The 105,814-nt window shown below is 43.5% G+C and overlaps 5 protein-coding genes and 1 long non-coding RNA gene across 17 annotated transcripts; 4 read left to right on the top strand and 2 right to left on the bottom strand.

Annotated features, from left to right (window-relative positions):
* Positions 1-588: 588 nt before the first annotated feature.
* On the bottom strand, positions 589-10,733 carry spns3 (spinster homolog 3 (Drosophila)). 5 transcript variants are annotated; one of them, XM_037120085.1, is made up of 14 exons: positions 10,552-10,688; positions 8,684-8,824; positions 6,501-6,753; positions 6,346-6,411; positions 5,981-6,117; positions 5,580-5,731; positions 4,488-4,554; positions 4,265-4,407; positions 3,516-3,668; positions 3,228-3,417; positions 2,203-2,268; positions 2,014-2,112; positions 1,723-1,894; positions 589-1,202 (listed from the first exon to the last, which is right to left on the bottom strand). In XM_037120085.1, the coding sequence occupies exons 2-14, from the start codon at positions 8,705-8,707 to the stop codon at positions 1,105-1,107; spliced, it is 1,620 nt and encodes a 539-aa protein (XP_036975980.1). In that variant the 5' UTR covers positions 8,708-8,824; positions 10,552-10,688; the 3' UTR covers positions 589-1,104. The 5 variants fall into 5 exon arrangements, with proteins under 5 accessions (XP_036975980.1, XP_036975981.1, XP_036975982.1 ...); XM_037120086.1 differs by lacking the exon at positions 10,552-10,688 and adding an exon at positions 10,252-10,364; XM_037120087.1 differs by lacking the exon at positions 10,552-10,688 and adding an exon at positions 7,550-7,634.
* Positions 10,734-10,898: 165 nt separating this feature from the next.
* On the top strand, positions 10,899-17,937 carry ube2g1a (ubiquitin-conjugating enzyme E2G 1a (UBC7 homolog, yeast)). The gene is made up of 6 exons (XM_037120092.1): positions 10,899-11,039; positions 13,303-13,405; positions 13,555-13,652; positions 14,469-14,647; positions 15,011-15,129; positions 16,606-17,937. The coding sequence occupies exons 1-5, from the start codon at positions 10,994-10,996 to the stop codon at positions 15,095-15,097; spliced, it is 513 nt and encodes a 170-aa protein (XP_036975987.1). The 5' UTR covers positions 10,899-10,993; the 3' UTR covers positions 15,098-15,129; positions 16,606-17,937.
* A 1,311-nt stretch (positions 17,938-19,248) lies between these two features.
* ankfy1 (ankyrin repeat and FYVE domain containing 1) lies at positions 19,249-33,062 on the top strand. Of its 3 annotated transcripts, XM_037120081.1 has the most exons (26): positions 19,320-19,348; positions 19,890-19,931; positions 21,263-21,470; positions 21,753-21,871; positions 22,654-22,789; positions 22,935-23,058; positions 23,545-23,694; positions 23,795-23,960; positions 24,229-24,433; positions 24,515-24,583; positions 24,821-25,023; positions 25,119-25,216; positions 26,572-26,773; positions 26,932-27,030; positions 27,139-27,292; positions 27,774-27,942; positions 28,250-28,368; positions 28,559-28,715; positions 28,854-29,054; positions 29,161-29,337; positions 29,437-29,584; positions 30,169-30,259; positions 30,469-30,593; positions 30,689-30,835; positions 30,934-31,024; positions 31,324-33,062. In XM_037120081.1, exons 1-26 carry the CDS (start codon positions 19,339-19,341, stop codon positions 31,454-31,456), a joined length of 3,543 nt encoding a protein of 1,180 aa, XP_036975976.1. In that variant the 5' UTR covers positions 19,320-19,338; the 3' UTR covers positions 31,457-33,062. The 3 variants fall into 3 exon arrangements, with proteins under 3 accessions (XP_036975977.1, XP_036975976.1, XP_036975978.1); XM_037120082.1 differs by lacking the exon at positions 19,890-19,931 and having other exon boundaries at positions 19,249-19,348; XM_037120083.1 differs by lacking the exons at positions 19,320-19,348; positions 19,890-19,931 and adding an exon at positions 19,971-20,096.
* An 8-nt stretch (positions 33,063-33,070) lies between these two features.
* Positions 33,071-35,370, bottom strand: LOC119031536 (neuferricin). Of its 2 annotated transcripts, XM_037120091.1 has the most exons (5): positions 34,969-35,370; positions 34,575-34,715; positions 33,505-33,691; positions 33,251-33,373; positions 33,071-33,157 (listed from the first exon to the last, which is right to left on the bottom strand). In XM_037120091.1, the coding sequence occupies exons 1-5, from the start codon at positions 35,219-35,221 to the stop codon at positions 33,127-33,129; spliced, it is 735 nt and encodes a 244-aa protein (XP_036975986.1). In that variant the 5' UTR covers positions 35,222-35,370; the 3' UTR covers positions 33,071-33,126. The 2 variants fall into 2 exon arrangements, with proteins under 2 accessions (XP_036975986.1, XP_036975985.1); XM_037120090.1 differs by having other exon boundaries at positions 33,077-33,373; positions 34,969-35,368.
* Positions 35,371-35,422: 52 nt separating this feature from the next.
* Positions 35,423-68,601, top strand: zzef1 (zinc finger, ZZ-type with EF hand domain 1). 5 transcript variants are annotated; one of them, XM_037120078.1, is made up of 54 exons: positions 35,423-35,960; positions 36,610-36,754; positions 36,887-37,081; positions 37,237-37,420; positions 37,520-37,719; positions 39,665-39,875; positions 39,986-40,102; positions 41,230-41,408; positions 41,652-41,750; positions 41,859-41,950; positions 42,058-42,203; positions 42,453-42,558; positions 42,651-42,872; positions 43,505-43,596; positions 43,716-43,918; positions 44,046-44,179; positions 44,271-44,338; positions 44,421-44,535; positions 44,686-44,851; positions 45,072-45,193; positions 45,282-45,404; positions 46,246-46,415; positions 46,507-46,588; positions 46,687-46,888; positions 47,081-47,214; positions 47,328-47,568; positions 47,685-47,764; positions 47,870-47,960; positions 48,051-48,537; positions 48,632-48,796; positions 50,031-50,150; positions 50,297-50,458; positions 50,698-50,830; positions 51,163-51,301; positions 51,436-51,601; positions 51,710-51,972; positions 52,085-52,257; positions 52,486-52,681; positions 52,758-52,954; positions 53,258-53,538; positions 53,772-53,946; positions 54,041-54,173; positions 54,264-54,490; positions 54,610-54,918; positions 55,002-55,102; positions 55,756-55,891; positions 56,063-56,422; positions 56,532-56,675; positions 57,167-57,335; positions 57,452-57,550; positions 57,682-57,847; positions 59,473-59,623; positions 62,515-62,586; positions 65,573-68,601. In XM_037120078.1, the coding sequence occupies exons 1-54, from the start codon at positions 35,553-35,555 to the stop codon at positions 65,651-65,653; spliced, it is 9,132 nt and encodes a 3,043-aa protein (XP_036975973.1). In that variant the 5' UTR covers positions 35,423-35,552; the 3' UTR covers positions 65,654-68,601. The 5 variants fall into 5 exon arrangements, with proteins under 5 accessions (XP_036975973.1, XP_036975971.1, XP_036975974.1 ...); XM_037120076.1 differs by having other exon boundaries at positions 44,256-44,338; XM_037120079.1 differs by having other exon boundaries at positions 44,256-44,338; positions 52,791-52,954; positions 65,573-65,653.
* Positions 68,602-81,948: 13,347 nt separating this feature from the next.
* Positions 81,949-84,350, top strand: LOC119031518. The gene is made up of 2 exons (XR_005078627.1): positions 81,949-82,058; positions 83,578-84,350. It is a non-coding gene; the product is annotated as an uncharacterized LOC119031518 (long non-coding RNA).
* The last annotated feature ends 21,464 nt before the right edge of the window (positions 84,351-105,814 follow it).

Here is a 105,814-nt window from a genome sequence, read left to right as displayed (position 1 = left end):
GGCATTGGCAACGTAGTGTCAGAGTACTGAGACGCCTCCGAGATAAATCCCCTGGAATGAGTGTGAATGCAGGATTATGAGACGGACTTTCAGTCTATTGTTACGGTAAACACTGAGAATACGGCGCCATCTTTATCCATCTTTACCTCCATTATGTGCATATGTTTGTGGACCAGCCTGCGGCCCCTGCGGTCCTCATTAGGAGGCGGCAGCTGCATGCTGGCTGGGTCATTCATAGATGGAGGGGTTAATCTGATGATCCTCACGATGGATACTTGGGCAAATTCAGCTCATTCTGCCTCAGGTTTGTGTGAACCAAACTGAGCTGGAGACGGGGAGAGATCTGCAGCCCGAGCTGGCCACATGGGTGTAGATGGCTGCCAGCAAAATTCAGTGGAAATCCTTAAGAAAAGGGAAAAGAACAAGGAGACAATAGTGACACACACACACAACTAAACGTGGCCATTTTGAAATCCTAGTGTCTGCAAAGCTATCACTGTCACAAGACAGTTAACACTTATGCATCTGTACATCTTAGAACGTCGAAAAGGTTCTCCACGGTTGGAAAGAAGAGAATGATCCGACACATATTTTCTTCAACATTTATTTAGAAGTAAAAAAAAAAATCTGAAAATATAGGCATTTACTTTTCAACACTGCACAGTGCACCAGAGGGTGAGGTAATACTGCCATAAATTATGAACTGATTCTGTCAAAATGTCTGCACAGTTTCTTCTTTTGTTTCTCCTGTTTGAATGAGCTTTCTCTTATCTGAATCGAGGATCCAGTGGTCCAACAGTCGTAAAGCTCTTTGAACTTTGGGATTCAATACTTTGGGATGTACACAATAAAACTGACTTCAACTATAGGAATTACAATGCATACTTAAGAGAAGGTGAATTGAATATTTTTTTTAAAAAGTCCGACTGTGCGAATTGAACAGTTTTCTCTCCGTTTGTCATCAGCGTGCGGCAGCGAAGTGATGAAAACGGACCTCTTCAAGTCGACTCCAAAATCCTGCTGTCCGTGACAACAGTGGATTTTGACTTCACTTCTAATATTTACAGATAAATTGACAGCATGGCTGCCTTTGTTCAGCAGTGCTCATTTCTCCCGGTTGCTGAGTTCCAGGGGGGGCTCAGAGGGCTCAGAGGGCTCAGAGGGCTGAGGTGCGGCAGGACCAGGCTGAGGTGGAGGATCTCCTGTGAACACACCCACACACACACACACACACACACAGTTGTCAGTGCAGGATCAGAGCGGCCCATGGCAGACCGTGTTAGTACGGTACCGACTCTTATCAGCTAAGGTGATGCCAGCTAGGTCGCCCTGTCCGTGCAGCTGCCTCACACAACAATTAACAATCCAGCAGAAGGGAGGGAATGAGGTCAACTCACATCCAAACGAGAGACACAATGTCGTCTTTATCAAATTTGGCCCATCTCCTCCCCTTGTGCCAGAAAAAAAACTAGACTGCCCAGTTGTGTTCTTGGGGCATGTGTGCAGATAAGGAGAATTTGTTCCCTAACTGAATAAGGATGGGTGCTATCTTGTAGTAAGCGAGTTGAATAGAGGGCTATTGTTCAGGAAGGGCCGGAGACTGAGAGCGTGACGACGAAACACAATGCTGAGGACTTAATAGACTTCCACACATAAACCCTGCACCGAAATACAAAACTGAAAAGTCTCAGAACGTGTTGATTTTTAGAACCCAAACCTCACCTTCAACAAGTCTTTGAGTGGCCTTCCTGTCGTCAGCGATGAAGAGGGCACACAAGAGGAAAAACAGTCCGCCCAGGGCCCCAACGAATACGCAGACCAGCAGGCTGTACTTCAGACTTTGGAAGTTCCAGCCATGAGTGTCAGGTTGTTGTTTGCGGATGGCATCAGATATCTACTGATACAGGTGTGAAGACGGCAATATTCCTTAATGATTTGCAGAAAAGCGGCGCACTCAAGCCCGATGAAGCAGTGCTGATGAATGTAAGGGGGGAAAGTGGAAGCATATCTCACCAATCCTACGAGGTAAGGACTCCCAGCGTCACCCAGGAGATGACAGACTGAAATCTGGAGAGCCTCGGCTGTGGCCCTTCTGGTTGGAATGACAACGTACTGAAATGAAAAAAAAAAAAAAATGGGTTGGCTTCAAGTTTCAGCAGACTTTTTCTTATTTTTGTTACAACAAGCATCATTCAAACTCACCAGCAGTATATCAGCCATGACGGCCCAGTTCAGTGATATCAGTACTTCACCTAGGAAAATGAATACCTGAAATGAAACGTTTGAGAAACTGATCAGTCAAGAAATTAATAGTTTGTTTGTTTGTTTTTTTTTTTACAAATCACTTGATGAGGTCAGTGCGTCAATTCTGATATTCCCCCGAAAATCTCTCATTCTTTTTGATGTAATGGCAACTTTTGATGATTTGTTCCAACATCTTGGAGCGGTAATGCCTTTACAGAGTGCTGTAAAAAGTACTTTTACTTTCACTTGTAAAGGTTGTACTTGAGTAAAGATATCATGTTATCGTGTCAACAGTCATTTTCTGAAATCAAAAGTATTTATAGATCAAAAGTCAAAAAGTACAATTCTGCCTAGATTTGTATGTATGTACATACTGTATACTACGGGTTAACAAATGTTCGGCCTGGCCAATTATATCTAGCATTGAGATATCAAGCATTTCTCTGATGAAGGGATTTAGTGATTTTATTCTGATGGCAAATAAAATCAAATAATCTGAAAAATGCACTTATATGGCCCTGATTTGCATAATAACTAGTAACTAAAGTTTTGACGTAAAAGTACAATATTTGCCTCCAAAGTGGAGTGGAGTGGAAGTATATAGTAGAAGCAAATAGATACACTCAAGGAAAGTACAAGTACCCCAAAGTACTTACAATACTATACGTACTTAGTTAGATTACATCACTAACTTGACAAAATTCAAAAGGTATCCAACTGTGTGGTGTCTTCACCAGGGGTACGGAAAGTCCTGACATCTGACGTCTCTACTACTTCCTACTTCCATTATTGTAGAAAGTTGTACATTTAGACTATCTATTCCTTTCTTCAGAACAATACTGCTGTCACTGGAATAAGAGTCAGAAAGGACCATGAATGTCTACATAGGATTTCACGCCAGTCCATCTAACCATGGAGATATCAGTCTCATTTATAATCATTTAGCTACAGGATGACAACAGCGGAATACGTTTGTCTCTTACGTAAGTGGTGGGAATGCTTGCTGTCGCCACAAAGATGGCGATAAAGAGGCAGGGGGCTGATCCCAGGAGGCCCACTGCACAGATGAGTGGGTCCGCATTCGACCTCTTCTTGCTGAACCACCTAGACAAAACCGTGCCGAGACACCCTCCCAGAATGCCCGTCACCACCGTCACAGCTCCGAAGATGTAACTGCACAGGGAGCGGAAGCGGCATTGTTAAAGCTTTGTTGCGACTTTACAGGAAACGAAACAGATGACAGATGGCACAAGTCAAAGGTCACGCTGCACCTGTCTATGGGGTTGCAGGGCTCTTTCTCGCATGGCTTTTGGAGCCCCTGAAAGACCTGAGCTCTGGACAGAAAAGCAGGCGTCCAGAAACCGAGCGCTCCGACGAGGAAGGCCGTCGCTGTCACTCCCAGCGTCGACCACACGTAACTTTTACTAAAGTAAGAGTAACAAAAACAGATGAGAAAATATCAATCGACAATCATATCTCTGTAAACTTTAAAGTGAAACTCTCGCCAAAATGCAACCTAGGCTTTTTTTTGTGAATATGTATGAGTCAAACTTTCGCGTAAAAGCATCATCACCACAAAGGAGGCACTTTTAAGATTGACCGTATTTTCGTTTTCGGTTCAAACTCATTTTCAGTGGGAGTGCATGGGGCACTTTTTTACGCTAGCATCAAAATTGTTATATTTAAAACACTAAGAGGGCTCGACACAAAATGAAACTCTGCTCGTAGTTTCACTTTAAGGAACTATGCAAAGGCCACTTTATAACCTGATATGAGCTTCTTACAAATATAGTGGTATACAAATTAACCAAAAATGGTAAAACGGCCATGCCAAAATAATGACATCATATAGAAAAAGTAATGTCATGACATAGTTTGTCCACCAGAGAGCACTGCCATGTTTACTTTTCTATCCTGATCATAATTTTTTATTGACTCTCAATCAATATGTTGATTGGCCTAATAAATCCGGGACCGCCCACGCTGTAGTATTCCACCAATATTAGTTCCCACATCTTACTTTTTCAGAAGATACTTGACGTCCTCGCGGTAAGAGCTCTGCATTGCAACTCCCTCTCCCTGGGTTTCAGCAGCACCTCTGGGTGGGTTGGGGCATAAGAGGGTCAACAAGATGAGTCCCCCTGCACCCAGGATGGGTGTGATCTGTGAACGCAGCAAACTGTGAAGATATCTGTCACAAACATTTGCATTGACGGATTTAAATGCTGTTTAAATGTTCTCACCCTGAGGGACCAGCGCCAGTCCCCTGCTACATTAGCGACCCCTGCTCCTGTTATGTATCCGAGACCACTGAAAACACAACCAGTTGTAACACAATGAGTGATGATAATGCCATAAACAAGCTTAACAATACTATTAACCTGTACACATGCAAGGTTAATTAATCTATCATTGTACAGCACAGGGTTGTACAACGAAACTCAAGTTGCAACAAATGGGTCTCGATTAGATCTCAATTCTCTCACTACTACGAATTCCCTGTTTTCATTTGCACTACTCTTTTGTTCTTCTGTTTGTTTATGAAAAATTGTAAATGTTTGAAATAAGAAATTTCGATCTATCAATCAATAAGTCACAAAGATAGACTATTTTTTATGGCGGAAGGCAGAGGATGCATTCGAGAATCTCACAGCCTGCAGACACCAGCTGCTTCGTAGTCTGTCGTGTCGGCACTGGATAACATTTGAAACTGTAACGTACAGGCTGTGGCTGGGGTGGATGCCGTTATCGATATCCTCTGTGAACCTCATGTTTCGCTGATGCTCGCTAGATGGTTATCAGCGCCTGTCCTGCTGCAAAGTCTTCCTGTCTTGGGCCTTGCAATAATCATGCCACTTTGTAATGGCATCAGTCAGGATGCTTTCTGTTTCTCTGCTAGCGTCTGCTCAGGCCTGCGAGAGCCTGTGGAGACCAATCATCGCTGGTCAGACTGGTCTATTCAGGATAGTGGCCTTAAAGCGTCAGGCACAAAGCTGGATCATCCAGACAGAGGGTGAATAGAGGTGCAGCAGTGAACAGTGTGAGAAAAAAATTGTGTATTTTTCAACAGTAATTGCCAGAAGACATCCTAAATAAAAGCGCGAACCTGAATATGAGCTGTATGTGCGATATTTAACAAGAACTTGACACAGGATGTTTAAGCCCTCTGAAGTTTTCTATAAAAATACAGTCGTTTCTGTCTTTTCCGGGGTAGAGAAGTTGTGTGTCTGCGATTTGGGAGGAAGTTGGTTTGCTTACAGAAAACATTTCACAGTCCTGTCTGCCTCTCCTCAACCAATTCATAACTTAAAACGGTTAAGGCGATGGTTTCTAACCTTCCGACAGGGATAAAGATGTAGAAGAGACAGATCATGGCGCTCCGTTTAGCCCCGCTAAAAAGGTCACCGATGATGGTTGGAGCAATGGTGGAGTAGCTGGCCTCTCCGACCCCGACCATGCCTCGCAGCAGCATCAGGAGCCAGAATTGCTGAAAGGGATCAAGACGCCACCGTTACCGCCAGGAACAGCACACACGTTACAAAATCACTTTTTAATCTACAAGAGTAACCGGAGAACAACCCTCCATCAAACACTCATTGCACAGAAATTCAGGGTCATGAAGTCAAATAGAGGAAGAAGAAAAAAGATGCGCCACAGGAAGTGGGTTTGTGTCATCTTGCTGCTTCTTGTTTTCTCGCTCCTAATGAGTGTCCACGCATCTATTTTTTGCACTTACCCATTTACTGACAAAAGAGCTGCTGGCTGCAGTCACGAGCCAGATGCTCAGACCAGCGATCATGATGTACTTCCGGTTGTAGCGGTCCCCAAGGTAACCGAAGAGGGGGGCCAGAAGTAAGAAACTGCAGATGAAGACTGCAAGTACATGAATGAGAATAACTTGAAAGGAAAAACCCACCCACGACACTCAAAGTAATACCAACTTTCATCGCGCCGCACACTCGTGCGTGTGAGTGAGTGTGTGATTCCACATTTCCGTCTGTGCCAAGAGCGCTGTGAAATTCATTTGCAGCACGCGTTACACAAGGTCATCTTAACAAACAAAGGAAACTGAGCGGCTGGCGTGTGTGTGCACCATCATACCTGTTTGCAGAAGTGCAGCCACGCTGTCACTGATATCAAAGAACTTCTGAATGTTGATGAGCACGCCTGTGTGACAGCAAAACAACGTGTCGGTCAACCAAAGGCTGTCGCTTTAACAGGCAGTGTTGTCATGTGTGCACAAGAGATCACCCAACCTGCTATTGTGTACCGCTCCATGTAGTTGATCAGGTTGACGTAGCAGAGCACGGCCACAGCTATGTAGGAGCGTCGAGGCGATATAGGTGATTTGTGCACTACCTCCTCCGCTGCCGCGAGTGATGAGAGGCTGTTTACGAAAGAGCCGTAACGTAGACCAGAGCTGGAGCACCGGCTCCATCGAGGCCTCGGCCTGTCCTTGGGGGGCGACACTGATCCGTTTGGCTCCATGGTGAGCAGCTCTCTCCTCACCTGGGAACAGACAATGTACAGTACGACGTGGTTTGAGAGAGACCGTTTCTCCTCTGTGGTTCAGCTCGTGCACAGCTTGGCAACAAGTGTAATGAGAGAACTCAATAAAGCTCAGCAACAGGACTGAAGGACCCTGTCTGTAGAGGTCGCATTTCTTGATTTCATCAGGAAGATAAAGTCTGATTACATCACAGAGGATCAAGAGACTGTTTCTGCTCCATTGTACATTCATCAGCCTGATGGCACACGGTGTGAAGAGGAGGACCGCTTTTAAAGTCCTGCGCCGCGCACATAGTCTAGTTCTGGGTAAAACAGTTAACGCGGTTTGTGACAACACTGAAGAAATAGCCCTTATGACACCGAAGGCAATTACAAAACAATTTGTCGCAAGCAAAGTGTGTCAGAACAGAAACGGAAAAGGAGAACAGGGATTATGACTCAAATTCTTTTTAATACCACCATGAGGTTTTCTGGGTAATTCTAGTGATTATCAAATAAAAGCATTATTTCCAGCGTGGCGCGAGAGGCCAGCATGCCATCTGACCTGGTTAGAGAGTCAGTGGTGCGATTACAATGACCCTATTGTACATGAAACATATCTCCTTAACAACTTAGTGCAATTCAGTCACCTTCTAAACTTTGTCTGCAAACAACCTACGACCTCGCTCCCTTTACCAAACACACTTAACACGGATGCAGGTGTTGATGTGATCACACCATACAGACATAAACCCTCAGCTTTTGTCTTGCAAAATTGTGTCCGTGAAGTCAAACAAAGACAAAATAATGGTCTCACGTGCTTGTCGATGGGGTCCCGCTTCTGCGATGTTCTCCCTTCATTCCATAGTCAGAGACCGTTGGCTCAGAGTGTGTCCCTGAGGCTTGAAGAAGCAAACAGAGGCCTCAGCTCTGACATGCCTCAGGAGATATTGAGTTAGCAAAAGGGAACAGCCCACTCGGGGCTGGTCATATGCTCTTCACACAGATCTTCACTTATGCAATGCTGTAAACAAGTCAAATACCAACCCCCACCACCTTTCATGTTCATTCTCGCACATGATATGCAGGGAACCAGACAGTTATGTTCAAAAGGTTTCATTTTGCTGCTCGCCCGACTCTTTGATAACTTTAAATAGCTTTGTGCGCCCAATTCACACAACAGACGGACAAAAGGGAAGGAGGCGATGTGTGTGTGGGTGCGAGGTGGTGAGCTATAGATGAATGTGTTGTGACTTTTTGTGGCTACAGCTCTGTCTTCTATTTAGTCATTAGTATTTTTGAGAAGAGATACTTGCCTCTGATACATTGTGGTGATCAGTGCCACATACTAGGTATTGGATAACTGAAAAGTGGTACTGCCCATCAATCAAACTAACTTGTGACTTGGACTCCGTAACAATTATGCGCCTTAAAATACATTTGAAGATAATCTAATTGGGGCACTCCCACAGACAGCTAAGAAAAGAGATGCTGTTTTTTTTTTTTTATTATTATTATTATTTTTCCTTAACTCTCAGCCAAACTGTGGTCTGAAACAGCTGTTTGATTGGAGGCCTGATATATATAATAATGTAAGTGTATTAAAATGCTAGAGCATCTCTTTCGCAGCAGTCGATCAGGTTGTGATTGTGAGACTGTGTTTCTCGTACAGGGAAAACGATTCGTCTTCAAACAAGCCATAAGACAGACTGCTGCCCATGAGGTTTTCATGCACACCGTGTCCTTATATTCCTTGTCAAACAATCCTCCTCCACTATTCATGTGAATTCCAGACTAAGTTTAAAAAAAAAAAAAATAAAACAAGCAGAACTTGTATTCTGAACATCAGCATACCCCTTCAGCTGAGAGAGTGCACAGGACAGAGTGTTCTGTGAAGTGGTTTGTTGAACTGTGACATGATGAAGCGAATGCCTCCGTTTAAAGAACTGACCTCCCGTATCCCTGCCTGCTTCATCCAGTCAGGACAGAGGTGGCCCTGTCTGTTTGGGGAACGCAAGAGAGTAAGATCTTGTCATGTTGGAAACCTTCACCGACGACGGCCGAACGGGAAAAACTACTAATTCCAGTGCTCCTGGAATTGAGGATAAGAAAGAGGCAAGAGAGAGGGAAAAAAAATGCAAATAAAAATCAGTTTGCTATGCTTTGACAGGGAGCCATGCAACACTGTGTGAAATAACAATCGTCAAATGTGATCATAATCACAGCTAAACAGCCGTTATTACTTCTACCAATTCCAATAATATGCTATGCGGAAATTCTGTTACCCCTTTTCCACCAAGATGGTTCAGGTGCTGGTTCGGTGTCGGTGCTTACTCTTGTACCTTCGACTGTCAAAGAACTGGTTCTGGTTAGAAAACTAGTTCCAGATTGGCACCAGCACTTTGCCTGTCTAAAACAAAGAACCACTGGCAGCTGGTTTATCATGACCAAGGACCAACTAAAACCGGTTCTGACTGTCTTATATCAAAAACCAGAGCTAATGTTGCATGTTCTGACATGTCCATGAGAGGATAAACAAAAGATTTTATCTATTTACACTTTTCGGAGCAACAGTGGTCCAAGGACCAGTCGCGTTTGGATGCCAGTGTAAGCATGCAGAGCCAGGAACAACACTTCCACAGTTACTTATACCACTTTTCCACCAAAATTTGTGGGTCTACATGTTTTTCTTAAACACTGGTCAACCTGCCTATGGACCCCATTTTCCACTTCCCACAGGCAAGGCAGCCCGGCTGTGATTTTTATCTGCAGCGTTACATTGTACGTCACGGACATCACGTTTCATGTCTCGAAAGCACAGGAAACAGTTGTAATAGAAGAGAAAACAACAATACGCGACTCGTCTCACCATGCTACTCTGAGCCATTCAGTCCAGTGACATTTGGAAATTGCAGAAGAGCCGCATAATAAGATTACTTCATCCCCATTCAATTAGCCAGGAGCTAAACCAGAAGTTGGTCTCTGTCGACGATCCAGGTATTTTCACACCCGGTAAGTCAAACGTTTTTGGCCAGGCCGAGTTGATTTAAAAAAAAAGGGGTGGGGGGTCTACTGCAGGGTCAGCTGACTCAAGTGTAAATGCCCAGTTTGCACATTACCATTCCACACCTACACGGGTTTGAGTGGGATTTCTGACCAGTGGAAAAGGGGTAACAGTTGTTCCCAACAATGCAGGGAAACTGGAGGCCTATGCACTGACCAAAAGATGCACCTCTGTGGTGTCTGTCGTGCCTGTGGGAAACCAGTTTTTAAAAACAAGCAGCAACTGGTTCACCAGCCACAAACGAAGCTGAAAAAGAAAATGTGATTACGATCTGCCACTTCCTCCGACAGAGACAATGAAAACCCACCCTCATCATGGCCTGCGATCAGCTCTCTCTTTTGCATGAGGAAGTGGGCTAAGTTGTGATATATTAGTGTTAAATGAGAATAGCAGTTAATGTTACATATTAAGAGATATGGACAACATGTGTGGGCTCTAATACATACATCAATTACCTTACAATTACGGTGGATTAAGCCAGGGACACTTGACATTTATCTGCAGTAAGAAGAATCTGTTCATTTTTGTCATGGTGTCAGAGGGGCCGTCAAGATCGGGTCAGTTGGCGTCATCTAGTGTCCGCCGTGAGTACTGCAGCCAACACCGTGCTCTAATATCACATCAGTTCGATGAAAGGCCTCAGTGTTCTTGTATGACTATAACCTTTCAGTGAGTCTCATCCCGTGAACTGAGTGATTTGATGTCAGAAATTATAGATGTAGCACAGCAGCCATAGAGGAAATTACTATACTCACACGAAGTTCATCCCTTTTCTTTTCCGTCTTTTCCGTGCTATTCTCAGAATGCCGCGCCTTCATGTCAGTCTCTAGAATGTATAAGAAGCTAGCTGACGGCGCGACATTTGATTGAAAATCAACTAATTTAATTTTCCTTGAGTTCATTCTTTGTGAAGGGTAAGGGGTGTTGCAGTAAGTACAAGAGAAGACTGCGATCGAAGGAATGTCCAGGAGATGGCAGTGACGCACCAAAATGGAAGCCGGCTGCGGGAAACGAAAACAACATTTCCACGAAGAAGAAGCGGTAGCAGCAGTAGCAAGAGAAGGAGGCGAAGAAGAAGAATGACGAGAATGCTAAACGGAAAATAGAGGAGACGGAGCAGTGTTTGGTGAACGTTAAATCAAAGCCGTTACCTCTAAATATTGCCATTGAACATAGCTGCATTACATTCGTTAAACTATGACAGAGCCTCAGTCAGCGCTGTTACTCAAGAGACAGCTTGCAGGTAATCAATCCTTGGTGTTAATTGATGCTGGATGCCTAGCTAAACACTACCGTTAGCTGTGATTCAAACGATGGTGCTGGCGCAAACTGTTTTCTTGAAGCTTCCACACAAACGTTAACGTCCCATGACAAATAAACTGCGTGGAGATTGTAGCAGTGGAAGTCGACGGACACAGTTGTCTCATGAAAAATAAACGCCTGCAGTCTGTAAGGAGAACCCAACTCTTTCAGATGTGTGCTTCGACGTTGCATACTGATTTCAGTTGAAAGCCGCTGTCAGAAGTCCCAACGACTTTCTAGTGTCGGGCTAGCTAAAAGCAATTAGCCGAGCGTTAGCATCTACCTGGCTCGATGTGTTTACATATACTTTACCTGACATAACAAGTGGTGTTTTCTTTTTTTTTTAAGACATGACGTCTGCTACTTGTGCGATTAACGTGATGCCAGTTACTGAATTTATGCATGAATCTAAGCAGCGTTGCACTAGTTGACCCAGTTTCCCGTGCTAACCACATTGAATTGTTAACATATTTAGCCAACTCGCTACATCTGTCGGTTCAAGTTAGCCGCTGTCACTGTTGTTAGCTTCAACAGCCCAAGCTAACAAGCTAACTTATCTCTGTTCGTTGTTTGAGCAGAGTCAGTTGCGAATTAAATTGAGCTACCCTGATATTAGCCACTTTATAAAGGCAGCTGAGTTGAATAGACATGTAGCTAACGCTTTATGTTAGATTTCTGGTTTTATTTAAGATCGTAAATTCTATATGCAACCTGTCAGGGACATACTGTGCTCGTTAGCAGATTTTCAAATGTCTGTCTCCATCATGATGGGTAATGCACCTGGACCTGAATGTGTGAGATTAGAACGAAAAAAAGAAGACAACTAGCTTAATGTCAGAAATTTAAATTACCCTTGGTATTTCATATATCCTTATACTTACTTGGATTTGATAGAGAGACTATTGATATAAAGTAATAAGTACATTTTCATTGACAAATGCATGCTTTTTGTTAGACATCCACTTATTATGTGTTCTAAAGCAGCACTGAAACTCATGTATCTGACCATCAAGTAATTATGTTGAAGTGTCAGACTTCACTTGTAGCACAGAAGCATCTAGTTTGAAACGTGACTGTTAACACGTGCAGAAAGCTAAAATGCCTGTTAGTGTGCCAACTGAATAGCATCAACCATTTAGAAAGCCCTGAAGGTCTTTTTACTTATTTTACTTACTTATTTAGCCCTGGGCTAAAAGCATTCCTAGCCTTCTTAGGCCCAGAAAGTTTTCAGGCATAGTCGTGGTACTAACTTAGGGCTCGCTGGCCATGTTCCAGAGCAGGTACAGCCCTAAATCTGTTTGATTTTCACTTGGAAATTGACTAAAATACGGGGCTAAATGTTGTCAGTGTGAAATTTAGCTAAAGTAGTCATGTGGCGTTCTAGAGTGTAAACATTTCTGTCATTTTCCACGGATATTCAACCCCGGCTTGACTCGAGCTTGGCATAACACCGGGTCAACACCTGTGCCCAGGGCCAAGGATAGCCCCTAGGCTATATATATATATATGGCTGGGACAGTCACAAAATGAACCTTCTAATGTTTCATTTAGATATGCTAAATACAAAATGTTATGAAGATTTGATGAAATATAGGAGGAGTGGTGACCAAAATGTCATTTAAATGGCAGGAAATCTTTGTAAGGGGAAATGTTGGCAAGCAATCTAGATATGTGTTTTGTTATCATCTGCATGATCTGCTCTATTGTGAAGCATTTAACTGAATTCAGTAGCAGTGTTAAGGAGATGCCATTGTAACTAACAGATTGGCACATGGGACTGTCACACTTCAGTAGGGTACCCAAAAGAACCACTGATCTTTAACAGAATTCTGATCCCTGCTCACAATCAGTGTTCTGATACCACCTTCATGAGTGGTTATAATATTTCTTCATACAGCTTTTCGATAAATATTAACGCTAAATATAAATAACATGTTACCTTTTGCAAAGTGCAAAACATATCTGGAGAATTGGGGTGTGATTGACTAAGTGTTGGCCTCAGACTATTTGGGTGGTGTGTGGTTTCAACACACTGCTGGTTCTCATTCAAGCCCCAGCCAAGGTCTCCTAATACAAGGCTTAGGTTGTCTCCTCAGCAGTCTTCAGGAAAGCACAACGTCAGTCTAGTTAACATGCTGTAGGTACTATGATATGAGCCATTGACCATTTATTTGACTTTCTCATTTTTTTTTTTTTAAATCTAGAGCTGAACAAAAACCCAGTGGAGGGATTCTCAGCAGGCCTGATTGAGGACAATGATCTCTACAGATGGGAAGTCCTCATCATCGGGCCCCCAGACACACTGTAGTAAGTCTAACACTGTATCATACATGAGATGTGGTAGTACAGATGTCTTACTATGTTGTGCTCTGAGCAACTTTTGATGTCAGCGTAGCTCTGGTTGTTTTGAAACGTGTACAGTGTTCACCTATTGATTTTTCTCTTTGTTTTCACAGTGAAGGTGGTGTGTTTAAAGCTCATCTGACATTTCCCAAAGACTACCCTCTCAGGCCACCTAAAATGAAATTCATCACAGATATTTGGCACCCTAATGGTAGGTACAAGTGTAGCACACTGTGTATGATTTTGCCTGTTTTTGTAGACCTGTTTGAGGAGGTTGAGGGCATGTCTTTCACAGAGATGGCGATTTAGTGATCCATTTTAGAAATCAGGGTTTTACCTTTTATGTTAGTAATAGGGCTATCACACGGTTCTATATATTTTTTACTACATGAATATTGGGAATTTAAGATAACATAGTCATATCATGCCCGTTATTGACTTACTTTATTGTCTTCACCTGCCCTCTTTAAAATAAAACATTCAGAAGAAAACCTTTATGCTGCAGGGTCATGAAGAGTGTAACAAAGTACATTTTTAAGCAGAACTTTTGTTGGTACAATAAAGTACCCACATGCCCAATTTTCACTTTGAAGAAAATAGAGTAGCCTCATATTGGATATTGATGATATTTTATTCCTTACAGCATGTCACTCTGTTACAAATTATGTGTTATGGTATGTTAATATTTTTTATGTAGTTTGTGGAACAGTGGAATGAAATAGATGCACCTCTGAGTTTTTGCACATATGGAATACATTTATTTTTTTAATCTGTTTAACCTGTTTCTGTGCAAAGCTGATACTGTAGACATACTGTAGACTCAAGGGTGCCTCTGCAAAATGTTGACTCAAAGTGGAGGATGATACTTTTCATAGGCACTGTCTACAAACAATATCATAAATCAGTTTGGTAGTTCATTGGCTAAATGTCATGTCAAACCACAGAACTAGCAAAAGCATTTTCCAGCAGATAAATTATATTTTACATTTGTAAAGATTTGTAAAGATTTGTTTGTTTGTTTCCCCAGTTGACAAGAATGGAGATGTATGTATTTCTATTTTGCACGAGCCCGGGGAGGATAAGTACGGCTATGAGAAACCAGAGGAGCGCTGGCTGCCTATCCACACAGTGGAAACCATCATGATTAGTGTTATCTCTATGCTGGCAGACCCAAATGGCGACTCACCAGCAAATGTGGATGCTGCAGTAAGTGTACTTGTAGGTTAGAAACGTTGATTAGAACAGTTATTTGAATAAAATATTTTTCTCAAGTCTTTGCTATTTAAAACGTCTGATGGTCATCTAATGCCTATCTGTCTGTCCACATATTTCAGTGAATTCCAAGAATTAGCTGATTTATGTTTTGGATGGCATTAAATAGTAAATGTATTGCAGAAATAATCAGTTAATTACTTCTTAATTTTGATTTTTTTTTTGATAAATCTATAAAGGCTTTGAGTAAAATGCTAAATAATCCACCATTATGTGAGAGAGAATGGAGTAAAGTTAAAGATACATGTACGTATATATTAGACAACTAAATTGTCTTTACCTTTTTCCCCTCTGCAGAAAGAGTGGAGGGAGGACAGACACGGCGCCTTCAAGAGGAAAGTTGCCCGTTGTGTACGAAAAAGCCAAGAGACTGCGTTTGAGTGATATTAGCAACGATCTAGCTTCACGTTTTCAGGGCAAGTATTCTCGACTCAAACCATTTTAAAACCTTTTGCTCTTGACTTTCAATTAAATTCAGCTGTTCAGAAATGTTATACCTGGTGAAACTCAAGTAAAAAAGGTCTTGTGATTAAAATGTGAACTACACTGACACCCTTTTCAACTTGGACAACAGAAACCACTAACGTCTAGCATTCGCTTTAATGGTAATGATGCATCAGCATCAGCATTCACTCAAATGGCTCTGCAGTAGTCTCCAGCTCTGACTGACTCACTCGACTGTGATGAAAACACAACACCTAGGTGGACATGCTAATTTTCGCCCATTGTCAGGCGCAATGCTTTTATGTATGTTGAAGTTATAGCTTCTAGACACCAGACCGACAGTCGGCTTTCAGGCATTGTCAGGGAGGTCAGTGAGTGTCTGGGTGCGACGTGTCCAGCCCGTTTAGTCTAGTTTCTCTTCTGCTTTTTCACAAGGGCAACTTTTTATCACACATATTCTCAATTAGGGGCAGTAACAATAGCGAAAGTGGTGTAACAAAAAGCTGCTTAATAATAACAACTGTTTGCATATCAGCAGAGAGGCATTTCCTTTCACTTCAGCGTAGGACTGCAGCTTTTTGGCTGAGACATAGGAGACTAAGGCAGCTTGGTCAGCACTGAGTTTTACAGAGAGACAAAGGTAAAATATACTTAAAGATTAACCACCCGTACATTGTCTGTGACTTCAATGTCAGAACCTGATCCTTACCAGCAACCTGATGATTATTGCACTCTGCAACTCTGAGCAGAGATGAGAGAGAAGTGAGATGTGTCGCACCTTGGCACAATCATCAGCTCTGGAAAAACCATGTCTGTTTCAGAATTTTATTGATTGTTTTTTTTAAATGAATTTAATGTGTTCTGGGTGTACTATAAAGACATACAATCTGCTGCTTTCAGTTCCTGGTTTTCTAGCGCGTTTGTTATGACAAATGTGACACTCAAGAAGAAGAAAATAGAAATAAACAGAAAGGCAAACTTCCACTCACAATTAAAACAGAATCAATGGCCATTTTTAGACAGTTTTACCCACATTTAAAAACTTTGATATAAAACGGTACTAGTTACCACTTTTACTAGGTGCACCACGCCAGAACAAATCCAGACACAACGGTCCTGCAGTGAATCCTCGCTGCATAAAGGTTCTCTGTTTTAGAGAAGTGTTGATTCAGCTGAACTTAGTCACAGTGTAACGGCCACTCAGATGAAAGGGTTAGTGTTGGTTAAAATAGTCATCTTATGCTGTTGTCTGAGTCATGCATTTCAGGGAATGTACACTTCAAACTTAAACTTTGAATTGCACACGCATCCATCTGGTCTAACACGCTGGCTGCTCTTTTTTTGTTCATTTCATATTTGTTCCTTGCCCTTGACGTTATCACGCGTATAATCTGTCTCGCCAGCTTCCTAACTGTTTTTCCTGTCATTACATGTGTGTTTTCCCACAGGTCTCCAATTGGAAATCAACATGGCACTGTTTCCTGCACTCTTCCACCCTGTCGTCAGGCTTGTCCTCCTTTATTTTGGCAGGAACAGACTGGCTACTGTAGGCTGCAATAGAACATAACAGAGACTACCAAGGCTGACAGAAAACCGCCAAGCAAGTGCCAATTAAAAACAAAAATCAACAACACAAACAACCCAGAAGATGATAAAACATTTTTCAAGTCTATGAACTGCTTCAAAATTCAGGAAGATATTGTAAAGACATGTATATAGCACAGACTAAACCGGATAATATATAAGCTCCCTTTCCATCCATCGAGACACTTAGACCAAATGAGTAGCGCTGGCTCAGATAGATTTATTTTTGTTCACTTTCCCTTTCTCATCTCCAGCATGCGTTAGTTCTCTGTAGATTGTTTTAACAGGAGGTCTTTAAAATAGAAAGATAATTGCGATGCTGTTGGAGGAATGTCACCTGTGAAGAGCTTGATCGATTCAAGTGAGACGTGAATGACCGATGAAGGAGGAATACCGCCATATTAGAACACACGGCCGTTATTATGTTGGTTCTTCAGCATTCTCATAGCTCAACACACGTGCACCGAATGATTTTGTTTTCTTTATCAGTTATGAGTCTTACCATCCGAAAGGCAACATACCCCTTAATTTTTGTGCATGCTAAGTTTTGTTGATCTTTTTTCAAAAGTGCCTCCTAATAAAATGCCTGGCCACTTCACCCTGCATTGAACAAGTGTTAAGAAATGTTGGAAAAAAAGATGGAGAAATTGTGTACCACCAATGTGTGAATTTATTTAATAGCCAGTACACAGGGAATCTGTATAATTAGGGTATTGGTTACAATTTGGTGTAGCAATAACTCCCCTAGTATCAAGTGTACACATGTTAATTTTTGAGGTCCTCTTCTCCAATATTCTTTTCTTTTAGCAACCTCTCTTCCTCTTCTGTGTTGTCCTCAGTAGGAATTGTTATGCATGCTTTATCGTAATTTTTTTGTTTTGGTTTGTTTTTTGCTGAATGTTTCTGGGATTTTTGTTTGCGAATGTTTGAGTGTTTGTGTATACAGTATGTGCGCCCCTTTTGCTTTGTTGCTCTTTCTCCCCGATCCACGATCTCATGATTATTCTGCTCACTGAACTATTGCAGTTTTGCCTAATGTACAAAGACAAAATACTGATGTATATTTTTCATGTCATGAAACCTGTCACCTGTAGTGAGTTCTTCTAAAATATGACTTTTTTTCAATATTTACTTGTGTATTTAATCAAGGTGTGTTTTGGATACAACATGAATTACACAATCGCTTATGACAAAGACAGCAGAAACCTTTCATGTACCAAACTTGTTTTAATTGCACAACTGACATTTATTTATAGGATGGGGCCTTTCTAATGTGGTTTATTTTCCTTTTTTTTTTTTTTTTTTTAAAGAAAATGTCCACTAAATATTGCAGATATTTGAACAGCATTTCCTAAGTTTAAACTCAACTCCCTTATCAGTTTTCTCAGCATGGTCATTCATCAGTCTATGTATTTTGGGATTATTACATGATAAGTTTTTCATAGATTAAGGGGATTACGCCTAGAGTATACAGTTTCTTCTTTTGCTTTTTTTTTTTTTTTATAAGATCTGCCAGTCAACAGTGTTTATTCACAGATTGCTTTTGGATCAGGTTCACGTAATGAATCCAGTGTTACTTTGAGAGACCACACTGCCACATATATGAAGATGATGACCCACGATCTAGGTAAAACAAGACGTGATACAACAAATGTAAGAATCTGCTGATTTCCACAGTACAGTAAACCAAATATCACGATTTCGGAGGCAGTCCTCTCGAAAACAAAGTATAATTAATTTCAGGGTTTTATCATTTGCAGCATTGTGTCATTTTATTTCCCTTATCCTTAAAATTTGCAACCCTTTGTTTAGGGGATTAAGTGAGCAGATGACTGACTTGATCAACTTGATGCTGTCAAGCTTCTTACACATAATGCATGTACAGTAGAATCCATTAGATTTATTTTTAGGAAACAGAAATGTGGTACAATGCCATATGAGCCCCACCAAACCAGATATGACTATCCCCAGCTGTTTGATTTTACAATAGCTCCTTCATACTCAAGAGATCTTAATAGAGAGTGTCTTGTCATAAATGGGTCAATCTTTGCATTAATTGTCATTTTAGGGACTTTAATTTAATCCACTGTAATTCCAACTGTGTTTCCAACTGTACCCTACTGTGGTACACCAGTTACCAAGAGCACCTGAAGGCAACGCAAGATTGACACTCACCAGTTGAACACATATAACACTTAAATCTCTTTGGATCAGAAACTTCTCTCAACCCAAGTTGGAGACAGCCCTCCATTTTCTCACCCTCACAATAAAAGCACAAGCGACTGTGTCTTCAAAGAGGACATCTTTTTCCAAGTAACGAAAAATCCTCAAGCTAACACATTTTAACACTTTCGTATGAATATATATATATATATCATCAACTCGAGCGCTGATGTCAACCTATTGTGAATTAGAGAGCAAATAATACAGCACACAATGTAATTACCTCCATGCAAGAAGAACAGTAATCGTCATGTGGTAAACTATCAATTAACGTTTTTCGAGTAACCACTTGAACGCAGCACCACTGCCTACTATCTGCCTCTTCGTCATATCGCGATAGAGACCATCAGGCCACGGAGCTAACGCTGAGCAACATGGCGGAAGGTATGAGATTGGGGTTTTTGACTATTTGGTACACTCCCTGTTTTCTTTATATGCATGTCGGTCTGCTGGACTGAATCAACTAGTGCCTCGGCAGTTTAATAACCCGTGCATTGTGTGTGCTTGAAAATAATAAGCACTGCGACACTTGTCTTGTCACACTCGGCTTGACAGTGAGCAAGCGGTGGCGTTAGCTCTCGTTGATGTTGCTAGCTGAATTTTTATAGCTACGAGTTAGCCGAACTGGGCAAGAGATGTTGACGGGTTGGACTGCGCAGAACATTGTATTCATTTAGGCTGACTACGGATTTGCTTCGTGCGAAAAAACGTCATGTTAACTTACAGAAATGGCATGTAATGTTGGTGTAGCGGTGTTAACACTCCGCTAAGTGTCAGCGTCATGAATCGCATGAAACTGTCCTCTACATTGTCTCTATAAGCTATGATTTCATTAACACTTAACGCTCTGTTAGCTGTCGCTGTTATGTTACTGTATGAAAATTCTTTTAAATCACAATTTGATGTCACTTCTGTTAAATGTAAGGTAAATACGGAGCAGGAGTCTTCCCAAGACAGGACAGGGCAGGTATGTCACTCCCTGGAAGGTATCATCTGCACCACCTGGCAAGAGGTGCCAAGGGCACCACCTATATTTGGCCTAGACATAAGGCAATGTCTGCTGTGTGCTCCTCCTTAATGAGGAAAATCTTCTTACCAACCTGAATCCAGAGAATAAACTCTCCAATCTCTGGTATGTGGAGCTGCTTCACTGCTACTGAGCAGAAATAAGCTTTGTTTTTGACATGTGAAATGACTGTCTGAGTCCCCACTGAAATGAAAACTGATTTATTTAGTCTGTTGAATGGCCTTTGTAGTGTCTCTATTCTGTTGTGAGTGGCATAGTTTGGTAGAACTTTCACTGTGTTTCGCATTTACATATAATTAGTGCCTTATTGCTTTACAAAGTCTGAAAGAGACAAGATCATGTTCACAAGTCCTGACAAAATGGAGTGCATCTCGCACAAGCTTGTCTTATGATGCATTTTATTTCAGTATTGAGGGTTTGTTGTATAAACAATTGTCTTAGGGCAGAATCTTCAAACCCTCCGGTATATATTTATGAATGCATTATAAGGGCCTTCTAAATCCTCCAAAACAAAGATAGATTTAAAGATATTGTAAGAGTTTGTGCAGCGGCTTGGTCAGTTGGTCGTAAGCTGTTGCTCTGCCGTATCGCCCTTCCTGCGTTGAGCTGATCAGGTGGTTTTCAGAGACACCCCCCTTTCTGTTCCTCATGACCAGTAGCTCTGCCAGTAACGGTTTATGACAGAGGACAAAGTAACGTGCCATCTCAGCATTCTTTCCTCACTAAAACTTAACTGGTTTAAAGGAAGGAAATGGGCCCCAGTGAAACTCTTGGCTGGGACATGAATCAGTGTTGTAACATGAAGACCCATAGAAAGTGGGAAAGTGTTGTCGAAACAAAAATATTGTCTTTAGATTCTGCCGTTAAATTTGCATCTTGTGTGCCTTCAACCGCGAACTGCGGAAAATGTTTTTCTGTGCAGCTTTGGTGACACTGGGTGCTTTTAAGACGAAATAGTCCAGTATTATGAAAAGCAATAATTGGTCAAGTCATATTTCTTAAACCCATGGGTGCAAATCAGTTTCACCACCTTTATATAGTGCCATGTCATCACTGACATAGCAATAACCTTTAAACAATTTTTGCACAAAAGAAAACATAAGTGAAGGCTCCTTTATATTACAACCATAATACTGTGGACTGAAGGGGAAAGATGTCTCACAGGGTCCAGTTCTAACCTGTGTTCAGAAATCCGTCTTCCTCACCTACTTTGTTTATCCCTGCGTCTTGTTTTGTCCTCTGTCTGTCTCCTTCACCTTGATGTGTGACAGAGGAGGTGGCCAAGCTGCAGAAGCACCTGGCCCTGCTCAGGCAGGAGTATGTGAAGATGCAGCAGAAGCTGGCCGACACAGAAAGGCGCTGTGCCGTGCTCGCTGCCCAGACCGCCGGCCAGGGTACCCCCAGCCCCACGGCTGCAAACACCTTCATTAGCCGTCTGCTGGACATCGTGGCTGACCTCTATCAGCAGGAACAGTACAGGTGATGAACATGGGATCCAACTGAGTTATTATTCATTTATGTGTGATTTTACATGTGATACAGCCCACTCATGCTGCTTCATTGTTGCAGTTAATGGGCGGGTGACATAACATCATATAAGCGAGTCATGTTTAGAGTACTGTTGAGTGTTCTGGTCAACATATTGAGAGACTTCTTTAAGTTCAATATCACATTTTCCTTTTGTTAGTTTAAACATTATTGAAGCTGTAGAATATTTGAGAAGTACACATGGTTTCTAAGATGAATGTGTTGGTTTTGCAGTGATCTGAAAGTGAAAGTTGCAGGAGAGAATCTCAGTGCCCATAAGTTTGTGTTGGCTGCTCGCAGTGATGTCTGGAGTCTGGCCAACCTGGCCACCACCTCTGAACTGGATCTAACTGGTGAGAAACCATGATTTGATGGCACTGTGTTAAAAGAGCAACTTAAAGCCGAGGCTGAACAGTTAATGTTTATATATTATCAAAATATTATTGAAATTGTAATGGGCTCAAATGCATATCCAAATCATAGAACCCGCAGATTTTTCATGAAAGTAAAATATATGTCAAAACAGCTTTATAATGAAGTTCTGTAGTGATGCTCTGGCCTACAAATCTTGGTCTCCAGATGTAAGAAAACATGTTTGGTACAGACAACAACATCACCAACAACATCATTATGATTTAGAGTTATTATTATTATTTATTATAATTATTTATTTTTCAGTGGAAATGAAAATTGCTATGTAAAAGTGATCATTTACATTAATGGTGACTCAAATCCAGATCAAATATCTTTCAAATGAATTGCAGTATTTTTATTTTTTCTATTACCATATTGTGCAGCCCTACTAAATATCCAATTGTTATCTACCTACCACTCTGTCAGTCAACATTCTTATGGGTTAATAGATGTTGGCTGGATATATTTATTTTGGACTGGACTGTGCAGACTGTCAAAGTCCACTATTGGACACAGCATTTGCGCTGGGTAGGTTTAAGCCCTTGTGCTTATTTATTTTTTGCCAATGTGATCAAATTACTGCCCTAGAAATGTGAAAGTTCCTCTAAACAAATGTTCTAGATGGCACTCCAGGGTTTCTGTAGAAAGGAAAAAAATTAATTATCATATTAGAATTATAACTGAACTGATCACACTGTGTACATATTTGACTTAATTACAGATTGCAAACCAGACGTTGCCATGGCAATGTTGCGCTGGGCATATACTGATGAGTTGGAGCTCAGCGAGGATGATGCCTTTCTTATTGACTTGATGAAGCTGGCCAACCGCTTCCAGCTTCAGCTACTCAGAGAAAGGTCAGCACAATTCTGACATTTGCTTTCCAGGCCACATTTAAACTTCAGTTGGTGTCAGTGTCAGCGTTAATGTTGAATACTACTTAATATAGCAACATATGTTGTATAACGGCCCAAAAATGAATCTGTTTCTCTGTCGGGACAGATGTGAAAAAGGCGTGATGTCTTCAGTGAATGTCAGGAATTGCATTCGCTTCTACCAAACAGCTGAGGAACTGAATGCCACTACCCTGATGAACTACTGTGGGGAAATCATCGCCAGTCACTGGGTGAGTACCTTCAAACAGACAGTGTTTGTCACATGTATGCATGTGTTATGTGATTTTTTTTTTTTTTCTTTATCAGTCATGTACTGTGAGACCTCAACCATTTTTTTTCTAAGTTTTGAATCCCCTTGTCACTCCCTTTTTGACAGCTCAGCGTTAGCGTATGGCTCAGCAGTGGTTATAATCTCATCATTTACAGTACAATAAATCCAGCAAGGCCACAGCTTAGCAATTTCAGGGTTATTTTTATTACTTCAGGTGTAGGAAATGGCTGTTGTCACCTCAGTCTCCTTCATTTTATATTTTTATTGGCTCAAGTTCTGTTACTGCATTTCAGGAAAGCAAGGAATTCTTCAGCTTAAGTCCCTGTTGATGTTACTTTGAGGTTTCTGTTTTAAGGAAATGGTTAACACTTCTTTTTCCATCCTGGGCCAGTTCTGATATTTAACACTGACAATTATTTGTCTTTCACTGATTGTCTTTTATTAGGATGATTTGAGGAAAGAAGATTTCAGCACCATGAGTGCCCAGCTTCTGTACAAGATGATCAAGTCTAAAACAGAGTATCCTCTCCATAAAGCCATCAAAGTTGAACGAGAAGATGTGGTCTTTCTCTATCTCATCGAGATGGACTCGCAGGTAAGGCTTGATTAACCGCTCACTAATGGGGGCTTTTTTTCCATTTGGCTGTAAACATGTTTTATGTTTTGTATCTGATGTTGTTATATCTTGTTTTCAGCTACCTGGCAAGTTGAATGAACTGGACAACAACGGTGACCTGGCCCTGGACCTGGCGCTCTCTCGCAAATTGGAAAGTATTGCTACCACCCTGGTCAACAACAAAGCCGATGTGGACATGGTGGACCAGAGTGGCTGGAGCCTCTTACACAAGGCAATCCAAAGAGGTGTGTGGATATCATTATAGCTACACCTTTGTTTCATGTCTCACTTTCGTGGTTTTACTGTAGATGTGGTAAACTTTTAGCTTAGCTGCCACGGTGTTCACTTTTTATACCTGCTTTGATACACACTTTATCAAATTATTCAAACACTTCATGTGAAATAAAACTCACATAAGGTTATTTATTGTATTTTAGAGCACTTGATGTTGAAGTTAATGCATGACAGCAGATCTTTTTTCATGACTTTGAATCTTCCCTCCGTTTGTCCCAGGTGATGAGTTTGCCTCCATCTTCCTGATTCGCCACTCAGCTCAAGTGAACGCAGCCACAGTGGGGGCAGTGGAAACCCCACTTCACCTGGTCTGTTCCTTCAGCCCCAAGAAACACTCTGCAGAAGTGATGAGCGGCATGGCACAAATCGCAGAGGCTCTGCTCAAGACTGGAGCCAACCCCAACATGCAGAACAGCAAGGGCAGGTAGGTCAAAGGGGGTCCTGGTTTATGAACTTGACTGGATTGTAGAGGTGGTGCTTCAGCTTTGTCTTTTGTTGTTTTAAGGACTCCGTTGCATGAAGCTGTGGCATCAGGGAATGAGCCAGTGTTCAACCAGCTACTGCAGTGCAAACAGTAAGTTACACTCTGCCTTCAAATGGAATAATTGAGTCTGTTTCTGAGATGGGAACTCTCTCACACAACATGTAACATGTTTCCTATTAATCTTTTTTGAAAAGTTTATGCAGTCGATTAATATTTTGAAAACATTCATTATAAAATGTCTTATCCATATAACCCTATTTGGAGGCAGCAGCTCAACTCTATAGGTAATCCCGTGTGTAACCTGATCTAATCTGTCCATCTTGTTAGACTTGACCTGGAACTCAAGGACCATGAGGGCAGCACAGCTCTGTGGTTGGCCCTGCAGTACATCACTGTGTCTTCAGACACCTCAGTAAATCCATTTGAAGATGATGCACCAGTGGTGAACGGCACCTCATTCGATGAGAATAGCTTTGCAGCCCTGCTTATCCAGAGAGGAAGCAATCCTGATGCACCTGACACTAACACAGGTGCTGTTTCATAACTTCACTTCAGTTCTTCCTTGAATGGAACGATGCCTCCCCTTTAAACACATTTTAATCCCCCTGTGTTTTATCCCTTGTAGGAAACTGTCTCATGCAGAGAGCAGCTCGGGCAGGCAATGAGGCAGCTGCTCTTTTCCTGGCCACTCATGGAGCAAAGGTCAACCATGTCAACAAATGGGTGTGTATGACCATGAGACCCCATAACAGCTAAACAGTGACATAATTTAGATAATCAGACCTGGTGATAGGGCTGCACGATATTGGAAAAAACTGAAATTGCGATATTTTTTAAACCTGCGATATGAAAAAACACAGGAATTTTCATCAGATTACCTGAATAGCACTTTGTTATGCTGCACTGCTGCTATCTTGTGGACAATTAACCTGCACTGATTTTACCTGTTTTTGTCGTACTGAGCTGTGTGGTACAGAGGTAAATGGTCAAACAAAGTAGTTGTGCTACCTCTCGTTGTGGCAACAGATGCAAGGCACTGTCGATACAGAACACATGTTTGGTCAAAATCATCCTTCTTGTAGCCGAAATAATTCCAGATAACTGACGTTGCTTTTCTTTTTGGCACCAAGTCTTCGTTTTCATCAATTTTCTTTTTATTGTTGCTCATTTTTTAATGTTGTTATCAGTGACTCACTCCATGTGCAGGGGTGTGGTCTGCTTCGGCACACTGAATAGCAACTAATGATTGGTGGATCACTGCGCATGCAGAGTCTGCATGCACAGTGTGTGTCAGGTACCCTTAAAATTAGATGAGTTCATCTGCCTGTGACTATTGCACACACGTACATTGCGATGACGATGCTCAAATGAAATATTGTGCAGCTCTACCTGGTGTGACAGTAGCTTTAAATTCACACCTTAATTACAATGTCACCAAGCCAAGCAGTTTAATGTTATAGATGTCTGAACACAGTCAGAATTAATCCTTTCTACATTTTACCAACTCAGATACAGTATTTCATTTTTACTAATCTACATTATACTCCCCATGGCATTTAGGACAATTTAATGTGGCGCGCTCCCATTGGTCCTTGAAGTTTTATTAGTATTGTTATTTAGTTGATTTAAGTTTATTGGTTATGTTCAGCTGTCTGGATGTGTGCCCCCTGCAATTTTTGATATCACTGTAACATGGCACAGTTGCGTGTTCAAACATTCAAGGTGCTCTGTTCTTACTTGTTGTCTGGGGGTTTCTCCAAAGCCTGCTGGTTCTCATAACAAGTCCCACTGTTGTTATTGTAATTAACCTTGATCCTTGTCTCAAACTGTGTTGCGCTGTGTCCTTGAATTTGCTGTTTAAGGAGGATGAGGGAACCCTGTCTTATAGTTATTGTAATACATCACAGGCACATGCATCATAATGCACTAGTGAACCAGCTACATTCTATATAACGAGCAGTAGACGACAGTCATTGATAATCTTTCTTTCTAGTCTTTCGTAATTTCGATATGCAAACCTTTTAAAAATGTTTATGTTTAGTGATAAAGATATTGATAATGCCTTTACCATCCTTCAGGGTGAGAGTCCACTTCATACAGCATGTCGCTCTGGCCTGGCGAACCTGACGGCAGAACTGCTCCAGCAGGGGGCCAACCCCAACCTCCAGACAGAGAAGGCTCTGCCTGATGACACCATTGGTGTGGCTAACCAGACCCCTCTCCACATGGCTATTGCTCACAACCACCCAGATGTGGTCTCTGTCATCCTTGAGCAAAAAGGTCAGTATGAATTGTATACATTTTACTGTAACTTAATTACAAACATAGCATACAATCACGTTGAGCGATTTCTGCTTTACCTCACTACATATTTAGAGAATGTCCTAAAACTTCCTGAAATGGATCTACTTATTTTTCCTTTGCTGGCTCTGTTGCAGCCAATGCACTCCATGCCACCAACAACTTCCAGATCATTCCAGACTTCAGTCTCAAAGACTCTGTGGACCAGACAGTACTGGGCTTGGCCCTGTGGACAGGTACACAGTTGATTCTGCATTATTTGTATTATCTTCAGAATGCCTTGTTACAAAACTGCATTGTGATCTGTGTATGTGCTGCTAACATATACAGTCTGTCTCTTTCAGGTATGCACATCATAGCAGCTCAGCTGCTGGGCTCAGGTGCTTCTATCAATGACACTATGTCCAATGGACAAACCCTGCTTCACATGGCCATCCAAAGACAGGACAGTAAGAGTGCCCTGTTCCTGCTCGAGCATCAGGCAGACATCAATGTCAGGTAATGCCTGGTTTATACTGCAGTTTAAAGCACTTGTCAGTCAAAGCAATGTCAGCATTTCCTGCCTTTTATTAGTTGGCTGAAAGTAGCAAGATGAGAAGAAATGAGGGGAAGACAGAGCAGGAATTCCATGTGATGAGGGTCTCTGGCCTTAACCCGTAGGGCAACGGGGTAGCCCCATCTTCTGTTATTTTGTTGTCAATCGAACCATATTCAGTGACACTTAATACATAATCTGCAGGAGTAGTGTGTACAATTTAAGATGGGACCACAATCCAATGTTGTGGAGCAAAAAATGTACTTAAGATTATGTGTTAGGCAAATGTCATTCAATTGTACCATTAGCAGAGACAAATTAATATCCATCTGCCAGTATCCATTTAAGAATTTTGAGGAGAGTGTTTAAATACTTTTATAGTCTTTTGTGTCTTAGGTCTAAATCTTTTATTTTTTTATTTTTTTTTTTTATCTTGACTACCAGGACCCAGGAGGGACAAACAGCACTACAGTTGGCCATTAGTAACCAGTTGCCACTGGTTGTGGATGCCATTTGCACAAGAGGAGCTGATATGTCTGTGGTGAATGATAAAGGGGATCCTCCACTGTGGCTGGCTCTGGAGAACGGCCTGGAAGATATTGCCTCCACGCTGGTGAGAGAACTGCATATGCAACCAATTTGGAGATAGTTGCAACATTTTAGTTCTTCACTGGTACACAGCCAGTTATTAATGGTTATGAAACCCAATTGAAGACGAAATGAAACCTAAGCAAGAAAAACCCTCAGGGGTAGATGCCTGTGGTTGTCTTGTTCGAAACAAACATCCCTGATCTTGTTTCTCAGGCACTGTACAAGGATTGGTAGCAAATAAAGTAAAAACAAATTGACTTACTGATGTTCTGAAGGCAAAGTCTGCACTAAGGCTCATTAAGACCTATATTCATGTTTGTCCCATATAGGTCCGCCATGGTTGTGATGCAACTTGTTGGAGCACAGGACCCTCTGGCTGTCAGCAGAACCTCCTGCACAGAGCTGTTGATGAGAATAATGAAGTCTCTGCTTGCTTCCTCATCCGCAGGTTGGCCAGTTTTATTACCATTTGGCTAATCCTAGCTGGGAATGCACATATTGGCCTAAACTGTGAATCTTTCACATGCGGGCAAAAACTGATGATAGAAATGAAAATATACTCAAACAAGCTTGATGCTCTTTTGGTGGATGTAGCTAACTGTCTTAATTTACTGTCTGCCTTGTGTGTATGTGTGTAGCGGTTGTGACGTGAACAGCTGCAGACGGCCGGGACCTAACGGGGAAGGAGACGAAGAAGCCCGAGATGGACAAACACCCCTCCACCTGGCGAGCAGCTGGGGACTGGAGGAGGTGGTGCAGTGCCTTCTAGAGTTTGGAGCTAATGTTAATGCACAGGTTAGTCCTGTCACATCAGTGGGCTGATATCTGTCAGATTTGATTTATTCCCATCACTACAGGATACAGTTATGGGAAGTAACTGAGTGAGCTGTAAACGTCTTCTTTTTCTAATCCCTTTTTGTCTATTTCTGTCAGGACGCAGAAGGCAGAGCTCCCATCCATGCTGCCATTAGCAACCAGCACAACGTCATCATACAGCTCCTCATTTCCCATCCAGACATTCGTCTCAGTATTCGCGACCGTCAAGGGATGACCCCCTTCGCCTGTGCCATGACACACAAGAACAATAAAGCGGCAGAGGCTATCCTCAAGAGGGAGCCAGGTGCTGCAGAACAGGTAGCGCTGACATAGCTGCACCAATATGGTCACTGTTGACCCACTAAAGTGTTGTACAGTTAGTATGTCAACTGCTCCTCATCGCTGTCTCTCTATTTCTGTCCAGGTGGACAACAAAGGGCGTAATTTTCTTCACGTGGCTGTGCAAAATTCAGACATTGAAAGTGTCCTGTTCCTCATCAGTGTCCAAGCCAATGTCAACTCCAGGGTTCAGGATGCTGCCAAACTCACCCCTCTCCACCTGGCTGTCCAGGCCGGATCTGAGATCATTGTCCGCAACCTGGTAGACACCTCAGATATTCCATTCCTTTGCTATTCATGGATATTTACGTGTTATTGGCAGAGCAGTGCAGTTGACACCGTTTTTATTTTGCATTTTCAGTTGCTTGCCGGAGCCAAAGTAAACGAGCTGACCAAACACAGGCAGACAGCACTACATTTGGCTGCCCAGCAGGACCTGGCCACTATTTGTTCTGTGTTGCTGGAGAACGGTGTAGACTTCGCTGCTGAGGATGAGAATGGCAATAATGGTCCGTTACACTCTTTTATTGTGATGCTTTTGTTTATTTGTTATCTGAGATGCTTTTATTAAAGAAACTTGACCAAAATTTAAAAAAGAATTCCAATCAAAACAACGATCAGATTAACAGTCATCTCAGATGCCACTCTATGTTTGAATCACTCATTCATGACAGAACAGTCCTCGGCCCTTAGCCACCAGCTCTCATATTTTGGTGCAGTGACTCAACAAGGGACTTGTCTTACTGCTGTGTTTAACCTTGGCATGCAAATATCAGTAATGTGCACAACTGCCAGGGATACATGCTGCCATCTGTGGATACTGCATGTTAAGTTCGAAGCAAAGGTGTTCAGTATTTGGGTGTACCAACATCCAGATTATTATTTAACTAGAGTGTTCCTCAGCATAAAGGGTTAGACCAATTTTTCACACAAAATGGTATTAGTTTCTTGTTGTAGAGATTACAACATAGAGTTGTCGCAATAAGACTGGGCTGCTTTCAGCCTTAAAAAGTCCAGTTGGTGTAACTCTGCTCTGCGTAGAGTCCATGTGAATAACATTTTATTCCTTTGTTTGTCCTTGTTTTCTCCCCAGCTCTGCATCTGGCTGTGATGCAGGGCCGCCTTAACAATGTCAGAACCCTTCTCACAGAGTCCAACATTGATGCTGAGGCCTTCAATCTCAGGTGCATTCAGTCTCTCTTCACAAGTCAGATGTTGAGATCATTAAGATCAAAGGTTTAGGTCATTGCAGCAGCAACATTTTCACAATACAAAGCAGAAACAGAATATGTACAACGAGTCAATGTACAACGTGTCAGCTTTTTAAATGTAACCTCTGTAGACTGTAATATTGACTTGTCTGTCTCTTTTTCATTATGTTATGTCTTCACAGGGGTCAGTCACCAATGCACGTGCTAGGCCATTATGGGAAAGAGAACGCTGCTGCCATTTTCGAGTTGTTCCTAGAGTGTATGCCTGAATACCCTCTGGACAAACCAGATAATGAAGGGAACACAGGTAATGTCACTGGCTTCATTATTTCTGTTGCAAATTGTTATTAATACCAGCGGTATAGTTGTGAAAGACTGACTGTAACCTGCATTTTATCGCAGTTCTGCTCCTGGCCTATATGAAAGGAAACGCAAACCTGTGCCGTGCAATTGTAAGGGCTGGGGCTCGGCTGGGCATCAATAATAATCAGGGCATCAACATTTTCAACTACCAGGTTGCAACCAAACAGTTGCTCTTCCGCCTTCTAGGTACACAGCCACACATCAGCCATTCAGCATACACATCAAAATGACAGCTACGCATTTTGTGATATACTCCAATGCAATGTTTTCCTGTATTTGTTTAGATATGCTGTCCAAAGAGCCCCCTTGGTGTGATGGGTCCAACTGCTATGAATGTGTTGCCAAGTTTGGTGTTACAACGAGGAAACATCACTGGTTAGTACTATGGCTTTTATTAGGGGTGTCAAAATTCTCCAAATCCATGATTAGTTTGGCTTGTGATTTAAAGGCAAAATGAAAGGGTCACTAGATGGCAGAAGGGTGCTTTACAACAACAGCTTGAGTTTCCTGCATGTAGAATGTGTGTGCGCGAAAACATTCCAAGTGTTGTTTTTTCATAATTGAAATTGAAGAAATAATAACAATAACCTTTTTTTGTTAATTCATTTCGCTTGCCTTTTCATTTTGTGTTCAACTGTATGACTAATTCTGTGTCTCTTTCTCAACTGTTCTAGCCGCCACTGTGGGCGCCTGTTGTGCCACAAGTGCTCTATAAAGGAGATACCCATCATCAAGTTTGACTTGAACAAGCCGGTGAGGGTGTGTGACATCTGCTTTGATGTACTAACTCTGGGAGGGGTATCGTAATGCAGTGGCCTGGACATCCTCCAACCTCTGACACAGGCCATGCCAGGCCAAACTTGGCACAGTTATTCAGGCACACCAGGAGAAGGGACATCAGTAGCAGGACATACTAACAAGAGATTCCTGGACAGTTATGGACCATCACCTTTACACTATTCCAGTCAGTGAAAAACTATTAATGTTCTAGAGGGAGGTTTCAAATAGAAAGTGAAACATTGTCTCTTTGTTTCTGTTTTGATCAAAGTATCTTAAAGTGGATATATACAGCTCTCCAGCTCTGTGATGGCTGGACTGAGTTTGATAATCAATTTCCCAAGTTCAATGATGTTTGTAATGATTAGCTCTTATTATCACAAGCAGGTAGCTGCTTTCACTAGACATTTCGGTTCAGTGATGGACATTTGAATGATCAAGTCACCTTCGGAGAGGGGTTCCCTGTTCTGTTTGGGATATATTTCACCATCAGCAGCCTTCATGCTACGTTACCTGCCCAAAGACAAAAATTCAATCCCACAACATGAATTTATCTGAGAGCTGAGGCTGCTGTCAAGCAAGAACAAAGTAAAACTGTAAAATGCCCCTTGATCACACAATCTACGAAGCCTGAACTATCAGCATGTGCTCTGCAGTCTTTCATCTTTCACTCTTCTGTTACCGCAATTCTGTGTTGACCGGATCAAGTTGGACAGACAAGGAGGATTCAAACGGAAAGCACCTCAACTCAGCTAACTTAAAAATAAAATGAGCATCATTTCCAAAAGAGATCGAACCGAGTTAGATTCTACATTGACATTGTATTACTCTTAAAGTAAAAGATGGCACCAACTGGACAAAGATGAAATCCTCATGAAATGGGACTTTTTTTTTTCTCTACTTCATAGTCTATTGTTTGTGTGCATCAGCCAAATTAAATGGGATTCCAACTTTTTAACGAGGCATGTTTGGAAAATGTGACCTGGAAAAGCCTATTTTAACACACGAGGAATACAAAATGTGGTCCTCAAAATTAAGTTCTCTCAACAATCCTCCGCCTCAGTTACAGAAACGCCTATTTTGCCTATGCATGTCATTTTAATTTGTAGCCTTTACATGTCATTGTCATCGTGAATCATTTTTTCCAAAATCAGTCACCAAATGAATTACATTCCATTTTTGATATGCCATGAGGTCCTCGTCAGAAGTTGTGACCATGGTCCCCACAATGTTGCCTCAAGTCAAGTCGTTGTCTTGACCCATCACATTTTAACGCTTCTTGATTTCCAAGCCTAACAGGTGCACTTTATCAAGATCACATGGCATTTCCGATCATTGGGGAGAATGTGGAGCTAGAGGGGAGGCCGAGTAGTGGGGCCTCTTTAAGTATTGTTAAATTGTACAGATAAATGTGTGATATTTTTGACCACTACAACTGTTTTGTACTTTAATGCAGTTTGTGCTTGTCATTGTGACAAACCTAAATCTTGCCTCTGTTAATCTTTTATGCACATTGTTTAATCTTTTATGCACATTATATTGTATCTGTATGCTCAGATATCTAGCCTGTCTCTTCCTGGTGTATCCTTTTAGAGAAAGGGAGGACAACTTTACATAAAGGTCATCAAAAATCAAAGCACCGAGTTTTCTTTATTCTTCCTTTTTTATTTATGCATAAGTTGACCGCTGTGATTCACCAGCTAAAGTGTCTGTGTTTTCCTGAGTTTTGTGCTGTAAAAAAAAAAGTAAGCCATGAATAGGTCCATTTCAGACTAGAACTCTCCAACAAAGCATGAGTCAGCATTTGGAGGGCAGCCATCATACTTCAGCAGGTTGGGGTCTTCCTCTGCCGCAGATGGATCTTCGACACAGACACAGCGAACGCCACTGGAGCCTGGAGAGAAGAGCTTCCGTGGGACACCCGTCCAGCTTCTTTCCACTCCACCACTAGAGAGTGGAAAAAAAAACAAAACATGTCAGTCCTGTAAATCCTCATTACAGGTGTGCGGGACATCAACACTGCTTTGTGTGCTTTTCAAGCCTATTAATATTTGATTAAGCCAGAACTATTTCCATACCTCTTAGTGGAGCACCAGACTCTTCCTCCCCTATCAGCACTCCACTGTGAGTTGCAGGCTGGGAAGCGTAACGTCTCAGCCTCAGTTTGGGCCTTGATTTGTTGGCCCTCTGCTAGTGCTGCTTCCGCCTGCAGCAGGGCCTGTGTGGGCTGCCCAGTCTCGCTGTAGAACCGGCCTATTAACAGACCTGAAATTCAATGCAGGAGAGGCTGGTGTTTTACAAAAGATGATGAATGTCAATCAATATGGAGAAAAGAGCTGGACTACCAAAATTACACATCAGTCATAGACTTTCATTATTCTGAATACTAAAGATGCAGAGATGGTCACTTTGCTGCCTTATACTGTATTTTTTAACGATGAATTTCATTTTCTGTTAATCTGTCAAATATTTTTTCTGATTAATCCATGAATCCAAAATGACGTCCTGAAATCTCTTGTTTTGTCCACAACCCAAAAATAGTCAGTTTAGAGGAGGAGTAAAGAAACCAGAAAATATGCACAGTCAGGAAATAGTTTATTTTATTTTTCTTTGAATTACTCAGACTGAATAATCAGTTATTACAATAGTTGTCAATTACTTTATAGTCGACAAATAATCGTTTCATCAATGCAGCACTATATTAATATTATTCTCTTTTGATTACTTAACACTCCATATGAAAGCATTTCGAATGTTGTAGTTCGTCAGTGTGGAGCTAATTTGAGATACTTTTGTTTTTATGCAGAGAGTAAATGAGTAAAAAATCAAATAAATACGGATGAGTAAAAAGTACAATACTTCCATCTGAAAATAAGTGGAGATGAAGTAAAAAAGTAGCATGAACAGGAAATACTCGGGTAAAGTCGGAGCATGTCTAAATTGCACAACACACAGTACTAAAGTCAATATAATACATGTCGACAAATTATTGTAATAAAACTGAGCTGAATCTTATCTTACAAGCTGCTTGAAAAGTAACCACTGACTGAAGTTTGTTTAGGAAGAAATGCACCTGCTGTACCAACATTTTCATTATTATTATTATTTTTTTTTTTTATGAGAGAGCACTGGGATAATCATCACATACCTACAGATGGATAGTCCCTCTGATAAAAAGCCAGCCAGTCATAGAGGGCCATCATCTGCAGTGGGGACAGACTGGACACATCATCCGACAGGCCGCCTTCAGTGAAGTCCCCTGTGATGAAGGCCAGAGAGGCATCTTTGCCTGAAATTAGAGACACGTGTATAAAGTACAGTGCAGTAAATATGATACTAATGTACTACAGCTGTTTATGTGCTATTATTAGACTGGAATTCATGTTCCTCATTTAGGCTTGTTGAGGGTTGTTAATCAGCATCAGACAATCTGTACCCAGTAAAGTACGATTAAACATTAAAAGATCCCTCTGTGTTTTATTACAGACTGTCAGGTATAACATTAACGCAGTGAGGGCGATGAAAGACAGGCAGGTAATCACCTGCCATAAAGTGATAAGCACCGCCAGGTCCATAGTGCTTGTGTCCTTTGTGTACATCAAAAACCTGCCCCAGGATAGCCAGGTACAGGCCCTTGCTGCCTTCTTCCCCGTCGTACTGTGACAGTTCCCGGGTGCTCAGGAGCCGAGCAGGGGGCCCCGGGGCCGGCGCAGTTCCAAATTTAAAGGACCACTCGGGAGGAAGGAGAAACAACGCAGCCACTGATAAAAACGCGACGAATACATAGCTCAGCATTCTGCCACCTGAAGCGTTTGAACATGTAAACGATTTACGCGAAGGCACGTTATTTCTGACTGAAACACGGGGACAATAAGCACGGATGCGAACGTTCCATCCATGACAACAGCGCAGGTGCTTCCGTGAACGGGAACGCCACCGCGCGTGCGCGAACTCACAGCGTAACGACAAGTTGACGTACAGTACGTCAATGCGGTAGTAGTGAACGGCAGCTCTAGCTGTAGGTTAGAGCACAGAGGTCTGTGTTCAGACCGGTACAAACGTTCCAAACCTGACACCCACAGGGCCGCAGAGATTTCCGGGGGAGTCTTAGGTCGGTGAAACAAACATGGGGAACGCCGAGAGCGGCTGCGGTGGAGGCAGCGGCGACGAGGAGGACATAGAAACGGAGAGCCCGGGCTTCGCGGAAGACAGTCCGGCCTCTGCGGCCACTGGCGTCGGAGGCGGTGGAGGCTCTGGCTCTGGTAGAAGCGGAAGGGGATCGAATAACGTGCCCGTGCCCACCGGCGGGCCACCCAGCCCCGGTGTGCTCCTAGAGCAAGTGAAACTAAGAGAAGCGGCGGCTCGCATAAGCGACTCAGGGATCGCCATTCAGGAGTCTGTCCTGGCCGGGAACGAGGGTGTCCTGGTGCGGTGGCTGGAGGACCGGCTGAATCGAGGAGAGGAGTCCGTCAATGTGGAACAATTTTGTGAAATGCTGGAGAGCAGAGATGCCCCGAGGGATGAGTGTGAAGAGGTATAAAGCCACAGAAAAGCAAACGAACCTCTCACGAATCATAAGAAATGCCATTATTGGGACTGTCGTGCCTACTCTCGTGTCGGTATGTAGGTGAAACGGCTGATCGCTGTGGCCATGCCCATTTATGATGAGTGATAAGTGCACATGATTGAGAGGTCATCTATGGTATCCTGTAGTCTTTACATTCATCTTAATGATGACCATAATTTAAGACATGTAGCTATCACGATGTCACCTGTGGATGTCAGCCTAATGTCGCTGGGTTGTCAGCTTTGGCCTCCTTTTGGCCTCCCTGCATTGTTGGCTGACATCTGTTGTTGCAGATGAATGGGTTAACTAATGAATGTGTACTTTAGTCTGCGTTTGGCTTTGTGTGGGCAGACACGGAATGCCACTGCTATACTTTAAACATGATATGATACAATGGGCCATTTTAAAAAGTCCCCCCTCTATGAGATCCACCTGCCTTTGTACTTTATGTACAGGCATAACATATTCATAACTCAATAACAAGTAATGGAGGTAGATCTCACTGTGTGCTCTATAAATACCAATTGTGTATTTCCTTATAGGCCTGCGATGGTGGGCAGGAATGAGAGTGATTGTGTCAGTATAGAAAGTGTCAATGTCTCTGTCCCCGTCTCAGGCCTTTGGACAGTTCGATGCCGAGGGGGATGGGGTGGTGGATGTGGAGAGCATGCTGATGGCTCTGAAGAATTCCAATGGAGCTAATCTAAAGGGAGAGCTGAGTCATGTGATAAGACAGCTACAGGCGTGCTCCCTAACTCCAGGTAAGAGATGTGATTTGTTTATCAGGATCAACAAACGCAACCTTATGTGATTAGCGATTGTCAGCAGGCTGTAGACGAGTTAAACCTCATTGTGTTTCCACTTTTTTTTCTTTCTTGTATTTTCTCTCACAGGTTTTGTTGACATATTCTCCAAGACCAAAGACCGGTTAGGGGCACACGCCTCTAAGATTCTTAAATTCTTACACAGGAATCGAATTCCCAGCAGTGCCATCCCTTTTCCTATTTTAGAGGGCTACAACAGTATCTGCACCATGAGGTCCAGTGTGGTCCAGGACTTCTTGGAGTTCCTGTTGCAGAAGGAAAAAGGTGAAGACCCCAGATAAGTTTAACTGTGCATTTCTGAATGTTTCCTGGTGTATTTGAATAAAACGACCACACTCAAGATGTATTTAGTATCCGTCCCTCACTGCCGCACATCTTCCAGAAAGTCGTCCTAATCTGTTTGTTTTTTTTCGTTGCAGATTTAGATATCCAGTACAGAGCAGAGCTGGACCGGGATCCGGAGGTGGACAAGGTCAAGGTGGTTACACAGTGCTACAGCTCAATAGAAGCTTCATCCAATGTTGCAGACATTTACAAGATGACAAATGGGGAAACTTCATCGTTCTGGCAGTCGGATGGCAGTGCACGTTCACACTGGATAAGGTAAGGACACCTGTGTTTCCTGTCCTCGAATAGTAGAGATCTTTGTTGATGACATATGATAGATTTTAAGGTGTTAACTAATTTCTTCTCTGTTCCCAGATTGAAAATGAAACCAGATGTGGTTCTGAGACGTCTTGCCATTGCAGTGGCTTCTAACGACCACAGCTACATGCCTCAGTTCGTCTCGGTCGCTGCTGGGAGGAACCGGCGTTCCCTGCAGGAGATCAGGGATATCCGCATCCCCAGCAACGTCACAGGCTACGTAGCTCTCTTGGAGAATGCCAACATCACACACCCCTGTGAGTCACCACCTGTCAATCTGTCTGCTCAGCTGAGTGCTTATTTACTTTGGGCTTGTGTTTTCTTTCGCTGATACTTCAGGAGAAAAACTTTTATTTTCTCATTTTGCACCCCTCCGGTGAAGACAGAGCATGCTGTCAGCTACAGAAGAGTTCACAGATAGTTGAGTGGTTAAATCCCTTACTTTTGTATTCACTTGCAAGCTTCCATGAGCCTAGGATTGCATCTGGCTAGAATCAAGGCATCAAGTCCAGGCACTGGTGTGAGTTTTTTGTTTTGTTTTTTTAGCAGAGAATTAACTCAGGATTTCCATCTTCTGCCGTAAGGACCATCTGTGTAGCCAACAGGTCACACTTTCACCCAGTGCTGACCCATGAATCCTATTTTCATCATCATGCCAATGTGAATATGCGTGATAAACACTGTAAAAGACTAAAATGTTATAGAGTATGTAAGAAAAATACCTATTTACATTCACCATGCATTCACCACACACCTAACTCAGCATGCTAACATTTGACCTATCATATGGAGCCCTAGATATGTTGGCTACGCATTCGCACCATTTTACCAATAAAATTAAGCCCCAGCTTGCTAACAGCTACCCTCAGATTAATTAGTGTCAATTTATTTGTGACTGCAAGGTTAGCTAGCACTATGGCTGAGGAAGGAGAGAATATATCATATGGGCACTGAAATATTTGTTTATTTAACGCAAATCATGTTGTCATTGCAGTATTGTGCAATGTTCTCTCAGGCCATCAGGGACACAGCTCATACACAAAAATACACACCTCATATGAAAAGGGACCGAAATCAGCCATGTCTGGCGGACTCAAGCGCTAGGTTATTAAAGAAAGTTTTGAGCCTGGATCTGAACAGAACAGAGGGGGCAGATCAAGGTCAGATAGAAGTTTTCCAGCCACACAGAAAAGCAAAGACTTTCACTCTGTTTTCGCTAAGAGATACAAGTGTCGGAGATTAACATCAAGTGAGAATCATTTGAGCCAGGTAGCCGAGATCGAGAGCAGTGGTCAAAAATGAGCAGAGGTTCAAATAATGGTGGCAAACATTCAGATGGAAAGGTTTTTTTGAAAGCAGCTCTGTGGTTTGCAGCTCTAGCTACAGGCTAAATCAGTCACTGTGCTGTATTTGGTCAATTATAATGTGCTTCATGGCGTGGAATGATCTGCTCAATCCCAGTGAAGAAACTGAAGTTCATTGGCTGGCTTTGCATGGTCATTAGTCATATTCAGTTGTAGAAGTGATTAGTTACCGCCGCCAAGGAGGTTATATTTTCACCCATGTGTGATTGTTTGTTGGTGGGTTGGTTTGTCAGCGGGATAACACAAAAACCACTAAGTGGATTTCCCTTGAAACTTGGATGAAGGATGCGTTTTGGCCCAGAATAAACCCCATTAACTTTTGGTGTGGATGCAGATAAGGGGATGGATCAGGGGATGTTTCTCACTTTGTTTAACATTAATCGATGGTGTTTGTGAACCTTCTTATTCATTTCTCAAGGGATAATGCAGGGCTCTTGATGACACAATTTAGGAGACTGGTATCTTAGAGTTAGTACAACTTAACGCTAATCATGATTAAAAGCAGATCTGGAGGATTTAAATTTGCTTTCATTAAAGGAAGTCTTTTTTTTGCAGCTGCTCTACGGTACCAAATATGGATAGAAACTTGCAGCTACAGTCAATGTGCAGCTTTGATAATGGGGATTCAAAAAAGCGTCAACAATGATTAGCCTTGATTTAGTTGAAGGGCCTTGGCGGAGGTATGCACTCTACTGAGTGCCATTGTGGTTTTATCTGTGTCTCCCTTAATCAGTGTCTATTTCATGTCCTTCTCAGAGGACGAGCAGCCATGTGTGGCATTTCTGCATCATGTATTCCATCAGTGGGCTAACTACATTATCTCTTCACCAAACCACAGACATACAAATCAACATTAAGCGGTGCCTGAGCGATGGATGTGACACACGGATTCATGGCTTGAAGACGCTGGGCTATCAGATTACTAAGAGTAAAGAGGTGTCTGTTTCCGATGCTTCAGCCATCTGGTACCTGTCTCTCCTCACCTCCTTGGTCACAGCATCCATGGAGACGAACCCTGCTCTGGCTCAGACTGTCCTTCAGAGCACACAGTAAGATTATAGTGTGTCAGTTCTTGATGCACAACATTAAGTCTGGTGATTAGAATCCTGAGAGTTTTTTTATGTGTGTGTGTGTTGTTTTTTTTTCTTAATCTCTCTAGAAAAGCCTTACGGCACATGCCACCCTTGTCCCTAACGCCGTCATCCACAGAGTTCCCCAAGTTCTTCTCTTTGAACATCCTGGAGGAGGTGGATGGATTTCTCCTCAGGATAGCAGAGTAATGACCCGCTGCAATTACACCAACACACTCACCCATCACTGCCTCGCTGAGCTCATTATATTGACATCATCACAATGAAAGCAGACTGAAACCAAAGTATTGATTTAGTGGGCCAATGACACACTGTTTCAATACCATTGGTGTACTGTAATCCTTTAGTGGTGGCTATGGTCTTTATCAACAACAGCAGCAACAATATGGCTGAAATAATCAGTTATTATCATTTAGAGAGATACATTTTTGGCATCATTGCATGTTCAGTCGTTACCTACTGACCTCCATGCTGATGCAAAGTAGTCCACAAAACATTTCTCAAGCTTCTAAGTATAGCATTTTATTTTTTCCTCAGTTTCAGCGTTCTTCTTGACAACTAAAAAAGATGGACGTATAAAAAAACCCAAACATAATATTGTCAAAAAAAACAAGCTAATGTACCCACCTAAGCTAACCCATAACTTAGTAGCTCAGATTTCTGCTTGAAAAAAAATAAATAAATGTGTAAATAAATCTTTTCAAATAAATTTGTCATCTCAGGGCTTCCGGAGACCTCGGATTTCGACAGACGGGCTTTAGGGTATTCTGGTTGTTGTTTTTGTTTCAAATCAACTTCCCAATTCCTTGCAAATTTTTGCATAAAGAAGCAGTCAGAGCCATTCTTTCATTTCCTTTAATGTCGTCTGTATTGTTTCGGAGAGAGGTCTTAGTCAATTGAATGTAGTCACAGAAATTCCAAGAAACTCTTAAAGCAATTTCCATGTAAGTGATAGGGGAACAACTCCTTTTCTCCGTGCAAATAATACGTTCTAAAGTTCAGCTGAAATATCCGGCTTCAGTAGTCTGAGGGAGATAAGTAATGCTCTGTGGACAGCATGGACAGCAGGAACAAATTCCAGTGACTAATAATGCCGTCTAAAAATATCACTATCAATATCTTACTTGACTTGACATTTAAACCTATCTTTAAAGATGTGAGGGAACATTAAAAGTTATGACCATGCATGAAAGTATAATTTTGTTGCTGAAAACACCTTCAGCACTCTGAAACAGAGACACAAGTGATGATTTAATATGCCTGAAAGCACCATTTAAAACTAACACATTTTTGTGTCTTTGCTTCTGTGTAGCTGCTGTGTGAGTCCGGATGCAGAACTAACCCTCCTGGCCTTTGCCCTGGCCAGAGGCAGTGTGGCAAAGGTGCTCCAGGCCCTGTCCTGCATCAGCGATCATTTAGAGGCAGAGTACAAGGCCTCGTCCCTCATCGTGTCGATGGCCTCCGTCAGGCTGCGACTGCTTAATCGCAACGGTAACGCTTCCAGCTCTTCTTTACTCTCATTCATTAAAGGACATTTGAAACCGTGGACTTAGGAGAGAAAGTGCTTGGCCTACAAGGAGGAGATGCATTAGTGGACTGTACCATGGAAAATCTCTAATTCCGTTTGCTGCCTCTCATTATACGAATGAAAGTAGAACCCGAATGGAAAATTATCAGACGATTAACTATGGTGTCATAGAAAATGCATTTACAGTGATTTATCTCCCATTATAGGGAGGCCTCTCCAGTTGCACCTGCAGGCCTGTGATGTGAAGAGTAAAGAGGAGAAATCAGGACCAGAGAACATGCTCACAGAATCCTCCACTGGAGACGGTACTACTGACATCAGTGAACGTTAATGATATAATAGCATGAAGTTCATACTCAAGCTTAACTTTGAACATGCTCTCAAGACAGACTGAATATGTTTGTTCTCCAAAGGTTTTCTCACAGAAAGTGGCAAGAAGAGAGCCAGTGTGATCCTGTCCACAGAGGACCAGAGTAGCTTCCAGGTCACCCAGATGACGATCAAAGTGAGCCTCCGATTTGATTTCACCGTTTTCATTGAAAAAGCTGGATAATGCAGACAGTGACAGCATGTCTGTAGGTGACACTTACTTGTGTGTTGTGTGTGGTTAAGGTGAGAAAAGGAGCCATCGGAGCAAAATGCGGCTTAGTGTTTGCGTACAAGGACGAAGATCCTTTCGATGCAGAGAAACATTTCAAGAGGTTCAAGAAGTATGACACTTGGGACTACAAGGACTACAAAGAGTTTGTACAAGACAAGTAAGGATCCATTTAAAGCCGTCTCAATATTATTATAAGTGACATTTAAGTGTGCTTTTGTGTTTACAACTTGAAAAGCCTGATATTATTAGTAAATAAGAACACTTCAATGAGCCATCTTATCTAATAAGAAAATACAAACTCAATATAGTTATTTTGTCTGAGTTATGAAGCCCCTCAGCAGTGTTGGGGTCTGCCTTAATTGTTTACATGAATGGCTGACAAACTATGCTGTCACCTGACATTCAGTGTAAGGGTCCCAGCACAGTCGGAGGACGAGCCGATTGGCTGGTTTGAGCTGGAGAATGACTGGAACGATGCAGAGATCAAGCTGCAGCAGTGTCGCGTTGCAAAGGTACATTCTACATCCAGTTGATGCACGTTTCGTTTGCCCCCTCAACCAGTTGTTCCGGAATAAAACATTTTTTATGTGTCCTTGTCTTCCAGTTCATGATGGTGAAATTCCTCTGCACCAGGCAGGACTGGTTCGCTGAGCGCCTCGGAGTGCAGTTCCTCAGCTTCAGTGGCTACCTGTGCCCCGGGGCAGAGAGGCTCGCAGACCTGGACGACCTCAGTCCGGAGGCAGAGAACTTTGACCGTGATGCTGTGCCGGGCCTCTGTCTACTTAACAAGACACTATTCTTCATACAGCAGCTTACACGAGACATGGTAACTAGTCAAGTCAAATGTATTAACTTTTTCACCCACTATAAAAAAAAAAAAATTGCCTGAAGGGCACTTAACAATCACTTTACAGAAAAGTGAAAGTCGACGATGCTGTGTAAGACATTAATGAAAACAGGATGCAGTCATTTGCAAACAAACTGTGAAACACAAATTGTACAAAGGATATTGCCACATGGGCTCAGGAACACTTCTTGAAACTGTTGTCAGTAAATACAAAGTGGTGCTGGTGACTGAGCCTTTTGATACTTGATACTCACCTATTACTGATTAACTTTTTACCTGTGGAATGCTCCAAACAGGTGTTTTTGGAGCATTCCACAACTTTCCCGGTCTTTAGTTGTCCCTGTCAACAAACGTGTTGCTGGCATCCAATCCAGGATAAGCATTTATTTAAAAAAAAAAAAAATCATTGAAGTCAGTGAAGTTAAACATAATTTTTGATTAAACATGACATAATTGATTTATATAAGGTGGGCCAGTCTGCCTACTTGTGGCCTTTATGTGACATTACAACATCTCCTTTAATTGTCAACTGTTAAGGGTGAAGGGGTACCTCACATTTATTAATGTCCTGTGTCTTTTTTTTGTTTTTAATTAATTCTCCATCTCTGCAGGATGCCTCCCACTTCAAGCAGAAATATCTGCTGGACTTCAGTGGTCTCAACCTGAACCTCTTCTGGACCTTCTACAATAAACTCAGGCAGATGTGAGTAGTTGCACTGGCACTGCTGTTTTTTTTTTTGTATCTACACGCTCGCCACAGTCAGTATAGCAATAATTAACATTTGGCATGATCTGGCTCTTTGGTACATGTCTTTGTCTCAGTGAGGGAGAGGAGCTGTTGAAGAGCAGAGTGTTGCTGCTCCAGTTGTTGCAGAACTGTTTCCCCATGCTGCCCAACCCATTGGAGCCCCGGGGCTCAGATGAGGGGGCCACTGCAGCGGCTTGTCCGTCCACATCCAGCAGTGCCGAGCCTGCGTCGGCCTCAGTTAAGGCTGTCTCGGAGCTCTATACTCACCTCTGCCACAGTAAGACGCTGTCAGCTGTCATACAGCCAAGCACATTAAAAAAGATTAGAGATTACTTGTCGTGATTGATTCAGAGAAATGTGTGAAAATATATATAGCTGTAATACTTGTGATGTTTGTGTTTCAGTTGTGGACAGTCCAGAGGGTGAGACAGTAGTTGAAAAAGTTTTGCATAAAGAAGCAGTCAGAGCCATTCTTAACGGAGCAGCTGTTTTCTTCCCTGATAAACATGTCAGGCGGGACAAACTCTTCCACATGATGGTGAGTTCAAAAAAATAAAATAATGATGATGATAACAAATCAGTAAAAATAATGACGATATGTAATATAACAATAGAACTTTTCACAGAAGAATATTACAGAAGAGGATCAGCCAGAGTCAGTGAAGGTGACGTTTGAGTCACTTTGCAATTACTTCAGGTAAGCATTAGATATGCAAAAACATACGGGGTACACATTCAGATTGCAGTGGATCAGCAACAGTTGTGTTCGCTCCACACAGTGACCAGGATCCAAGTGGCCTTCTCCTGCTCCCACCTAAAGGAGCACCCTCAGACTTTGACATCAGCCCCATACTGTCAGTCATGGAGACACTGCTGCTGGTGGCAACAAGGGAGGTGAGACCCCTGTCACACATTCAGTGACTCAGCTGATTCGTGTTCATGTTATTTACATTCCTCATCGTCATGTCTTGACATAAAATCACACAAATCTCTTCTCTGCTTCTCTTAATGTTCCTCTCTGTTCAACTGTATCCCTTCTCTCAGTGTGAGGTTATGATGGTGGATGGAAAAGGTGGAGCCAGTAGGACAGTATTGCTGTCCCTGTTCTGGGCTCTACAGGGTAGTCTGATCTCCTGGTGCTACCTGCAGCTCAAAGGAGGAACTTCCACCAGTGTCGCTATGGACCTGGCCCGAGACATCCTGCTGAAATGTGAGATACAGTGACAAACTTGCACGATGCAGATTAGCTTATTACAGCTTCCTATTTTCAAGAGCACGCAGCCAGTAGTGATCTTTTAAACATGATAGTACAACCAATCAAAAGAAAATAGGTGAATTAGTTGTATCTTAATACCAGCAGTGTGTTGAATTGATCCAAGTGTGGCCAAGAGGGTGTGATTTCAGAATGGCTTGATGGTTTATTTCAACAGATGTGGATCAGTTCCTGGGAAGTATCAAAGCTACTCTCGGTTCCCTGCTGGAGAGGCACACAGGTGCTGAAATAACAGAAAAACTAGGCAGCTCCATCCTGGCCACAGTCTTCAGACAACTGGTAATGCACTCTTAGCTCCTGATGATAATCTGCCTTCATGCAAACTTCAGCAGTTGAATGACTGTGATGTTTTTCATGTTCCTGGTAGATGATTTTACTTCTGGAGCTGTGTTCATTGGACATCCCTCACAGTGTGCTGCTGAAGAGCTTCTCCTCTCTGGTTGAGCTGCTCAAAAGCCTGTCTAGTGATACTGGAGACATCTTTTCCAAGGTCAGTCCACTCTGATAATAAAGCCTAGCATTGCAGAATTGTATTGTATACAGCCTCTGATCCCACTGAGTATGAACGGAAAGGTACAAATGCAGACCAGGGGCCTCATTTATAAAACTAAATATTTGTGTTCATACAAATGAGGAAATTAACGCTCACAAAAAACATACTCCGATTTCATAGATTCATAAAACCTTGCCTTTGCCTGCCAGTGTGCAGTTTCCTTCTCCACACCCACATTCAACATGACTGCTCAATGCAAAATGCCTCATGAATGTTAATGCATGGAAATGAACATTCAGGTCAATGGTTCTTTATAGTGAATGAATCATGGCAACAACCCAAGAGCAAAAATGAAGAAAATGTATATGGAAACACGGCACTGAGGAATACTTAAATACTTACTATATACTTAAATATAGAAATAGTCTTCCTTGAATACGTCACTTAAGTAAATCACGGGAATATTAGCTAAATCTATTTAGAAGGAAAAATAATACAAATACAAATGGCCTATGTGAGTTTTATACTAATATATATTATGTTATTGGATCGGAGCTATGAACTATTGAAAATGAACTATTTCATTCACTGTTGTGTAGTTAGCACAAAACAAAACAGTGCTTAACTAAAAAAAAAATATATGCAAATGTAATACATGTTGAGTAACCAGTAACTACAGCAGTCTGGTAAATGTAGCCCAGGTGCATAAAATGGAAATCCTTGAGTGAAAAATAAATAGCGTGAATTTATGCTCAGTGAACAGTACTTGAATACATGTGCATAGTTGAATTCCACCATGAGTGTAACAAAGATTGATTGTATGTCATGTGGCTGTTAGGCGGACCAGGAGAGCTGGCACCAGCCCCAGCAGCCGGTGGTGCTGAGGACCTGGAACATGGAGTCTCCTCACAACTACGAAAACAGCCGCCATGAGACCACCGTCTATGCCTGCCCGGGTGCTACCTCGTTTGAGGTGGAGTTTGACGAACGCTGTGAGACAGAGAAGAGGTGACTGTTGTAAAATACTAAATACTCAGATGTTTTTTTCCCCCCTTGTGAGAATTCTTTTAACCAGTTGTCTGGGTCTTGATAATCGCAGATACGACTACCTAGAATTCACAGATTCTAGAGGCGGGAAGGTCCGCTACGATATGAAGGTTGGAACTGAGAAGTGGCCAAAGGTAAGATATGAGAAAAACCATTCAAGCAGTCTACATATGAAACACTGTTGTTTATGAATTGCTTGACACATCTCTGTTGCTTCTCTTGGCTCCTACAGAAGGTGACATTTGACGCTGGCCCTCAGCTCCAGTTTCTCTTCCACTCTGACAGCAGTAATAATGAGTGGGGTTATAAGTTCACCGTGACAGCTCTGGGCCTCCCGGATATCACTATTTCTTGGATGTCAGACCTGCAGCTGCTGGTGGCTCGCCTGATGGGTCGTCTTGCTTCCAGAACCCTCGCCTTGAAATCCCCCCACGGTGAGACTGATTTATGAAACCTTTATCAAATTAAGATATGATCTAAAGTGTGCTTGTACTTTTGAGGCATACATGAATAGACCTTGTAGGTCAGATTTGATCGGAGTTAAAGGGAAATTCACTTGACTGCATTTTTCAGACCTTTGATGAGAGATTGACATGCTGACGTTTGTGTTTTACCTTCTATTCCAGAGATACGCACTGTTAAGGACCTTCCACAAGGGAAAATGTCCCATGTTCAGTCCTCTCCTTTATGGAAACCCATTCTGCGACACGGGTTGTGTGAAACAAAAGAGTCAAATCAGCCTAAAAGAACATCTGACCAGGTATGGTTGAATATGTTTGATTCAGTTCCATTATCAGCTTTATATTATTCCGGTATTGATTGACTTCGGGGGCTCGGCACTGTTCTAATACTTGGCGTTTCTCCGTGTTATAGACAAATGCGTGGACTCTTGACGAGTTAACGAGCTTCCTGGAGGACTTTGCCCGGTGGAACACTTCTCAGGAGCCGACGGACAGCAGAACAGAGCTGATGAGGACCCTCATGCAGTCCTGCAGGAAACAGCCAATGAGGAACGAGATTGCCGCCGGGCCAAAGACCGATCAAGCTGTGAACGCTATTTGGGCAGCCATGGTGTACCACACACCAGCCCTCAACAATGCCCTGAGGACCTACGGTAAGGTTTGGCGACAATTAAAAGATGTTCTTTTTGCTGTTTCTTCTTGATGTGTTTTATCAAGTTAGTTCTGCATGATTGATTGACTTGGTCCTATCTGTTCTGTATTTGAGTAGTCAATCAGGAGTGCAAGTCGTGTCTAAGTGAAGAATTCGTGCAGGTGTATTCTCTGGCAGACAACATCAGAACATGGATGGTGAGTGTTTCTGTCAGGATTCATGTCTTTGCTGATGTCAGCTGCGGTGTTCATATATGATCACATTATATAACTACTATGCTGATGCTGCCTTTTTCCTGTCAGTTGGAGATGAAGCAGAGATACCTTGTTGGCAAAATGAACATTCCTGGCGAGAAGGATGGGGTTCATGATGAGGTTACCATGGATACACTCGGTAAGAATTCAAGCTAATGTTAAATGAAATTCCATCATCAAATATTTTATTTCTTCCTATTTATTGCTGACTTTTTTTCTGTCTTTCCAGCTGATATGTGCATTGAGAAGAGCCTCTTGCTCTTCAGATTTGCCCCTTGCGGAGTACCCTGTCAGGACAGTGACTCCACAAAAGCTGCAGAGGGCAGCAGCGCTCCGCTCCTCCGCTCAAGTTCGATCTCTGAAGGGGACTTCCAGCCCAGCTCGTCTCCGGTACCTCAGTCTTCGGGGGCTGAGGAGGGGGGTGAGGCCAAAGCAGGACAGAACCAGCCCCCCGGTGCTCAAGCCCAAAACTCCTCTTCATGTGTGCATAGCAGGCCAGGCCACAGAGGCTCCACAGAGAGCCTCTCCTCCCAGTCAGGGGAACCAGCCTCGCCCTCCGCCTTCCCCCGCAAAGCACCATTCAGTCGGGCACGCTTACGCCTCCTGTCCTGTCGATCTATAGAGGAGCCCCGCATGACTCCCTCTGTCAAGGATCGCTACCCGATCCTCAAACACATCCTGAACTTTATAAGGGACCAAGCTCTCACAACAGCAAGGTGACTGACCCACAGTCTTCTATTTTTGCATTTTTTTTTATTTGTTTATATTATCATGAAGTGTAAAATAATCAAATCATTCCCCCTCCTTTAGCATTCTGCAGACCCTATCCCTGAGCAAAGCCCAAGCTGCGAGTGTGTGTAAGGTCCTGGAGATGGTTCAGCAGTGTTTACGTTCCCTGGGAAAGCCACACCTCTTCCAAGCTCCTTGCATCCTGTTCCTGCAAGAGCTGCTAGCATGCCAGAAGGACTTCACCAGGTACATCTTGAGTAAATGTTTTCAGTTCAAGTCAAACAGCAGTGAACTTTATCTGTCGTACAACACAGATTCCCAAAAAGTTGGGACACTAGACTGATTTTGCCAGGCGCTCTTCCTGTGTCTCTGACGCATTAAAATCCGAAAGGACACACTGAACTCACTTTCCATGTGTCCCACCATATTTTCCCTAATAATGCTACGCTGTGAACAAAAAAAAATTGGATTGTAAAAAAGGAAACTCTCCGTCAACACAGAAAACATCTGCTGGTCATTGTTTCCCATCATCAGGGCAATGTGTCTACATAGTCTAAATCATGATGACATGTTTGCTGCTGCAACAAGACCATTGCCTGACACACAGATTTCTGTTAGTTGGGCTTTTTCATGTGTCTGGCAGCTTTTATATATTCCTCATTGAGATGTTACCCCTGAGCATTTTTTTAAAGGTTGTATGTTTCACCCAGTTTTGGGAATTTACTCTGACAAAATCAGTGTAACTGGCTCATCAACTTTCAGGGAGCAGCAGATGTACCAGTGTTTTGTTTTCAGATCTGGGATTATGTTTACTTTCAGATACATTTTCATCAAACATATAACCATGATAATAACCATACAACATCAAACACTGGTTTAATATTACAATTTGCCAGAAAGAAAAAAAAATGCCATTAGGGACCCACTCAAATGACCATCTGTGGGTAATGGAGATGCACTATATCAAAAACCTATCAACATCATGGACACAGTCATTTGCGAAAGGTCTGTGCTTACCAATTTAGAGTTCCTGAGCCCATGTAGTAATACTATCTTTGACACAATCATGTGTGTCACAAAGCGGTTGACCTGATCAATTTGTGGCTTGTGAACGACTGAACCTTTGGAGCATTCCACTTCTTTCCCCATCTTCTGTTGCTCCTGTCCCAACTTGTTGCTGGAATTAAATTCAGAATAAGCATTTCTTTACAAAAGAATCAATGAACTTGGTGAGATAAAACATACAGTAAAATATATTGTCTTTGTACTTTGTACTTTTCAATTGAGTATATGTCAAAAAGGATTTGAAAATGATCACATTTTGTTTGATTTATGTTTCGCACAGTGTCCCAAGTCTAATGGTCTAAACAGTTCGAACCATATGACTCTCAGCTACATTTTACAATGAAAATGAAGTTTTTGTAGTCTTTGTGTAGAGAAAGAAAAAAGAAAAAGACAGAATTTTCCTTGTCTTTTTCAGTTATTTCTCGCAGTTGTCGGACAGTGGGCAGAAGCTTGGAGAGGAGGTGAGGCGTTGCTACCATCAGCTGGTGCTCATGCTGGTGGAAGCAGTACAAGGCTTCAGCAACCTCAATGAGAAGTAAGTTGTTACTTCCAGTTCTAACAACACCATGTTCACACATAACTAGACTCACTGAAATGCTGTAGCTTGCAGGGGTGATTAGAGTAATTTAAAGTGTGCCTGTGCCTTGGTGTGATAATCTGACCCTTATCTCTGCTCTCCAGAGCCCTGCTTCCAGCCCTGTCATGTGTGCAGACCTGCTTGTTGCACCTTCTAGACATGAACTGGGAGGTACACGACCTTCCGCTCTTCCTGAATATCAAGCTTCCTGAACTCCTGCTCAGCATGGCCCAGGAGAACATCAGCGTTCATGACATTGCCATCAGGTAGTATCAGACTCATCTCTGAAATAAAGCCCGAGCTCAGTAGAAATATATAATTAATTTCCTATTGATAACCTAAGGCTAGCAAAGCCTTTTATTATGATTTTTTTTTTTTTTACAAAGCAAGGGCCTAAACTGCTTTGTGCTTAATTAGTCTATTTCAAATCTTACATAATTTAAACCGTGTCCCAGCTAATTAAATTTGCAGTACTGATTAGTTTTGTGGTTTAATTTATCCTCAGTCAATGGACAGAGGAGGATGAAATCGCAGACTACAAGAAGAACCAGGAATGGATGGATGAGTGTATGGACGGGATGTTTGAGAAGTGGTACGACAAAATCGATGAAGAGGACTCCATGGAGGACAGGAGAAAGGTGCGCAGCAGCTAATAAAGGACATAAAAGAACAATCATTAGCAAACAAGGAAAATTGTCTGGTGTCTGAGCAGTCTGGGGAAAGAAATAGCACTCAGAGCTTGACCTTATTGCCCCAAGTGCTTTTCTGCTCTCTGTTTACTTTCCTGTATGTCCCAAGAATAGAGCAGACATAGTAATGTTGGTAATGCATTAACAGTCATGTTGAAACCTGCCATTAGAAAAGATTCATTCGTTTAACCTTTGTTTAAAGCGAAAAATCATTAATCACTTTATCTAAAGTTTGATAATATTGATGCTGTGTAGTTTACGTGACCTGGTTTGATCCACAGATGCACATGTTCATCGCGCGTTACTGTGACCTGCTCAATGTTGTGATCTCCTGTGACGGCTGTGAGAGGATGGCACCTTGGCACCGCTACAGATGTCTTCAGTGCATGGACATGGACCTCTGCAAGACGTGCTTCCTCAGTGAGCTCATACACTCCACCCCACTACTCACACAGTCACACCTGTTGACACAGAGTTTGGATAAACTCAAGTTTATACCAATCATATGTCTGATCAGAGCGAACCTGAATGTGAATGTGTGTGTTTTTAACCAGGTGGTGCAAAGCCTGAGGGCCATGAGGACGACCATGAGATGGTGAACATGGAATATGCCTGTGACCACTGCCAGGGGCTCATTGTGGGCAGCAGGATCAACTGCAACGTATGTGAAGACTTTGACCTGTGCTTCGGTTGTTACCATGCAAAGAAGTATCCAGACAGGTGACATATTTTAAGTTTAATCATATACTTTTTAAACCCACTTACTTTGTAGCATTTAGTTGACTTTTTTTGTTTTCTTTTTTTTACTTTTAACGTTCCCATCTCTAGCCACCTTCCCACCCATCGGATCACAGTGTACCCCATGGTGACCATACGAATAAGCGACCGTCACCGCTTGATCCAGCCCTACATCCACAACTACTCCTGGCTGTTGTTTGCTGCTCTGGCCCTCCACACGTCAGAGCTGAGCAGCGAGAAGCAGATCGATGGAGAGGCTTTGAGCAGCGACACATTGAACCAGGCCTCGGCCCTGCAGACGTGCTGCTCCCAGCTCATCACTGACTGCTTGCTCAAAGGGCAGACGGGCAAAGGTAGGTTGCGTCATTGTCCATCCATATGTCAAATGGTATCTCAGATTCTCCTGAGTTGTATTGTTACGTTTTGTCATTCTATCACAAACCTTCGTTGCAATCATCCACTTAGGTCTGCGCTCCTCGGCCTTGCTCGCTCTTCTGTCGTCCAATGACTCCGGCTCTGACAGTGAGCTGTGTCCAGTCTCTCCAGAGTCCTCTCAGGAGCTCAGCACAGCCACTGACACCTCCTCCATCCCCGGCAGCACTGCAGCAATCTGCTCCCCATCCTCTCCCAAGGACAAGGTGAGGAACAGAAGTCCTGGAAATGGAAATATCTAGACAAGAGCACAAGAGCAGAGATTGTGTAGGAGTGGATAAGCAAAGGTGTTATTTAATTCACCAAAAAAAAACTTAACAGTCTACCTGATAGACAGAACTAGCTAGAGGTGCGTACATGTGGCCATATGTCTGGTATGTAGGTGATAGATTCTATAATAAAATACTAAATTGTGGTTATCCTCTCACCTCCAGAGTAAACCATCAGGTAAGGAGAAAAAGGTAAAGGAAGTGGGCTCTCCTCCCTCCGCTCCTCCAGACGTGTCATCCCCCCCAAGCACTGGCGAGGGGGAGAAAAGGAAGCTGGTCTCCCAAGACACCCTGGACTCGCCCAGCCTCAGCCAGACGCCTTCTGTGTCCAGTGAGGACCCCCTGTCTCCTGTGGCCCGACGTAAGCACTGACTTGACCTCCACTAATCTGACGACGGCTCTGATTTGGTTCACTTGTGGTTAAGTCTATCCCTTAGCTGTCAACTTTTTATGTTTGTTACCTTTCTCAGCTTCTGAGTCTGGACCAGGAGCAGTCCAGTCTCCAGAATCTGACGTCGTCAAGGAGACGGATGAGCGGCTGCCCCAGGTCCCTCTTCAGGAGCATGTGTTTTCAGAGTGCTCCAGAGAGAGGATCCTGGGTCTACTGGCAGCCATGCTGCCACCAGTCAAACCAGTACGTAAAACAGAAGACCAGTTTAAGGGTTGAGATTCTGTGTATTGTTGTGTGAATTGTTTGACATTTTGAAAATTTGCATAGCTCATACTTAAGTCTCCTTTGTTTAATCCATAAAAATGTTTGATTGTTGTTAAAGCACCAGACATATATTATTATTTTAATTTTATTTTTTATAGAGCCTTGTTGTTGCCTTGAGGTTGCTGGGTAACAAGCAGAGACTCACAGAAAACTTTGACTTTGCTGAAAAAGTTTTTCAAATATCCACTCATAACATTGTCATCATCTTTCTTTTATACCCAGGGAAACACCCTGTCTCTGCCCAGTCTGAGCTCTATCCTGCCCCAGCTTTTCAGGGCAGTCATTTCCAATGCTGGCTCTCTCAACGAGACCTTCCACCTCACCCTGGGTCTGCTGGGTCAGCTGCTGCTCCGAATCCCTCCGATGGAGGCCGACACTGCCGTCACGGAGGCCCTGGCAGACAAATTTGAGCTGTTATCACAAGGAGATGTAGTCGGTACAGACACCCAGGGCTGGAAGACAACCCAACTGCTTTTCAGCCTGGGGGCTGTCTGTTTAGACAGGTAAAGTGATGATACTTGGTAAATGTATTGTTACTGTAGTTTATAGATCTACTTGTTAGATCTAACAATTTTATCCAACAACCTGAGATACATTATTTTCCTACCATGATTGAAACAGTCAATGAAATGAGATTACTCATACGCTCTTACCATAATTGAAATTGAATCACTGTCATCCGTTAGCTGTTATATATTATTTTGAGAATTGTCTTTTCTTTTACTTTATCTCCCAGTCGTATTGGTCTGGATTGGGCGTGCACAGTGGCAGACATCCTACACAGTCTGAATGCGTGCCCCGAGTGGAACACAGTCATCGCTGCCTTCACTGACCATTGTATTCAGCAGCTACCACAAACCCTCAAACGCACCAACCTCTTCACACTGCTGGTGCTAGTGGGCTTCCCTGAGGTAGGTAGAACACCGCCCCCGCCGCTGTATAGGATTGTACACTGTGCTCCCTGACTCTGTAAGCTGAGTCGTGACTCCTCTGCTTGTCTGTCAGGTGCTGTGTGTGGGCACCCAGACAGTGTTTATCGACAACGCCAACGAACAGCACAACATGATCTTGCTCAAACACTTCACAGAAAAGAACCATGCTGCGGTGGTGGATGTCAAGACACGCAAGAGGAAAACAGGTTGGTGCAGTCGCAGCGCCTCTCACGGCTTTGCCTCTGTCGAGAAACAAACATGGAGTTAACCATCTGTGTGCTTTTTCCTCTTTCCAGTGAAGGATTACCAACTCATCCAGTCTCAGGATTCCACTACAACTGGACTCCCGGGTCAGTCAGAGAGCCAGGGCCCTCCAAAGACCCTGCTCAGCCGCTACCTGAGCAATTTCACCTCTATCATCAGCCACCTGCTGCAGACCTGCCAGGACAATGGCTCTCCTGATGCTGTGGAGGCATCCTGGGTTCTCTCCTTGGCACTCAAAGGCCTCTACAACACACTGAAGGTACCTGCCATAACCTAGGAATGTCCATTATTTGAGATGCGGGTTATCTGGAAATAGGCCAGAAATAACTGGCTCAGAGGATATGGTAGTTTCTCATTCTGTTTTGTCCTCTCGTGTAGAAACACGGAGTAGCGCAAGCTCAGGAGGACATCCAGCGGTCAGGGCTAACCCAGCTGCTGGTGAGGAAGTGCAGCAAAGGGACAGGCTTCAGCAAGCTGTGGCTGCTGCGAGATCTCGAGATTCTCTCCATCATGTTGTACTCCTCCAAGAGGGAGATCCATTCCATGGCCCAGGACCCAGAGCGAGACCAAAGAGAGCAGGACAAGGAGCACGACTCTGACCACTCCAGCTGTTGCACTGACGACATCGACGTCAACAAGGCGGATCCCTTGGAGGGTCTCGACGAGGAGACAAAGATTTGCTTCCAGGTGATCAGGGATGCTATTTATAATAGATGCAGTGAAATATATTGTGATCTTTTAAGTCTAAAGTGCTTTTTTTCTCAATGCAGATCACCCACGATGCCTTAAACGCCCCTCTGCCCATCCTGCGAGCAATGTATGAGCTGCAGATGAAGAGAACGGACTCCTTCTTCCTGGAGGTGCAGAAGAGGTCAGCATCAACTTCCATTAAGAGAACTTCTTTTTACTTTACTTTGTTTATATTATCGCCCGAGGTGTAGACTGGAGTCACATGACTCAGACTCAGGTCGGACTCGAGTCCCAACAAATATAACAACTTTAGACTTGACAATGTCCTAAAAAAAACACGCAACTAAACATGGACTTGAGCCTGTTGACTTGAAAATACATATTAAGATTGCAAGATATGTTATTTAAAAAGTTTGCTATTAGGCAATTCATATCCCTTCCCAGCATACAAAAACCATGTGGTGTTTAAAAAAAAAAAAGAAAATTGCAATTTGCAACACATGCCGGATGTAATTACAGATAGAGACGCCACATCTTCAGTCTTTTTTCGATTTTTTAAAAGTTGTACAAAGAACGGTAATTCGAGGCTCTGTTATTGAAATGGCATTTTGTTTTGTGAAGAGAACATTATGACTTGTTTAGGACTCAAAAGTCAAAGTGAAGGAAGTTGGGGTATGTCAGTCTTGACTCGTAACTTGACATGAGCTTGAGTGCAAAGACTTCAGACTTATTTGTGACTTAGAAGACAATGGCTGGCTCCCACCTCTGTTATCCACCATGGAGAAGGACTTATTTACTATGTAACACTGCCTCTCTCCCCTGTGTCGTTTCCAGATTTGATGGAGAAGAGATCAAAACAGATGAGACAATCCGTACGCTGGCTCAGAAGTGGCAGCCTACCAGGCGACCTCGCTCTGAGGAGAGGAACACCAAGGCCGTGGACACTGATATGATTGTAGTGTCATGTGTGGTGAGTTTGAGATGCCAAACAGTACTTAGATATGGCTTTTTGGCACATTAGCAGTATAAAGATTGCATGCTATGACATGAAGGAACAAGATGCCTCGAGAGAAAGTTTGAATTGTTGTTTTTCAAATTGTCAATAATCTGATATGTCGCTGTCATCACCCTCCTCCTCAAGTCTAAACCCAGTCACTGTGAAAAGGCCACCGAGGAGATCAACGTGGTGGCCCAGAAGCTCATCACAAATTCAGAGAGCGACTTGCAGCTCAGCTACGCCAAACAGAGGCGCACTAAAAGTTCAGCTCTCCTGCACAAGGAGCTGGACGTGCGCAGCAATCGGGCCGTTCGTCAATACCTGGTGAAGGTCAACCAGGCCATCGCCACGTTGTACGCCCGCCACGTGCTGGCTTCGCTGCTGGCCGACTGGCCCGCCGAGGCGGCGCTCAGCGAGGAGGCACTGGAGCTGAACGGTGCCTCGCACATGGCCTACATCCTGGACATGTTAATGCAGCTGGAGGAGAAGCCGCTCTGGGAGAAGGTGGGCAGAAGGGGGGAGGAGGAGGAGGAGGAGGAGGTGGAGTTTGCATATGATACATTATAGGCGTTTCATGGATTAATGTGACCGTCTTCAATCTCTTACTGATCAGATTCTCCAGAGGGTGCTGAAGGGCTGCAGCCAGAGTATGCTGTGCAGTCTGTCTCTCACTGCCTGTCAGTTCATGGAGGAGCCAGGTATGGCCGTTCAGGTCAGAGAGTCCAAACACCCGTATGACAACAACACCAACTTTGAGGTGGGTCACAGTGCAACAAATTATAAAGTACTGAACTAAAAACAGTTACCGTCGCTAAAATAACTTCACTGTTTAAACCTTTGAACTGGCCACAGAGCTGCAACGATAAATGGAATAGTCATCAAACTATTAAGTTAATCGCCAGCTATTTTAATAATCGATCGATTGTTTGGCTTCTGTGACAGTTAACTGAATATCTCTCGGTTGGAGACAAAACAGGACATTTGAGGACATAATCATGGGAAACACTTTTGCCATTTTTCACAATTTTCTGACATGTCATTGGCCAAACAACTGGCAAATTATATATTAAAATAATTGTCAGATTAAGTGACATAAAATAATTTTTTGTTGCACAAGTTGCACAATTAATAACTATTAGTACAGATCCTTTTTTGAAAAGGAGCCTATGCACGGTGTATGCTTTCTTGTTTTTGCTATTTGGTTTCAGACCACAAGATTCTATTGTGTCCATCTTTTCCTCCCCTCAGGACAAGGTGCACATTCCGGGGGCTATCTACCTGTCAGTAAAATTCGACTCGCGCTGCTACACAGAGGAAGGCTGTGATGAGCTCATCATGTCCAGCAGCAGCGATTTCCTCCAAGACGTCCACAACTTCAGCGGCTCCCCTCAGAGATGGTCTGATTTTGAGATTCCCGGTGAGAAATGTTTGAAAAAGTCATCTACTCCTTTTCTGCTCTGTGAATTTATATGTGTGCATTTCTGTTTATTTACTTTCATGTTTGAATCATGATTTCTCATGGGTTTCTCTCAGGTGATACCCTCTACTACAGATTTATGTCAGACATGAGCAACACAGACTGGGGCTACAAGTTCACAGTCACAGGAGGCCACAGAGGACGGTTCCAAACAGGTACTTCACATTTCTGCTTCCTTTGGTAGAGAGAATATCTGCAGACCACTTGGTAACATGTATATTAACTACAAAATAAATCCTCAGGTTGGTCAGGTTGTCACCTTCTCTCTCCTTAACTCTCTCATCAGGGTTCGAGATACTGAAGCAAATGTTAGCAGATGACCAAGTGCTCGGTCACCTGCCCTTGGCTGACATCTGGGAGTGGCAGGTGGGCGTGGCCTGTCGCCAGACTGGGAACCAGCGACTCAAAGCCATTCACTTGTTACTCCGCCTGCTTCAGTGTCCGTCTCAGACGTAAGAGTTCAGCCTTCTTTTACATTTTTATTCTCCCTACACTTTTTCCCTCCTGAATTGCTTTTCAAGCTAGAGGCCTCTGGTGTCATGTATTGACATCCGAAGTAAGATGCACAAACACAACTTGGGCTTAAAGGCCTAAGGAATGCTAATTTGAGTATGTGGCCCCGGTGCACATTTTTTCCTCGGTGTATTTCCGCTTGAGGTGCAGGATAGTACCACACACAGTTTGCATAAAAGCCATCATAAATCCCTCATGTCACCACCACGGAAATGAGGCAAAGGATGTGTTTACGTATTTGCGTATGTGCAGAGTGACTCGAGCCGCGACAACATCGCGCATTTTATGGAAAGGTAGTGCTCACACAGGCAGGTAATACATTTATTAAGCTGATTTCTTAGCATTAGGGTTTCCTGTAGTTTCCCTCCACTCAAAAATGTGTTTTATCTTACTGTTACCTCACTTCATGTTTAACGGCATCCAAAAACTATGATAGCCATGAGCCCTGGCAAAATCAGAGCAGTCCGATGAGTGCTAAACACGACACAGGAGTTGCAGACTTCACCTACAGTTGAACCAGGATTTGAAAATGAATAATTTATGCTGCCGATTTTGCTTTTGGTTTATTTCAACACTGTTATCTTTACCTTCCACCTGCTGTTAGCAGTATGTAACACAGAATTTGAAACACAGTTATTTTTTTATTGCCAAAATACTCCTTGGGGTTTCACCTCAAAGTTTTTTAGGTACACAAGCTTGTACCTTTCACTTTTTATCAAAGAACCAAATATTTTCTCAGGCAGTTCCTAATCTTTTAAGGTGATGCTTTAACTGGGTACCTTTCCTGCTGATCGAAGCTGCGGAAGTGCCTCAACTGTGAGCCGTAGAATGTTGTCTATGTGAAAATTGTTGGTAGTTTTTGAGCAATGTTTAATGCTTCTGTTAAGAAAGTGGTTCCTTTTTTTTTACATCAGGAAATCTCCACAATAGATTCACATTAGGCCACAGATATTCAGTTAGTGAGGATTTTGTCTTGCGGGATCCCCTCTGAGTAGTTTAGTTTTAGGTTGAAGACAAAAATCAGTCTTCATAGTCACTCAAAGATCAAACGTTGATCGCTATAAATGACAATCAATCAATAAAGGCCAACGCTTATTTTTTCCTTGTCATTCATTTTTTCCATAAATGTAATAGAAGTTGAAATACTCTATTTCTCCTTTTGCTTGGGACCCCCTTCTTCAGCCCGCTAAAGGACCCTTGGACCTCCAGTTAGAAAACCACTTCATTCATATACAGGAAGTGATTTGTCAGTAACATTTATCAGCATTAAAAACATCCAACAAACAATCCTCTTTTTCTTTTTTTTGGGGCCCATCTAGTCACATGAAACTCTGTCTATCCCCACATCAATGAACAATCCATTTATGGCCGTCGGAGGCTAAATGTGTGATTGAGTCATGATAAATGCATGAAGTTGAAGTGGCTCTCCGCTGGTTGTTTTTCAGCCACAGCTTGTTTTTCTCAGAACCTAACTCTTTATCTTCCTGTTCTGCCTCTGCGTGTGTGTGTGTGTGGTTGTGGTGGTTTGTGTGTTTGTCTAACTATCGATTTGTTTGCACTCCAGAGCCTGTGAGCTGACTCTGCTGCGACCTCTGTGGCAGCTCTTTATGTCCATGGAAAACAGCCTGAGCCAGGATCCCACCAGTATCACTGTGCTGCTGCCTCTTCACAGAGCCCTGACTGAACTGTTCTTCATCGCAGAGGCCCGCGCCATTGTGAGTGACACACACACACACACACACACACACACACACACACACGCCACATCTGGGATTGTATAGGTGTTGCTGTTAAAGCTGGATGTGTGGCGTTTGAGGTGTATGTTTAGTTGCGTTGGTTGTTTTTGCTGTGATTACAGTGTTACTGACTCTGCAGGTTAAATACAGACTAGAATCAACAAGGCTGATTGTGTGGAAACCAGTTTTTAGTTAACCTTCTTCTTTGGTTTAATGACATTCAGTTTGAGGCTATTTCAATGAAATGATGATTAGAATGAACTAATTCAATATTTTATTCTTTACCGCGGTCTTTCCTCGCCTCCCTCTGTCTATATTGGTCCCTCTGTGAGATGATGAGCGTGTTTTTCCCTCCACCCACCTGTTCTCCGCCGGGCTCGGGGCCAAAGCCCGGCCCTGCCATCTGCCAGACAGCACAGTGCCACACTGGCTCCCTGCAGGCTGCTGGGAAGAGGAAGAGATGCGATCCATTTTGTGATGCGTATGGGCTCCCTCTCTCTCCCTCTCCCTCCCTCAGTTGCCTTGAATTATTGATTAAGAGAAGCCTCGAGGATTATGAGCATGCCGTCAGCCAGGAGTTTCCCATCTGTAGATGCAATTGAACCAGACAGTCCCAGAAAAGCACCACCTCTCCTGTTCCCTTCAGCTCCGGTCGGTGAGGCCCGAGGCTGCTGGTCTGACAATAACATTACATCAGTCGACGCGTCATTCACGATGGATACTGCGCTCCCATCTGCACCGACCGAATGTTGGTTTATGTGAGACGCCCAGATGGGGCAGTGCCCATCAACAAACACCAGGGGGCAGTAGTAGTACTTAGCAGTTTTGACTGGGGTGCCCCTCATGGTTTCTCCAGGGTTGCGTTAGCAATGATAGACACATTTTGAAGTATGAATTCTCCATCCAGCTGAGCATCATCACAGAGCATGGCCTCTCTTTTATCGACACAACATGAATGGGTGCTGCAGTGGCTCTTAACGTCCAAATCTTCATCCACAGCTTAAAGTAGTATGAGATGAAGGCTTTGACAGAGGTAGATAAGAAGTGCATGGATGCAGTTGTTGATGGTAAATCTCTCCATTCTCCAGATAAAAGAATGAAATACCTCAGCAGTTAATAAAAAAAAACAAAAAACATGCACCTGCTACTGTTTGTGGCAGCCTTGACTGTCAGGATGTGGTGTCTGTCAGTGTGTCTGAATAAACCAGTGAATGGGATTGTACATGGGCGACAACCCGGCTGTGCTCCATCTATATTGGATTCAAGTGAAACTGGATATGTTGCGGTTTCACTGTTCCTGGACTATATCGCATCTGAATTTGCACACAGGATTTTATTGCCAGGGGAAAAGTTAGTATTGATGTACTAGAGTTAAATCTTGTACTTGAGTGTGGTCTCAAGACTTCTTATTAAAGACCCCATCTTGGAATTGGACACATTTTTACTCTGCCTTGTCTCGGTCTCAGAAAAAAAAGGGCTCTAGATTTTATTTCCAGACCTGTCACTTTATTATGGATAAGGAGTGCTGAATACATATGGTGAAGTGGATCTGAGCTCCTTAAGGTTTGTATTACTTTCCTCATAGAAAACAAAAGAAAATTCTCACACATAAAATTCCCCTCTGCAATGCCTGCTGATTATTTTGTCAGTGCACTTCTCACGGTATGCTTAAACACACACACTCATACTGCATATATGGCAGTAAAGATGTGAATTAGGAGAATCGAGTTTTCTGTGGGTGTTTCTCGTGAGTTGTGGAACTTTCAGATCAATCTGAGGCGAGTCTGTGGTTTGCATGTTTCACATTTTATCCTAAGCGTGTCATATGAGTGTGGGATCGCACTGCACTTGGTCTTGTCTTGGCCTGCCTTGGTCTTTGTCGTGACTGAGTCTCAGCCCCTCAAAGTTTTGGTCTTGTTCTGGTGTCGACGTACTCCGGTCTTGGTCGCCTCAGTTTACTTGGCCTAGACTGTAACACTGGGAAAGGTCACTTTTTAACCTGAAGTGGACAGAAACATTAGAAAACCTTCATCAGCTGTAAGGATCAATGTTCTGCATCCAACACACCACACCATCTGGCACCACCCTCCTAAAAAGTAAGGATTAGTGTAGACTGAGGTCGGCGGCCCTCGTGCCGTGTTGACACTTGAGCTTAACAGCAGTGATGACATACAACTTCAACAGCTCCATGTTGACTCTTGTGTAAAATCGTGGGAAGCTAGTGAGTGGTTGGCCACATCATGGAGTCCTCTGTGGCCATATTAGGTCTGAGCCTTGAACGGCTCATTTTTTAGCGCTTCAGTGGCCGGTGCCGCTCACAGTCAGCTCCGCTGAGATTCACTGAACTCTCCACTGCAGGAAGTGGAAGTTATATTTAGGAATCAAAAGGGTATGTCACGCGCCACTGACTGTACAAATGGTCTTAGGATGTTCCCCAGCATAAACAGTCGGGGTGCCGTGAGATGAATGACAGCGAGCGACTCTGGACTGTGTCTCCAGCGCTGTAAAAAACAACACTCCATTTGGCCAGTTTCAGCCCATTTAGCTTCGTGTAGTCTTATCTGTGTTCCCCGACTCTGTGTTCTTATGTAAGCCGCTTCAGTGGAAGCGCTCCTCAGTTTGTTTATAATTTTGAATGGCTCGTCCAACATTCCTCAGTCCAATTTGATGCTGAGATGGAGATGGAGAGCGAACGGGGAACCAGGCCTCATTTATAACTCAATTCATCCATTATGTAACCTCTTAGAGTAGTCCGTCCCGGGCAGCTTCCTTTTATTCATGACAGCTATCTGGCCTGTGAGGTTATCTGCTGCTTTTTGGAAACATGGCAGAAGACGCCTTTCTCACCAGCCTTTTGATGTGTTTTCCAGGCACAGGGCATCCTCCAGGAGTACCTGCTAGCCATGACAACTGACGAGCAGCTCCTCAACCACACCGCGATGGTAAGACTTAAACTCCTCTTTTGTTTTTGCATAATAATCACTGATGACTTTTGGCACCTCTGCCTTTTCGAACTGAAAGCCTTTGCCGTCGGCGCGGCTCTCTCGGGTCACCTTTGATGTTCTCACTTGTGAATTACATCTCTGCTCCTCTGAATTCAAAGTCTTGCCGCCTGCCAGGCTCTCTCAGGTCAATTTTGATGTTTTCAGTCTGGGGGGAGGGGGTTCTGGCTCACATGGGTGATAGTAGCCTGAAGAAATTAAGGATTGTGATATCATGAACCTCTTTTTTGAACAGGCAGTCGTGTTGATTGAACAGTCTTCAGCCACTGTGAGTCAGCTCAGGGCTACAGCCTTTTTTGCCGGTGAATCAGCGAGCTGTTGACACCCAGCGGATCCCTCCGCACCCCCCTCCCCTTGTTTTGAATATGTGTGGGCCACACTCAGGACTAATGTATTTGGTAATTACAGTCCATTAGCATTTGTGGCAGTGCGCGCCACAGCACTGTGTGCGTTCTCTGTACTGTGGACCTTGTAACACATCAGAGGAGCCTGAAGGCAGTTAAGAGGAGCAGAGGATGTAGGGTGGTGGAAAAAAAAAACACTGTGGGTGGTTCTGTTGAGCAGTTACCTAATACCTGTCAGCTTGAAAACAAAAGCATAGGTGAATTGGCAGTAGTCATAACTATTATGATAACAATGATGCAGAGTTCAAGAGTAAATTGGCGGAGGTTCACTTTCAAAGGGCTGGAAAAATGTTCCAAAGCTCCATTCACCGGGGACTGTATTTTCTCCAAGTCTTTATCTCTTCTGTTGTCTGTTATTTTCTGATGGATTTATTATACCACTACACAGGTTGGCCAGTGTTCAGAGGATCATGTTCACTCCCCCCCTCCCTGGCTGTAATTCATCCCGTTGTTCACTCAATTAAACCCCGAGAACGGCACAAGATGCCTGTCTTTCGGTGCGACATTTGCAAAAGCATTGCCCTTTAAACCATCTGAGCGCGCTGACAGCCAACTCAGCAAGCGCTGCTGTGTGTCAGGGCACTACCTGGAGCTGTATTGGACCTCTCGGCTCCAAGGAAATCACTAAGGGGAAGGGTAATTTTTATAAAGGGAGAGAATTTTTATCGCGTTGAAAATACAAGTCATTGAACAGCCATAAGAGTTAGGGTGCAGAAGGGATTATAAAAAGACCTAAAAGTAAATAGTTTATTTTGTTTGAAATAACAAATTGTTTCAAGTGCCACTGAAACCAGAAGACAGCTGCTGTCACTATTCAATAATTTAATGTTAAGAAGGGATCAAATGTCTATGTGTGTTGTGAAAGGGTTCACATGGAGTTAAAATTCCATAGAGAATTCTCACCTACTTACAGTTCCCCTCAGCTCTGATCATGATATTTACAAATCTCTTCAATAACACTTCATAAATGCAACAACATTGCGACAGTATTGTTGGGGGAACTATCGGTGCTTTCATGAAATGTGGATATAATAACATCATTAGATATATTAAGTTGGTAAAGGCAAGTATTAGAACAAGTAAAACAGTCTGGTAAATTCCGGAAAAAAACAACATCGCTCTACCGCTCTAATGCAGCGTTTAAAACCAGGGAAAGTCGACACTAATGACATAACATGATATCCAAAAATCTAAGACGCTAACTAATTGTAAGCTACCTGCGCCAAACAGTAGACAAAGTAAGCAGCTAGATAACAGCCAGCTGACTAAAGAGAATAGTGAGAATCAGACCATCATCCATCAGGTGGCCAGAAACGTGACTCGAATGCAAATTTTGCCCCAGGTCTGTTGAATGTGTTAGACAAATGTTTTTCTTTAAAAAGTGATCATCCATCAATGTTACAGTGGAAATCCTGTTCTGCTGCTCCCAAGTAGCCCAAAGAAATGTTTGCTGCTTTAGCGATGCGTCCCAACTTCACCAAAACATTTCGCCACCCCACGATACAAAGGTAGCAGTACAAATGAACACTGTACACAATTTTTCCAATTTGACATTTAAGGAGCGTACAAGTGTTAATTTAAGTCTGACAGTGTTGCTAGTAGACAGGTTGGGCGATCGAGAAAGACATTCACTGTCTGGGGTGGGCCCCCGAAATCTCCACCTTCAAAAAAGTAATTTAAAAAAAAGAAAGTAAAAAAAAAAAAACAGGTCAACAGTTGATCCTGAGGGAGACTCCACACAGACACGTCGCCGTCACATGGAGAGGTGCTGACGGTGCTGCAGCAAGCCTCTGCAGGCCTATTGATCTGTTGTGACGGGAAGGTTTGTGTCAGATTCAGACAGCCTCTCTGGCGTGAACAAAATATGGTTCAAATGCGGCTTTTAAACCAACAACAGCACTTAAAAAAAAAAAAAAAGGGTGGTTTCGTCACAAGTGACAACGATGCACTCAGTGTACTCTGTTTTGATCCGGTCTTATTGTTTGGCTGGCCTGTCATATGGTGCTGTCAAGATGTGGTTTACTATATTGTAGGGATATTATGAACAGTAGTGTAATTAAGTCTGTGATACTGTAGTTTTATCAGGTAAAATACGGATTTAGTAAGGACATGCAAGATATAATTGAATTAATTAACTGTCAGTCTATCCTGAATTCTATCATATTTGCCATTTTTGTATGTAATGATTGATGAACCGCAGAAAAACAAAACAAAATCAACGTCCAAGAAGTTTCCCCGGGTTACTGCACTGATCTGGGAGAGGACAAAAGCACTTCATCAGTTTAGCACTTTGGTTATTAAGTAAGGGCGATTTAAAGTGCACAGAAGTCCTTGCATCATCAGTTTAGTCCGCCCCAGTTCTCCTATTTATCACCACTAAACATGCAGTGCACAGCCCAGGTGAAAAACAAGGTTTCTCACGTCTCATTCGCTCTCTTCACTCTGCTGACTTTCTCTCCCTGCAGCTGTTCTTCTGTATTTCATTCACATACTACTTTTTCTTTTTTTCTTATATTGTGCAGGCTCTGAAGAACATCGCCGCCATCAGCCTGGCCATCAATTACCCCAATAAATCTACCAAGCTACTCAACATGTCCCCTTGAGAGAAAGGGAGAAGAACTACATAAGGAGAGGCGGGAGGAGGAGAAGGGGGGGGGGCAATACATCCTGACTCAGCTGGTTCACTTTGAATGAGGAGCGAGGAGGTGAAGGAGAAACGGGACCCCCCTCCACTCCGGTAACTCTGCAGTACTCTGGACACAAGCTGTGGAGGGCTACTCAAAGAGCACTTTCCACACTAACTCACAATCCTTTTTGCCTTAGGTGAATCCAATATATCAGCATGTGCATTCACTCGAACAGGAACAATTGCGGGGGTCGTTTCGTTTTCTGTTTTTTTTTTTTGTTTTTTTTGTTTTTTAAATAAAGTTTTTACTTGAAGATGCCGTGCTAAAGGACATGAAGTGTGCCAAATTCACGACTTTCAAGGGGAAGTATATTCCTTTTTGTCCTGCCTTTCTTCCTCCTAAACAGCAGCCACTCTGGGTTACATAGTTGATCACGGTGAAAACAGGTCACCTTGGCGACTTCGCGTGTCTCGGTGGACATGTAGAGCATCCTAAAAATACTGTCCAGGACAGTGGAGTCTCATTAGTCACCATGGGGAGAAAGTACTGACCTACTAGCTCATTCCACTCCCTTCCTCCTTCCTTTTCTCCTCGTTTAATTGAATCCACACTTCCCTCCTTTCCTATTTACTCACTTACCGTTTTCAGACAACAGAAGTACGTGATATTTTTTTTACGACTGTTATTGAAGGGAAGGATCAGTACGTCATCGTAGAAATCCTCAAAATATATCTGATCTGCAGCTTGACACGATGACAAGCGCAACACACACTAAGACCCACTTCACAACTTGATGATCGTACCGAACAGGATGAAGACGATACTCGCAATAGCCATAGTCTGCGCAGGATGAGAATTAATACTGCAGCTGAGGGAAAACTGTGATACTATACCATCGCAATGCATTCCTCTTTGTCATCCTATCAATATGTTGAAGTATTTTCACTCCATCACTAGTGAATGAATGAAAGACCATTATGATGTCAAATGATGTTCATGAAAATGAATAACAGCAAAAAAAACCCTATAAAAATAATCAGAGAGAAACAATGAATCTCTTAAAGGCCTTCAGTTTTATCCACAATTTATTTATTTATTAACTTGCATTATTTAATGTTTAATTAACTTCAACAATTCATGATTTGCTTTTCAAAGCAGTGAATCAGAGACGGTGGTGGATCCCACTATCACGTCTGCATACCTTGTGTACCGTAGCGACTGCAGGAAACGCTGATGTTGTAACATAAATATCCAAAACAGAGCAAAGCTGCTGTTTGCCACTAATACACAAATGGACTGTGAGTCCCTCATATCACTCATAGAGAATGAATTTACTGTCGTTGTGATAAACATGATAAACATAAAGGTGACTGTAAAATAGACACGTTATCCCACTTATTCACTAGTACCACAAGGAATGGATTCTTTAATACTGAATTACCTCATCTTTTGTAATTACACAGATCATTGATGTGACACTTTGTTGTTTCATGTGATTTTTCAATCGCATCACGCTAACCCCTGCATTTTATCAAAGGGACAGTTCACTGAAAAATCAAAAATACATTTTTTTTTCCTCCTATCTGTTGTGCTGTTTAACCGTCTGGAATGTTTTGGAGGGAGCTGCAGAGTTTTGGAGGCATCGGCTAAAGACGAACGCCGAAGCTCCAAGAACATACATTTGAAAAGCTCAGCGGCGATGTCTCTTTAGAGAAGCCTTGTTACTTGCAGTTATGAGCAGCTTTTCAAGAGAACTATTTTCTTTCTTCGCTGAGCTGTAACATTAGCTGGCTTAACTACCTTAGTTAACTGGCTTCTAGAGGCATGCTTCCTTCTGAGTGGGGAGACAAAAAGAAAATATTTCCTACACAAAGCTGCTCACAGTATGGTCTCTGGATTTCCTCACTTTGAGGACCACAAACAGTGCCATCGACTTCCATTGTATGCAACAGAAGGCCGATATCTCCAAAACTCAGCACTTCACACTAAAATGCTTTTTATCTAAATGGATAAAAAGCGCAATGGGTAAGAGGAAAAATAACTGGTTTTTTTAATGGGGGGGGGGGGGGGGGGGTAAACTGTCCGCTTAAAGCCACATCCACAGAGTTCAGTCATGTCAGAAAAGGCGTCAAGTTTTGTGTGTTGACAAATCTAAACAGTAGATTGGGTGGGGGAACTGTGTTCATTTCAGAAGAAGAAGAATCTTTAGTTGGAGGGAAGTCATGGTGGTTTATACCAAAGAAACCAATCATTGTGAGCCATGAAACATCTCTGAAAGAGCTCCAGGTAGAGTTCCTTCTCTGTTTATCACATATCAGATAGATACCCTGTGAGGAGCTGGAGCAGAGGAAACCTTTAGACATCGTTGTTTTTTTTGTTTTTTTTTTCTTTTTCTGTTTTTACTTTTTTTTTTTATTTTCAAAGCGGTCCCTGTGAGGACTGCAGACTAGCTCGGTGGTTTTGTTTACACAAACATCAGCTGCATTGAGGAGAGAGGAAGAGATACACGGCCTCAGTTTGGCTTCTACGACGCCTCACATATCTACGACGTGCCTATGGTTAAAAATGAAGCAATCATAATTTAACTCATGTTAGCCGAATAGTTATTAATTATATTTTAAAAGAGAAATATATTGTTTCATTTGAAATTTTTTGTAACTTTTTACGTTTAATGTTGGTTTCTTTTGCGAGGATGCTTGACATTTGAGGCTGACTAATTTGAATGTACATATATCTGTGAATATTAATTGCACAGGAGAAAGACTTTGATATCAACCCCTTACAAATATAAACTTTATTGGGCACTAACAGATGGACACTTTGATTCTGATTTTGTATGCATGGCACATTGAAGGTAAAAGAAAATACTGCTTGGGTTGAAATGTGATCCATTTCTAATAAAAATAGAAATGACTTAAATGCGAGCCCTCCTGTCCTCCTCCTGTTTTTTTTGTTTTTTTTTGGTATCTGTGGGCTCAACCGAGAATTTCGTGCACGGCAACAAACAATGTATTGATCACTCAATCGGCATCGATTAGGGCCCACGCACCCGCTCCCAGCAGATACTGTACTCAGTGATCCAACGCCATCAATAGTTCTCTTTCACACTGCTTCTATTCCTTTTACAAGTACATCTCTTGCTCTTTATTACCCTCAGCCAGTTTCCCTTCTGCTAAAGTCCATTTTTTTTTCTGCTATTTGTCCAAGCAGAACATTGGTATTCCTTCTGTTTATTAGTTTCTTCTTACACCCTTGGTTTTTACCTCAAAGCCCCCCCCCCCCCCAGGTCTGCCTTTTTGCTTCCTCTATCTGTAATCTGGCGACTCACGGACAGCGCTGATGATGGGAGTGATGATCACCGGGGCGATAATGACATCAAATGGAGGAAATATTCAATAAGGCACCAGATGATTCACTGCCCCTCTGCGCAACCAAAGCCCCCACACCGGAGTGAGTCAGCTCTCCTGCCCCCCCCCACCGCTCCTCTCTCTCACCCTGCTCTGTATCCAGCTTCTTTTTCAGCCAGGATCCCGCAAGGGCTCTAATTTACCCACGATGAAAAGAAGTAGCCATGAAGGCAGAGAGAAGAACAAAAAGGCTCATGGGGATGCCCTTGTGAACATGGGTGATGCTTTGGTGAGATTAAAAATGAATGATTTTAGCCACGTAGCATCCTTTCCATTACCATTAAGTAGTTCCAGCAGAGGCGAATGCTAATGAAATAAAAGGGATGGATCCTACTTGTCTGATGAGCATATCCATGCAAAATTCTTCACTTTTCAAGTTTGACATATTATGAAGCCACAAGCTGTATTAAATGAATAAGTGATGGGAAAAAAAAAATACACAAAGCTCTCTCAGCCAGTTTTTAATGAATTTGCCTACTTTAACCCGCAGTGCTAACACAATTCGCCAGTTAGCTCCTGTTAGTAAACGTCATTTGTGAATCAACTACCTTAGCAGCTGCTGTAAATACACACAGCTCACAGACACAGAACTAACTTTTTTATCTTAGCTTAAGGGGGGTCTGCATCCGAAACGGACAGAATTTTAAGTTAGCTCCAAAACTACAGGGGGCAGCATAACCGCCTCCTGCTGCTCGCTATGCTGGACTCTTTGCTGTAGCTATCTGGGGCTCTAGCTAGCCATGGAGCTAAGTGGGATACATTACAGAGGTGATTTACAATGGCTCCAAACAGGACTATGGCCCCGGGGGGACAAGAAAACACAGCAGCAGCAGAAGACAAACAGAGTCAGCATCAGCTGTAGGTGAAAGCAGCATGTAGAGGGGGAATAATTTCACTTCAATTTCATACTCAGTGAAGAGAGCGAGAGATTATGTTGGAGAGGATAACCAAGACTGTCGGTGAGTTGTATTTTGTTTCTGTTGAGTCTGAGTGAAGTGTTTTACAGTGAGTTAACAAGGCTTTAAAGATAGAAACTACGGAGGCTATCGGAACATCACCTCTTGCTACCTCTTCCTACGGTACCTGGTTGCTTAGGCGGGATTGTGTGCTTGGTTTCTCGCATAGCATGAATGTGATGAGGCACTCATCCATATTTTGCCTCCAAAGGTGTTCCGCAGATAGGCTTGCGGCCGTGTAAAGAGCAAAAATTCAGGACATCCTTTGTGTGGTAGCTGTGGTAGCTACCAGGCGCTAGCTGACACGAACACTTAGCAGAGAGCCTGATTCATGGGCCCATATGCACTGAGCACGACAGCAACATTATGTCTCAGCCCTCATTTGCCTTTCATGATCGTCTCCTTCAGCTGTTGGCGCGTGTGAATCACGAACCATGAATCAGATTGCGAATGTTTTCCAAAAAGGTTGCTTTTAGCAGCAAAACAGCAGCCTCCCGTCCATTTCCCCCACATTACGTTTCCCTGTGAGACCACTCAGATGAATTAGGAAAGTACAGTGTGACACTAATTACTAAGGTCAGCCGAGGGACATGTTGCCCATTTGAATCATTTGCATCCTTTATCCGTCCCCTGCTGCGGATCGCCCCTCCCTCCTCCCGTCGAGGGATCTTTGCTGTCACCAGACATATGCTAAGTGTGTCATTTGCGTCATTTCGGAGGCACACAATCAAATGCCTCCTCATCTGTGGTCACTTGTTTTGATTGCAAATTGTGTCTGCCGTGATGCAGCCACCATTGAAAAGACTCTTGGTTAGAGCTCCACTCGGCTGACAGTGCTCTCTGTTTTCTGGGAGTTTATTTCTGTTCAGCTTGATTTTGTTACAATGACACTTTTGTCCGGGTTTGTCTGTGTTTTCCCCCACTGTCACTTTAACAATTGTTAAATAATGCAAGCATTACAACAGGTCAGGCATGAAAAATACCACGCCCATATTCGTCTCCTTTTGGAATCTTCTGTGTTTTTATCACGTTGCAACATTGAGTCACAGTAGATTTTATCTGCCTTTTTTGACACTGATCAACAGAAAATGACCCTTTAATGCCAAAGTGACAACAGAGCTTTACAAAGAGACACTGAACCGAGACTGAAATCATCCCCACCATCATTTTCTCTCAGGAAATAGCTCATCCCAATGAGCTTTGGATGTCCTAGAGTGTTTGTGTTCACCGGTCATGTTCTCGGCCTGTGCCACCCCCTCCTCGCGAGTCAGCTCTCACCCGTCTCCTTCGACGCCATCTGAACCCACAACCCCGCTGATGAAACCCCTGCCACGCTTGCAGGAAACCCCACCTCCACCTTGTCATAATGAGACCTACTTCCTGTCACCCTCCTGGGACAGGGGGCCAGTGTGGGTCACCTCTCCCGAGGCTCGGGGATAATTGGGTAGTTCAGACAACCCGGTGAGAATAAGACGCACCGAAGTCCTGCGGCCATATTTAGCAGCTCGGCACATGCTATTGTGTGATTGCACTGGGAGGGAGAAGCTCGCTGTTTTTGATCTAATTTCTCGCCTGTCTCCTATCTGGGTTAGAGGCAGGCTGTTATTGGAACGGCCACCTGTGGCAACCGGGAGAAGGTGGACTATAATGGATAGCTGGGGGTTCCAACATGACAGCCATGGTGCCAAGGCTGTTAACTAATCTGGATCATTAGGACGGGGGCTATGCATGACTAAAAGGAGCTAGAGGCTCTAATGCGATGGAGATGAGGGGAGATGGACTGCCCTGCCACAACCGAGGTCTGCAACTGGACGTTAACAGCCAAATTAACTTAAGGACAGACGGACTGACTGACTCTGGGCCTGAGCGTGAAAGACAGAAAAGTTGAGGTTCTCCGATTGTTGCCTTTTGCCTCCTTTGCTCAAATGGATTTTTGGATGGACTATTTTGGAAACCGGTGCGCCCAAACAGTTTAATCGCTTCATCTTTACCCATTCATTCTCGAAAGCCAGCTGTGAGTCCGGCACTTACAGTATGTCACGGAATTGACTTTGAAATGCTTATATACAGTTGGACTTGGCTCTGATGTGTGAGATTTACTCCCCCCATGAAAAAACACACATGAACATTAATCTCAGTTAAAGCAACACAAGTGAAAATGGTTGTAATGGCTGTTATGACCATGACAGGGAGCCAGTGATCGCGAGGCATCATTGAAACAGCTGATGGCTTTCATAGTCTTTCAATGAGCTTTGAGACAGGAAGGACCATTTATCGAGGCTGAGCTAATAATGGTCTCTAGGTCACCAGGGAGAGAGCTAGTTTGGTGATTAAGTAATGTGTGCTGGAGTCTTGCAGCAAATAGTGCTGAAAAGATAACCTGCATGGTTGTGGACACAATGACAAAGGAAAACGGTCAACATATACACTTTGTGTTTGTGGGCCAGGAGTTTCTACTCTGAGTGAGCTCTGTCTTGTGGGTGCGACTCGCTGTCACAAGCAGACATGACGGGGCCTTTCAAGAGTCACGCAAACCTCCTGGAATCCTTTTGGCATTTTAATCCGTGGAGGAGGAATTTGATTGCCCAGCTGCCAGTGTGAGCAACAAGTTCAAACACACAAACACAGAAAAACACACAAACACAAGCTGTGAGTTCAGTTCTTAGAATGTGTGCTTTTGCTTGTTCTTTCTTTGTAACAAGAATCTTAATATTCATCATGTCGGTTGCAGGTTGCAACCAACTGAACACCCCTCGTCTCATTCTCCACTACGGTGGCCGATCAAACACATGACAGATGTTAAAGGCGAGAGTGTTCGGTCCGTCCATTCTGGGCCAACGCTCTGATTCTTAGTTTTTATGTTTTTGGGGGGTTTTTTGGGAACAGCTAGCAGGACTCTGTCCAAAGCTATAGAAAAAAGCTCACTAGTGACAACATCATATCTTGTTATAAATCTGTACGGAAACCAAAATGAAAAAAAAAGAAAAAAGAAGCAAATGATTTAACGTGTTTAAGTGCCAGACTGCTCTTGGCAGGGAGCAGTGACTTCCTTGAAGCTTGTCGTCACCAAAAGATTCTCAGGCGACCAGGCGAGGCTCCAGGAAGTTACCGCACCAAGCCCACAGATGTATTAAGTGACTTTCTCGTGTTGCGCCGACGGCCCAGCCAGAACCAGTTGTGCACATACGCCCACAGTTAAATGCGCAGTTTGTAATTTCTGCCACTAGGGGACTCCCAATCAAAACAAAACAGAAGACGTGAGTTCTGTGGGATCGTGGCGGTTGTTTTCATTCCCAAGCAACCACAACCTCCAAAGAAAATCTTTCTGCCGTGACCCGACGACTTGTTCGCCTCATTATTGGAAGCGTTTGAGATAATGTCCCTACATAACTGAACAAAACAAATAGCAATGGTGCAGAAATGTTACACAATTATCTTTAAACAAACAAGATATATCATGTTAACTAGCGATCTTTAGGGATGCCGGTAGGTTGTGTCACCTTTGGACGCAGCCAACCAACCCCCCTCGAACTTGTTTCCAGCCTTTGTGCTAATCTCCTGGTTGATGCCTGGACATGTTTGTGGTATCAAATCTTCTCATCTAACTCTCAGCAAGACAGAAAATTTGCATATTTGTCATGTTTTTCTTTTCAACCTCCTATTCTCTTCCCATTTCGAGAGAGCGAGTGTGTTCTTGATTCACAGTTTTTTTCCGCAGTCCAGCCAAATGTTATTTAACCAGCCTCACTCCTACAGCATGTTGATTCTTTCTCAAGCTACAGCATAAACACGGCTCCAGAAGAAAACCGGTGACTCTTAAGAACCTCAAGTGGGCCGTCACTGGCTTCGCCTTTTGTTTTCCAAACAAATGTCAGTTTGTGTATTATGCTTCCTCCTTTCTGGTGGAAAAAAAAAAACCTCTCAAGGCTTGTAACGAGTGTAGCAAAGATCAAGCGAGAGATTTCCTCGGGATGCGGTGCCATCGGCAGCATGGCCTCTCTTCACCGCTCATCTGTGAAGCGGGAGGCCGGATTGTCATGATGCCACATCTTGTAGGAGGCTGTCGGGCGCTGAGAGACAGCTGAGAAAGTTGGTCGAGAATCACAAAACCTCCATTAGTCCCCGTTGTGTGACTCGGCGCTGCAGAGCCGCCTGCCCACGCCAGGTGATCCTGCCCACCTGCACGCCTGGAGGACAGCGCTGTCTCTCCATCATCTCTCTCTCTCTCTCTCTCGCTTTGCTTCCACCCCTCTGTTCTTTGCTCACGCTGCCCTCTCTCTTTGGCCTCCTCTCCTCCTCCTCTTTCATCCCTCGCTTGTTTTTTTCTGTTCTCATCGGTTCTTCTGCAACAAATAAGTCCAGCTAGTGATGTGAAGGTCTTACACAGTAAGTCCAGAGAAAACAGTCGCCTCACTGCTTGGATCCTATTATCTTCCACCTGTGTCTCCAGTTCTTAACATACTAAAGGATCTTATCAGGTTAAATACGTACTTAAAGGTGCACTGTGTAGGGGGGGGGACATTTTCATCTTCACTGACTTCCTAACCAAACGAAATTTTAAAAAAAGACATCTTTGTTTTCACGACTGAAACTAAACTGAATAAACAAACTGACCTTAAAGGACAACTCAATTTCATACTATTTTAGATTTGTTTATACGTGGCGGACCCCGCCACCCTTCTAGCTTCAGTGTTCTGGGGACCTTTTTTTCCTCCGAGAACAGCTTGTTTATTCGGTTATGTGAAGTATACATATTTCTGAGTTTGTATCTTTACTTCATTAATATTGTAAATATTATAATTCTGAGTTTCTCCAAAATTACACAGCGCACCTTTAACCGATAAGAAATATGCTTACGGGGACGGCATCTGTGATGTGACACATACAAACAGAGATGAAAGTAACTAAGTATGTCTAACGGAGTATTGTACTTTAGTACAGTTTTCAGCAGCTTGTATGTTACATATTTCTGTTTTGTGCTTTTTTTTACTTATTCCAGGGGAATATTGTGCATTTTACTCCACTGCATTTGTCTGACAGTTGAAGTAACTTTTAGGAAATAAGTTTTCATTCATGACATGTACTGTATGAAAAGTGAATGAAAACTCTTGTTGTTAAGGTGGAAAGGAGGAAATGCACACACCCCAGAGTCAGAAACCGTGCCTTCAAGCGAGTGTCAGGACTTGTGTTACGCTGTGATGTCACAACTACACAGCCGCCCCTGAGCCACGCCCTCAACACGGCCTTGGTCGCAAAAATACTGATAGGGCTAATGTATAAACTCGGTGGTGTTTGGTCAGGCCTGTTAGAGCTGACCAATAAGAGCAGACTAGGCTATAAAGGTGGGAGGGTCTTCAAGAGGAGCTAAAGAAGAATGTTGAGACAGAGGGTTGGTTGATAGAGGTGCTGCAGCGACGGTCAGTGTGAGGAATATAATGTGTTTTTTTAACATTAAAGCGTGTAAAAAAATCTCTAGGAGGGATTCAAAATAAAAGTATGAACCTGAAAATGAGCATGATATGGGACCTTTATTACTTTTGATACTTTAAGTACATTTTTGCTAATAAAACGTACTTACTCTTACTTTAACTGCAGGTCTTTTGCTCGTAAATTGTTTTTTTCATCTATATATTTTGTCTCTGTTTTACCTACCAAATAACGGAACACTTACCCCGCCACTGCTTGTACAGCAGCTTTTACAGTGTGTCCGCACAGACGCGGCGCACATGCACACTGTGAATCCAAAACAGATGCTTTTGGGAAAATATTGGGTGTTCTGTTAGGGATCTGCATCCTGTGGGGATAAAAGCTTGTTCAACTGAGCCCAGGGGAAAGGCAGGGTAGTCCTTTTTTTTTTTTTTCTTTTTTTACCCCACGCAACACACTCTGGGGTTTATTAAGATGATAGATAAGACAGAGAGACAGGGAGAGGAAGGGATGGTGGGTAATACGAAACAGAGAAGACGAAGGATTACGCAGTAGAGGAACCCTCTGCTCTGTAGGGCCGGAGCTCGTGCTGCATCGGGATTTAGACCCACGCATGTGCACGCGTATGTAAAACACTCCAACATTTTGACACGCTGAACTGATTCTTCCTTCTATGGGGGGGGGGGCAATGATGTAAAAGCTTCTCGTGTTGCACACATCATCGTGACCTCGCCCTGGTCTCTCAAGTGCAGGTTTTACAGAAATGCCCCACGCGTGTGCAAGTCGGAGCCCACTTCAGAGTGTGAAAAGTGTGTCGCTCGCTGCCTGCATCGACTTATTTTAGCTGCTCGTGGCCTAAGCAGAAAGGTCAGGTCGCGTGTGCAGGTTTAATACGCCCGGAACCTACATATCCAGCTCGCACATGTATCCGGCTTGTGCCGTGGTATGGAGCCCGGATCCTCCCAAAATTCGACGGCGTGCTGCAACCCGTGCCTCACTTGTTCCACATCCACTCACCCCCGGATTCAGGTCACACGCCGATGCGCGGCAATGTGCTGCAGCAGCCTGCTTGTAACTCTATCGTTACCCTCGCAGCCCTGCCGCACAATGCGATCTTCTTAAGTGTTCGCTGTGCTAGACCTCGCTCAGGTCCCATGTGGACGCTCCGGTGGACTCGCGGCTGCGAAAGATGATATTTTAATTCGCTCATTTTTATAGAGCTCTCCTGGCTTGGTATCCTTTCTCTCCAAATGACCTTGACAGACAAAGAAGCCTCAGCATGCATGAATAGGAGCTGGTTAATAGTTAATGGCCATCTCCATTATTACCTGAACTTGGAGCAGCAGAGCAGATATGCCAGCGTGTTATGTTTTCTTTTTTATTTCCCTGCTCGGTAATATGCATGTGAGAGAAAAACATGCTTTGCTTCTTTGCTAGGAAGGGAAACATTTTTGGTTGCAGATGAAAACAGGAAAAAGGCCTAAAATGAACTCTGCTTTAATAGCTGAAAATTATTGGAAATTACAGTTTTAAGCGGGAAGGACTCTGGAAAACAAATCATTAAAAAGCCGGGAGGAAAAATAATGCTTTCCTTGGGAGTTCCCTTCTCCAGATCGTCATTTCTTGCCGCTGAGAGCGCGGGGAAGACAGCGGGAGAGAGAGAGAGAGTAATAGAGTAAATGTACTCTGACTGTAACAGGCAGCTTTCTGGCTATCTGTCAGAAGCAGCTGGTTTGCCGTTGCATTTAAGGGTCGGGTGTCTCAGCCACCTGTGTGTGCGAGCCGGCACATGAATGGAAAAAATGTTCCATTACACGCGCTGTAATGGGGTCCAGAAATAAGTCGCGCAGATGGTTAACTTCCTTTAAATGATGCGTCTTTACACACTGATCGTCCTTTTACACGTCGTTCAAAAATGATCTTTTTCCCACCGGACGTAATGTGCCGCTGTCAAACGGAATGGGCTCCAGCCTGTTTGGGGATGGATGGAGTTATGGCTGACTGCAAAGGTGGCTCTGTGCCAAGAATTCTGCCTCTGAGACAACTTTCACATCAATGGCTGTGCCCCATCCGAAGGGCTGATCATAAGATGAAACCGCTGCACTCGCTCATTACCATCTAAATTAGAGTCTTAGAAGTCTGAAGTTTAAATTAGAGCCTAATATGTTTCTATACCTCTCCGTGCGAGGCTCTTATCTCATCTTCGAGAGCTGGCTGAAGGCGCACAAAGGCACCGCAGAGTCCCAGAAAAATGTCACCCGCAGGTGTCATTAAACCCTCTATAAGAAGAACAGCCAGGTTTGTTTTTATCATCTGAAATGCTGTTTGGATTCCGACACACAATATTCTCAACAGATATTTTACCCTTTCCCAATGATGACAGCCCTCTTGTAAAAATCTTCTTAGATAACAGCCATAATGCGGACACCAGCAGTGTGTGTGTGACACACGGAAACCTGCCCCAGTCCCTATTATCTCATCCTCGTTTGCATCCAGTGTCCAGTCCTCCTCGCCATCATTTGTTAGGCAAATAACATACATGCTTCAGTCGACCAACCCTCGCCTGATGTCCTACAGACTGTTCACAGGTTCTACAACAGTAAATAATCGCTCTTCTCATTGGTGCATTGAATAACGTGTTTCTAACAGTTTCTGTCTTCCTTACAAAAAGACACAAAGGGTGAGTAATCTTCAGTGTTCCCAGAATGTTGTGTTAGAAAGATATTTTGAAGGATGGTCAACGCTGATGCAGTAGTGTTGCACCAGTGTTGGACCCCCCCCCCCCCCCACCACCTCCACCACCTGGCTTCTCTCAATACAGGCTAAGCCAACATCGGACTGCATCCTCTTGTGTTTAAGCTTGGCAAGTTCAGCCCAGGAGTCCAGTTCCAGAGGACACGAGGACGCCGTACACTCAATTTGCAAATGGGACAGCGGCGGTCTCACTGACATCAGCGGCTCAGCTGAGCTGTAGTGATGATATTTTTTACAGAACCGCACAACTGTCCAAAAATGATCTGAAAGCTTCTTCAGACAGGAGAAACAAGACAGAGAAGCTTTCAGTCACGCTGACTGTGACGTGCAGCTACCCTCACTCTCATTCTAATGGATGTCTACGTGCATGATATTCATATATCTGATATGTTGCTTTTTTTACTGAAAAGTGTCACGATCTGTACAATAATCTGTCCAATAATGAAAACATAGATATAAATATTAGATTTCAAGAGTGAGAGCCATGGAAGTGATGCAGAGCCATCAGAGCCAATGGCAATTCACTAAAGGGGCTTTCAGTGACATGACCACTCTCCTCAGGCTGATGATGGATGCTGACCAGCTGGTCATCCTGGGAGCTGGTGTGCTTGCTGCTCACGTGACTGATCCCCACGTCAGATGATCAGATCAGATTTTAAAACATGCAAAGTATTCAAATAGCAGTTTTGTTTCGTTCCACCACATATTCCAAAACATCTAAATGATTACTTTGCTACAGGGAACATATCAGATAATGTCAAAGTACTGTGACACAATAACATTTGTTGGATGAAAATTAAAGCAGTTTAAGGAAGCCATGAGCCGGCTCAAATTCTCCTGATTTGCAATGAGTGCTTTTACCCTCTACCCCAAGCTCCACTGGGGCTGCAATAAAAAGGACAAAACTACCACAGTGGCAATTTTGAGTAGCTTGGCAGGTGCCTGTCTGCCAGAGGACAGATATCGTCAACACGATAGCATCACAACTGTGAAACATGCAGTCTGGGAACTCTACAGGTGCGCAGCTGAGATCAAAACGAAGGCTGAGTTTGAGGATGGGCGTGGACCAACCCATGAGCACTGAATACTCATGTAATTAGTACTGCAGTCAGTAGAGCGCATACCTCTGCCGAGACCCAACAGCCCCCTGTCATACTCACTCGTGGATACCAGCCACCGAAATATGGCATTTAATGAAAATGTAGGGGAAAAAAACCCATCTTGCAATGTTAAGGAAAATGAGAAAAAATTATTTATCCCACCCTTTGTCCAAGTTTCATGGAATTTCGTGAAGTAGTAGTCTTCCCGCTGACAACCAGCCAAGGGCCTGGGGATAAAAGGGATAATGTAGTAATGACTGCTGAATAATCATGGGTCACGACCGGCAGCGCGCTGACTGGCGTCATGGCTGCTGTGATCCCTTCACAGTGCGATCTCAATGAATCAGATCGGCACTGATGATGATAAGATTTCTCAAGAAGACGGGAGCACAAGTGCAGACAAGAACACCAGTTGGAAAAGGGGCGTCATGTTTCTCGATTTCCAAGTTTGTGACGAAGGCTTTTTTTTTTTTTTTTTTTAATCTGTAGCTGAGATGCCATCTTAACGGGACATTTCCTCAGACTTGTCAAAGCAGAGCCCCAGAAGACACAATGATGACTCAGAGGAGTTCCCTTTTGGTACGTTTTTGACTGAAATCATGGTTTTTACTTCATTCAATATGCCTAAAATCCATGAAGTGGATTATTCACTCCATTCAGAGACTTTTCAAACTCCTCCTTGAAATCAGCTCCCCTCTGCTCTGCCAGAGTTTCGCAGTGTACGCGTGAGTCTTTGGGAACACGAGGCTCACCGCGCTTGCGACTCTCCTTTCTAGTTCCAGCTTTTTGGCGTGCTCTCCGCCCCGTCCTGCGTCGCGTTGCACTGCGCCATACTGTACTGAGCTGGGCTTTGCATCTAGGCCATGTAGGCACGCTGCCTTCTGCTGCATGTGTCTGAAACCGAGCTCTGTGCCGGGAAGAGAGCAGTATAATCAGGGCAGTGTTTTATTTAAAGACTGTAACGTGGGCAGCAGCAATTCTCCGGGGCTTCGACGCTTCACAGCACAGCTCTCTCATAGAGGTGATTAGACCTCCTACTAACTTTTAACACCTCAGCCCTTTTTTTTTTTTTTTTTTCTCCCCCAACTTCAAAATCTGGTGCAATCTGGAGCCGGACAGCCACTTTCACAGCGCGTGATGGTTCCGGTGAAACGTTCGAAGTGATGGAGGGGAGGGATCGAGATTGGCAAGAGACGGAGATATTTCAGAACTAAGAGAGGGTGGACATCTGTTTTGCATACAAGACCATTTGTCACACGTGCTTGTGCGCGCAAAGGCCAGTGACTTTGTGTGTTTCATTAGCACTGTAAACACGCGGGCGGACAAGTGTATGTCATGTGCCTGTGAAAACATGACGAGACGGTTTGTTTATCATGCGCGACTGGCTCTTTTTTTCTGCGAGCGTGACCCTCCATGAAGACGGCAGCTCCGTCAGTCACCGGGCTCTTTGTGTGTGTGCGACGGAGGCCCGGCTGAGAGCAACAATAATAACAGCGACTATTATGACAACTATTACAATGACGGGATTTGCGCAACAGCTGCAGCTCCAAAAAGGACAAAGCGGCCGTGGAAGCTCGCCGAAGGAAGATAAATTATGTAACGGCGAACTGTTTCATCTTTAGAAATATTGTGTGTGTGTGTGTGTGAGTGTGTGTGTGTGTGGCCAAGAAAGGGTTTTTTCACACACCAGTCACACAGCTTCTGAAAGACCAGATCTGGAGGCAAAACATAGCCCACCACTTCCAAAAGAAAGGGCCAGGCTTGGACTGAAAGAGCGGCGAATGCATCAGTCCTGAAGTGACCCTAGAGGTCACAAATGTTTGTCTGTTTTTAATATCCCTCTTTACCTGAGGGAGTGTATGAGTGTGTGTGTGAGATTGGCTGCAGGTGTGTCTGTGATTGCAGGTTGTCCCCCCGGGAGCTGATTGGTTCCTGCCTGGAAGACAAGAGTTTAAAGGCCGGCTCCTCCCACCTCCTGGAGGCTCTCCTCCATTGTCCCAGACGGCCAGCATCCAGGATTGTGTACAAGCCATGTTTGTTAATAAAACCATTTAAAAATGCTACTGCTGCTGGTGCTTGGAGAATGGGAAGGGGGGGGAAGTCTCACACTCATGTTGCACCAGGGTTTCCCCAAGGCTCTGGTCGTAACAAAAACTTGAGTAGAGTTTATGGTATTCATCTAAAACAGATAACGCTCATGGCTTAAAAAGCAAGGATAATAGTTATTTATTCAGTGTTTGACTCAGCTAATCTGCTTCATCAGGACTTGCGTGGGTGTGGTTTCATCAGATCTGGCTGACATTAAAAAGAGCTCTCTGCTGAGTTAGCGTGACACTCACAAACAGTGACTGTAGCGAGAATCTTTCACATTTTCAGGAGGCCACCTCCAGATTGTTTGTTGCGATCTACAACCACACAGCTGGACGCTACTGAATCCCACACACTGGTCCTTTATAGGTGCAATTTGGAAGATAAGGCCAAGAATTCAAAGGTAGCTCCAGAACTACAGGGGGCGGCGTGTCGCCAGAGTGACCGGCAACTGCATGCCTTTGTTGGAGCAAGCTACCACCAGCTGATTAGTTTGCCTGGTACACAAGCTATAGGATCGGGGGGGGGAGTTGGATCAACCAGGTTCAGATACGACAGGACACCATACTGGAACTGGACTAAGCCTCCAAGACCAGCAGATGTAAGCTCGAGGACAGACTAGGACTGCAGGGAAGACAAGACATGGCAGGTAGGGACACAAAAAAAGTGGTTATCAGGAGACGGGACAGGCCAGGACCAGCTGGTTAGCATGCTAACTTCAGTAGACATCGCTGCAACATGGTACACTAACGTCTTGGCAGTTATACCCTGGTGAAGACATGGATAGATTTAGGGCATGAGAGCACTGAACTTTTTTTCTTTTCGAAAATTTAAACTGATATTACCCAAATTCTCAAGAATCAGTGAGTTATTTATTATTATTTTTTACTTTGCAACTTTTACCTTAATCAAGCAGCTGCCCCTTGACCAACTTACTTTTATATGCAGGCCTCCTCCGCAACTACTGGATACGTGAGTTTGATTTCAAATATGGCTAAATCCTGGTTGGTGCACAGAGTAGAGCACGAGAAAACAGAAATCTGAAGGTGAAATAACGAAACCTCGTTTTAAGAAAATAGTGTGTTCATGCAGCGTAACATCTGTCAGAGTAAGACGGCGATTGAGACGACAGGGCCTTTACGGTGTCCATGCGGCGCGTGTGGATCCTGCCGCATGAACGGCGCCTCACGCAGATTGCTCCCCTGCCTGCGTGCCAGATTGGTGAAAGTGTTTTGAAAGACACCGCAGAGGCTCTGGCTTCCGAAAAAATATTCGAAAAGTGTTTTCTTCTCGTGGCGTTGCGTAAGTTGTCACCTAGGACCTCTACCCGAGTTGACAACACCAATAAAACTCAAAATGTGAGGCGGCCGGTAAACTTATCAAACTGCGGCGGTTCGTCTGTTCAGCAGTTTTCGAGTGGAGCGAACCTGCCTTTCGACACCAGACGACTGTCAGGCCCTGCCGGTGAATCATTTCTCCCCCTGCTCAGACACCACCACTGCTTCCTGAGCTACTTCCCATCTGGAGGAATAAACCTGCCGGTGTTCTGCTCATTAATGCTGTCATCAGCGATGCGAGGGCCTCTCTTTGCCGGGCTGTCCTCTGCACTCCAGCACGTCTGCACTGGCACTTTTTGGAGCCCAGTTTACCTGTTAGCTGAATGAGAGTGTCAAACACATCTCCTCCTCCTCCTCCTCCTCTGCTTTTCTGTGCTTCTTTTACTCTATGTAATATCTGTTTTCATTCGGTGTATGTCTTGCCATCCCCAGATGTGGCGAAACTTTATGTTTTAACATGTTAAAACTTAGCATTCTTTTTATGTTGGAATGTTACACTTCTTTAGGCAAAGAATCTACTTGGGTTAGGGTTAGGATTAGATCCTGCTTTCTCTTCTCACGGCAGGAAATTGTTAAGTGTTTGCTGAAAATCTCACATAGTTTCACTCTTACAAATGCTGAAACGCCGTTTCAAAAGTTTTAATTGTGTCACTAGCGCTCCATAATAAGAAAATGCACTATTCCAATGCACACTGCAGTAACAGACAGCTGACTGACAAATTGACATTGCCCCCCCCCCTTTTTTCTTAACTGTTCTGATAGTTTCCATCTGATTGCGCTCAGAACAGACAGAGACAGGGCAGAGCAAGCTTCTCTTTCCTTTTTCCTCAGTTACCAGGGTGACAGATGACAAGTCCTGCCTGACCTAATATGTGATTGGTCGCCTGAGAAAGAGCGACAGTGACGACCCCGGCACTTCTTTCTGACAAGTTGATGGATTTTCCAGGAGAAGTGTTTGGAGCAGCTGTGCAAAAAAACCAGGTGCATGATGATACATATACATGTCAACACTACACTTGCTTACTATGTATGTGTTCTACGTACCTGTTTGAATTGAACTGTTATTCTACACCATATTCAAATGTCACTACTGGTTTAATTGTTCTTTTTTCCAGGCTGGAAACTGCACGCTGTGTTTTGTTTTGTTGTGTGCTCTCGTTTGTTTCGGCTCGTTTGTTCTTTTTGTTTTAACACCTTTTTATTTTTACCTTGGCCGGGCAGCTTCATCAGCGCAGATGAAAAATAGACTTCGGGCTAAGTCTGGTGTTTTCGCTCGCCCCGCCGTGTGTTTTATTAATTTGCCGTGTCCCTTCTTCGACAAACCAAACGCAAAACTAAACCCTCGACCTCTTGACGTGAAAATCGGTCCATGCGCATGTCATGCGAACGTGACATGACAGACGAGAACATATCTGTTGCTTTTTATCGGCTCTCCAAATTTGCTATTGGAGGTGTGTGTTGGTTTGCTCCAACCACCACACGCTGACATATAGAATGTAAATATCCTTGTTTTCTTGGATTCCAATAATATTATTTTGCACCAGTTGATAAGAATGAATGTAACAATGATCCCATAACAATAAACTTTGACGTAAATTACCAGACTCCTCTGCATCCCTGTTTTATTTTTGAAATCCATCCTCTCTTGCACGAGGCTCCTCTGATAATTACTGTAGAGCTCTGCTCTGCGCCCTGTGTGGTGCTGATGCGTCTGCACACCAAAACGCAACAGAAGTAAATGTGTGCTTCCCATTTTGATTGCCTGTTTGCGCTGCTGGACATGGTTTTAGTTATAGGGAAAGCATTAGCATGCCTATTAAGCCTTTATTTCCTTCCATGACGTCATAGGGGCCATTTCTCTTCGCATTTGGTAAACTGAACCTTCCCTGAACTCGCTCTGTTTTGCACATTTCCCTCTCCGCTGCAGTGAAAACAGTCATTCTGCTTTAAACATCGGCTCGAGAAAAAAAAAAAAGAAGAAGAAAAAAAAAGAAGCTCTGTACATACAAAAACAAATGCAAAACTGCTGGGTGCTTTAGTAAAATCACTGAAGTGACGAGGCCTTGTGTTTAGGAAACCAGATCATTATCGAGGCTTTTGCTGTTTTGCTGTGAGGCTACATACTTGTGCATGAGTGTGTGTATGTGTGTGTGTGTGTGTGTGTGTGTGTGTGTGTGTGTGTGTGTGTGTGTGTGTGACTTTATCTCTACATCGGAGCCTTAGGAACTTCACTCCTTCCGGCAAAGGCGACAGGAAAGGAAATGTTTTTGTCCTGACATCTTTGAGCATCACCATGCAGGATGACAGATGCGCAGTTCAATATTACGCGGCTGCTTTCTCATTTTCATCAGCCAAAGTGGCGGAAAGTCCGTCTGTGCTCACTTTACGTCTGAGTTTAACACCTGGAAGTAATGACATCACTACCTTGCAAGCCAGTCATGGTTTAGTATCTAACTTACTTACTAGAAACCTGAAATGCCACATACTCTGAGGATGGACTTTACGGTCTACAATAACAAGACAGACAAGTCGAGCTGTATCCTTGCTCTGACCTTTATCTGTCAGCACTGTTGACACCAAGAGAACAACGTGTTTTATTGAGTCTTTCTCATCTGCTGATTAAGTGATGAGACGTTGGCGGTGTGACCTTTGGCGGCCATCAAGTTTTTCTTGTCAGAACGGACGCTAGTCTAGCGAGGGCTTCGATAAAGCAAACTGGTAGAATATTTTAACGGATTACCTTTAACCGGCCGTATTAGCTGGAAAACAGAATGGGTCTGCATCATGTAGTCTTACAGTCCGAGTCCAACAATATCAGTGGCTCAGTAGAGACGTGATGGAACAAGGAGTGGTGTCCTGACTATGAAATCACTCATTGGGGGTTGCAGGTTACAGGGCAGGCGTAGAAGCACCTGACTGGTCATATTAGGTGTCAATCAGTTCACGATCACATACGTTAGTGTCGGTTTGCTTCCGAAAAACAGACAGAAGAGACAAATTGGCTAACTGTAGCTCCAGTTCGACAAGCACCAATGGAAAAATACAGCGCTGTACATGAAGGAGACTTATTCCTCTGCGCTGGCCAACACAACGGACACTCTGCCCCACAAACACACTCACACACACACGCCTTTTTTTTCTTTTAAAACATGCTTGTAGAAAGTTTTCTTAACAGAGCTGGATGGTGCACTTCTCTTTCAAGAGCACATTTGTTCTGTAATGTGCACCACTAATGTATGAGTGTAATTCGCGTGTAATTGCTTAATACCGACGCCCGCTTGAAGAGGAGGTCTAAATCTAGTTTTAACAATATTGCAGTTCATATTATGTGTACAGTCTGCATATTTTTCAGGGCTGCTCAGGGAATCAAAATATTACCAAATTAAAGGTGCAATATGTAGGAGTTGGTCCCCTGTGGAATTCATACGCTAAACTCAAAACACAACATATGCTGGTCTTGCTGGTGACCAGTTGGTGCTGTTTTTTTTTTTCTAACTGCTGCTAACTATAGCTGCTGTTGGCTAGTTAGCTCAGTTAGCCATGCAGCTATAGTGGTCCAGGAACTTTGGACCGGGGCGGGAGAGGGCTAGGCGGTTAGCATGCTAACTTGCAAACACAGACATCATAAGAGCTGTTAAACATCTTCAACAGTATGAACATTATGCAACAGCAGTATGCAATATCCAAACCACAGAAGCTATTTTTTTTTTTTTTTTTTAATAAAGGTCAAATATGTGACACAAGAGCTCGCATGAAGTACTGTAGTGTTGCAGAGCTGTCCTGGCCTACAGATCTTGTTCTACAGATGTAGGAAAACATGTTTATGGGTTCTGTTTGGTACAGACCCAGACAAGTGCCGCATCATCATGATTTCAATCTTTCCAGTGACAATGACATTTGGCTTGCAAAAACGATCATTCCCACCAATAATGAATCATGTGAATCATATCACTATCAAAACACATGTCTTGTGACTTTCAACATCCTGTCTTTGTCTTTTTTCCGCCCTTTTCTCTGCTCACCTGATAACAGGAAAAAAAAAAAAAAAACAAGCAGTGACACTCCAAGTCTCCTCCAGGGGGTCGAACGGCGAGTGTGAGTTGGTTTTTGTGAAGTGTTTATTTGAGCAGCCAGTCCCTGGCCGCCGTGAGGGAAAGACCTCCTGGTGTCAGTTTGTCTGCATTCGCACCTCGCGTGTTCTCTGCATTCCAGTTTTTTGTTCCCCGTCACATTCCGGTCTGTTCTTCGTTTTTGTTTTTTTGGGGTTTTTTTACTCTCCAGTAAGTGTTTTCTCGGATTCTCTCTCACAGGCCTTTTTTTTTTTTTGCCAGCCTTTTTTTGTCGCCTGCTTTTTCTCAGCCTCCCTTTTAATTTTTGGACTCCAGCTTTGTGAATAAAGAGAGCAATATGATTTCTTTTACCATGTTGTGCAGCCCCTAATATACTTAAACAGGTCTGCATTGAATCAAATTATATTCAAAATAACTTGGGGGAATCCAGGATGAAGGGGCCCACAGCTCACTTTTGCCCCAGGCCCCGTTGATGGGTTAATCTGGCCCTGACCAATGGGCTGGTTTCATTTGATTGATTTTTGTTGTTGTTGTTTTTCACCTTAAAAACTAGCCACTAAATGTAGTGGAATAAACAGTACAATACTGTCTCTGAAGTGTAAGTGGAGTAAAAGCTGACCAGAATGTTTAGACAAATGAGTGGAGGATGTCATTGGATCTGATGGAGAACGACTGCAGTCGTAGATACAATTTGTGCGCGACAGAGAACGAGATAGTGAAGCAGGAGGTGAGCTGTGTGTGCTCGTGTGTGTGTTTCCGCGAGGCCCTCCTCCTCTTCTTCGTCTTCCTCCTCCTCCTCCTCCTCTTCCTCCTCTGAGCCCGTCCGGAGTTTAGAAGCTCCAGCTCAGCTCACAGCTTGTTAAGCTGGACTGTCTGCTCGTGTTGTCCCACCCACAGACAAGATGCAGCCTCTCACTGTTCTCAGAGCTAGTGCCGCACTCTGCCCGTGTGTGTTTGAACAGTTTGCACGCACACACACACACACACACACACACACACACACACACACACACACACACACACACACACACACACGCAGATCACATGAGTGCCTCTGTGTGTTTGCTCCTTTTTTCCCTCACATTCTGTTTGTGAATTTCTTTACATAAGCAGCGACCGCATTCCCCCTCTCAGAGACTCTCTCTGGGTAACGTTCCTCGCTGCATGAATCTCAAGTGATGCGTCATGGATGCCATTTGCGTCTGATAACGGTGAAGTAAGCAGTGATTCTCCCGGGCTGGTTCCTCCGGGGATGGGGTTGCGGGGGGGGAGTCAAACGGCGAGCGGGAGTCGGTACGTGTGTGGTGTTTTTTTGAGCAGACAGTTCCTGGCCACTGTGAGGGGAAAGTGGCGGGGAAAAAGCTCAGCGCCTCAAACACAAACACTGGAATTATGCTGGCTTTCGTTTGGAGGAAGGCAGACAGATAGAGGAATGAGGTGTCAGGTGGGCTGCATGGGATCTCAGCAGCTGACCGCCGAGACTATAAAAAGAATGAGACTCTCCAGAGGACCGGCACTCCCCGAGGAATCAACATCCGCCGGGCCTAATCTCTGACCTCCATCACTAGCACTCCCCTCTTCCTCTTTTTGTTTTTTTTCCCCTCCTCCATCTCCCCCCTACCTGCAGTCAGGAGACGGCTTCTCTCGGGGACCGCGGCGGAACCCTCCATCGATATTATGACATGACAAATGATCAAGGTTAATTATCTGCCTGAGTCTGACGGCGTGACAGCTCATTAAAACGTTACAAGGCTGCGTAATCTGCCCCGTTCCCCGTCCTCCTCTGTTAGAATTCAGCCGTCGTTGCGAGGCCTGTGACGAAGGGTAGAGAGGAGGGGGGGGGACATCCCAGGAGGATGAGCTGAGCATGACCAGACAGGCACGATCGAGAAGGCAGAGGCAGGTACAATCTCACGTTCATGACTGAGCATGCACCGGTGGCTCTCGAAACAAGGCGAGAGAGGGGAGGCCTTTTTTTTTTTTCACCACAGAGCTGATGAAAAAGAGGCACAAAAGCTTCTTTTTTTCTTCTTCTGGTTTGGAAGGAGTACCAAAGGCACTAAAAGATAATGACTTTTTGATTTACAGATGAACTATCCAGTCTAGCGTTGATGGAGTTAATGTCCTGGTCATTCGGAACGGAGGAGCTCTGAGAGCGTACTAGATCGGTGTGCACTGAGGAAAAAAAATGTGTGATGTATTGTGACAGTAACGTAGGGGACATGACAAAGTGAAGGAAACCGTCTTTCAACAGATGCTGCCGACAGCTAAATAAACACAGGCCAGGCATTGTTAAGCTGAGAGCCCCAATGTGTATATTTACGCATCATTTATCTATTTCTTATTGTTACTTGCTGCTAGCTGCAGTCTCCCATGCCAACCTGCAGTACTGACAGAGTGGACGCTGTATGTGTTGTCGTTGTTGCTGTTTCTCTGTGACTTGAGGCTGCAAACTGAATCGCCCTGCGGGGATGGATAGAGTTGTGTGATTGATTGATTGATTGATTGATTGAACTAGGACAGTAGAAGCTGAACTGTAAACGAAGTAAAATGCCATTTCGGAGAAGATGCAGCTTAACAGGGCAGAAAAAGAAAACATCCGCAGACGCCGCTAACCACTTATTTAAATTAGTTTACGTAAGTACAAATAAGAAGTACTGAATGAGAAAAAAGTTCGAGCGAAGCGGGAATTATGCATCCAAGATGCCGCTGATGAAATGAGACCATAGCTTATTCCCGCCTAGACTGCGAGAAGCAGTTAGTTTGACTCTCAAAGTGATTCACTTTGGATATTAGCTCGGATACAAACCGTCTCCCGAAATGTATTCGGCATTCATTATCGGCTTCAGCAATAAGCGGCCTACCGCTGGCTCACACTCGCCCCGAAGCAGCGAGGTTTCCTCTCTGTCAATCATTTAGCACGGCATCAAGGGTATTCATGGTGATTCTCTCTGAGTGGTTGTATCTATGACAAGCAGATAAGCCATTCTCCAGCCCGAGTCGAGTGGAAACTGGGGTGCTTTCGATAAAAATGACACTTTAAGGCACACGTACATTATTAAAGAGAACTCCATTCGTGTCGCAGCCTTTTAGTCTGTTACTTTGTATTTATTCATAAGGAGGCTCATGGTTGTCTCTCGTGGTTCGGCGCTATTATGTTTCATTACACGTTCAAACTCTTCCATTTTCTTCCCCTTGTGAAAGTGATCGCTTTGCACCGCCGTATTAATGTTTTGTTAAAGGAGCAGTTCGCCCAGAAAATCAAAATCTCAGTCCTCACCTACTCATCCCCATGCTGATGGAAAGTCGGGTGAAGTCAGGGGCAACCAACAACGTGTTTCTCGGGGGGGGGGGCTTCATGGCAAAACAGCTCTGCAGCATGAAACAAGTCCCCATCTGCTCCAGTAGTTTAGGAGAATGCTACAGCGCTGTTTCGCTGTGACGCTCCGGGAATGTTTTGTGGACTATGAAACGGTATGGTAGCGAGTAGATGATGAGTGATTTTTTTTAGTGTTATTTCTGAGTGAAATGGTCCTTTAGAATAACACACACACACACACACACACACACACACACACACACACACGCACACGAGAGCTGCCTGTCGCCTGTTTAATTTGCATGTTTGTCCTGCGCCCATGATGATGGAGGGCTGATTTTTGCCCATGTGGTTGTTTTGTTTTTCGATGCTGCATTTACATTTGGCACCATTTTACATCCAGCGCTGGTTTCATAAAGCGCAGCTTGAGGTCCAGATGTCTGCAGCCGATTGTTACACGCCAGACGGTTGCACGACTATTGTAAAAGCCGTCGTGATCTTGCGGTTTGTCCATTGTTTCGACTACGCTTCCGCCACGGTCGACGGACTGAACCTGTCACTGGTTGGTGTTTTTCTCTGCCTGCTCTTTACATGAGGAACAAGCTCGCCTCACTTCTGCATTTCTTCAGAGTCGAGAAAATCGTGCCTGTTCACAGCAGAGTGGTCTGTGCCGTCCACGCCGAGGCTATTTTCATCCGCATTATGCGAGTGGAGCTCACAACGTGTTTTTTGACAGCATGTTGGACCCTCCTGCCTTCAGAGTCTCACTCCTCCCCTTCCTGTTATTCTTTCCTTTACTGTAACACTCTCTGGTTGTGACTGACAGCGCGCGCGCACACACACACACACACCTCACAAGTGTGGTTAAAACTGTTGTGAATGCAGAGGCTGACAGTGTCATGAACCTGGGATGTCGATAGTTTCTTCAGGGGACTATTAGACGTATTTACTTTACATGCATAATACCATATTTATTTTCTCATCCAGCCGCCCCCCTCTGCCAAGCAATATGTTTTTTGTCTTGTTTTTCTTTTTCTTGTCTGTATTCAAAGTGTCCATAATTCATATATCTTAATAATATAGATAAATTGACAACCAGCCTGGCTATATTCAGTTTGATTGTGTTGAGCTTATCCTGTGCTCAGGCAGCACGTAGTCTTAGGTTAGCACCCACAACAGCATCCAGCACCCACACTTAACCAGTGACTGCTGACTTCAAACTCTTAGCCTGCTGTTTCTGAACAAGCCGGGCAGAACGGTGGGGACAGGTGGAGCTCGCCCACAGAGAATTATCACTCAACTCTGCAGTTCCCCTCAGCTGTATGATGTGTTTTACTTGACTTTATAGCCCCTCTCTGGTTTCACTCTCTCCACTGTTGTAGTGGTGTTTTTCTTCGCTTGTAGCTCTTTTCAACTACACCAGTGCACACCACTTCCTCTGCACCAAGTGGCAGACCGACTCCTTCAGGTGCCGGTAAAGACCAAAAACAGAGCTATAAGGAGGGTGATTATTGGACTTGGATTCATCGGGAGGTCATACAAACAACCTTGAATTCATTTATAATGTCGTTCCGTGTTTGTCGGGCGTGCAAATAGGCCACAGCTCGCTAACATGCATGCCGATGTAAAAACATCGTGTCAGTCATCCTTTCGCAATTTCTCTCCGCTGTGTTCAAGTGGCTGAAAAAAGAAATTTAAAAAAAATCGGTTATTGCAGATTTGACTCAAACATGTGTGCTCATAATGTGCCTGTCATCGGCAGAATGATGCGTGTGCAGTTTGACACAAGAAGGCTTTTGACCTTCATCTGACATGGCTTGTGCAAGAGTGAGCTCGTGATGTCATAACTAATACACAGAACAGACCCAGTGAGGTAAGAGACACCTGGTGTGCGGCAGGTAAACCTCTCAAATGCTCAATATTTTTTGCATTTTATGTTCCATTGAAGAGAAGCCAGCCCGCTCGTTTCAATCGGCGTCGAATAACACAGCTTCAGACTTATTTTGCATGTGGGCGGCGTGCCTCTTCTTCCCGTCAACTTCTCTGAGAACAGATGCATCCAAATGGCACGCATACAAAAATGCGCTGTGACGCTGTGTAAAGAGCGAGAGGGCCCAAGCAGGGTGGGGGTCCGGGGTCGATGGACGGGTCACACAAACACAGGACTTTCACCCAGGAGACTGCTGTTCATGTCCCGTGTGAAACCAAGAGCCAGCGTTGACTTGCGCACATCCGTGAGTTCACTGACATATTCAGATAGCTGCAACCGCCACGGGTTTAATTCCATGACGACTATGGATCCAAATTTGAAAGATCGGTGTGTCACCTGCGTGCAAAATTTGCGCGCAGATTGCTGAGGCGGGGCTAGAGAAGGACTAAATATGAGTTCGAGGACTCTTTTAAATGGGTGATTATTATCGGCCAAACATTGTTATCTACAGCAACATGGAAAGTACAGCATATCATGAAAATCTCGTTAAAGGCTAAGGCCCCCCCCACACACACACACACAAAAAATGACATTTTTTTCCCACAGTCCTTATTTACACACACTCATGAACATCATAGTGTACAAAACAAGGCGCACTGAGGTGAGCTCAACCGAACATCCAGGGTGCAAATGATGTCTTTTGAAATCAGCTTGCAACCTCTGGGCTTCGAGGGACTTGAACTGTGCCTGTGATTTTTGTGTTGCCCCCCCCCCCCCATCTAATTTCTATTCATCTATTTCAGTTGTTAAGCAGAATGCTGCTAATGATGACGTTAAGATTTTTAGATGTCCTATTCCTTTAAGGTGAAGCGCTCACATAGAAACATTGTTGGTAAATGGCAACCAAAATCAGTGATCAAATGATATTTAATTGATTGTGTTTTCCATTGATTTGCAATTTTTTTTGCTAGCTTGCTTTACCTCTATACATTTTGGCGGAATTTTACACAGCATTGTCTCCTCCGGAAGCACAGAGTGTTAGTTGACGTCCTTTGTCAAACTTCTAAGGTTTCGAGGAAATTAAATGTTCACTTTCCCCTCCTCCTCCTCGGGGGCACAGCGCTTCCTCTGTGTCTGGTATTTTTTTCGCGGAGGTCAACAGGGTAAGCTGAGGGGAGAAACTCGTTCTTCTTACAGTGTCGCGCACACATGTAACCAGACCCAGAGGAGCTCAGTCGTGTAATCTGGTGTTGCTGCTGCCGTTCGGCTGGAGTGAAACCTGTCCCACAGCGGCAACTCCTCTGTGTGACGGGGGAGGCAGGACTCGCACAGAGGAAGTGTGTCTCTCTCGGCTCGTTTGAATAAGGTCACACGTTTATTCTAAAAGGGGAAGTGTTGATATTCAAACTGAAGCGCTGCCATCCTCGCCCGTCTGTTCCATCTTAACAGATCATCTGTTTGGTCGCGCTGTGAGCCCGACTCATCTCTGACAGCAACCTAAACAAGGCCCCCCCCCACACACACACACGCACACACTGTACCCTCACTGGGGATAGACGTCCCCATATGAACGGCCGTGCACTTTGCACCCAGAGCTTTTGCCGCCGCCGCTCTGCCTCTTTACGTCGCCACGCGGTAGACTGATGAAAGGATGATGAGCAGAAGAGGTGATGACAGAGGGGGAGCCATCTGTCCCTCATTAAAAACGATCGGAGAGAGGGGAGAGCCAGGTCATCACTGGATGCGGCAGTCCTCGTACACGCAGCCACACACACACACACACACACACACACACACACACACACAAACACACACACATGCAGAGAGAAAAATCTCTCCTGGGATGCCGGATCAAGGCTGTCTCCCTGTCTGCCATGGCAACTTTCAGTGTGGAAAGACTAATAAGAGCTGCCTCCTTCTTAGGAAGCTCTGACACGAGGCTGTGGGTCGAAAGGCTCCTGGTTTGGCCTTACAGGGATGTGTGATTTGCATTCTGCATTGACTACACACACCACCATCACCTTATTTAAGCACCTGTATGTCAGTTTTGTATGTGAATATCCAAATGACAGCCTGCGTGCATTTACCTTGCCAGGCTTCTGGACGGGTACGGTTGTGTGAACCTACCTGCCGGGCTGCAAATACAAGAATGGCGGCTCCTCAAGAGCCACTGAAGCGTAGCTGCTATAACATCAGTTCTATTAGAGCTGGAGAGTATAGTTCACTGATAGAAGGGCAAAGGACAGCACTGGAGGGGAGTCTGATTTACCAACTGGCCCTCATGCAGTAATACTCTAATCCCGGTGGTCTGATTGGTTGAAGTTAGCCCAGGATCGTCTGTAATAGATAGGCAGTTTGTCCAAGTATCTTTTGAAAGTGTTTCTGTCGGCGCCTTTCCAGATGGCTCTGTGCCTGTAAGGAGCTCAGCCAAGTAAAATAAGTATATCTTTCTGTAAAGAGCCAATACTGTACGTGTTGCTTTTTGTTATTAAAAAACGACCTGACCCAGTTCTCAGAATAATTGTCTGCTAAGTATGCTTCTGCAAAACAACAGAGTGGCTGAAACTTAAATTTTTTTTTGGCTGGAGATGTTCCACAGTCTTGTTAAAGGAAACCCCATTTTGTTTCCACTAACAAGACGTGCAGATGGTCTGATTATCATTTTCTTTTTTTGTTGCCACCAGCATAGCTGGAAATTGTCCGACGGTCATCTGAGCAAATGTGAGGTCTTTTCATGCTTGCAAATGTTGAAACGCAGGGTCACGGGCTTTGCAGCCTGTGACTTGCACACATTTGAACGTGGCTGTGGTTTGGGGAAACTTCTAACTGCTCACATTTGATCCTGGCGGCTGGGCTGTGAACGCCAGCTGAAGCCAACGTTGTTAATGGGCTTCCTCTTGTCTAAACACTCTCCTCTCCTCATTTGCACCTCAATGTTAACTCGGGTGCAGGGTGCCACATGCAGGTACAGGTGTAACATGGTGCCATCAGTGTAATTTGCACTGTCTCTGTTGAAACAAAAATCGTATCTCTTTTAACCCCCGTTCAAAGGTCAACTCCCGGCACCCTCCCTCCTTCAGATCTTATGTTATCGCTTTGTGCTTCACCTGCCTCTCTCCGTCTCCTCCCCTCCTTCCTCCCTCAGCCATGCTGTCCGTTTCCCAGGTCACTGATTGGTAATTAGAGCTGTCTGACAGGAAGTGACAGCATGTTTACATAAAACCCTTGGGGGAGGAACAGGCAACCCGGCACTTGATCCTCTTTAATGGCCTAGTCTGTCCTTGGTGATGATCAGTGTGGAGATGTGATAAGAAGAGGCAGGAGAGCAGAAGGGACTTTTGAGAAACAATCATTATTCAGTGGGGTGGAATTATTAAAAGTGGCCATTTTTAAATATTCCGGCCACAGACAGCCACCAAAGCACACGGGCCGACCTGTGAACGTAATTCATCACTGCGCCGTCTGGATATTTATACCAGCAGCTCTAATGTCATGTCAAAGCCCGAGGTTCTGAAACCCACTGCACTTGTTGACAGCGTTTCATGCTGGAGTTAATTGGTGTAGATGACCTGTCAAACTGGCGCTGAGGAGCACAGGAGGAGATGGAAGGAGCCTTCAGAGGTTGATCATCACTGCTATTAATAGGATTAGCAGGCCGGAGCCAAAGACTAAACTAAAAGAGCACATTTCAGAATGCAAAATTCAATCCATCACCTGGACGGGGGAATAGCACCGCCATTTATTATTCAACGTTGTCTTTCCCCTGCCAGAGGACAGTACAACATTTTTGTATTGTGAACCCCTGTCTCCAGCAGCCCGTTTGTCCTGCTTCTAAATCTACGCTAATGCCGATTTACAGTCAAACTGATTGAAAAGGTGACTGGAGATTTTTTATTTTTTTTTCCCCTGGTGCAGCACAAGCACAAATCTCTCTCTATCAGATTGGTAATTACTGCTATAAAAATCAAGTGCATTTCAATGTTAATGTATTTGTCCGCGCAAAGTCATTCTCCCATTTGTCATGACCGGGATTAGCTCGGAGTTATATGTCTTTGTGACACAGGAAAATTAGATACTCAAGGTTTTTTGCTTACTCAAAAGAGCAAAAGCTGCTCAGATTCATAGTTATCGATTGCACTGCTTGGCCCCAGTTTATCACTTTCATAACATCTTTAGTACTAAATGAGTACTTTGAATAAGATGGTGCGATTTTAATAGGCAACATCTCCACGGTGTCCGATGAAACTGTAGACTCTACATGCGGAAAACACAAGACAAAGATGTAAATTAGCGTGCTGTGTTGCGTCAATAAATATTAGGATTGTGATGGAGACATTTTCCTCTAATATGTCGAATATATCCATTTTTTTTCTTGCTCTGGATCATTCAAATTCATGCAGCATCGACATTAACAAACCAGACAAAGTCTCTGAGGGCTGCTTGTGATTGTGGCACAGGCTGCTTTGGAGACCACTGATTTGATTGTGGGCCGACTGGACTGTGGGTTGAGCTCTGAGGCACAGATACAGGAATGATGGCACAGTAATATGCTGTGGATGTCAGCGCCACCGCCGCATTCAGTGCCACGCTATGTTGGGCACTGAATCCATCAAATACGAGTTCTGTTATGTCATCAAATCAAAACACGTTAACTATCTGTGTGTGCAATGTTGATCAGATTGGCGGCTCGGGTAAAACATGGGCGAGTTTTAGATTCTTCATTTCAACATCATGAATCAACTACTCCTCATTCACGTCTCGTTTCAAACCAGAGTGGAGGGAATGACAGTAGAAACGGTGCATTCGGCACAAAATGGCGCACCGTGTCGCTTGTGGCCAGAAACAATGGAACTAAGCTAATTTGACACTCGCGTTTCCAACAGTTAGGACACGCATTTGCCTTTAAAAAACTAAAGCATTACCAAGGCATTGCAACATTTTTAAATATCTACAATAGCAAAGAGTGCTTTCAGAAACCCAAATCAGCTGATTTTTTTTGGCCACTTAGGAGCAGCAGAAACAACCTTTGAACAAAACATTATCATGTCGTCACCTTTTAATGGAGACCTATTATGCTTTGTTTTTTCCCCTTCCTTCAGTGTTTTAAATATGTTCTTGTGCATATAAAAGTGGTCAAAGCTGCACCAACAGAAGCCCCTCTCTCCCACAGAAAACAGTGCTTCTGACCTTCTGTCAGTAGTCCCACCTTTGATTCCGTTACTTTGTGACATCAGCACTACATCACCATGTCACACATCAGCATAATTTACACCTAGCGGCTAGTTTGTATTAGTATTAATTTATCACAGCTGCTCTGTTGTTGTTAACGGTGCTGGGTCAGTTGTGAGTAACTGACCAATCAGAGGAGACTGGGTATTCGAGAGGAGGGTCTTCAAAAAGCAGGAGCTTAATCAGAGTGTTTAAGACAGAGGGGGAATCCAGTGATGCAGCAGAAGACAGTGTGAGAAAACTGATGTGTTTTGTGAGCACTCAAGCATTTAAACCTATTCTGATAGTAACCCAAAATAAAATTATGAAGCTGAAAATGAGCATAAGATGTCTTCTTTAAGTTTATACAGCAAACCTGTTAGCCTACAGCTGCACATTAACACATGCTACAGTCCTACATTAACTGTCTTTTAGCTCTGTTTTTGGTCTCCACCAACTCCAGAGGGGATTGATCTGGCTCTTCAGCTGCTCAGTGCCTCATGTTCACCAGCTAGTCACCCAGTTGCACAGTGGGTTTTAGAGAAAACAGCTGCCTGTGGTAAACAGTAGCAAACCAAAGCAGTTTCTGCTAGCAGAACACTAACCAACATGAGGTATGATGCTAACTGTTAGTCATAATCATCTGTTCAGCAGTGAGACATTTAGCAGTTGTGCAATATGTAAACAAATAGGCCACAGTGTCCTCAAGCACCAGGTGGGTGAAACTGAAATCTGTTCTATTGATATTGATGATGTCACGAGCATCATTTTCATCTTGTCCTTTCCATCTAAGATCTGATCTGCTTGTGTGTGTGTGTGTGTGTGTGTGCGTGTGTATGTCGCTGCACTGGGCTGCTTATTAAACACACATCATCAGTGACTTGGTTAATTGCTTCATACGCAGCGTTTGATTCCATTACAGATGGCTTGATTGACAGGGTGAGCCTCGTCATTGCACCGTGACTCATCCTGCCCAAAATGATTGAGTAGATCATCACCAGTGTGCTTGGATGTGGGAATGATGATGATGATGATGATGATGATGATGGTGTGTGTGTGTGTGTGTGTGTGCGCGCGCGTGTGTGCGTGCATGCGTGCATATGCGGAGTGTGTGTGGTTGTCTTGGAGCCTCGCTAGCCTATTCAGAATTGGAAAGTGTTGGCTTAGGGAAAAAAGGAAAATGAATAGTGACACGTGTAGAAAGCAGGCTGACAAAAGGTTGTGGGGTTTAATCACCAACAAATATTAACACGATTCAACAGAGTAGCTCTGATTACTTCAAATGGCTTATTTAAGCGCTGCTGAAGGAAGAAAGAACGCCGCTATACGGGACCAAAAACAACAAAAAATATGGGAAAAAAGGGGAACTTTAATCTCAATCACATCTGATTTATTGCTTTCAAACGACATTGTAAGTCAGAGAGATGTTATCCACAGTATCCTTGCAGTGGCAGCTAAAGTGAGAAAGTTATTTTTTTAAAGTAACACATCTGTCAGAAAGAAATGGTTTAAGTAAATAAGCAATAACAACACACCTGTGTTATATTAATTACAATCAGGGATTTTGCAATGACAGCCTTACTTGGTCTGGCATTGGTATGACCCATGTGGTGGCTAATCTCAGCTGATGTATTACTCTACAATATCCATTATCGCCCATGTCGCCACAGTGGCCACTGCTCATCAAAAAACATATGGGCTTGCTGTAAGGATGCTAAACCTGGGAACTACCTCAATACCTTAATTGTAAATGTTTTCAGATGCATGGTTGACCTGCAAATAGAAAATGAGCCTGTTTCGATAAGCACACTTTTGCTCTTCCATCATGCACATGTCAGACTGTGTAGGGAAAAAAATAACAGACAATCATTTTCAGATTAAGACACGTCTTCAGTGCAGCTGTTAGTAGCAGGGGCACAATGGTGTGTGTAGAATTTTGGAAAAATGCAGCCTCAGTGAAGAAAAGAGAAACCGAATATCTTAAAGTGTGTTACGAGGCATATTTGGTTATTCAAAATAAAACATTTACTCTCTTGATGGCATGGAAAACATTCCCATTATCATCATTTCACATTTCAAAAACAAAAGAATGCAGCAGAGCTATGCAAGCAAACAATGCAGAATCTCTGCAAGGGACCAGATTTTACAGAAGAGAAAATCTTGGCTTGGACTTCTGCTATCCGGATACCAACAGCCTATACCGGAATCCCTGGTTCACTGGTCAGTGCCCCTAGAAGCTAAATTATATCTGACTTTTTAATTCAAGTCTTCTTCCTTGCCAAAACCTGGTACCTACATTATCCATAATGCAACAGTGACAAGTGGGCCACGGAGCTCTTGTAAGATCACCTCTTTCTAACGCCACAACAACACATTTCTTGTACTTTAAAACTTGTAGTCTTCAGACCCAAGCAACGTTGACCCAAGCGACATCACTTGAGGACATTTATCAGATACCTTTGAAACTCCCTCTGGACTCACACTGGACTCATACAACTTTTTTCACGCGTGCAAATGTTCTCTACCCAGCACTTATAGTCAGACTTTGATGTGTAAAATCTGTGAAGACGCCCTTCAAACAAACTACAAATATCATTATCCACCACAAAGTCAGGACCTACTGTAATCATCAACACAAAGTGCACTGACCAATACGCACCCACCCCGATAGGAAAACCAACCTCAAAATGGAGCCTTTAGCTAATTGACTGGCACAAAACGTTGGAAAAACTGACACCCGCTGCAGAAAATGGAAAAGTCAAGTACTGTAACTGTGAATTTCAGAACTTTTGAAAGACTGACGTCTCTTCTAAAAAACATGATGCTAACGTAAGTAATGAGATAACCCGTCTGGATAAATCATGTCTAATTAAAGGTGTGCAATCACATCAAAACGCTTTCATATCAAAGCCACTGATGCCTCTGTGTGACATTAACATGATTAAAGCAGCTCTCTTGGCTGCACAAACTGCTTTTACCAGCTCGTATAGCACACTGGCGGTCACAAGGTCAGATTTTGGTTCATGTCTTTGATTTCTTTTACAGCATGAAACAGGAGGTGGATGCTGCTTGTTCAGCTTTCCGCAACAGTAGATAGTATGAAGAATGGGTAACTGGATAATCTTTCATCCAACTTGAATGAGAAAATTACACAGACACACCTGACCAATCCGGTTTCTGCAAAACACGACCTGACTCTGTGACACCGTGTCCCATCAACTCCACATTGACCGCCTGGCCTATATTGGAGTTAGCAGAACAGTCTATCATTGGGTTGCTTGCTATCTTGGAGACGGGACACATGTTCACACGGTGGCCATTTTCCCCTGACGTCACGCTCTGGGTGGATGGTTTGACCGCGGGGATGACGTTGTGCAGCTAATCAGACATGTTATTTTACCTTAAAACGAGGCCTGATGTTCCTCCAATTTTTCACTCTCCATTACCTTTTCAGTGGATGATCAATCAGGAAATGGTGAAAGGATAACTAATGTTACATTTTCTTATGTTTATACGACAATCCATAAGCTAGATTTAGCATTCATCCACATCGTAGATAACATTATTGTTTGAATAAATCCAGTGAGTTGCACTTCTAGGCTTAGATGTATCTGCCCAAGATATCTATGTTGATATTTTACAAATAATTTCCATCCTTCCTGTCATAGCCTGTAGTGTAACATCATGAAACAGTAACATTAGCGAGGGAGTGGTTGAATGCTAACATTAGCAGTTGTCTGATGGTAGCTGATGGTGTTCAAATATGTTGTTTTATCTTGAAATATGGCCCAACGTCCCTGTAGATTTTTACTGTGCATTGTCTTTTAAGTTGTTGATTATTTAAGAAGTGGTGAAATTAAGATAAGTTATCCGATTCCCTACATTTAGGACTTGCAACCTGTAACACAGTTGTGGTCTGTATGGAATATTATGTACAGAAACAAGAATACTGGTCAGTTAGTGCCAGAGTTCACCAGGGAGTTCCTCAGGATTAAGTGTCGGGCCACTTCTCGTTACTATTGACCTCATCCTTGCTGCTTTTTGTATATTTAATGGTGCTTTGTTGTTTGACAGTATTTTTTTATGAAGTAAGGTGAGTGTCATGGAAGGTGCCTTTGAAACATCACGTATTATCATTGTTGTTGTGGTTGTGTATCATTATTTGCATATTTCTAATTATTTCTTAGGTTTAAAAATGTACCTGTTGGCCCTTTGCTAGACCTGCTAGAATGTTAGAGCTGTTTCAAACGTCATGGCTATTGAGTTGCTATTAACACAGCATAGCAGCAGACTTGACCTGACATAAAGCATTTCCCATCTCTTCCCGGCACTGAAGGCTACGTGGCATCCTGCTGCTCCAGATTGTGAAATGATGACTTTCTCACAGATGTGCAGAGCCCCCGGACGGGGACGAGGGGAAGGGGGATGGATGAAAGAGGGGAGAGGTTTATTAATGGTGAGGCGGCTGGGTGGGGCTGTCTTCCCGCTTGGGCTGCTTGTCAGGTACAGCTGCTCCACAGTTTTTTTTTCTTGTGTTGTTTTTTTTTTTTGTTTTCTTCTTTTTGACTCGAAACACATCTCCTTGAATCAAAGTCAGTGGCAGCAGCAGCTGCTCGTCCCCAACACTCCAGCCTTTTGTGTAAGCAGCAAATAGGTTTCAAACAGTGAGGCGGGGGGGGGGTCAAACTAATCAAAAATAATCTTGTCTCCATATTGAATCTAAAAACCTGAATCATGCTTTGTTTTAGATGGAGGCACAGTAGGTCTGTGATGCATCACGTGCAAGGTGGAGGGAAATATCTTTCTTTCTTTTTTTTTTTTATGCTTGAGAGGCAACGGCTCATTTCCCTCATGCAAATGAAAGCTGCCAGCGAAATGGGGGGAGGCAAATGCTATTGGAAGGCTGACAGTGCTGTGTGGAAAATGTTGTGTGACTGGCGCTGAGACTAGCACAGTCCCCCAGTGTGTGCCACTGAGGGGAAAGAGGGAGTGAGCTGTAGAGGGGGTCAGGGGTGGGGATTTCCTTTTTCGCGAGAGCTTTGGCACCGAAGGGGTTTCTCTCGAAAACTTATGTCACCTCCAGGGCTGTAGCTCACACACACACACGCACACATGCACACACACATAAGGGAGAACTTCAAAAAGTCGATGCTGATGATGACTAACGCTAATCTCACTGACTGCGTGTGAGTGGGCAGAATAAGTTGGAGCCTGTGGCTGTCTGCTGGGGATCTGTGGATAGTGAGGTCTGGTTTTTTTTAAAAATAGAAGTCTTTCGGATCCGAATATTGACGCAGAGGCAAAGGCAGAACCTCCGAAGCAAGTGAGAGGGCACTTGTAGGCACTCACCATCCAAGAACTTCATGTAGCCAGCTAGCATCCTCCAGACAGCAGCTCTGGAAATTATGTAAGCTCCAGATATAAATACACTTTTTTTGCAGTGCGAGAGAAGAGGCCAGCTGTGAGCGGGGGACAGAATTGGAGCACCTTGTTCTCTTTTATACTTTGCGCCCAACGAGGTCCCAGTCCAGTGCCTATGATCTCCAACAGAAGACCCATTTCAGTGTCTGCATACTGTGGGGAGATCGTGCCGCAGTAACCTTACACTCAGGATAAAGTGATGGAAGGAAATCTGGAGCGCCGGTTTCCCTACTTGCATTTAGTTGGCTGATTCTTCCCAAGTCAGTGATGAATGGAGAAATTCATTAAACTTCTACCACTACATGAATAAACTGCCGATTTCTATCCCCCTCCAACGGCCAGCTGTATATGGGGCTCAACAGTCAAAAGCTGTCAAGCATTTTAAACAGGAATGCTCCTTTAATAAACAATGCAAATTGAGGTCAAAGCAGCCAAGGTGTCATTCAAAAGCGATCCAACAGGGCGTGTTTTTTCACAAATGTGTGATGATTTCATTGGCTGGAAGTTTACTGTAGGTTACACCTACTGCACGTGTCGCATGAGGACACCTTTACTGTTTTCCAGGAAGTGGCAGTTTTCCAGGAAGTTCATGTCTCAGTGGGGTCTTGGGTAAATGATATGCAAAAATAATGTTTTTGTGCACACCGAGGGCAGAATCAAGCGTGTTTCTGATGCTCCGAGGCACCAATTAAGCCAGAACATGAGCAACCAGGGCGCTGCAAGTCAGAAGGGAAAAGCATTTTGATGTGATGCTGCTGTAATTTCGTGGGTCTCTGCCGGAAACTGGGTGCTGGAATGGGCCAAAGTGAGTGTGCTGGGCCGTGATAAACAAGGAAAGTGAATTTGTGCTTAAATGATCTGTCAATTGCGGCTGCATAAAAAATGAATTACTTCAGTCATCAGGATGTAATCATGGAAAAGGAACATTTACTGGGAGGTTTACGTGTCAAATATCCACCGGTACTATATTGCCGGTGTCATTTTGAAGCTTAGGAAATTATTTCCTCGTCCTCCGGGAGGGCAAAAATAAGTCATTTTTAGAAGGAACACATTCCATCCACTCGAGGAGATGCCACAAAATAAAAACACTTAGAACAAATATGAGTTTGTAGGTTATTATTACACAGGAATGCCAAAATGTGTTGTTTTTATCATCCATTTGAGTGCCCTGAATTGGATTTTTATGCCACACATGAGGGTAATATTTCCTTCTTCAGAGAACTATATTTATAGATATAGAACATGTATCTGAGATATTTAGTATTTCCCCTTTATGCTACGTTATACATCAACTTGACCACATTCCAGTGGTAAAATATCCTACGTCATACTCCAATACATATATTGGATAGTACTGAGAAGAATATACATTAACAACACATGAATAACCCATACAATTCAACGTAAAATGCCTTATAAAAAAGCAGTACCTCCTTGAAATATTTCAGATGTGAGCAGTTCCACCAAGGAAATGTTTTGTTGACGTTATGTCAAAGACATCTATATACTGGGTGGTAGAGATGTCTACTGAAGTTAGCATGTTAAACAGCTAGCTCGACCTGTCCTTTGTGCCGGCAAGAAGCTAAAGCCTGATAGCCCTAGTTGTCTCTCGCTCCTCTGCTGCTGCACGCCTCACATGACCCGGCCTGACGTGTTTCGTCCCCGAATTCACAGTCCTGTACGGAGCTGCTGTAAATCACCTCCATACTGTAGCCTCAGGTGGTGATTGGAGGAGCGCAGCCCTTTACGTTGGGAACCACCGGACTAAACCACCCCACAGGTAAAACCACCTTGAGCAGATGCAACATTAAAATGCTGCTTATGCACTGATTCATTAATATCGATGATCAAATGATGTAATGTGTGATATTATATGTCTTGCAGTCGGTTAGTCACTCATCTGTAAGCATCTGTAGTCTTACTCACTATAAGTAAATCATAGTGACTTTTGAGTTCATATCTTTAAATTGCAAATGTTGTTATGGCACCTTAACTTGAATAAAAGACCTGAGTACTTCTTCCCCTATTGCATGATAGTGATTGACAGGCCGTGAATCAATCACATTCCAATGCGTGGTCACTTTGTGGGTGTTGTGAGAAGTTATAACTGTAGAATTTTCATATTTTTCATTTATAAGAGTGATTGTTGATATGCGAGTACATTTCCTACGGATAACGACAACTTCCTGGGCCTTGATGTACGACTTGGAGTGGAAAACATGTTCCATGTTTCCATTTGAAGTGAAAATCAACCTCCTGAGTGCAGACCCCGAGCTGGCAAACATCCTTTGAAGCAGTGGTATTCATCCTTGGTCCTGAGGACTCAGAGGTGTTTTTCTCAATACCAGGACAGCTAAGAATGGACCCGAGAAGGATGTTCTTGCCAAGTCTCCTTGAGACAACAGTCTGGCAGGACTGCAAGGACAGAGAACACAGCTGTCAGAGTTTGTAACATTCTGTTTAGCTGTTATTGTGCAGCTCTGAATGTCCAGCTCATTTCACCAGTGACAAGACCACACAAGCGTCATGCTGGATTGTATTTGTTGGACATGTATTTTGCTGTCTTACATAGCACATTCTACTGATTTAGTTTTAAATCTTTATGTATGTTGAATATGTTTTAACTTTATCATCCTAAAATAGATAAAATACAACCAGTTAAATCTTGAGTTGATTTCAAATGTTTTCATGCCTCTGTTCTGTTAGAAATCTCAAAGGAACAGTTCACTAAAAATTCAGGAACTACCCATTCACCTGTATGCCAACGCAATGTCAGGTGAAGCTTTGTAGTCCAATGAAAATATATATATATATATATCATGAGCTTGACAGCCAAACATTATTGCAGCATTCTCCTTAAAAAAACTGAAGTAGATGGGGACTTGTTTTAAAAGGACACTATGTAGTTTTGGAGAAGAAATTCAAACTCAGTGTCCAAAACTTGTAATACTCACAATGTTATAGAATTCAGAATTTCCTTTATTTGTCCTGCAAACGGCGACATTTCTTCAATAATAATGCAAACTCAGACATATTGCCATAACTGAATAAACAAGCGGTTCTCAGAAGAAAATACTCTCCCAAGACACTGTTTGAAGCCAGAAAGGTGGCAGGGTCCGC

This window comes from Acanthopagrus latus, chromosome 13 (genome assembly GCF_904848185.1).
Source record: "Acanthopagrus latus isolate v.2019 chromosome 13, fAcaLat1.1, whole genome shotgun sequence".
In the NCBI taxonomy this organism is placed as follows: Eukaryota; Metazoa; Chordata; class Actinopteri; order Spariformes; family Sparidae; genus Acanthopagrus; species Acanthopagrus latus.
The sequence above is the reverse complement of the archived record's forward strand: the minus strand, read 5'-3'. Positions and strand labels throughout refer to the sequence as shown.

Coding starts and splice junctions, on each gene's coding strand:
- spns3 (XM_037120084.1), bottom strand. CDS start 10,698: ATGAACTCAAGGAAAATTAAATTAGTTGATTTTCAATCAAATGTCGCG. Junction 6,754..10,551: donor AGAAAAGGGATGAACTTCGT/GTGAGTATAGTA, acceptor GTCTGTTCCCAG/GTGAGGAGAGAGCTGCTCAC. Junction 2,113..2,202: donor TCATGGCTGATATACTGCTG/GTGAGTTTGAAT, acceptor TTTTCATTTCAG/TACGTTGTCATTCCAACCAG.
- ube2g1a (XM_037120092.1), top strand. CDS start 10,994: ATGACAGAGCCTCAGTCAGCGCTGTTACTCAAGAGACAGCTTGCAG. Junction 11,040..13,302: donor ACTCAAGAGACAGCTTGCAG/GTAATCAATCCT, acceptor TTTTAAATCTAG/AGCTGAACAAAAACCCAGTG. Junction 13,406..13,554: donor GGGCCCCCAGACACACTGTA/GTAAGTCTAACA, acceptor TTGTTTTCACAG/TGAAGGTGGTGTGTTTAAAG.
- ankfy1 (XM_037120081.1), top strand. Junction 21,471..21,752: donor TATCAGCAGGAACAGTACAG/GTGATGAACATG, acceptor TTGGTTTTGCAG/TGATCTGAAAGTGAAAGTTG. Junction 23,059..23,544: donor AAATCATCGCCAGTCACTGG/GTGAGTACCTTC, acceptor GTCTTTTATTAG/GATGATTTGAGGAAAGAAGA.
- LOC119031536 (XM_037120090.1), bottom strand. CDS start 35,221: ATGCTGAGCTATGTATTCGTCGCGTTTTTATCAGTGGCTGCGTTGTTT. Junction 33,692..34,574: donor GAGGGACTATCCATCTGTAG/GTATGTGATGAT, acceptor ATTGAATTTCAG/GTCTGTTAATAGGCCGGTTC. Junction 33,374..33,504: donor GTCTGGTGCTCCACTAAGAG/GTATGGAAATAG, acceptor TCCACTCTCTAG/TGGTGGAGTGGAAAGAAGCT.
- zzef1 (XM_037120076.1), top strand. CDS start 35,553: ATGGGGAACGCCGAGAGCGGCTGCGGTGGAGGCAGCGGCGACGAGGAG. Junction 41,409..41,651: donor GCGACTGCTTAATCGCAACG/GTAACGCTTCCA, acceptor CTCCCATTATAG/GGAGGCCTCTCCAGTTGCAC. Junction 41,751..41,858: donor AGAATCCTCCACTGGAGACG/GTACTACTGACA, acceptor TGTTCTCCAAAG/GTTTTCTCACAGAAAGTGGC.